This window comes from Dendropsophus ebraccatus, chromosome 7 (genome assembly GCF_027789765.1).
Source record: "Dendropsophus ebraccatus isolate aDenEbr1 chromosome 7, aDenEbr1.pat, whole genome shotgun sequence".
NCBI classification, from domain to species: domain Eukaryota; kingdom Metazoa; phylum Chordata; class Amphibia; order Anura; family Hylidae; genus Dendropsophus; species Dendropsophus ebraccatus.
In genome coordinates, this window is record NC_091460.1 from 31,603,508 (window position 1) to 31,745,552 (window position 142,045).

Consider the following 142,045-nt stretch of genomic DNA (forward strand, 5'->3'; position numbering starts at 1 on the left):
CTAGGTACTAATTCGGGTGGAGCAAAGCTACTAAAAGTCGATGAAAATTCTGACCTTTCTGCTCATCCCAGGTAACAAGGTCTGGGACCTGTGTCATCTGTTAGTACGATTCTGCTAAAGCTAGTGGGCATAAGGTGGTGTGAAGACTATAGGAAAAGGTCAAAACACAGGCACAGGTTGTTGTTTCTTCTTCTTCTTCTTCTTCTACAAGTATTCTTCTATGCACTCCAGCCTCCCGGCAGAGCACATTACCACTTGGGTTGAGACTCTCACGCAGGGCCGTTTCTTGCACGGGGTGGGCCGGGCGACGGTACGGGGCGCAGACAGTTAGGGGGCGCTGGTGGCACCCCCGGCCCACCATGACCGCACTCATGTGAGCGCCCGAGACTTGCCCCGGCCGCCCCTCCACCTCATCTACTGCCCGCCCACACGTGCTCCTCCAATGCAATCAGCCCAGAGCGGGAGCATGGTGCCGCTGCGGGTGACCATCGCGCATGCGTTGATTGGCTGCGTGCACCACGGCTGGCCGCAGCGGCTCCACTCTCCCGCTCTGGGCAGATTGCACTGGAAGAACACATCAATATGTCGGACAGGCAGTAGGTGAGGTTGCCTTCACTACCCCTTGTGTGTGTGTGTGTTTGTGTGGAGGGGGGCTGCAGGGGGATAGTGTGTGGAAAGGGGGCTGCAGGGGGATAGTGTGTGGAGAGGGGGCTGCAGGGGGATAGTGTGTGGAGAGGGGGCTGCAGGGGGATAGTGTGTGGAGGGGGGCTCCAGGGGATAGTATGTGAACAGGGGGCTGCAGGGGGGATAGTGTGTGGAGAAGGGTCCAGGGGGATAGTGTGCGGAGTGGGGGCTGCAGGGGGGATAGTGTGTATGTGTGTGTGTATGTGTGTGTGTGGGGGTCAAATGTTGTAGTGTGCATGTGGGGGGGGGGGGTCAGGTGGGGTAGTATGTGTGCGGAGGTAAGGTGGGGTATTGTGTGTGGGGATGGCGGTCGGGTTAATTGCAGGCAGGCGGGGAACTTGTTTACTATGGTGGGTACAGCAGGTGCATTATTACTATATAGGGAGCACAGCAGAGGGCGCATTATTACTATATGGGGTCACAGCAGGGGACATTATTACTATATGGGAGTACAGCATGGGGGACACAGCAGGAGACATTATTACTATATGGGGCACAGCAGGAGACATTACTATATGGAGGGCACACTGGGGGCATTATTACTATATGGGGGGACAGCAGGGGCATTATTACTATATGGAGGGTACTGCAGGAGACATTATTACTATATGGAGGACATAGAAGGGGATCCTATATACAGGGGGCCTCCGTGTTGGCTACTGCTGCTCCTGCCTGGCGTCCATGTTGGCTACTGTTGCTCCTGCCTGACCTCCATGTTGGCTACTGTTGCTCCTGCCTGACCTCCATGTTGGCTACTGTTGCTCCTGCCCTTGACTCCATGTTGGCTACTGCTGGACCTTAACTGGCATCCATGTTGACTACTGCTGTGCCTGCCCCTGCCTCCTTGTTGGCTACTGCTGGGCCTTAACTGGCATCCAGGTTGACTACTGGTGTGCCTGCCCTTGTCTCCATTTTGACTACTGCTGCTCCTGTACGGGCCTCCGTGTTGGCTACTGCTCCTGCCTGGCCTCCATGTTGACTATTGCTGCTCCTGCCTGGCCTCCATGTTGACTATTGCTGCTCCTGCCTGGCCTCCAGGTTGGCTACTGCTTCTCCTGCCTGACCTCCATGTGGACTACTGTTGCTCCTGCCTGGCCTCCATGTTTGCTACTGCTGCTCCTGCCTGGCCTCCATGTTGGCTACTGTTGCTGATGCCTGTCCTCCATGTTTGCTACTGCTGCTCCTGCCTGGCCTCCATGTTGGCTACTGTTGCTGATGCCTGTCCTCCATGTTGGCTACTGCTGCTCCTGCCTGGCCTCCATGTTGACTACTGTTGCTGATGCCTGTCCTCCATGTTGACTACTGCTGCTCCGGCACTGGCATCAAATGACTTTTGCTGAACCTCCACTGGCCTCAAATGACTACTGCTGCTCCTTCACTGCATTTGTGACCTTTTTCCTGCATATTTAATTCATAACAAAGTAAGCACTTAGGAACTAAAACATAGCTTTTAATCAAGATAAGAATAAAAAAGAAAAGTATATATAGCTCAAATATATAGAATCACCAATCTGAATCAAAATCACCGCACTTAGGAAAATAACAGTGTGAATGAATAGACAACGGAACGTATTAAAAGGGAAACACACAAGAGGACAAGGTGCACTCTGTCCACTCCTAGATTGTGATACTTTCCCTACCTTTTGGGGTGACCCACCTCCTTAAAAGGGTGGCCCCAACCACGATGACGTTCCCTTCCCTCCTCTAAGTGCAGGACAAGACACAAACAAACACAAAATGTGAATCACACAAAATGGGGTACCACACCAAACCAATATACAAAAAAGAATCCAACGCGTTTCACCTGTACAAATAATAACAGGATCATCAGGGATATAGTGGTGTACAACAAACAATAACAACAAAAGAAAATGTAGTGCAATAGATATACAGCGCAAAACCACCTGCACCACCTCCGGTGGATTGCTGGATGATGCTGAGGAGTAACTCAGTGACACATGTGTGTCTCAGAATGCACATGGGATGATGCCAGTACTAGTAATCAGGACAATAGAAATCCTAAGTATTACAGCAAGTGAATACCACCAATACGACTCTTGGGAGTCAGTACCCAAATGCCAGGATATAGCAGAAAATGAATGTGACAGGCATGCTAAGATACAGTATACTGTTTGCAATTAGCCCAGTCAGGCAGCTGATAGCTGCATCCTACTATCACTGGATTATTAAATGCTCAATAGCACAAAAGCACAAAGTATACATGTGTCTGAAAACCAGCAATACTTATCAATAGCGTCCCGATGGTGGAACAGGCATCCTGTTGCAGATGTCCAGTGTACTCCTAAGGTGGTAGGTGCCAGGATGTAATGCCCAAGAGTCGTATTGGTGGTATTCACTTGCTGTAATACTTAGGATTTCTATTGTCCTGATTACTAGTACTGGCATCATCCCATGTGCATTCTGAGACACACATGTGTCACTGAGTTACTCCTCAGCATCATCCAGCAATCCACCGGAGGTGGTGCAGGTGGTTTTGCGCTGTATATCTATTGCACTACATTTTCTTTTGTTGTTATTGTTTGTTGTACACCACTATATCCCTGATGATCCTGTTATTATTTGTACAGGTGAAACGCGTTGGGTTCTTTTTTGTATATTGGTTTGGTGTGGTACCCCATTTTGTGTGATTCACATTTTGTGTTTGTTTGTGTCTTGTCCTGCACTTAGAGGAGGGAAGGGAACGTCATCGTGGTTGGGGCCACCCTTTTAAGGAGGTGGGTCACCCCAAAAGGTAGGGAAAGTATCACAATCTAGGAGTGGACAGAGTGCACCTTGTCCTCTTGTGTGTTTCCCTTTTAATACGTTCCGTTGTCTATTCATTCACACTGTTATTTTCCTAAGTGCGGTGATTTTGATTCAGATTGGTGATTCTATATATTTGAGCTATATATACCTTTCTTTTTTATTCTTATCTTGATTAAAAGCTATGTTTTAGTTCCTAAGTGCTTACTTTGTTATGAATTAAATTTGTTGCTTTATAGTAGCACAGGAGTGTGTATATCGGCGTGGAGGACGTTACCCCCTCCTATATCTAATTGGGTTTTCTGTGGAATTCGCTTTTTCCTGCATAGACCCAGTAATGGTGAATTTCCTGCATAGACCCTGTAATAGTGAATATTGAAGTCTAAAAAAAAAATTAAGATATCGAAAATATAATGATGCTACTGACACGTAGAGCCCTAAATTCAACCAAATACACTATCCCCGTATCCAGTGGCGAAATTTGGTGGGGGCAAAGGGGGCGGTCGCCCCCGGGCCCACTCAGGCAGGGGCCCACTGAGGTCTCAGACTGTTAATGCTGTCTGCAAAAGCTATTGCTTTTGCAGACAGCCTTAACACATGTCTGTAGTGGCCGGGGCCCCCAAGAAGGCAACAGCACCTGACAATAGCGGGCCCCCTGCTCCTGAGGGGCCCGCTCAGCTGTCGGATGCAGAGCCCGGCCAGGGCTGGATCTTCTCCCTGCATCTTCCTGCTTCTTCCTCACACGCTGCTGCTGGCCCCTCCCCCTCACTGTCCGACAGAGCTGGTATGAGGGGGAGGGGAGCTGGAGGGATCCTCACCGTCTATGGCTGCCAGGGAGAGACTGAAGACGTCCAGCAGCAGCTCTGACAGGGAGTGAGGCTGCCGAGTGCTGGAAGATGTCAGGTACTGAGTGCGGACTGTGAGAGGAGTGACAACACACAGACAGACAGACAGACAGAACCACATACCCACCCCACTGACCAAATGATCAGGAGGAGATATATTATATATATATATATACACACACAGTATATGTCTCCTGCTGCTCACTTGGTCACTGCTGTTTATATACGGTATGTATATATATATATATATATATATATATATATATATATATATATATATGACCAAGTGAGCAGCAGGATATATAAGTGATAAGTGACCGGCAGGATATATATACATATATATATATATATATATATATATATATATATACAGCTCTGACTTGCAACAGCTGGAGGGACTGAGTGTGACATCCTTGCTGTAGTCAGTGTGTAATGGAGGTCACCCAGCTTTCCCAGTGTCCTGTAGTCAGCATAATGGAGGTCACCCAGCTTTCCCAGTGTCCTGTAGTCAGCATAATGGAGGTCACCAAGCTTTCCCAGTATCCTGTCGTCAGTGTCATGGAGGCCACCCAGCTTTCCCAGCATCCTGTATGTCAGTGTGTAATGGAGGTCACCCAGCTTTCCAGCATCTTGTACTTAGTATGATGGAGGTCACCCAGCTTTCCCATCATTTTATAATGGAAGTCACACAGCTTTCCCAGTATCCTGTAGTCAGTATGATGGAGGTCACCCAGCTTTTCCAGCAATAGTACTCAGTATGATGGAGACTGCACAAGGGTCTGTAGTAGGGATGGTCCGAACCCGCAGAGGTTCGGGTTCGGCTGAACCCGAACGCTCGGCATCGGATTCCCGCTGTCTGCCCGCTCCGTGCAGCAGGAGGACCGCCTGGAAAACTGGGATACAGCCTATGGCTATGGCTGTATCCCAGTTTTCCAGGTGTTCCTCCCGCTGGATCCGCCCGCTGCACGGAGCGGGAAGACATCGGTAATCATTGCGGATGGTTCGGGTTCGTACGAACTCTGTTCGGACCATCCGTAGTCTGTACTAAACAGAGGAGGAGAGGAGTGTACAACACACGGGGGCATTACTATAGAGAAGCCTACACCCCAGAGAGGGGGGGCAATACCACAGAGAGGCCTATACTACACAGAGGCTGCATAGAGGGGGCTACACTACAGGGGAGTTTGTATAGAGATGAGGATAATGCTGGAGCGAGGAGCCTAAAATGTCTCTCTAGCAGATCCTGTGGAGACAAGTCATGGTCGGAAAAGTCTTCATGATGGCCGGGGCCAGATGGAGACCAAAGGAAAAGTGAACAACCTTGAATATAAAAAAAAAAAAAAAAAATCGCAATCCATGCAGAGAAGCCGCCTTCTGTGAGTGACTGAATGATGTTTTTGTATTTGGTAGAACACCGCTCTATGCCGTAATTAACACACTGCTTCTTCCAAGTAACCCCAATCTTCATGAAAGCCCCCCTTCCTTCCCCAGTGCTGAACTGAGTAAGGTCCGGGGGCCAAAGGCCCCCCACATCGACTCTGATCCCTAGCCTTCCTCCTCATGCAGCACCCACACTCTCTCAGAGGCCATGCTAACTTGTGTCCCTTTTTTAGGGTATAAACCCACACACCGTATACACAGCGTATTTACTGCTGCGATACGCAGCGAATACGCAGCAAAAACGCAACAAATACGCAACAAAAACGCAGCAGATTAGATCTAAATAACTGAACTCAGCATTAAATCTTCACCATCAAACTGCTGCGTATTTGCTGCGTATTTGTTGCGTATTTGCTGCGTATACGGTGTGTGGGTTTGTACCCTTAGAGCTCTTACCATGGTGAACGCTCTCCCTCCCTCTACTGCTTAGCCCTTACCACATTTTCACAAGCGCCCCCAACACATTTGACCCCCTTGCTGTACCTGCTCCATCATGTAGTTGCAAATGCAGGTATCTATACACCTTATGCTAAAGTAAGTTAAAGGGGTACTCCAGCAATTTTTATTTTTTAAAATTAACTGGTTTCAGAAACTTATATAGATTTGTAAATTACCTCTGTTTCAAAATCTCAAGTCTTCCAGTACTTATCAGATAGATAGATAGATAGATAGATAGATAGATAGATAGATAGATAGATGATAGATAGATAGATAGGAGATAGATAGATAGATAGATAGATAGATAGATAGATAGATAGATAGATAGATAGATAGATAGATAGGAGATAGATAGATAGATAGATAGATAGATGATAGATAGATAGATAGATAGATAGATAGATAGATAGATAGATAGATAGATAGATAGATAGGAGATAGATAGATAGATAGATAGATAGATAGGAGATAGATAGATAGATAGATAGATAGGAGATAGATAGATAGGAGATAGATAGATAGATAGATAGATAGATAGATAGATAGATAGATAGGAGATAGATAGATAGATAGATAGATAGTGAGATAGATAAATAGGAGATAGATAGGAGATAGATAGATAGGATAGAAGTGGATATCTAGCAGCTCATCATATATCTTTGATTGTACATACATGTATAATCACAACCAACTCACCCCTTTTAATGTCTAAAAGCATATTACCTATACCACTATTATTTTTAGGCAAAGATAATCTGGTTAAAAGGGTTCTCTAGAATTAAAAGAAAAACAGCATATTTGTTTTCTTCCAAAAACAGCGCCACCCCTGCTCTTAGGTTGTGTGTGGTATCACAACTTGGCTCCATACACTTTAGTCGAATACCACACACAAACTGAGGACAAGAGTGGTGCTGTCTGTGGAAGAAGGCAGCTATATTTTTCTAATCTTAAAGGGGTTGTCCGGCGATAAAAAATTATTCACAGAATAACACACATTACAAAGTTATACAACTTTGTAATGTATGTTATGTCTGTGAATGGCCCCCTTCCCCGTGTCCCACCACCCCCACCCGTGTACCCGGAAGTGTGGTGCGCTATACATTACCTGTCACGTGCCGACCACGGTCTCCGATCCTCAGCAGTGACGTCTTCTTCGGGAGGCCAGCGGATCTTCCCGAGTGCCGGCCGCCCTCTGCAGCGTCATCCGAAGCTCAGCCGCAATTGGCTGAGCATAACTGTGCTCAGCCAATCGCGGCTGAGCAGCTGATGACGTGGCCGCGTCATCAGCCGCGATTGGCTGAGCACAGTTATGCTCAGCCAATCGCGGCTGAGCTTCGGATGACGCTGCAGAGGGCGGCCGACACTCGGGAAGATCCGCTGGCCTCCCGAAGAAGACGTCACTGCTGAGGATCGGAGACCGTGGACGACACGAGATGCGGTGAGTATAATGCACCACACTTCCGGGTCTAGCGTGGGTGGGGGGAAACACGGGGAAGGGGGCCATTCACAGACATAACATACATTCCAAAGTTGTATAACTTTGTAATGTGTGTTATTCTGTGAATAATTTTTTATCGCCGGACAACCCCTTTAAGCCCTTTTACTTTTTTTGTGGTTCTATATTTCAGATGTAGAAGCCTCTTACACTGCTCTTTATCCTTATTCACTATAAGAAATGTAGAAGAATATTCCCTATATTATTCAGAAATCCGTGTCACCTGCTGAGATTTCCTATGGGTAACAATGGTTGGGGGCCCACTTAGACTCACTCGCCCCCCCTAGGCTGAACCCCTAGCTACGCCCCTGCCCGTATCATATAGATGCTTTAAACTATGAAATCCGAAGAAATCTGAAATTCGGTTGAACCGAACTTTCCGAAAAAATCCGGAAGTCCGATTGGAACGAACATTTGAAAAGTTCGCTCATCTCTTGCGAATACGCACATGGCGATACCAAATATGTTAATTTTTTAATTAATTAATTTATTTTTATTTATAAAATGGGAAAAGGGGGGTAATTCAAACTTTTATAATAGAGCACTGCAGATCAATGCTCTATCAATTCTGGTATGCAGCAGACCAGATCCATGGAGTGCCGAACCGGGATCAGCGTCATTCCAACGCTGAGCCCCGGCCCGGCCAGTGTAACAGGATGGAGGCTAAAGAGGAGGTTCGCTGCTTGGCTTGAAAGAGACACTGCTTCCTTACATGATGTTGGATCTTTATTGGGCCATTGTACCTTACATACAAAGAACAGGTTTGTCATTTGGAAGCATATGAGCATATGCTAGAGGAATGGGCTGAAACAGCACTGATATCTGGAGTATTTCCCCCCAACCTATTTTATTATTATTATGTAATTTTTGCTATTTATTAACATAACATTAACATACATGTAATTTTAAAAAAAAGATGGCTGCTAAGGTACATCAATGGAGGTATTGTTTCCTGGTTTGGAGGGGTAACCATCTTAGTATAGCTCCCTGATATGGTGGGATAACCCTACTGGTATGGCTCCCTGATATGGAGGGGTAACCATCCTGGTATGGCCGCCTGGTGATAAGGGGTAACCATCCTGGTATGGCCCCCTGGTATGGAGGGGTAACCATCCTGGTATGGCCCTCTGGTATGGAGGGGTAACCATCCTGGTATGGTCGCCTGGTGAAGAGGGATAACCATCCTGGTATGGCCGCCTGGTGAAGAGGGGTAACCATCTTGGTATGGCTCCCTGGTGAGGAGGGGTAACCATCCTGGTATGGCCCCCTGGTATGGAGGGGTAACCATCCTGGTATGGCCCCCTGGTATGGAGGGGTAACCATCCTGGTATGGTCGCCTGGTGAAGAGGGATAACCATCTTGGTATGGCCGCCTGGTGAAGAGGGGTAACCATCTTGGTATGGCTCCCTGGTGAGGAGGGGTAACCATCCTGGTATGGCCCCCTGGTATGGAGGGGTAACCATCCTGGTATGGCACCCTGGTTTAGAAAAATAATTATGACTACCAATCTAGTTGAACAAGCTATTTACTTTTATACATATCTCTATCAATAAGGCGGATTTTCAGATTAAAATTGGCTGACTAAGCATCTTTCTATTTGTGTTAGTGGAATACAGTCAGTGAGGCGGAGTAAGGGCAAGTAATCCTGGAAATTAACCAGCTTTAGTGTCTGGGTTCCTGTGGGCAGAATCCCCAGGAACAAGATGGTGCTGGTTTCTCCTGAAGGTGTGCTTGGGTATGGTATGGCTCTTACTCCTTAACCAACTGGTCTCGTGAGTGACACCCTGCTCAGCCAATACGTGGCTTTAGTGCTGTCTCGTCTCAGTGAGGATTGGCTGAGCGGGCTGTCACTCCCAAGACAAGTTTGTCTCAGAAGTAGCAGGGATGTTGTCAGTGGGAGACACTGGTGACAACGCATAGGGACACTGGGGGAGCATGACATGTTGATTATGTTTACAAACAGGGCATCAAAGTTTATAAAAAGTTAAATGCTGGATAGCTGGATAACCCCTTTAATGTTGGTGCTGGGATCCTTCTCTTCCTTGGCTATACTTTTTATGTCCTTCATGTGGGTAGTCACTGGATTTCACAGACATTGATGGGTTGAGTACAGGAAATCCATGTTGTCTGCCATAAAAGATGTATATTTATGGGCCGCTAGTAGTATCATAGTTAGTGCTGAGTACCTGCAGGTAAAGAAAGGGTTAATGTCAAAACCTTCCTCACCGAGAACCTTCCTACAGAAACTCTCATCGCATCGTAAACAGTGAAACTTGTCTTCTCCAATTCTAAAGAATGTACAATTAATAAGTGTGTAGGATAGAAGATAGCCCCCAACTTTCATCAATTTGGTCAATTTCTTCAGGTTTCTTCTGTAATCCTCATGATCCTTGCTGATGCCTTCCAGAGCCTAAATACTTGAGATGCAGTCGACTTTCGGCACATGTTTTAATTCTGAAAGGTTACCATCAGTGCACTTCCATTTCATGACCTTCTTTATTTTTCTTCTTAGGTTTTCTTCTTCTTCCGTATACCCATCGCTGTAAGACATAAACATTTCAAGATATTGAGTGGTGGCACTTATTTAGTCACAGACCATGAATGTACAGCACCTTTGCTCTGATGCTGCCAGAGCTTTCTTGAGTGGAAAAACCCTGTAAAGAGCCAAAGGTCCTTTCATAAACATTGGTCCCGATTTATTAATCTGTAATTTAATTAATCTGTCATGGACAGAGGGGGCAGCAGAGAACACTGTGTCACACTGAAAAGAATACACAACTTCCTGCAGGACATACAGCAACTGATAAGTACTGGATAATTAGAGATTTTAAATAGAAGTAAATTACAAATCTATATAACCTTCAGACACCAGTTAAATTGAAATATTTTTTTTTCCAATGGAGAAACCCTCTTAGGGACATATGACATACCCGTACGTCATATGTCCCCAGGAGGTGTTCAAAGTGGGGGCGTGTGGCGACCCCGCTTTGAACCGCCGCAATCCTGGGTGCCGCGTGTAGCCCGGGACCGTGGCTATTAGCTGGCACGGTCTGAACGCTGTGCCCGCTAATCAGGTAATCGGAGGCAGCTGTCAAACATGACAGCTGCCTCCGATTACCGGATGCAGCCGTTCCCTGGTGTCTAGTGGGGGAGATCACAACGTCCCGGAGGAGTGATCTCCGTGTGTGCTGCCGGCCGGGGTCCGCTCCAAGATGGCGCCGACCCCGGCTCGGCACTCGTTTGTTTTCGGCTGCAGCAGCCGAAAGCAAATGAGTGCCGATCTCATTCATCTTTGCTGTATAAGAGAGATGAAAGTGTATATACTACTTCTAGTATAGGTGTAAAAAAAAGTGTTGTTATTAAATAAAAAGCCCCCTCCCCTAATAAAGGTTTGAATCACCCCCCTTTTCCCATGTTTAAAATAAAAGTAAATAAATAAATAAATAAACATGTTTGCTATCGCCGCGTGCGTAATCGCCCGAACTATTAATTAATCACCGCAAAAAAATCCCAAAGTGCAAAATTAAGCATTAAATCCAGAAAAAATGTAATAAAAAGCGATCAAAAGTCATATATGCGCAATCAAGGTACCGATAGAAAGATCACATCATGGCGCAAAAAATGACACCTGACACAGCCCCATAGAGCAAAGGATAAAAGCATTATAAGCCTGGGAATGGAGCGATTTTAAGGAACGTATATTTGTTAACAATGGTTTGAATTTTTTACAGGCTATTAGATACATCAGTTATATATCGATATATGTTATATATCGTTTTAATCGTAACGACTTGAGGAATATGCACAACAAGTCAGTTTTACACCAGGGCGAATGGCGTAAAAACAAATACCCCCCAAAATAAAAGAAATGCTTGTTTTTTTTCAATTTCACCACACTTTGAATTTTTTTATGGTTACGCAGTGTACTTTATGCAAAAATTCAGCCTGTCATTGCAAAGTACAATTAGTGATGCAAAAAATAAGGGCTCATGTGGGTTTCTAGGTGGAAAAATGCAAGTGCTATGGCCTTTTAAACACAAGGAGGAAAAAACGAAAACGCAAAATGAAAATTGGCCCCGTCCTTAAAGGGTTAAACATTCATGCTACTGTACTGAAATGCTGTGTCAGTACAGAAGCACAAATATTTAAACAGCATTTTGAGCACCACAATGCTCTATAGAGCATTATGCTCGACCGAGTGTGCTCGCTCAACACTAATAGCAACCAGTTATAGCCCATTATGAGAAATGAAAGCTGAGCTGTAACTGGTTAACTGCTATGTATCTGAGACAAAATTATTTCACTGCCTCTATTTACAGATGCCATCATCTTTCTCTATTATAATGAGTAAGGTAGTACTGTAATTTCTTACTGTATTCACATATAACAGAGGTCTGCTAGCACTGCTGTTATTCACTATAGCTACTGCCCAGCATGTGAAACACAATCCCTCCTTTGTTGTTCTTTATGTGGGAAATGCAGCTCCATAACAGGGAAAAATTTTTAGTCCCCCAAATTTTACTAGAAAGCAAAGCTGTTAAATGTACAGTAGTTGTCATGTTTGTATTAAACAAGCATTAAAGAAGGAAAATTATACTGGACCTGCTCATCCCTTTCAACTCCCTTAAGAGTTTTGAAGTTGGCGACCAGTCAAAGGCAAATGGATCTTTTCTTCTCCACAGTTCAAGCTCCTTGATGTCAGCGTCATTAATTGTTACGATAAAAATTTCTTCAAAGAACTCACACAAAGAACTTTCACTAAAATATTACAGCCATAAAAGTGTAAGGCCTTTTTTCCTCTATTTAAGGGTCATTTGGGTAATTTTCATATACTAAAAAAGCTGCTTTACAAATTGCATAACATCATTTGCTGTTGCCAGAATAAAATTGAAACAAAAAGTCAGCAAAATGCTCCATAAGCTACAAAAAAGTCTTACATTTTGAACCCATTTGTTGAATAAAACATGTCTGGTTGTAACCTAAGTTTTTCTTATACATTTGTAAGACTGTTAAGATTTTCAATGTGTCATAAATATCTGATAGATGCGGGTTCCATCTCTGGATAAAAACTAATCTCTGTGGTAAGCTCAGAGAGAGCTACACCACTGGTCATACAGATGTTTCCAGTCTCACCTTTCTCTTAGATAAGTAAAAGGGCATTTGGAAAGCCTAAATAAAATGCTGCTGGTATATAGAAAATCATAAAGAGCCTATACTTACCTCTCCAGGATCCCCGGTGTACTGCTGAGGTTTCTCTGGGTCAGTTACTGACCACAGTTGCCGCCACTTCCAAGACAAACTCGTCTTGGCAGTGACAGTCCCCTCAGCCAAACACTGGCCAAGGTGCTCTCCTGTCTCAGCTAGTGATTGGCTGAGCAAGCTGTTACTGCTAAGACAAATTCCTCTGGGAAATGGCGGTGGCTGCTTTCAGTGGTGTACCCTGAGACGCTACAGCACTGGGGGAGCATAAGCTATTTATTATTTTCTATATACGGGCAGCGTTATATTAAAGGTTTCCAAATACCAAAGTACCCTTTTAAGGAAAGGAATTTTCATGTCAGGCTCCTATTAAGATATATCATTGAATATATGTAGTCTGGAGATAAGATGAGAATGGACACTTCTGTAGCAGCCAGCAGCTCATTGGACAAGTTAGGGATTCTGTTGAGGAGCTGCATGGGGTACTGGAAATGGGACCTCCATCTATCCAACAGTAAAGGCCTATCCTGTCCCCAGTCATTTCACGCTTTGCCCACACATTACTGGTATTGCCAAAAGGTAATACAACAGCGTGCCCCCAGTGGGCCCATAAATATATTGGACTGAACATACTTTCTGACTTTGGTGCATTTCCTGATACTGGATTTATTTGGGAGTTACGGGAGAGGTTTGGCAGGTAGAAAAAAATCAGTTCGGGCAAGGGGTCGGGGGAACATAATAAAGAATGTATATTTACCATTCCCCATGCCCACGTAGCGCTGCACCCTTCTTCAGGGCACCCATTGGCACGTACCCCAAAGCTTGGAGAAAATGACATCCATTGGGGTATGGCGCAATGTGGGCATGGGGTAAATATACTTCCTTTATTATGGTTCCCCCACCTCCTGCCTGCAGTGTAATTTAAAATTTTGCTGGATTTTAAGGCGACTGTACCCACAATCTGACCCCCCAAATCACTTGTATCTTCTTATAGCTGTTTTAAAAAGATCTGTCCTGCGGTCGGTTCAGCAGGTAATGCAGTTTTTGTCCTAAAAAACAACTTTTAAACTTGCAGCCCTGTGTCAAATTGGCATTGCCTAGAGTATCTATGCCCTAGGCTTGCACTGCTTCGCCGTCCCTTCTCCCCGCCCTCTTCATCATTAGGAATGCCTTAGGCGGGAATTCTCCTATTCATCCTAGTCTCCTAGTCATTAATAGAATGATGGTCCATTATTTCCAGTAGGTCTGCTGGGGGTACAGTACAGTGTACATCAGCATACGTTTATGAAAGGTTTCTAACGTACCGATAATGTGTGGGTAAAACATGATGTCAATGGAACAGGAATAGACCCTTAATTCTTCCTGACTTGAACTGGGAGCAAAACATCCAACCAAAACATCAGCACTTATTGGTAACCACCAGGGTACGTAGGGACAAATTACTGGGGGCATAGTAGCATTCAGTTGTCTATTAATTTATATATTCCAGGGAGGATTAATAAAGTAATGGAGGTAAATGCAAAGGGCCCCCTCTCCATAAGCCAAAGCAGAGAGCTGCTAACTGAGTGGATCTCAGTGGACCTGGCCTGTTCTATGGTCAGGGCCGATTCTAGCTCTTCTGCTGCCTGAGGCGAGAACTGAAATAGCGCCCCCCCCCAACTGAGATCAACATCATATACACACCAAATAATCCCACCACATAATGACTGCATATCACCACTCCATAGTGACTAAATACTATCACCAATATTACCACTACAAGGGAAAAATTCCGGCACATCCTGAACTCACTACCCCTGCTTAATGACTGATCAATACCACCAGTAGTGCTACTGAATAAAAAACACTGTATAGAGTCCAGCATTACCCCCACACAGTGATAGTATAGTGATCAGGGTGCAGTTACATCCAGTGACTCACAGGTGACGTCTTCTCTCATCAGAGTTGTTCACTTTCTCTTTTCTTCTCCATTCAGATCCGACTCCATCATAAAGACTTCTGTTAGCCATGACTTGTCCCCGCAGCATCTATTGGACAGACATTTTAGGCTCCACAATTTAAAAGATCCCTTCTGCATCTCCACACTATTGTAATCCCCATTCTCCTCATGTAGTCATAATCCCCCTTAGGCAGTTATAATCCCCCCATCTCCTCCTGTAGTCATAATCCCCCGTGTCCCCCATCTCCTCATAATCCTCCAATCTCATCATAATCCCCCCCACCTGTGTCTCACCATCTCCTCATATTCCTCCTGTGCCCCCCATAATCCTCCCATCTCATATTCCTCCTGTGCCCCCCATAATCCTCCCATCTCCTCATATTCCTCCTGTGCCCCCATAATCCTCCCATCTCCTCATATTCCTCCTGTGCCCCCCATAATCCTCCCATCTCATATTCCTCCTGTGCCCCCCATAATCCTCCCATCTCCTCATATTCCTCCTGTGCCCCCATAATCCTCCCATCTCCTCATATTCCTCCTGTGCCCCCCATAATCCTCCCATCTCATATTCCTCCTGTGCCCCCCATAATCCTCCCATCTCCTCATATTCCTCCTGTGCCCCCATAATCCTCCCATCTCCTCATATTCCTCCTGTGCCCCCCATAATCCTCCCATCTCCTCATATTCCTCCTGTGCCTCCCCATCTCCCCACAATCACCCCCTGTATCATCCATCTACTGTGTCCCCCCATCTCCCCACAATCACCCCCTGTATCATCCATCTCCTGTGTCCCCCATCTCCCCACAATAACCCCCTGTATCATCCATCTCCTGTGTCCCCCCATCTCCCCACAATCACCCCCTGTATCATCCATCTCCTGTGTCTCCCCACAATCACCCCCTGTATCATCCATCTCCTGTGTCCCCCCATCTCCCCACAATCACCCCCTGTATCATCCATCTCCTGTGTCCCCCCATCTCCCCACAATAACCCCCTGTATCATCCATCTCCTGTGTCCCCCCATTTCCCCACAATTACCCCCTGTATCATCTATCTCCTGTGTCTCCCCAAAATCACCCCCTGTATCATCCATCTCCTGTGTCCCCCCCATCTCCCCACAATTACCCCCTGTATCACCCATCTCCTGTGTCCCCCCATCTCCCCACAATCACCCCCTGTGTCATCCATCTCCTGTGTCCCCCCATCTCCCCACAATCACCCCCTGTATCATCCATCTCCTGTGTCCCCCCATCACCCCACAATTACCCCCTGTATCATCCATCTCCTGTGTCCCCCCATCTCCCCACAATTACCCCCTGTATCATCCATCTCCTGTGTCCCCCCATCACCCCACAATTACCCCCTGTATCATCCATCTCCTGTGTCCCCCCATCTCCCCACAATCACCCCCTGTATCATCCATCTCCTGTGTCCCCCCATCACCCCACAATTACCCCCTGTATCATCCATCTCCTGTGTCCCCCCATCTCCCCACAATTACCCCCTGTATCATCCATCTCCTGTGTCCCCCCATCACCCCACAATTACCCCCTGTATCATCCATCTCCTGTGTCCCCCCATCTCCCCACAATTACCCCCTGTATCATCCATCTCCTGTGTCCCCCCATCTCCCCACAATCACCCCCTGTATCATCCATCTCCTGTGTCCCCCCCATCTCCCCACAATCACCCCCTGTATCATCCATCCTCTATGTCCCCCCACAATCACCCCCTGTATCATCCATCTCCTGTGTCCCCCCATCTCCCCACAATCACCCCCTGTATCATCCATCTCCTGTGTCCCCCCATTTCCCCACAATTACCCCCTGTATCATCTATCTCCTGTGTCTCCCCAAAATCACCCCCTGTATCATCCATCTCCTGTGTCCCCCCACAATCACCCCCTGTATCATCCATCTCCTGTGTCCCCCCATCTCCCCACAATCACCCCCTGTATCATCCATCTCCTGTGTCCCCCCATCTCCCCACAATCACCCCCTGTATCATCCATCTCCTGTGTCCCTCCATCACCCCACAATTACCCCTGTATCATCCATCTCCTGTGTCCCCCCATCGCCCCACAATTACCCCCTGTATCATCCATCTTCTATGTCCCCCCACAATCACCCCCTGTATCATCCATCTCCTGTGCCCCCCCCCCCCCCCCCATCTCAGCAAAGTAAAACAAAAAACAGGCCAGCATCTCCTCACCTCACCACTCGTTCCCGCTGTCCCTGTGGCCTCCTGGATGCTTCCTGGTCAGGCTGATCACAGATCTCATAGAGCAGCCTGACCAGGAAGACATCACTGGCTGCTCCAGGTCACTTCTAGATCGCAGCACTAACACAGCCTGCGACCTAGAAGTGAATGGCACAGAGCAGAGAACTCTTAGTTCCCTGCTCTGAGCCTCCTGTCAGCTGTGTGTGCCTCCTAATAAGGACACAGACACAGCTGACAGCAGGGGGCGCTCCTATAGTGCAGAAGCAGGGAGTCCGGCATCACACTGGAGTCCCTGCTTCTGCACGTATATTCCGTGGGCGGTACGCTATTAGCGTAGCATGCCCCGGAATATGCATACAGGAGCAGAGACATCAGTCTATGGCTGATCTCTCTGCTCCTGTAGTCAGTGAGCGGTCAGGCATATTATATATGCATGAAAGCTCACTGTGCAGGGGCGGCCAGTGCCGCCCCCTGCAGGGTCCTAAGAGCTGCCGCCTGAGGCGAAGACTTCACTTCACCTCATGGCAGATGCGGGCCTGTCTATGGTGCTATGTGGTGCTACATACTTTGCATTAGCTGTGCAGCCAGAGGCAACCTCTCCCAGTAACTGCAGCCGATCACTGGGTTACTGAAGCTGAATCTGACAAACATTCGGACATGAATAAATCTGGACATGAAGGGCCAACAGGTCACTTTACTTACCTGACTTTAACACATTATAAAAGCATCTCATCATGTTGATCGTAGACTCCTTTAAAACTGAATATGGAACATCTTTAGAAAAGTAGTCTTGCAGTAGTTTCTTGTTGTCCATGTCATAATCAGGATAGTAGTGGTGCACATGGAGATCCATTGTATCAATGGGCTGATTTTCTAAAATTGAAGCTGGTCTTATTATTAGGGAATTATCATGTTTTCTAATGTTTTTATTTTTTTACTAGAAAATGTACCCGGCGCTGCCCGGGTATAAAGTCTCAATGTGTTAATTAGATTTGTTCTAAGGTGCCCAGGAGGCCAAGCTAAAGGTATTGTTTCATCTGAGTTAATCAGTGGAATTAGTGTATACCTGTAGTGCATAGTTGGAGGGGTTCTGTATACCCACAATGTATAGTTTTTAGGAGTCTCGCATATCTGGAGTGCATAGTTGGGGGGGTGTATACCTATAGTGTATAGTTGGGGGGGGGTTCCTGTATACCTGTAGTGTGTATTTGGGGGGGGGGGCTGTATACCTGTAGTGTATAGTTGAGGGAGGTCCTGTATACCTGCAGTGTACAGTTGGTGAAGGTCCTGTATACCTGTACTGTATAGTTCGGGGGTCCTGTATACCTGTAGTATATAGTTGGTGCTGTATACCTGTAATGTATAGTTGGTGGAGGTCTTGTATACCTGTAGTTTATAGTTTGAGGGTCCTGGATACCTGTAGTGTATAATTGGTGGAGGTCTTGTATACCTGTAGTATATAGTTCGGGGGTCCTGTATACCTGTAGTAAATAGTTTGAGGGTCCTGTATAACTATAGTATAGAGTTGGTGGAGGTCCTGTATACCTGTAGTGTATAGTTTGGGGTCCTATATACCTGTAGTATATAGCTGGTGGAGTTCCTGTATACCTGTAGTATATTTGAGGTCCTGTATACTTGTAGTATAGAGTTGGTGAAGGTCCTGTATACCTGTAGTGTATAGTTTTGAGGTCCTGTATATCTGTAGTGTATAGTTTGGGGTCGTATATACCTGTAGTATATAGTTGGTGGAGTTCCTGTATACCTGTAGTGTATAGTTTTGGGGTCCTGTATACCTGTAGTATATAGTTGGTGGAGGTCCTGTATACCTGAAGTATATAGCTGGTGGAGGTCCTGTATACCTGTAGTATATAGTTTTGGGGTCCTGTATACCTGTAGTGTAAAGTTTGGGGTCCTGTATACCTGTAGTATATAGTTTTGTGGAGGTCCCGTGCACCTGTAGTGTATAGTTTTGGGGTCCTGTATACCTGTAGTGTCCTGTATACCTGCAGGGTTGTATTTACCCGTATGGCAGTGTTATTCAGTCAGTGTGTCTGTATTGGTCATGTCTGGTATGGCGGTGTTATCCAGTCACAGTATGGCGGTATTGGTCAGGTCTGGTGTGGCGGTGTTATCCAGTCACGGTATGGTGGTATTGGTCAGGTCTGGTATAGCGGTGTTATCCAGTCACAGTATGGCGGTATTGGTCAGGTCTGGTGTGGCTGTGTTACCCAGTCAGTTTGCCGGTATTGGTCAGGTCTGGTATGGCAGTGTTATCCAGTCACAGTATGGCGGTATTGGTCAGGTCTGGTATGACAGTGTTATCCAGCACAGTATGGCGGTATTGGTGAGGTCTGGTATGGCAGTGTTATCCAGTCACAGTATGGCGGGAATTGGTCAGGTCTGGTATGACAGTGTTATCCAGTCACAGTGTGGCGGTATTGGTCAGGTCTGGTATGACAGTGTTATCCAGTCACAGTATGGCGGTATTGGTCAGGTCTGGTGTGGCAGTGTTATCCAGTCACAGTATGGCGATATTGGTCAGGTCTGGAGGTGTTATCCAGTCACAGTATGGCGGTATTGGTCAGGTCTGGTATGGAGGTGTTATCCAGTCACAGTATGGCAGTATTGGTCAGGTCTGGTGTGGCAGTGTTACCCAGTCACAGTTTGGTATACTTGTTGTGCCCTGTATACATGTACTGTATAAATGAAGTAGGGGCTCCTGTATATACATGTAATGTATAGATGGAGTAGGGGGTCCTGTGTATACATGTACTGTATAGATGGAGTAGGGGCTCCTGTATATAAATGTACTGTATAGATGGAGTAGGGGGTTCTGTATATACATGTACTGTATAGATGGAGTAGGGGGCCCTGTATATACATGTACTGTATAGATGAAGTAGGGGGTCCTGTATATACATGTACTGTATAGATGGAGTAGGGGGTCCTGTATATACATGTACTGTATAGATGGAGTAGGGGGCCCTGTATATACATGTACTGTATAGTTGGAGTAGGGGGTCCTGTATATACATGTACTGTATAGATGGAGTAGGGGGCCCTGTATATACATGTACTGTATAGATGGAGTAGGGGGTCCTGTATATACATGTACTGTATAGATGGAGTAGGGGGTCCTGTATATACATGTACTGTATAGATGGAGTAGGGGGTCCTGTATATACATGTACTGTATAGATGGAGTAGGGGGTCCTGTATATACATGTACTGTATAGATGGAGTAGGGGGTCCTGTATATACATGTACTGTATAGATGGAGTAGGGGGTCCTGTATATACATGTACTGTATAGATGGAGTAGGGGGTCCTGTATATACATGTACTGTATAGATGGAGTAGGGGGTCCTGTATATACATGTACTGTATAGATGGAGTAGGGGGTCCTGTATATACATGTACTGTATAGATGGAGTAGGGGGTCTACCAGTTATTACTGTGGATGTTGTGAGGCAGCTTCCCTAGCAACCATTGCTCCCTGTGAAAATGAAAGCAGTAATCCTATTGGTTGCTAAGGCTCCAACTGCCGTGTCTGCTGCAGCTAATTTTATCACCTGTGTGTGCAGTGAGGAGATTTTCCCATTCATCTCTATGGGGCGCTCTTTCCCCTCCCCCTCCTCTCCTGTACATCTGGCGGGGACGGGACCTTCGCAATAACCTTCCCGGGCACCCAATGTATCTGTGTGCCAAATTTGGGGTCAAACGGTTCAGGCGTTTTGAAGTCTATAGAGGACAGACAGACAGACAGACAGACAGAAGGACAGACAGACAGACTTTGATTTTTATGATATAGATAGGATTTCAAGCATTCATGTTGTTTCTACTCAATATTAAGAATAAACTGGCATGTGTGTTTCCATGAGAAGTAGCATGTTTTCTGGCATTTTCCCCAGTTTACCCTCTGCAAGGTCTAATTTTTAGTTATCTCTGAACTAGTTGATATAGGTTAGCCTCCCTGTCTCTCATACAGTGCACCCACACAGAAGCAGAGATCTTGTTTCCTTGTCAGTCTATAGAACACCCTCCAAAGCAGCAGCAGCATGAAGGATGTTATAGAGCGGTAGCGAGCAGTGTAAACTGTGGTTCAAGAAAAAAAAAACAAAAAAAGAAAAAAGTCGAGAAACACATGAAATCCCGGCCCCATTTGATTGACAGCCCTGGCAGCACACATCTGTCTCCCACTCTGTGAAGTGAAGGTGCCAAAGCAGACGCACTTTTACAGACCAGAAGAAACAGGTCGCAGTGTGTGTGTGTGTGTATAATTTCCTATACCTTTTCCAGGAAGAGAAAGAACATGGTATATGTAGAAAAGAAGACGGTGAAACAAGAAGTTATAGCATGTGGTATACTTATATACCTGTATATATTATGTAACTTGTATAACTTTTAGTTTATTTGATGGCTTTTTAAAAATAGATGTTCTTTAAAATTGCTCTATACCCAGGCTTATAACGCTATAATTTTTTGGTCTATGGGGCTGTGTGAGGTGTCATGTTTTGTGCCATGATGTGCACTTTCTATCGGTACCTTGATTGCCTATATGCGACTTTTTGATCACTTTTTATTACAATTTTTCTGGATTTGATGCGTCCAAAAATATGCATTTTTTTTTGTGCTTACGCTATTTATCATGCAAGATCAGGAATGTGATAACTTAATAGTTTGGGCAATTACGCACACGGCGATACCAAACATGTTTATTTATTTTTATTTATAAAATAGGAAAAGGGGGGACATTTATAAGGGGAGGGGATTTTTTTTATTAATAAAAAAACTTTTTTTTGACACACTAACTAGAAGTCCCCCTGGGGTTAGGGTTATTCCCCCTGGGGTTAGGATTATACCCCCTGGGGTTAGGGTTATTCCCCCTGGGGGACTTCTAGTATAACTACACTGATCTCTCATTGAGATCTATGCAGTATATCTATATCTACACTGCATAGATTAATGAGATCAAGGTTCTATTGCTCTCGGCTGCTGCACAATAGATTGCCGAGGTGGCTCAGATGCACAGAACACTCCTCTGCGATCGCATCACGAAGGGGGGGGGGGGGTAGATCCCCCCACTAGACCACCATGGATGGGGGAAAACAGCCTTTTAAATGCAGCTGTCAACTTTGACAGCTGCATTTAAATGGCTAATTAGCGGGAACGGTGATCGGACCATGCCCTCTAATTGCCGCAGATAGCACCCTGAATCGCGGCAGTCCAGAGCAGCCCTCCTTCTAACTCCCCTAGTAATGCCAGGGCGTACATGTATGCCCTGTGTTGTTAAGGGGTTAAAGGGGGTACTCTGGAGAAGATATTTTTCTTTCAAATCAACTGGTGTCAGAAAGTTATATAGATTTGTAATTTAATTCTATTTACAAATATTAAGTCTTCCTATACTTATCAGCTGCTGTATGAGCTGCAGGAAGTAATGTTTTACTTTGTCTGACACAGTGCTCTCTGCTGCCACATCTGTCCGAGACTGGAACTGTCAAGAGCAGGAGAGGTTTTCTATGGGGATTTGCTATTTCTCTAGAGAGTTCCAATCTCGCACAGAGATGTCAGCACAGAGCAGTGTGTCAGACTGAAAATAAAACACCACTTCCTGCAGCACATACAGCAGCTGATAAGTATGGAAACAATTGTGATTTTTAAATAGAAGTAAAATACAAATGTATATAACTTTCTGAAACCAGTTGATATAAAAGAAAAAGATTTTCCCCAGAGTGCCCCTTTAAGGACTTGAAGGGGTGCTGCTGAATTTTGTTGGGACGTTGTATATAGACTGCAAAAACTGAAATAACGTGTATAAAAGTCATAGTATCTGAATACAAAAAACAGACAAGTAATAATAGAGAGGATTACTTATACATAGATATCCATACCAGAGGTGCTGTTGCACAGCCGGAGCCTAGAAGACGCTGCAGATGGATCCTGCTGGACGGGCAGTATTACCACTGATTCCTCCTGGAAGAATTCTTGGTTACAGGAAGAGGTGGAGGCGATGCTCTATGGCTTATATATTATGTCATTTGGCAAATAATCAAAAAAAGGATGTAGAGAATAAAGTTTGGCAGAAATAAGACCTTGCCTATCAGCTACATGTAACATTATGATGTGATTGCTAAGCACATGCCAGGTAATATGGAAAGATTCCAATGCTAAAGTACATTCTGGTCTCAGTGATATCACTATATATGTATAGAATTATTATTTACTGCTTTATGGTGGAGGACAAGCCTGATGCTTACATAGCAGAAGTAGCATGTGAAGTCGGGTTCTGAGTGTTCCCACTGGTTTGGCATTGCACAAGGTTGGTGTACCCTCCTGCGCAAATTTTACTACAACTTAAATGGTGATTGATGTGTTCCTAACAGAATATGGAGCCAATTCCTAGAAAATATTAGAGAACAATAAATTATTTATCAAAGAAATATTACAATGGGGTAAATGTACTATTACACCTGAATTCTTGCATAAAAGCTATTGTGTAGGTTTTCAAGGCAAATAAGTTTATAGCGCAAAACGCTACTACATTACCCCATGCAGGGGGAAAAAAATAATTCAGCAATATGGAAAGAAATAGAACAAAATGGACCATATAATATCTAGGCTGTAAGAATGCAGGAAAAGCAAGAAATGGGTGTCCCAACCTTAAGGGCCTGTTCACACTACGGGTTCTGTGTAAGGATGGTCCGAACCTCCCGAGGTTCGGGCTCGTATGAACCCGAACGCTCGGCATTAGATTCCCGCTGTCTGCCCGCTCCGTGCAGCGGGTGGATACAGCGGGAGGACCTCCTGGAAAACTGGGATACAGCCTATGGCTATGGCTGTATCCCAGTTTTCCAGACGGTCCCCCCTCTGTATCCACCCTCTCCACGGAGCGGGCAGACAGCGGGAATTATTGCTGAGAGTTCGGGTTCGTACGAGCCCGAACCTCGGCAGGTTCGGACCATCCCTAGTTCTGTGCAGAGATTACGCTCGGAACCCCTGCCCATAGTGCTGAACCCTGCTCTGTCTTTGAATGGGAGGCCTTGCGCACCTCCGCTCTCAGCTCAAAGAATTGACATGTCAATTCTTTGAGCAGAGAGGTGCGGAGAGTGGAGGCGCGCATGCCCTCTCATTCAAAGACAGGCATTACTCGGGGGGGGGGGGGGGGGAGGTTTTTCTTGCAGAGGTGCTGTGTGATGTATGGGTAACCTTCTATGGGTAATATTCAGCCCGCTCACAGGCCGGAGGCCATGCCCGAATATTATGTGTTTTTTAGTTTTTTCTATGTTGTAATTGCTGTTGCAGCCCAGCCGTAGGCATTATTACTATATGGAGTTGGGGTCCACAGCAGGGATAATAACTACTACATGGGGAGCAAAGCATGGGACATGATTACTATATGGGAGGTGGGGAGTGAAAAAGCAGGGAGCATTATTACCACATAGGGGCACAGGGCGATGCATTATTACTAGAGTTCAAAAGTTCTAAATTCAGGTTCAACCGATCTGAACCTGAAATGAACCACATTCAAACAGCTAAATTATGGCAGCTACACTAGCGGAACTCTTGTGGCTCTCTTGCAGCGAAAACTGCGTACAAAACACGTGTTCTTTTTAATGTCATGTTGCTTTCTATGGGTGAAGCGGCTGTTTCAATTGTTTCTGTGTGCAATTTAGTACTATAAGTGTCCCACAAAAATGCATTAAAACTGGTACCAGAAAAGACCGCTAAACACCAATAGAAACTAACATCAAGAACATGTGTTTCTGCCCCTGTGGAGCTCTGTCTTTTCCCTTATGTTTCTCTGGCCCTGTATGAAATACCCAGAGTCTGTGCATCCACGAGTACTTATGGGGTGGCCTAAAGATGATGAGCCCTGACATCCACAAAAGCTTATGGGGTGGCCTGAGGAGGAGGAAGGTATAGCGTCATGCAATCAGCTCCCTTGACACCACCGCTCAGTCTCTAGGAACCCAACTGGGAGCAAGTTTTAGGCACCACCATAATACTGGGAAGCCGTATTGGGCCCAGATGCTAGAGTCTAAAAGTCTAAAAGCCACCAGGCCATATTGAGCGTACAGCTCCCCCTGTGAGTCCATAAGCATGCAGCAGTTACAATGAGTACATCAAGCCATACTGAATAGGCAGCAGTCCAAGAGAGGCCATAAAGCATGCCTGAGCATGCAGTAGTCCCAGAATTGCCATCAGGTCATACTTAGCATGCACCAGTCCTACTGAGGCCGTCAAAGTCCCCCGAGTCCCTTAGGTCTAGAACACTGTCAGAGAGAGCGGACACCTTTCCTGCGGCAAAACCTACTCCCTTCGATCCACCTCAGAAGTATAGGGGCTGAATCAGGGAAAATAAATTGCAGAAGTGGGCAGTGCAAAAGCGTCTGGAATGGCTGAACCCAGGAAACCAGTGCCATGTACAGAGAGGTCATGAAATTTGACAAAGTGAGAGGATACAGCTTTGTCAAGGAATTGTAAAAATAGGCATTCTTTTTTTCAGTTGCCACTCTGTCAAAAGGGACTACCTCGATAAAGAGGTAGAGTACATCCCTATGCAGGGGACACACAGATAGTGAGCTGCTGCCATCACCCAGCCAAGTGTGTTTCCTTGCGAACGTCCTTGGGAACCTGAGGTGTGGTAGGAAGAGGTTTGACACCTTTGCCAGAAGCAGAAGCCATCCATTCAGTGGCCAAATGCACCTTGCCAGTCCCTTCTACTTATAAGGCAGTCCCCAAGTTGGCAGACACCATTTCAACTTGTCTAGTGGCAGTTTCTAAGTTGGCAAACACCATCTCAACTTCTTTAGTGGCAGTCTCCAAGACAGACACAATCTCATTTTCTCCTCTAGTGGTAGTCCCCAAGTCGGCAGACACTCCTCAGCTCTCAGCTCCTCATCTAGTAGAAGTTCCTAAGTAAGCAAAATATGTAACCAAAGGATACTATACAGATGTAGTGGCAGAACTGTTTCGGTTATCTAGCCCCAAATACTGCAGTCACCAGACTCTTGTTTACAAGTGCTCATAGGATAACTGTAATATGCACACTGTCAAAAATGACTTGAAAAAGTAAAAGGGGTACTCTGAACCGTATTGGACGCTAATTACAAGTGAATTATCAAGGACTTTGGGAAAGTGGGAAACACTCCCATTGGACAGAAGACCATTGAATTTTATAACTTTTGTTTGGATTTATTATGATGTTTATGTAGTTTGTTTGTGAATATTCACCTATGCTGCTGTAATATTGAATAGGAGGTACACTTACCGGCCACTTTATTAGGTACACCTGTCCAACTGCACGTTACCACTTAATTTCTAATCAGCCAATCACATGGCGGCAACTCAGTGCATTTAGGCATGTAGACATGGTCAAGACAATCTCCTGCAGTTCAAACCGAGCATCAGTATGGGGAAGAATGATTTGAGTGCCTTTGAACATGGCATGGTTGTTGGTGCCAGAAGGGCTGGTCTGAGTATTTCAGAAACTGCTGATCTACTGGGATTTTCACGCACAACCATCTCTAGGGTTTACAGAGAATGGTCCGAAAAAGAAAAAACATCCAGTGAGCGGCAGTTCTGTGGGCGGAAATGCCTTGTTGATGCCAGAGGTCAGAGGAGAATGGGCAGACTGGTTCGAGCTGATAGAAAGGCAACAGTGACTCAAATAGCCAACCGTTACAACCAAGGTAGGCAGAAGAGCATCTCTGAACGCACAGTACGTCGAACTTTGAGGCAGATGGGCTACAGCAGCAGAAGACCACACCGGGTGCCACTCCTTTCAGCTAAGAACAGGAAACTGAGGCTACAATTTGCACAAGCTCATCGAAATTGGACAGTAGAAGATTGGAAAAAACGTTGCCTGGTCTGATGAGTCTCGATTTCTGCTGCGACATTCGGATGGTAGGGTCAGAATTTGGCGTCAACAACATGAAAGCATGGATCCATCCTGCCTTGTATCAACGGTTCAGGCTGGTGGTGGTGGGGTCATGGTGTGGGGAATATTTTCTTGGCACTCTTTGGGCCCCTTGGTACCAATTGAGCATCGTTGCAACTCCACAGCCTACCTGAGTATTGTTGCTGACCATGTCCATCCCTTTATGACCACAATGTACCCAACATCTGATGGCTACTTTCAGCAGAATAATGCGCCATGTCATAAAGCTAGAATCATCTCAGACTGGTTTCTTGAACATGACAATGAGTTCACTGTACTCAAATGGCCTCCACAGTCACCAGATCTTAATCCAATAGAGCATCTTTGGGATGTGGTGGAACGGAAGATTCGCATCATGGATGTGCAGCCAACAAATCTGCGGCAACTGTGTGATGCCATCATGTCAATATGGACCAAAATCTCTGAGGAAGCTTCCAGCACCTTGTTGTATCTATGCCACGAAGAATTGAGGCAGTTCTGAAGACAAAAGGGGGTCCAACCAGTTACTAGCATGGTGTACCTAATAAAGTGGCCGGTGAGTGTATGCATTGTACTTGAGAGAAAAATCTTTACTTATTGACCCATCTCTGTCTGGTGGCCGTTTTTATGGTACTTCATAGAAAAAATACTTTTACCCATTGTACCTGATGTTCCAGTGAAGTCACTGTTGAATGATAATAGCCAGTACCCCTGTTGACTGATTTCTACTGCACCTTACCATCACCAAGCATGTAATTGTATGACAGAGATCCATTGCTTTCCACAGCTCTACTGGGGGAAGTTAACCCAGTGAGTCATCTATCAGGTGCTATAACCGTGTCTGGCAGCAGCATAAATGTCATTATCAAATCAAATGGATTATCATCAATGCTTTGGGTACAGGAAGGGCATTATTACTACTTTGGAGGACAGGAGGGAGGTTATTACTGCTTGGGGGGCACAGTGGGTATTATTTCTACGTGGAGGCACAGAAGGGGAATTATTGCTATTGGGGGCACAGGAGGGGGGATTGTTATAAGTTGAGGCCAAAGACAGGGCATTATGGTATTTAGCAGTACAATGGTAATATGTAAGGTTATAATACCTGTTCCTTGTATAGTGGTATTATTTACTAACTTTATTATATAGAGATAAATAATTGGTTAAGCTCAAAATTTTAAAATTTTATGCATATAAAACCTTCTTACTTATGATTTTGAGGAGGGGGGACACTATTTCAATTGTCATCCCAGGCAGCAGAGAAGCCAGAATATGCTGTGTCTGGGCTTCAGACATACATGGAAAAAATCATTGCAAAGGAAAAGGTATGCAAACAGTGTGGCGCTGCCTGCTTTGTAACATGTAACACTTTTATTGTGACTGCTAAGCTCATGCCAGGTAATATGGGGAGATTCCAATACCAAAGTCTCACTGTAATTACCATATATGTATAGAATTATTGTTTACTGCAGTGTTCCCACTGGTTCAGCATTGGACAAAGTAGGCGTAGTCTCTTCCTGCGCCAATTTTACTACAACCTAAATATTGATTGATCTGTTCTCAACTGAATAAGGACAAAGGCCCAAGAAAACATAGAGAACAAATTCTTTATCAGAAAAATAGTTGTAACTGCGGGAAAATGTAACTGCAGGAGCTGTGAAACACCGCTAGCGATGACAAAATCCGCACCAGGGAAAGTAGTCCAAGGGGCGCTGGTTTTCAACAGAGCCTACCGCAAGGTGGGATGGACTTGCTGCAGCAGGTGACCCCCAAATCACTAACCCTGGCATGGCTTGCAAGCGGTGGTGGGTGAGGTGCAGCTGGAGGCAGGAAAACAGACAGGACTGCAGCAGGACTCACGGCTGGAACCAGGGCAGAAGTCACGGACAGCAGTAACGGGAAAGAACCATGGGCAGGAATCACCAGCAGCAGAGCTGGGACCGTGAGTGTGCAGAGGCTCCAACAGGGCATGACAGGGCAGGTGCACATTTATAGAGGAGGGTGATTATGTGCATAACCAATTAAGGGTGCACTGGGCCTTTAAGTCTAGAACACCCGGCGTGCGCACCCTAGGAGGTGGGGACATAAGCGACAGGCAGAGGAGTAGTAGACAGGATCAGGGACTGGGGCAGCCAAATAGATGTTGGTGCTGGGCTCCTGTACATGGTCTCCAGAGTCTGCCTGACTCTGACTGTGGCGGGAGCCAGTGTGGGTGCGGTGGTGGCCCGGAGCAGGGCCCTGCCATGTGCGCTGGAAGATGGCAACCAGCAAATATCTCCACACTAATGCTAAAATTTCTGGTGTCGATGTCTCCTGTTGAGGTGCCTCTTGATCTGTTCAACTACCCACGGATCCATTCTGCTGCTTGACCTTTGTCGGCCACAACTCCACCTTCAGATACTGTTGTCTGGGGATGTGCCCTCCCCACATCAGGTAAGCTGGGGTTCAAAGGTGGAGTTTACCATCATGTGGCAGGAAGTAAGTCTAACAGAATAATTTTTTCTTTTTTTATTTCACAAAGTCAAGACTGTGGGTTTGGTAAGACGATTGGCTGCATATGGTTGGTCCCAACTATGCTAGGATTCTTTGGGCATGATCCGGTATTGCATTTTTCTATTAATAGACAGTACTACAGTATATATTGCTGCATAATGTTTATTGCATTGGGCTTGCACATAGAGATTAAGCAAACACAAACTCTATGTAGGCTACATCCTAACCATTGGTTAGCCACATATAGATGCAGCACTGAGTATTCAAGTCTGTGACAGAAAGAGCAACATAACATTTAAATTTATTTGAATTTCAAGTAAGCAAAGACCAAGAACCTTTTTTCAGACTATTGCTGTGCATATATTAAACTAGTAGAGCCTTTCTAAACTTTCTTTTAGAACTGAGTACCTGCACATAAAGAAAGGGTTAATGTAAATAATCAGGTATTATTCCCTAGATGAAGCCTATTTTGCATGTGTAATGGGCATAGCCAATATCATAGCCAATAGCAAAAGCGGCAAGCAATGGCTGATAACCTGCACAGAAATGCATTTGTAAGATTTTAAGCTTCCTTTACTTTGCGGGCCACAATAAACACGATGTTTTCAAAGTCAGCTAAGTCAGGGCTCATTACTTTTTCCAGTTTCTCAAATTGCTCAATTTCAAAACCTTCCTCATCGAGAACCTTCCTACAGAAACTCTCATCACAGCGTAAACTGTAAAATTTGTCTTCTCCAATTTTAAAAAATGTACAATTAATAATTGTGTATGATAGAAGATAGCCCCCAACTTTAATCAATTTGGCCAATTTCTTCAGGTTTCTTCTGTAATCCTCATGATCCTTGCTGATCAGTTCCAGGATCGAGATGCTTGTGACACAGTCGGCTTTCGACAACGGCATTGAATCCTCAGTGAATTCCCATTTTGTGACCTTCTTTATTTTGTCTCTTAGGTTTTCTTCTTCCTCCGCCCACCCATCACTGCAGGACATAAGAATTTTAAGGTATTGGTTGTTGGCAATTATTCAGTCACAGACAATGAGAGTGTGCTTCAAACCTAAATCTTTATTTGCAATAATCATATGCAGCATTTTTATCTGCAATTTATGCTTAAAAGGGGTTCTACTTCCTGAGGCCGGGTTCACACTACTTTAAACACCAGCCATTCTGTGACCCGGCGGGGTCACAGAACGGTCTGTGTCTTTGAAGATCATACCGGCCAATATTGCAGTACCAGCCAGATGATCTTCATTTGTGCTGAATTGGCTGAATTGGGATGCGGGCACATCTGTGTGCGCCCGCATCCCAATTCACCATTGAACTTAATGAAAAGTGCAGCCAGAGCTGCACTCTCCATTGTGTGTCCAGCCAGGGTTGTGCGGCCGCTATTCAATAAATAGCAGCAACACAAAACTGACATGTTAGTTTTTTGTGCGGCAGCTAGCGATTCCGGCCGATCCCGATCCAATGTGTATACACTCCGGCCGGGATTTCATAGCTGGCAGCACAACGTAAGTTTCCAATTAATCACGGCCGTTGTTGCAAATGTTGTGAACATGGCCTCACTTTGTAAATGTATAGCACCTTTGCTTTGATGCTTCCAGAGCTTTCTTGAATGGGACAACCTTGTACAGAGCCACAGTTCTTATCCCTCCTCTTCCCCCCTCTCTCTCTCTCTCTCTCTCTCTCTCAGCTCTGCTAACATACTGAGCACTGCTGTTAATCATCATATATACTGCCAGGCGCTTAACCACCACCGTAGCAGCCATAGCAGCTGCTACGAGACCCCTAAAGGGGACCTAGTGGCCCACTCCTGCAATACACTGGGCCCCCTGAGCCTTCATCATTTGCAGCACTTGGTGGCCAAGCAGGCCTCCCAAGTTCTGCAAATGTTTCCTTAACTGCTAACACTCGTGATGAGCGCTTGTAGTTATGCAGTTATTACTACACTTGATGCAGGGGCGTAACTAGAAATGGCTGGGCCCCATAGCAAACTTTTGATTGGGGCCCCACCCCCTCTCGATCGACCACTATGCCATCAACACACTCAGCTCTACACAGGTTCTGTACACCATATAAATTACAGTACAGTTACATCAGGTGACTTACAGGAGACGTCTTCTCTGATCGGAGTTCTTCCCTTTTGATTTTCTTTTCCATCTGCCCTGGGCCGTTATGAGAACCTTTCCGGGCCACGAATCCACAGAATCTGCCAGAGAGACATATTAGGCTCCACACTCTGTCACCATCCTCATCTCTACCAACTGCACATCTGTATTGGCCCCTTTACACCCACATTTAGTGGGTAGGCTGACTCTATGTGATCCCATTTTAGTATATGGCCCTCCTCTCTGTCGCCCCTCCCTATAGATAGCTTCCTTATGTGGCCCCCCCGCTGTCCCCCTTATATATGCCCCCCCATGTTGTCCCCTTATAGATGGTCCCCTATGTTGCCCCCCCTTATAGATGGCCCCCTTTCCCCCTTTATTGTCCCCTTATAGATGTTCCCCTCTCCCCCAATGTTGTACGTTTATATCCCCCTCTCCCCCTATGTTCTCCCCTTATAGATGGCCTGCTCTCCCCCTATGGTGTCCCCCTTTCCCCCTTCCTTATAGATGGTCCCTCTCTCCCCCCTCCCTTATAGATGCCCCCCTCTCCCCCCCCTTCCTTATAGATGTCCCCCTCCCCCCTTCCTTATAGATGCCCCCTTCTCTTCTCCCCCATTCCTTATAGATGCCCCCTTCTCTTCTCCCCCCTTCCTTATAGATGCCCCCTTCTCTTGCCCCCCCCCTTCCTTATAGATGCCCACTTCTCTCCCCCCCCCTTCCTTATAGATGCCCCCTTCTCTTCTCCCCCCCCCTTCCTTATAGATGCCCCCTTCTCTTCCCCCCCTTCCATATAGATGCCCCCTTCCTTATAGATGCCCCCCTCTCTCTCCCCCCCCCTTCCTTATAGATGCCCCCTTCTCCCCCCCTTCCTTATAGATGCCCCCTTCTCCCCCCTTCCTTATAGATGCCCCCTTCTCCCCCCTTCCTTATAGATGCCCCCTTTTCTTCTCCCCCCTTCCTTATAAATGCCCCCTCCTCTTCTCCCCCCCTTCCTTATAGATGCTCCCTTCTCTCCCCCCCCCTTCCTTATAGATGCCCCCTTCTCTTCCCCCCCTTCCTTATAGATGCCCCCTTCTCCCCCCCTTCCTTATAGATGCCCCCTTCTCCCCCCCTTCCTTATAGATGCCCCCTTCTCCCCCCCTTCCTTATAGATGCCCCCTTCACTCTCCCCCCTTCCTTATAGATGCCCCCTCCTCTTCTCCCCCCCCTTCCTTATAGATGCCCCCTTCTCTTCCCCCCCCCTTCCTTATAGATGCCCCCTTCTCTTCCCCCCCTTCCATATAGATGCCCCCTTCCTTATAGATGCCCCCCTCTCTTCCCCCCCCTTCCTCATAGATGCCCCCTTCTCTCCCCCCCCTTCCTTATAGATGCCCCCTTCTCTTCTCCCCCTTCCTTATAGATGCCCCCTCCTCTTCTCCCCCCCTTCCTTATAGATGCCCCCTTCTCTTCTCCCCCCCTTCCTTATAGATGCCCCCTTCTCTTCCCCCCCTTCCTTATAGATGCCCCCTTCTCTTCCCCCCCCCTTCTTTATAGATGCCCCCTCCTCTTCTCCCCCCCTTCCTTATAGATGCCCCCTTTCTTTATAGATGCCCCCTTCCTTATAGATGCCTCTTCTCTTCCCCCCCCTTCCTTATAGATGCCCCCTTCTCTTCCCCCCCCCTTCCTTATAGATGCCCCCTTCTCTCCTCCCCCCCTTCCTTATATATGCCCCCTTCTCCCCCCCTTCCTTATAGATGCCCCCTTCTCCCCCCCTTCCTTATAGATGCCCCCTTCTCCCCCCCTTCCTTATAGATGCCCCCTTCTCCCCCCCCCTTTCTTATAGATGCCCCCTCCTCCCCCCCCTTTCTTATAGATGCCCCCTCCTCCCCCCCTTCCTTATAGATGCCCCCTCCTCCCCCCCTTCCTTATAGATGCCCCCTCTCCCCCTTCCTTATAGATGCCCCCTTTTCTTCTCCCCCCCTTCCTTATAGATGCCCCCTTCTCTTCTCCCCTCCTTCCTTATAGATGCCCCCTTCTATTCTCCCCCCCTTCCTTATAGATGCCCCCTTCTCTCTCCCCCCTTCCTTATAGATGCCCCCTCCTCTTCTCCCCCCTTCCTTATAGATGCCCCCTTCTCTCCCCCCCTTCCTTATAGATGCCCCTTCCTTATAGATGCCCCCTTCTCTTCTCCCCCCCTTCCTTATAGATGCCCCTTCTCTTCTCCCCCCCTTCCTTATAGATGCCCCCTTCTCTCTCCCCCCTTCCTTATAGATGGCCCCTCCTCTTCTCCCCCCCCCCTTCCTTATAGATGCCCCCTTCTCTCCCCCCCCCTTCCTTATAGATGCCCCCTTCTCTCCTCCCTCCCCTTCCTTATAGATGCACCCCTTCTCTCCTCCCTCCCCTTCCTTATAGATGCCCCTTCTCTTCTCCCCCCCTTCCTTATAGATGCCCCCTTCTCTTCTCCCCCCCTTCCCTATAGATGCCCCCTTCTCTTCCCCCCCTTCCTTATAGATGCCCCCTTCTCTTCCCCCCCCTTCTTTATAGATGCCCCCTCCTCTTCTCCCCCCCTTCCTTATAGATGCCCCCTTTCTTTATAGATGCCCCCCTTCCTTATAGATGCCCCCTTCTCTTCTCCCCCCTTCCTTATAGATGCCCCCTTCTCTTCCCCCCCCCCTTCCTTATAGATGCCCCCTTCTCTCCCCCCCCTTCCTTATAGATGCCCCCTTCTCTTCTCCCCCCCTTCCTTATAGATGCCCCCTTCTCCCCCCCCTTCCTTATAGATGCCCCCTTCTCCCCCCCTTCCTTATAGATGCCCCCTTCTCCCCCCCCTTCCTTATAGATGCCCCCTTCTCCCCCCCCTTTCGTATAGATGCCCCTTTCTCTTCTCCCCCCCCCCTTCCTTATAGATGCCCCCTTTTCTTCTTCCCCCTTTCTTATAGATGCCCCCTCCTCCCCCCCTTCCTTATAGATGCCCCCTCCCCCCCCCTTCCTTATAGATGCCCCCTCCTCTCCCCCCTTTCTTATAGATGCCCCCTTTTCTTCTCCCCCCCTTCCTTATAGATGCCCCCTTCTCTTCTTCCCCCCCTTCCTTATAGATGCCCCCGTCTCTTCCCCCCCTTCCTTATAGATGCCCCCTTCTCTCTCTCCCCTTCCTTATAGATGCCCCCTCCTCTTCTCCCGCCCTTCCTTATAGATGCCCCCTTCTCTCCTCCCTCCCCTTTCCTTATAGATGCCCACTTCTCTCCCCCCCTTCCTTATAGATGCCCCCTTCTCTCCCCCCCCCCTTCCTTATAGATGCCCCCTTCTCTCCCCCCCCTTCCTTATAGATGCCCCCTTCTCTCCCCCCCCCCCCTTCCTTATAGATGCCCCCTTCTCCCCCCCCTTCCTTATAGATGCCCCCTTCTCCCCCCCTTCCTTATAGATGCCCCCTTCTTCCCCCCTTCCTTATAGATGCCCCCTTCTCCCCCCCCTTTCGTATAGATGCCCCTTTCTCTTCTCCCCCCCCCTTCCTTATAGATGCCCCCTTTTCTTCTCCCCCCTTTCTTATAGATGCCCCCTCCTCCCCCCTTCCTTATAGATGCCCCCTCCCCCCCCTTCCTTATAGATGCCCCCTCCTCCCCCCCCCTTCCTTATAGATGCCCCCTTTTCTTCTCCCCCCCCCTTCCTTATAGATGCCCCCTTCTCTTCTCCCCCCCCCTTCCTTATAGATGCCCCCGTCTCTTCCCCCCCCCTTCCTTATAGATGCCCCCTTCTCTCTCTCCCCTTCCTTATAGATGCCCCCTCCTCTTCTCCCCCCCCTTCCTTATAGATGCCCCCTTCTCTCCTCCCTCCCCTTCCTTATAGATGCCCCCTTCTCTCCCCCCCCCCTTCCTTATAGATGCCCCCTTCTCTTCTCCCCCCCCTTCCTTATAGATTCCCCCTTCTCTTCTCCCCCCCTTCCTTATAGATGCCCCCTTCTCTCTCCCCCCTTCCTTATAGATGCCCCCTCCTCTTCCTTATAGATGCCCCCTTCTCTCCCCCCCCTTCCTTATAGATGCCCCCTTCTCTCCCCCCCCTTCCTTATAGATGCCCCCTTCCTTATAGATGCCCCCTTCTCTTCTCCCCCCCTTCCTTATAGATGCCCCCTTCTCTTCTCCCCCCTTCCTTATAGATGCCCCCTTCTCTCTCCCCCCTTCCTTATAGATGCCCCCTCCTCTTCTCCCCCCCTTCCTTATAGATGCCCCCTTCTCTTCTCCCCCCCTTCCTTATAGATGCCCCCTTCTCTCTCCCCCCTTCCTTATAGATGCCCCCTCCTCTTCCTTATAGATGCCCCCTTCTCTCCCCCCCCCCTTCCTTATAGATGCCCCCTTCTCCCCCCCCCTTCCTTATAGATGCCCCCTTCTCTCCTCCCTCCCCTTCCTTATAGATGCCCCCTTCCGAGGAAAGCAAGTTTAAAAAAAAAGAAAAAAACTCACCTAACAACACGCTCCCCCGTCAAGCCTTTTTCCTGTCACCCCCTGTCTGATGCGCGGCTGCCGTCTGATGCCGCGTCCTAGCCCCGGCAGTGCGCGTATCATAGAGTTCTGTGCGGGCCTGTGGCCGCGACTTCCGGCACACGTCTCTGTGCCGGAAGTCGAACCGCAGCACAAGCCCACACAGAACTCTATGATACGCGCACTGCCGGGGCTAGGACGCGGCATCAGACGGCAGCCGCGCATCAGACAGGGGGTGACAGGAGCGCTGTGGACCGGTCCCGTGCTCCTCCTGGCCCAGTGACTCCTTTTCCCTATGGTTGGGGAAAGGAGTCTCCGGGTCGGGAGGAGCACGGGACCGGCCCCCGGCTACAGCACCCGGGAGGCATGCTCAGCCGCCGGGTGCTGCAGGATATGTAAGCTCCAGGGGCCCGCGTGACGGGCCCCTGATGCGGTGGGGCCCCGTAGCAGCCGCTACGGCTGCTACGGCGGTAGTTCCGCCAGTGACTTGATGGCTTAGTGGTCAGTTGGGAAGGGGGGCAATCAAAAGTTTGCTATGGGTCCCAGCCATTTCTGGTTACACTCCTGTATACTGCCCAGCATGTGAAACACAATCTCTCCTTTGTTGTCCTCTATGATGTAAACACAGCTCCATAACAGGGGATGGTTTATTTGCCAAAACCTCAAGTCAATTTTTTACTTTTTGTATAGTATATTAGAAAACTAAATTGTCAAGTGTAAGTATTAGGCATTAAAGAAAGAAAATAATACTGGACCTGCTCATCCCTTTGAACTCCCTAAAGAGTTTTAAGGTTGGTGTCCAGTCAAAGGCATCTGGATCTTTGTTTCTCCACAGTTCAAGCTGTTTGACATCGGCTTCATTAAGTTTTACAATGGAAATGTCTTGAAAGAACTCATATAGTGAAAGAGGAGGAATTATATTGGAGCCAATGCAGATTTCAATCAAGGTTTTACCAGTAACCAGACCTATGAATAAAGAAAATTTGACCTCTAAATTCCATTTCAAATTTTAGTTAAATTTTTTAAATATTCTCACTTTTTTCCCTCCATTTAAGACTTTTTATTGATCTTTAAATAATTTCTGAGTAATTTTCATCCACCCTAAAGATTGCCTTAAATATTGCTTTATATTATTTGCTGTTGCAAAAAGGTAAAAAAAAAAAAAAAAAGTCACCAAAAATGTTTCATAAGTTCCAAAAAAGTCTTAAGGTTTTAACCTATAAAATTTTTTTAAATAGATGTGGGTGCCATCTGTAGATACACACCTATTTCTGTGGTAAGCTCAGAAAGAGAGCTACTTCTTCCCAACTGGACATGCATTTGTATCCAGTCTCACCTTTCTCTTAGATAACTATCCGAACATGTCATTAAAGTGCTCAGCATACCTCATCTAGATGTCAATCTCAGAGTTAACTTTCATAGTCTTACACAGTTTTTACACTTTGTGAGAGAAGATCATGACCTCGTTTCTTTGAGAAGCTGAAACTCTCACCACTTACTAGATATATTTAGTTAAGAGATAAGATGAGAGTGGACACATCTGTAGCAGCCAGCAGCTCATTGGCTAAGTCAGGGATTGGGTCAAGGAGGTAGATGGGGCACTGAAAGTGGCCTATGACATATCCTTTGGACCCAATCATTTCACATTTGGCCCACACATAGCTGGTATTGTAAACAAGGGGATCTGACATACTGTAGCCCTCCAGAGGGCAAAGTCAATTTATTAGAATGGACATGGTCTGATACTGACTTTGGTGCATTTCATGATCATACACTGGTTTTGTTTGGGTGTCAAGACCACACTTTTTAGTGAAGCACAGATGCAGTATATGTAAGGGGAATAGGAAAAAAGTCACTAATAAGCGATGCTTGGTTCTATAGTCTATGTGGGTCTACTGGTGGGCACACATGGGCATACCTTTATAACAGATTTCAGACAAAGTGGTAATGTGTGGGACAAGTTAACAAACAAGTACAAATTAAAGATGGTTTTAGTGGACCTGGCATCTCTGCCATTGGAATCGTGCACCCTCCTGGATAAACCACAACCACAGATCACATAGAGGTGAGCTGACTTCCTTCTTTTCTCCCAGCTGATCACTAAAGCTGGGGGGGTGGGGGTGGGGGGTGCAAAAACATTTGGGCATGAATATATCTGGACATAATTTACGTACAGGTCAATTTACTTACCTGACTTTGCCACATTATAAAAGCATCTCATCATGTTGATCGTAGACTCCTTGAAAACTGAGTATGGAACATCTTTAGAAAAGTAGTCTTGCAGCAGCTTCTTGTCATTAGCCTCACGATCAGGATAGTACAGAGTCACATTGAGGTCCATTGTATCTTGATTCCCTCTCGATTTTCTAAGATTAAAGTGTTCTTATTATTAGTGCATTATTATGATATACTGTATATGTGTATATATATATATATATATATATATATATATATATATAAAATTTAAAATACATATACTGTACATGTTTTAAGTCAATGTTAAGGACAAGCTGTCATGTGTGTGTACATGAAGAGTAGCACTATAACTGTAACATACTGTATTCTATATACAGTTTCTTTGCTTCTGTGTTTCACTAGTTACTTCCACTCATTACTCTTTATAGATTGGTAAGGGCGGCATGTAATGAGATCTCTCAGTAAGCAGTCGGTCTGTTTTGCTTTTCAGGACTGATTTTCACTAAATTATTAGTGGGGGAACCTGATTTTTATTTATTTTTTTTTAAAATAAAAACCCACAAATACAATAGCGACCACCACTCTGCTCTAAAAGCAATGGTCTGGCTGCTAAATATAGCTATATTTAACTACATAGCTAAAATGTATCTATGTTGCACAATTACAGTGCAGGCCCTTAAAGGGAATCTTTCACTAGGGGTATGATGCCTTAAATGAGGGCAGCATAAACTAGTGAAAGAAATGCTGACCAATTCAGTGTATTATTTACATCTTTCTTTTCAGCCATCCTCCTAATATGCAGGAGAATAGGATTGTTGACTGCCTATAAATAGCATGGATAGATAACTGCCAATCAGCAGCTGGTGGGTGGAGCTTTCTGCTTCTTATGAATATCCAGGACTACTCATGCACATAATGGAGAGGACTACTTATTGTCCATGTTATTCAGGAGGAGATCTCTGGATCAGCTGCACAGAACAATGTAAGTGATATATCATTCTGTTCAGCTTCTTTGTCACTATTTTATGCTACCCTGAGATAGGACAACCTAAACCTGCTGACAGAGTCCCTTTAAAGGTGTATTCCCATCTTAACAAGTTATACCCTAGCCCCAGTGTCCATGGAAAAGAGAATATCTAAGAAATTGTGAGGGGTTAGATCACTGGGAGCCCTGTACAATCTTCACAATTGCCACACATGTGCGCTGCCAATCCGTTCCTTCTCTAAAAAGCTGCATAAGATAGCTGAAAGCTCTGTTGGTTCCATAATGTACGGATAGAGTGGCATTCTGTATAATAACTTGTATGAACTCTATAATATATGAATTAAAAAGACGGACATGTAATCAGGTAGGGGATCATTAATACATAGATGTCCATACCAGTCACACAGCCGGAGCCTAGAAGACGCTGCAGATGGATCCTGCTGGACGGGCAGTATTACCACTGATTCCTCCTGGAAGAATTCTTCATTACAGGACATGATGGAGGAGATGCTGTCCGGCTTATATATTATTTTATTTGGCAAACAATCAAACAAGGGACGTAAACAATACAAGTTACAGCAAAACAGAATAAAGGTATGCAGAAAATGTGACGCTGCCTGTCAGCTACATGTAACATATCACTGGGACTGAGATCATGCCAGGTAATATGGGGAGATTCTAATAACAGCAGATTCTGATCTCAGTGATATCACTATATACAGTATGTATAGGATTGTTGTTTACTGCTCTATGGTAGAGGGCAAGCCTGATGCTTAGACAGCAGAAGGAGCGTGTGAAGTCGGGTTCTGAGTGTTCTCATCAGAATGAGGACACCGACCCAGGAAAATATAGAAAATAACAAATTCTTTATAAAAAAAAAAAGCACAATGGGGCAAATTTACTTTTTTTACTTGTTTCGATCAAGGTCTCAGCTAAGTTTAGAGTTTTATATATTTCAGTTTAAAAGAGTGGGGATTAGGGCTAAGCAAGAGATCACGGGGGTTCCGACCTCTGAACCCCTGGCGATCTCCGTATCGGCCCCCAGCTTTAGTGTTATGAATAGAGACATGGGTACAGCATGAGCCCCGCAAATCTATTCATTCCTATGGAGATGCAGGAGAGAGCAGAGTAAGTACTCTTGCAGCTTACTCAGCTCTCTCCAACATTTCCTTAGGAATGAATAGAGCCGCCGGAATGTGCCATACCCCCGGCTTTATTCCTAACACAGAAGTCGAGGGGGGGGGGGGGGGTTGGAGGTAGGATCCCCCGTAATACCTTATTTATTTCCTAACCTGTGGATAGAGGACCAGTAAATTTTTTGGAATACCTCTTTATCTCCTGTTGACTTTAATGGGAGTAGCACAAACACCGTAGTTGTTTGCAAAACTCTGAGGGGGCCGGGGAGATCTTGAACCAAGGACAGGTGCAGGTCCCAGAAGAGGGGAGGGCCGATCGTCACACTGGGGGTAGGCGGGTCCTGCCGATGCCCGGGAATAGACCAGTGCTAAGTGCTTGAACCAGGCCCCAGTTCTTAAAAAGGACAGTGGCACCGGCTTCCTACCGGCGCCATCTATTCATGTGCAACACTTAAGGTGATGTACCTTATAGTATATTTGCTTTAAATAAAAAAAAAGCCAACATTTGTTGCCTAAGGGCCAGACTAGGTAGGACAGACATTCAGGAGCATGTAAGCAATGACGACCAGAGTCTTGAAGGGAAACTATCAGCAGGTTAGACGGCTCTAACATTCTGATATCTCACTACAGCACATGGGGCACTGAGGATAAGGGTAAGTTTCTTAGCTTTATCCTCTGTGCCATTTCCATGCCTTTTAAAGTTAAATTACTATGCTAATAAAGTGATTTGGTCTACTGGGGCGGAAATACTGCACCTAACCCAGTGCACCAACCCACCTTATAATAATTTTACTTCAAATTGCATGGAAACAGCGCAGAGGGCAGTGGCGTAACTACCATAGAGGCAGGGAAGGCGGTTGCTATGGGGCCCGTGGAGGGAGGGGGCCTGGGATGCATAGGGAAGATAAGAGCCTCCCGTGTCCTTTTGCTTAACCCTTTATGTACTGCAGTGTGTAAGTGACTCTGTGTTCTCTTACATGCTGCAACACAAAAAAGGGTTAATTTGCTAAATACAGTTAGCTCTCTGCCTCACTACTCTGATAACCTCTGACTTCTGTTCTCTGAGCTCCTGCAGAGGTCAGGGGTTAACAGTGCAGGAGTAGTGAAGGAGAGAGCTAATTGTCTTCTGTATTAACCCTTTTTTGTGTTGCAGCATGTAAGAGAACACTGGGTCATTTACACACTGGAGTAAATAAGGGGTTAAGCAAAAGGTAGTCTGCTCCTGCACCTATGTATATAACCATGAGGCTCCTTATAGGCTGTTATAGTTAAATACAGTGGATGGACAGAACAAGCAGACATGGGCTTTCTCCTCTGCCAGTCACTGTTGTGGCTGCATGCAGGATTCTGCCTCTGGCAGAGGGTAAAGGTAAGAGACATACCCCATGTGCTGTAGGGGGGTGACAGCAGTTTATAGTAGTCTATAACCCATCAGGTGGGGTAAGAGACAGGTTGGAGCGACAACCCAGCTAGAATCCACGTTTTCTTAGCAGATTAGGAAAGTTGGTAAAAAAAACTGTAGTTGATTTCATCTGTTTTTTCACTTATAAACATCACATGTGCTTATTTCGGTCATACATCCTCACATGTCACAAGCAGCACAAACAGGATCCTAGACATGACATTGCTGGGGGACTTTTTACCAATCTTTTGAACCATTTAACCCCTTAAGTTCCTGGCTTGATGCAGTTTAGATTTATTCTTTTCTTTAGTATTTTTAGGTACATAAATTGCACCTTAATGAAGAAATCCAGCGATTTCTAAAAGCCAGCAGCCTGCAGGGGGAGGCAGAAAATTGATTTCAAGTAGGGACTTACCTCTCCCCGTGCCTGCAGTGAGCAGCTGAAGCGGCCGCAAGACCCCCGCTGGAAGTCATTTTCCCCCAAGTTGTGATGATGTCACCACCTGTCCCGGCTAATGGACTGGCCGCTCAACAAATAAGTGACTGGAGCAGCGTCCTGCCCCAGTCACTGACTGGCTGAGTTGCCAATCAGCCAGGTCCATGACGTGGACACCCCTCGTAGGCGCTCTAGCCACTCACCGCGGGGCATGGTGAGAGGTAAGTGTGGTGTCCCACCACAGGTGTTGCTATTGGTTACACCCTTCGCAAAAGTCTGTACTTATCTATGTAAGTGGTAATGTAGTAGTACCAGAATTTTACCACTCATTTTGTTTAACTGTATTCAGATATTGCATAGCTGTGGAAGCTAAAGGGTTATTGTTTTCTTGTGTATCACCTGCATCTATACACCAATGAGAGTTCTTTCTTCTTCTCTCCTATCACCTTTCTCTTTACTTCTCTCACACGCACTCCTTACATGCACTGTAGGAAGGAAGTTACATGGGTAGGGGAAGTGTAGTGTCTTCTTACTCTGGATTCTGTAGAGGAAAGACGCGAACAAGGACGCTCCCTACAGCAGTCAAGTTGGGCCCTGGCTCTTGCCAGGTTCCCCAGTCTCCAGTTAGTTGTGTAGACGTTGAGCAGAGCACATGCACATGCGAGACACAGTTTCCCTCAAGCAACCCCTCTAAACACTATGCAGTGTTAAGTCGCTACTAGAGAGGACAAGTCAGGGACAGACCCAACCCACGCCGAGAACAAGAGGAACACAGTGCAGGACAGTATCCATAAAGAGTAAAGAAACTGAACCGGATAGAGCAAAGTTGCTAGAGACCTAAGCACTCAGTGTACCGCTCATCCCAGGTAACAGGGTCTGGAGCTTGTGTCACCCTCTAGGACGGGTCACCTGACACTGGTGGGCAGTAGGTGGTGCAAAGACCAAAGAGTTAAAACACGGGCACAAGTATTCTCTCTTCTTTCAAGTATTCTACCTCTCAAAGTTCCGGCAGAGCATAGTATTACTTGGGTTGAGACATCCTCCTCTCTACTCCTCTGAGCTTTCTACTTCTAAGCATGCAAGTCAGCCAGCACGGCTATGTCTCTGAGTATAGATTTGCTTCTTCAAGTTTAAAAGTAACATATCAAGGCAAAGCTGTATTACCTGCTTTCTACATCAAGTAAACAGATTTTATTTATTATAACCGGACTCTGTGGTTCTTCATTAAACACCTGCACAGTAAACACACCTTCCTTGGGTCATCTCCTTTTTCTATTAGTGGCAGTGCCAATAGTCTGGGTGGGTCACTACTCCACTCCGGACCACCGCGATAATTGCCCAAGGGACCCCAAAATAGCGAGGCAGGTTACTGTCTACAGGAGAAAAAGGTATAGCCAGCCCACTAAAATAAAAGAAGGTGTGCCAACATACCTGGGTGCCCATCCGGCACTGGTTTCACAACAACATAACACCCGGCTTCGATCAACCACTAGAGATGAGCGAACCGGTTCGGCCGGTATGGGATCCGATTCAGATTTTTCCAAAAATCTGAGTCCGATCAGATTCGGATTTTTGGATTTCGATTTTTTTTTCTTGCTTGCAGCCGCCATTCTAGAAAGCAGGAAGTGTTCCGGGCGAGAAAAGTGCTTTCCCATGATGCCTGGAACATATCCAATCAGCAGGGATCTTGCACTAGCCCACCCCCTGTGTGACGTCGGTATTGCCTGAAGACATGACCGCACCATGCAGTGTGTAGAGAGAGAGAGAGAGAGAGAGGAAGCATACTGTTAGCGGTGCACAGAGCTCGTCATTGACAAAACGCTTCTGGTGCTGCTGCTGTCGTGTACTACAGACTACTGAGAAGATATTGTAGGAAAGGAAAGATTAGGAAAGCGGAGAGGAGAAACATCTAGTGATTGAGAGAGAAATATAGAGAGGGCGAAAGATAGATAGATTAGGCATAGGAAAGCATAGGGTGCACGGAACAAAAACGTGCTGTACAGATATACAAGTCCTATACTTCTGATAGTGTGTATATCACATCCATCTTATCCTGAGAGACAAAAATACCTGGTGCAGGTGTATAGCAGAATACCTTAAAAAAAAGGTCTCTCTCTCTCTCTCTCTCTCTCTCTCTCTCTCTCTCTATATATATATATATATATATATATATATATATAGACAATTTCTATACTTGGACCCTTCTGATAGTGTGTATATCACATCCGTCTTTTATCCTGAGAGACAAAAATACCTGGTGCAGGTGTATAGCAGAATATCTTAAAAGAGGGGTATATATATATAGACAATTTCTATACTTGTCCTATATATTATTTATATATATATATATATATATATATATATACACACACACACACACAAGCCCTATATATTACAGAAAATACTGCTCTCTTCTACCAAGTGTAGCAATCAGAATTTGAATATAAAGTCATGGCACAGCGGCAGCAGGAAACCGCACAAAGCGTTTCAGGCAGAGGGCAGGGCAGAGAGTCTGGCTCAAGGGGCAGAAGAGGAAGTAGCGCAGGAAGAGGGTCCAGTGGCAGGCCTGAGCTTCCTTTGTCACACCAGGGTCGTGTCCACACGTCTAATTCCACAGTCCTGGAGTGGCTGGCTCACACTTCGACGTCCACAAGGATGAGTAGTGAGACAGCCAGCCAGGTTTCTGTGGGTACCTCGGACACGACCCTGACTTGGGAAGGGCACGCAGCAATTCCACCACGTCCTCCTTCTGACATCCTCATCCTTTAACCCGCCGCCTGCAAGGGAACTGTTGGTGTCTATGCGCAGCCAACTGCTCTTTGATGATGATGAGCACGTGGGGGAAGAGACAGGGGATAATCAAGTGCAGGGCATAGCTGTGTCGGAGGCGATATCAGAGCAGGCCCATGTTAGGCCTGGCAGGAGAGCAGTAGGCAGTAGACGAGAGAAGGGTTGGGCAGGAGCTTGATGAGGATGATAGCATCATTTTGGAACAGGATGATGCTACATCGGATGTTACATGGGATCGACGGCAGGATTTGGCTTATTCGACGGATTCGTCAACCGGGAATCCGTCCGCCAGCAGGCCCGCAACAACCAAAAAGCAGACAGGCAGCAGTAGTCTACTAACAAGTCGGAAGCGTAGCCAGGACAAGCAGATGACCACTGGGGAAACCTCCTCCACTGCAGGTCCCAGTATTGGCAGCGCCCGCCAATCCTCGCAGCCTTTCTGTCGGTAATAGACTCTACACCTAGCCTGTGTGGCAGTTTTCTTAAAAGTGCCCAGAGGATACCTATGTGGTCATCTGTCGCCTGTGCGACAGGAGCATTAAAAGAGGCAAGAGTTGCCATCCTGGCACCAGTGCCATGGCTGCCCATATGAAGCGCCACCACCTTTCTGCCTGGCAGAAACGAGTGATAGTGGGTCACAGCAGGCCCAGGCAGACCCGCGGTCAACAGCAGCAGGAAGCAGCAGTAGTCAGAGGGGCCTTTCACAGAGTCAGACCTCCTCTGTGGAAGGGAGAGTGGCTTCATTCCCTTCTTCTGCTGGTGGCCCCTGTGTTGCTAGCACTAGGCAGCCTGGCATCATGGAGTCCCTATACTGGAGGCAGACATATGCACCCAACAATCACGCAGCAGTCAAGCTGAACGCCCACCTGGCCAAGTTGCTGGTGCTCCAGGCTCAGTCGTTTAAAGTTGTCGACACCGCACCTTTCCGTGAACTAATGTCGTGTGCTGAGCCATGGTGGAAGGTGCCGAGTCGACACTACTTTTCCAACACAGCTATCCCGGCCATGTATAGCTATGTTCGCGAAAAGGTTGCTGACTCGCTGAGCCATTCAGTGAGCAGACATGTACATTTAACCACAGGCATCTGGAGCTGTAATTACAGGCAAGGGCGGTATATGTCCATTACTGCTCAGTGGGTAAATGTAATATGGCCGGCGGACCCCCAGCAACTTGGCCAGGGAAGGGCGATGACACCACCCCGTTGTCACAGCAGGGTTCCTGTGTCGCGGTCCTCCTCCACCTCCTCCAGTAGGTCCAAAACCTCCTCAATCGCCAGTGTTCCTCCGTTGTACCACTTGGGTGTAGCACGGAGGTGTCACGCTGTGCTGCATCTAGCCTGTCTGGGTGAAAGGAGACACACAGGGGAGGAGCTGCACCTGCCTGCTCGAGACAGAAATCCTCTTGTGGCTGACTCCACGCCATCTTAAAATTGGGACAGTGGTGAGTGACAATGGGAGCAACATTCTCTCTGCGCGGCGTCGAGGAGGTATGATGCACGCCCCGTGTATGGCACATGTTTTAAACCTAATAGTTACACACTTTCTAAAGTCTTCATCCCATTTACAGACTGTGCTGTCAATAACTCGAAAGCTGTGTAACCATTTCAGCCATTCACTGGCATCCATGTTGACTACTGCTGTGCCTGCCTTTGCCTCCTTGTTGGCTACTTCTGGGCCTTAACTGGCATCCAGGTTGACTACTTGTGTGCCTGCCCTTGCCTCCATGTTGGCTACTGCTGGACCTTAACTGACATCAAGGTTGACTACTGGTGTGCCTGCCCTTGCCTCCTTGTTGGATACTGCTGGACCTTAACTGGCATCCAGTTGACTACTGGTGTGCCTGCCCTTGCCTCCTTGTTGGCTACTGCTGGGCCTTAACTGGCATCCAGGTTGACTACTGGTGTGCCTGCCCTTGCCTCCTTGTTGGCTACTGCTGGGCCTTAACTGGCATCCAGGTTGACTACTGGTGTGCCTGCCTTGCCTCCTTGTTGGCTACTGCTGGGCCTTAACTGGCATCCAGGTTGACTACTGGTGTGCCTGCCCTTGCCTCCTTGTTGGCTACTTCTGGGCCTTAACTGGCATCCAGGTTGACTACTGGTGTGCCTGCCCTTGCCTCCTTGTTGGCTACTGCTGGGCCTTAACTGGCATCCAGGTTGACTACTGGTGTGCCTGCCCTTGCCTCCATGTTGGCTACTGCTGGGCCTTAACTGGCATCCAGGTTGACTACTGGTGTGCCTGCCCTTGCCTCCTTGTTGGCTACTGCTGGGCCTTAACTGGCATCCATGTTAACTACTGGTGTTCCTGCCCTTGACTCCTTGTTGGCTACTGATGGTGCGATGCCCTGGCCCCTGGGGGCCACTTCCGCAGTGCTGGTGTTATGAGCGGGCAATGACCGGGGCAGCTGCAGGGTGTATACTTGTCACGGTATAGGCCTGAGGGCAGCACAGCTGTAGGGCCGGTCTGTGGAATCTGCGGGTGATGATGGGCATGCGATTCTTCGCTGCACTTAGTCAGGGCACCAGTTAGTGGACACCAATGCCAGGGTTCAGTAACAGCGGTTTTATTATAGATGAGGTAACTAGTAGCAACAGTTCTGTCCGGATGCAACCGGGTATATAGCAGGCTTTGACAAATAAAGCAGGAGTGGTGCTGCATAGGCTGTGAGAATACGTGCCAGATGATGGGAGTAGGAGTATGAGAGAAATAGCGTTGCTGGGTGGATTAGCTTGAGAATAATACTTGCTGTGAATCCTTGCAGCGATGAGGAGAGATAACGGAATGACACCCAGATGAGAGAGAAGAATCCGGACACTTGAGCAGGCAGATACAGCCGAAGACTTGAATACAGCAGAGCACTCGATCCACAACTCCTCTGAGGAAGGAGAGGGACGACACACACAACCTCCTTGCTCAGCAGCAAGGGGAAGACTAACTTGTTAGGAGGAAGTGGGAGGTCACATGGTTGCTCCTGGCCAGAGCTAGTCGGCCATTGGAGGAACCATGGTTACCGGTCACGTGATCAACAGCCTTGCATACCACTGTACAATGTAATAATACACAGGAATACATGAGAATACACATGAGAATGCACATTACCAGAGAATACTAGGGGAAAACCAGCAGCAGTTGCAGTGCAAACACTTACCAGAACAGGCATCGACACAGCAATAGAAATGGCCACAATAGGAGTAGTAGTCTGCATGTTCTGGGACACTGCAATGGGCCTTAACCTTAACTGGCACCCAGGTTGACTACTGCTGTGCCTGCCCTTCCCTCTAGGTTGGCTACTTCTGGGCCTTAACTGGCATCCAGGTTGACTACAGGTGTGCCTGCCTTTGCCTCCATGTTGGCTACTGCTGGGCCTTAACTGGTATCCATGTTGACTACTGCTGGGCCTTAACTGCCATCCAGGTTGACTACTGCTGGGCCTTAACTGGCATCCATGTTGACTACTGCTGGGCCTTAACTGACATCCATGTTGACTACTGCTGTGCCTGCCCTTGCCTCCATGTTGACTACTGCTGTGCCTGCCCTTGCCTCCATGTTGACTACTGCTGTGCCTGCCCTTGCCTCCATGTTGGCTACTGCTGAGCCTTAACTGGCATCCAGGTTGACTACTGGTGTGCCTGCCCTTGCCTCCATGTTGGCTACTGCTGGGCCTTAACAGGCATCTAGGTTGACTACTGGTGTGCCTGCCCTTGCCTCCTTGTTGGCTACTGCTGGGCCTTAACAGGCATCTAGGTTGACTACTGGTGTGCCTGCCCTTGCCTCCTTGTTGGCTACTGCTGGGCCTTAATTGGCTTCCATGTTGATTACTGCTGGCACTTAACTGACATCCATGTTGACTACTGCTGGGCCTTAACTGGCATCCATGTTGACTACTGCTAGGCTTTAACTGGCATCCATGTTGACTACTGCTGGACCTTAACTGGCATCCATGTTGACTATTGCTGTGCCTGCCTTTGCCTCCATGTTGACTACTGCTGTGCCTGCCCTTGCCTTCATGTTGGCTACTGCTGGGCCTTAACTGGCATCAAGGTTGACTACTGGTGTGCCTGCCCTTGCCTCCATGTTGGCTACTGCTGGGCCTTAACTGGCATCTAGGTTGACTTCTGGTGTGACTGTCCTTTCCTCCTTGTTGGCTTCTGCTGGGCGTGCCTGGCCTCCATGTTGGCTACTGCTGATCCTGCCTGGCCTCCATGTTGGCTACTGCTGCTCCTGCCTGGCCTCAATGTTGGCTACTGCTGATCCAGCCTGGCCTCCATGTTGGCTACTGCTGCTCCTGCCTTGCCTCCCTGTTGGCTACTGCTGCTCCTGCCTGGCCTCCATGTTGACTACTGCTGCTCCTGTACTGGCCTAAAATGACTATTGCTGGACCTCCACTGGCCTCCAATGACTACTGCTGCTCCTTCACTGCATTTGTGACCTTTTTCCTGCATAGACCCTGTAATGGTGAATTTCCTGCATAGACCCTGTAATGGTGAATATTGAAGTCTAAAAAAAAAAAAAATTACTTTGAGATATCGACAAAATAATGATGTTACTGACATGTAGAGCCTTAAATTCAACCAAATACACTACCCCCGTATCATATATATGCTTTAAACTATGAAATCCGAAGAAATCCGAAAAAATCTGAAAGTCCGGTCGGACCTAACTTTTGAAAAGTTCGCTCATCTCTACCGACCACCACAGAATTGGCGTCACACTTTACCACCTAGGAAGTGACCGGTCGTACCGCTTCCCAGGGGTGGACCATCACATAAGTTGTTACTTGTAATCAATTTTCCCCTCCCCCTGCTGGCTACCGGCTTTTAGAAATCACTGGACTTCTCCATTAAAGGAAATGTATCATCAGAAAATAAGGTAACAAACAGATTGATGCTCACATTCCTCTGGGACTATGAAACATACTGGGATTTTCACTACAAAAGAGTGCCAGCTAGGGGATTGGTACATGTGATCCTTATGCAAGCGAGATGCTGATAGCATCGCTGCCCTGGAGTACTGGGACCCAGTAGCGATATTGGGGGGGGGGGGGGGGGGGGCAGGGGGCACTGTCGCTCCCGAGCCCACATAGGCAGGGGGCTCCTGCCTCTGTTAAAAGTGGGAGGAGTCAGATTTAAGTTGAACAAGAAAACAGTCTTTACTAAAAATCCTTTGCTCGCAATACAGAGTAGACAATCTCTTTCTTAAAAGTACAATGCAGAAATATGTATATATGTAGTCCAATCCCTTGAATGGGATATTTGTAGATTTGTATACAAAGCTTCTCGCTGGAGGAATGATACTTGAAATAACTTGTTTAGTTAATAAAATGAATGTCTACGCCCATGGGTATGATTCTTCCACCTTTCACTGTCTATGGGTACCTTGTAACACAGAGCAGGGAGATAGACCCCACCTGGTGGGTATAGCTAGCCGTCGGGGCGACCCCTAAGGAACCTAGCAGAGTGCAGTGTAGTCTGTCAGCTTACCGCTCTTGTCTAATCACTGTCTTGTGCTCCTGTCTCTATTAGGCACTGTATTTTTGCAATCCGTTTTTTCTATTCGTTTTTTTGCAAAAAAAACGGATGAAAAAAACTCATGCATTTGTGTGCATCCGTTTTGATCCGTTTTTCCATTGACTTCCATTGTAAAAAAAAAACGGATCAAAACGGATCCGTTTTTTTAACGGACACAAAAGTAGTGTCAGCTACGTTTTTGTGTGCGTAAAAAAAAAACAATGGAAGTCAATGGAAAAACGGATCAAAACGGATGCACACAAATGCATGTGTTTTTTATCCGTTTTTTTTGTTTACCTGACACAGTGACATCTAGTGGAAATAAACAAATACTGCAGGCACAAGTGTAAATACAGGTTATAGTGTAGAGAATTACAAGTGGGCAGGAAACATCAAATACCATACCCGCTCTGGGACACTGCGTACCCATACAGGGTTCTAAGTGATCCCTGTGTTTTAGTTTCAATAGTTTTTATTGAAGAAATCTTTGGTATAAACAGTTTGAGAATATTGAGCAGAGAGGTACAATCTTACTGTAACATAAATTTCAGTTTACAAGTTTACATACAAAGATGTGGTACATCTCTTAGATTTAGAATAGTTATTTCATAGAATCAGTGGTTAATAGATTTCGTTACATGTCTTTGAATGAACAAATTAGTTACAGTGAAAACATAAAACAGAAAACAAACAAAAAAAAAAAACAATGGCTGTATAGCCAACAGTGGTATGCAGTAAGTTGTTGTTGAGCATTGGTTAATAAGGTCTCATCTGGCGCAACAATATTAGGATATTGTTGAAATATTATATGTCATGCGTTAGGGTATAAATAGTAAATTCTGAGTCTACCTATGGAGGAGGGTTTATGCAATGAGTGGAGTTCATCCATGGGGACCATTCCTCTACAAATTTGGAGTATCGCATCGAGCCCAAGGCAATGATATGTTCATAGATAAAGGTATTATTGATGGAGTCAATAACTTCGTTCAGTTTAGGAGATTCTGGGTTTTTCCAATGCCTGACCAGTACGATTTTTGATATAATCAGGAATTTACAACAAAAGGGTCTAAAACGGTGTGGTAGGCTCTCCATATTAATCAACAGTAAAGCAAATTGGGGGGACCAGGAAAGGGGAATAGGTATTACTGATTGCAAGAGGTCTCTGCATTTTTGCCAATATGAAATAATCCATAGAATATGTAAAAGGGAACCTCTCTCAGAGCAGAGTCTCCAGCAGCAATCTTCAACGTTGGGGTATATGGTTGCTAGTTTAGCTGGAGTATAGTACCAACGAAGGATTGTCTTGATTGCCGACTCTACATGCGAGCTGCATTTAAGATGTTTGTGGATGCAACGGAAAGCGCTATGCCACTCAGAATCTAGAAAAGTTATGCTTAATTCTTGTTCCCATGATTTCAGTGGGTGGGTTTTATTAAATTGTCCAACTGATTCTAGTTTGGCATAGAGATATTTTAGGCCTTTCCCACCAGAAGAATAATAGGAGGAAATTGCAGAATCATAGAACAGACCAGAGGGGGTCAAGTCTTTTAATTTATGGCGGATTTGAAAATACTTAAAAAGATCCCTGTGTTTTAGATAATCAGTATTCTGCCCCTAACATCCATGCAGCAGTTACAGTATGTGAAGAACTGATGGTACTTGGCATCAGTAAGAACAGCAGAGCCTTGTAAACCCCAGCCCTAACTCAGCCCACATGTGACAGCTATATACTGCTGAGCTGTGGGGAGGGCTGCTGTCAGGGGCGTAGCTAATGTCTCCTGGGCTCTGGTGCGAGAGGCCAACTTGGGCCCCCCCCCTCCTTTCACGACCAAGTGATGCTATTGGTGTGTATATATATATATATATATATATATATATATATATATATATATATATACACACACACACACACCAAGACAGATATTACCAATAACACCAGCATATTGGAAGAGAAAGTATTATCACCGTACATATTACTGCCATACTGTTACCGACCAAATCCTGTATACTGAGACCAATATTACCAGTAATACCAGTATATAGGAAGGAAACATTACCGCCACACCACAACCACTACCATCACCACCATATTGTTACTGAACAAATCCAGTATACTAAATCACCTCATCCAGTCATATAGAGGTGGTCCCAGCTCTACACAGGCTCTATACACCATATACATTACAGTGCAGTTATATCAGGTGACTCACAGGAGACGTCTTTCCTGATCGGAGTTCTTTCCTTTTCATCTTCTCCATTTGCCCTGTGCCGTTATGAGAACTTCTCCAAGCCACGAAACCACAGAATCTGCCAGACAGACATATTAGTCTCCTCACTCTGGCACCATCCTCATCTATATACACACTGCACATCTGTATTGTCCCCTTTACACCCTCATTTAGTGGGTAGCCCTGACTCTATGTGACCCCCTAATAATATATGCCCCCCTCTGTGTATTCCCTCTCCCCCTATGTTGCCCCCCCCAAATAGATGGCCCCTCTCCCCCCATGTTGCCCTCCTTATAGATGGCCCCCTCTCCCCCCTCCATATAGATGGCCCCCTTTACCCCCTCCCTTATAGATGGCCCCCTCTCTCCTCACCCTCCCTTATGGATGGCCCCCTCTCCCCCCACCCTCCCTTATAGATGGCCCCCTCTCCCCCCCTCCCTTATAGATGGTCCCCTTCCCCCCCCTCTCTTATAGATGGTCTCCTTCCCCCCCTCCCTTATAGATGGTCCCCTTCACCCCCCCTGCCTTATAGATGGTCCCCTTCACCCCCCCTCCTCCCTTATAGATGGTCCCCTTCACCCCCCCTCCCTTATAGATGGTCCCCTTCACCCCCCCCTCCCTTATAGATGGTCCCCTTCACCCCCCCCCCTTATAGATGGTCCCCTTCACCCCCCCTCCTCCCTTATAGATGGTCCCCTTCACCCCCCTCCTCCCTTATAGATGGTCCCCTTCACCCCCCTCCTCCCTTATAGATGGTCCCCTTCACCCCCCCCCCTTATAGATGGTCCCCTTCACCACCCCTGCCTTATAGATGGTCCCCTTCACCCCCCCTCCTCCCTTATAGATGGTCCCCTTCACCCCCCCTCTCCTCCCTTATAGATGGTCCCCTTCACCCCCCCTCCCTTATAGATGGTCCCCTTCACCCCCCCTCCCTTATAGATGGTCCCCTTCACCCCCCCTTATAGATGGTCCCCTTCACCCCCCCCTCCTCCCTTATAGATGGTCCCCTTCACCCCCCCTCCTCCCTTCTAGATGGTCCCCTTCACCCCCCCTCCTCCCTTATAGATGGTCCCCTTTCCCCCCACCTCCTCCCTTATAGATGGTCCCCTTCCCCCCCTCCTCCCCCCTTATAGATGGTCCCCTTCCCCCCTCCTCCCTTATAGAGGGTCCCCTTTCCCCCCACCTCCTCCCTTATAGATGGTCCCCTTCCCCCCCTCCCTTATAGATGGTCCCCTTCACCCCCCCTCCTCCCTTATAGATGGTCCCCTTCACCCCCCCTCCTCCCTTATAGATGGTCCCCTTCACCCCCTCCCTTATAGATGGTCCCCTTCACCCCCCCTCCTCCCTTATAGATGGTCCCCTTCACCCCCCCTCCTCCCTTATAGATGGTCCCCTTCACCCCCCCTCCTCCCTTATAGATGGTCCCCTTCACCCCCCCTCCCTTATAGATGGTCCCCTTCACCCCCCCTCCTCCCTTATAGATGGTCCCCTTCACCCCTTTCCTCCCTTATAGATGGTCCCCTTCACCCCCCCCCCCCTTCCCTTATAGATGGTCCCCTTTCCCCCCACCCTCATAGATGCCCCCCTCTTTCCCCCCACCCGTACAGGCTGATAAAAAAACAAAACTTAACTCACCTGACAACGCGCTCCCACGTTGATCCTCACTCCTTCGGTCTTTCCCCCGCTGTTGCGCGGCTGCCGGGGGTGTCGCGTCTTATCCCCGGCAGCGCGCGCATCCCAGAGCTCCCTGCACGCCGGAACCAGAAGTCAGGGCCCAAGGCGCGCAGGGAGCTCTGGGATGCGTGCGCTGCCGGGGATAAGACGCAACATCCCCGGCAGCTGCGCAGCAGCCGGGGGAAGACGGAGTCGGACTCTTGTGACCGCAAGCAAAACAATGCTTGCGGTCACAAGAGTGATTAAAAGGGAGGCCCTTTGTGGCGGGCCCGGTCGCGGCGGCGACCCCCGCGACCACGGTGGCTACGCCACTGGCTGCTGTCATATATTGTGAGACTAAGGGTCCATTTACACAGAAAGATCATCTGACAGATTATCTGCCAAAGATTTGAAGCCAAAGCCAGAAACAGACTATAAACAGAGATCAGGTCATAAAGGAAAGAGATTTCTCCTCTTTCAAATCCATTCCTGGCTTTGGCTTCAAATCTGTCAAATTGGCAGATAATCTTTCTGTGTAAATGGACCCTTACAGGTGACCGCGGGTGACAGTACAGAGGGGGATCATGTAGACAGATGATTAAGTGGTGCTGGAGCTGTAAGCTTTGCCAGGTTGAGGGATTTGTGTTATGAAGGATTGGTACAATATAGGCACTTTCTTCCAAAATCAGCATCACCCTGGTAGTGTGTTGTATTAAAAGCTGGCTCAATTCACTTCAGTGGAGATTCAATACCACACAGCCTGAGGGCAGGGGTGGTGCAGTTTCTGGTAGAGAACAGCCACAAGTGGTTATATGTAGAGAGCATTTTACACTGTTTAAACCCTTTACATTCACATTAGACAAAATTATTTTTAATGATTAACGACTAACAATCGCAAACAAGACTTTTTACCGTTTAATCTAAAATCGTTCACCATATTATACAGAACGATAGTCATTAGTTACGATCGTTACTGTGATCGTTTACTCCATCTGATCCCAGCAAAACAATGAAAAATGTGCAATTAGGGTCCATTTACACAGAAAGATTATCTGACAGATTATCTGCCAAAGATTTGAAGCCAAAGCCAGGAATGGATTTGAGAAGAGGAGAAATCTCAGGCTTTCCTTTATGACCTGATCTTTGTTTGTAGACTGTTCCTGGCTTTGGCTTCAAATCGTTGACAGATAATCTGTCAGATAATCTTTCTGTGTGAATGGACCCTTACACTGAACGATTAGTGAACAAATGCGGAACTTGAGTGAATGAATGTGGAACTACAGCGAATGATTACCGAACGATTAACAATGATTTTAAGTTAAAATCTAAATCAACGATCACAGACGATTTTTCAGTCATTGCCTGCAAGTACACAGGACGATCATTTACATTTCAACGATATAACGATTTTTTGCACGATAATTGTCCCGTGTAATAGGGCTCTAAGAGTAATGCAGTAGAATATACCCTTTATTAAGCAGAAACCATCGCTGTCTGCCATCATTCCCTATGTGTAACATAATCAGTTGGGAGCCCACTCAGAGTTACTCGCCTCCCTTAGAATAAATCATGATAAAGGAGGTGCGCCATGCCTCCTGCCCGCCTTGCCGTGCCCCCCCCCCCAAGCTCACCCTGCCCGTCCATCAGAGACAAGCGGGGCATACGTCAGGTGTACGCCAGAGAGGAAGGGGGGAATCTGCACCTTCTCCTTTGTCTACGCCTCGGGCTGAGCCTTTATAAATGTCCCCCATAATGTCTGCACAGGGAGTGTTAAGGCCCAATGGCTGCTGCTATAAGTTAACCTGGCTGCTGTTTTTTATTTTCAAGACCATTGTCCATTTCATTATTATTTTTCTTTCTTTAGTTCATCAATATTAATGTTATTTTCAGCTATGTTATTTTTGCCAGAACAATTTCGCGATAATTTGCATCCATGACTCAAAGGTTTGGAGCCAAGCCAAAGGAAAGTAGATCAGCATTGGAGATCAACATTGTAAACACTAGTCACAGGAGAGAAAGTATAGCCAAAGCAAAGATCAACAACCCTGTGACTTGCTACTGGCATAGCTGCTACGACTCAGCAAGGTAAGGAACCTATCTGTTATAGACACTAGGGTTGCCATTATAATGGGACTGTCTTATAGGTTCATATTCGATAGGTTCAAAGAGGTTATCCACCACTAAAAAAATACAACTACTTTCTTCTAGACACAGCACCGCTCTTGTCTCCAGTTAGGGTGCAGGTTTTGCAGCTTAGTTCCATTGAATTCAATGGAGATTAACTGCAAACCACACCTGAACTGGAGAAAAGAGTGATGCTGTGTCTGGAAGAAAGCGGCCATGTTTATTGTAGCGCTGGATAACCCCTTTAAGTCTTATTTTCCTTTTTTCCCCCCGGGAAATAATGCCATCCTTAATCAATGTTTCATTACCAGACGTGGCCCATTAACATGAGGGGCGCAGGTTCTGGTAGAACCTTTCTTCAAACAACCCTATTAAGCAGAAACTAGATAACATAAGTGCGGCTGTTATTGGGTCAACTGAATCTGGAAACTAGACATAAAATTAATTTTTAGTAAAGGGAAGTAGGTGAGAGAGGGAGCTACAGCGTTCCAGTTTAGGTGTTACTGGTATTAACATGTTGCATTCGTAAACACTGCCAATGGGCGAGAGAGATAGGTCATGTTAAGGACCTGTCTATATGAGATACTAGAAAATTTACCCGGCGCTGCCCGGGTATAAAGTGTCAGTATGTTAATTAGATTTGTTCTAAGGTGCCCAGGAGGCCAATCTAAAAGGTATTATCAGTGGAATTAGTGTATACCTGTAGTGCATAGTTGGAGGGGTTCTGTATACCTACAGTGTATAGTTTTTAGGGGCCCAGCATATCTGTAGTGCATAGTTGGGGGGTAAAGGGGGGCTGTATAACTATAGTGTATAGTTGGGGGGTTCCTGTATCCCTGTAGTGTGTAGTTGGGGGGGGGGGCTGTATTCCTGTACTGTATAGTTTGGGTAGTCCTGTATACCTGCAGTGTATAGTTGGTGAAAGTCCTGTATACCTGTACTGTATACAGTAGTTCGGGGGTCCTGTATTCCTGTAGTATATAGTTGATGCTGTATACCTGTAATGTATAGTTGGTGGAGGTTTTGTATACCTGTAGTTAATAGTTTGAGGGTCCTGGATACCTGTAGTGTATAGTTGGTGGAGGACTTGTATACCTGTAGTATATAGTTCGGGGGTCCTGTATACCTGTAGTGTAAAGTTTGAGTGTCCTGTATACCTGTAGTATATAGTTGGTGGAGGTCCTGTATACCTCTAATTTATAGTTTTGGGGTCCTGTATACCTGTAGTGTATAGTTTGGGGTCCTGTATACTGTAGTATAGAGTTGATGGGGGTGCTGTTTACCTGTATTATAGAGTTGGTGGAGGTCCTGTATACCTGTAGTGTATAGTTTTGGGTTCCTGTAAACCTGTAGTGTATAGTTTGGGGTCCTGTATACCTGTAGTATACAGTTGATGAAGGTCCTGTATACCTGTAGTGTAAAGTTTGGGGGTCCTGCATACCTGTAGTATAGAGTTGGTGAAGGTGCTGTATACCTGTACTATAGAGTTGGTGGAGGTCCTGTATACCTGTAGTGTACAGTTTTGGGGTCCTGTATACATGTAGTGTATAGTTTGGGGTCCTATATACCTGTAGTATATAGTTGGTGGAGTTCCTGTATACCTGTAGTGTATAGTTTGGGGTCCTGTATACCTGTATTATAGAGTTGGTGGGGGCTGTATACCTGTAGTATAGAGTTGGTGGAGGTCCTGTATACCTGTAGTGTATAGTTTTGGGTTCCTGTATACTTGTAGTGTATGGTTTGGGGTCCTGTATACCTGAAGTATATAGTTGGTGGAGGTCCTGTATACCTGAAGTATAGAGTTGGTGGAGGTCCTGTATACCTGTAGTGTATAGTTTTGGTGTCCTGTATACTTGTAGTGTATAGTTTGGGGTCCTGTATACCTGAAGTATATAGTTGGTGGAGGTCCTGTATACTTGAAGTATATAGTTGGTGGAGGTCCTGTTTACCTCTAGTATATAGTTGGTGGAGGTCCTGTGCACCTGTAGTGTATAGTTTTGGGTTCTTGTATACCTCTTGTCTCCTGTATACCTGCAGGGTCGTATTTACCATTAGGCACCCATGGTCTGGTGCCTAGGGTAGCACCTTGCAGAGGGGCAGTACCCTCCTGTTCAGACTTGCCAGAAAATCTGGTGTCCTTTCGAGGGGGGTATGGCGGTATTGCTCAGGTCTGGTATAGCTGTGTTATCCAGTCACAGTATGGCGGTATTGGTCAGGTCTGGTATGGCAGTGTTATCCAGTAACAGTGTGTCGGTATTGGTCAGGTCTGGTGTGGCTGTGTTATCCAGTCACAGTATGGCGGTATTGGTCAGGTCTGGTATTGCAGTGTTATCCAGTCACAGTATGGTGGTATTGGTCAGGTGTGTTATGACAGTGTTATCCAGTCACATTATGGCGGTATTGGTCAGGTGTGGTATGACATTGTTATCCAGTCACAGTATGGTGGTATGGGTCAGGTTTGGTGTGGCAGTGTTATCCAGTCTCAGTATGGCGGTATCAGGTCTGGTATAGCAGTGTTATCCAGTCACAGTGTGGCAGTATTGGTCAAGTCTGGTGTGTCAGTGTTATCCAGTCACAGTATGGCGGTATCGGTCTGGTTTAGCAGTGTTATCCAGTCACACTGTGGCAGTATTGGTCAGGTCTGGTGTGGCAGTGTTATCCAGTCACAGTATGGTGGTATTGGTCAGGTGTGGTATGGCAGTGTTATCCAGTCACAGTATGGCGGAATTGGTCAGGTGTGGTATGACAGTGTTATCCAGTCACAGTTTGGCGGTATTGGTCAGGTCTGGTGTGGCAGTGATATCCAGTCACAGTATGGTGGTATTGGTCTGGTCTGCTATGGCGGTGTTATCCAGTCACAGTATGGTGGTATTGGTCAGGTCTGGTATGGCGGTGTTATCCAGTCACAGTGTGGCGGTATTGTTCAGGTCTGGTGTGGCTGTGTTATCCAGTCACAGTATGGCGGTATTGGTCAGGTCTGGCATGGCGGTGTTATCCAGTCACAGTATGGCGGTATTGGTCAGGTCTGGTATTGCAGTGTTATCCAGTCACAGTATGGTGGTATCAGGTCTGGTATAGCAGTGTTATCCAGTCACAGTGTGGCAGTAGTGGTCAGGTCTGGTATGGCCGTATTGGTCAGGTCTGGTGTGGCGGTGTTAAATGTGACGTCTGGAGCTAATACCTACCAATCCTGATACTAATTAGTGAGTGAAGATGGGACGTCCTCAGGTTTAGTGCTTAGGGCAGCAGCAGATGGTAATACTGCCCTGTATACATGCACTGTATAGTTGGAGTAGGGGATCCTGTATACCTGTAGTGCCCTGTATATACATGTACTGTATAGATGGAGTAGGGGGTCCTGTATACATGTACTGTATAGATGGAGTAGGGGGTCCTGTATATACATGTACTGTATAGATGGAGTAGGGGGCCCTGTATATACATGTACTGTATAGATGGAGTAGGGGGTCCTGTATATACATGTACTGTATGGATGGAGTAGGGGCTCCTGTATATACATGTACTGTATAGATGGAGTAGGGGGCCCTGTATATATATATGTACTGTATAGATGGAGTAGGGGGCCCTGTATATACATGTACTGTATAGATGGAGTAGGGGGTCCTGTATACATGTACTGTATAGATGGAGTAGGGGGTCCTGTATACATGTACTGTATAGATGGAGTAGGGGGCCCTGTATACATGTACTGTATAGATGGAGTAGGGGGTCTACCAGTTATTACTGTGGATGTTGTGAGGCAGCTTCCCTAGCAACCAATGCTCCCTGTGAAAATGAAAGCAGTAATCCTATTGGTTGCTAAGGCTCCCAACTGCCGTTTCTTCTGGGCAAAGCTGCAGCTAATTATATCACCTGTGTGTGCAGTGTGGAGATTTTCCCATTCATCTCTATGGGGCGCCGCTCCTCCCCCTCCCCCTTCCCTCCTGTACATCTGGCGGGGACGGGACCTTCGCTAAAACCTTCCCGGGCACCCAATGTATCTGTGTGCCAAATTTGGGGTCAAACGGTTCAGGCGTTTGGAAGTCTATACGGGACAGACAGACAGACAGACTTTCATTTTTATGATATAGATACAAACCTCCCAAAAGACTGCCAATTTAAGAAAGGGGAGGGTTCAGGGCCGTCTTACCCATTGGGCATGGTAGGCGGCTGCCCGGGGGCCCTTGCGTCCTAGGGGGCCCCTGCCCTGTGACATGTTCCCTGGCCCTTTAACTGGGAGTGCTCCTGATGAGCAGATATGGACTGTGCACAGCTCGCTCTAGTGGCCGGAAGCTGCATTCTGCTTCCGGTCACTAGAGGCCTCTCTCACCCCCTGCATTCCCGCGCGGAGCAGGAGTGACGTCACCAGCAGAGCCCTGAGAGGAAGGAGAAGCTGGAGGCCTGAAGCACAAAGCCGGAGTGAGTATGTGCTGATACCAGGGAAGGGGTTAATCATGGGAGTGCTCTCTGCAGGGATGCAGACAGGGCTGTGGGTGAACTGGTAAACTGGGAGGGAGGGAGGGAGGGGGGATCAGGGGTGTAACTCCTCTGAGTGTGTGTATATATCTCCATTTAGTGTATACAGCAGTGCATTATATACTTATCCTCCTCCTGTATGAGTGTATATATATCTCCATTCAGTGTATACAGCAGTGCATTATATACTTATCCTCCTGTATGAGTGTGTATATATCTCCATTCAGTGTATACAGCAGTGCATTATATACTTATCCTCCTGTATGAGTGTGTATATATCTCCATTCAGTGTATACAGCAGTGCATTATATACTTATCCTCCTGTATGAGTGTATATATCTCTCCATTCAGTGTATACAGCAATGTATTATATACTTATCCTCCTCCTGTATGAGTGTATATATCTCTCCATTCAGTGTATACAGCAGTGTATTATATACTTATCTTCTTCCTGAGTGTGTATATATATCTCCATTGTTGTCTCCCTGTATACTGTATAATACAGTATACAGGGAGACAACATGGTTCTCATATATAATAGTCATGTTGTTGCCCCTCTGTATATATGAGACATGTTGTTTTGCCCTTCTCTATATATAAGCCGTGTTGTTTCCCTGTATATTGTATAATACAGTATACACAGACTCCCTGTATTATACAGTATACAGGGAGACAACATGGCGTATATGCAGAGGGACAGCAACATGTCTCATATATAGAGAGGGGCACCAATATATATTGATTAGGCTATTACCCACCACCTGTATACCCCACATATACCTGTACCCCACATATATATATAATATATATGGTTGTACACATATATCACTATTATAGGCTATATAACCACCTACCTACTGCTCCACCTTTATACCTGTATCTATATGGTAGATAAATAGCCTATAATAGTGATATACTGTATGTGTGCAACATATATGACAATCACTAATATAGGCAATATACCTTACCAGATAAGAGGGTTTTGATGGCAGCGGACGCTGGGGGGGGGGGGGGGGGGGGCAATTCGCACCTCTGCCCAGGGGCCCATAATGCTGTTAAGACGGCCCTGCGAGGGTTACTGCTTTTCTGCAACTCATTTTTTTCCCTTTATAGTCTATAAAGGCTGCTCTTCCATAAGCAGACCACCCCTTTATCTGACAAGGATAAAACTTTTTGAGTAACTTTTTTTTTAGTTATATGTGCTCAGTATCATTTGGATGCAGATCTGTACTGTGCTGCATCACCAAACTGGAGCAAGTAAAAGGGCAACAGTCAGAGACTGGGAGGGGGCAACTCATGTCTTTCTGCATTGGGGGAACTGCCATGCTGGAGACCAAGAATAAAATGAGTAGCCAAGCTGTGGACCAGGATTGAGATAGGGGGTATGCTAGGGAACAAAGCTGACATGGGGAGCCATGCTGGGGAACAGTGATATGAAGAAATCTTTGCTAGTATTTGGATTGGAATGAGATGAAGTGCCATGCTGTGGACTAGGAATGAGATGGAGGGCAATGTGGAGAGCTTTAAATGACATGATAAGGCTGGAAACTAGGGATGAGACAGATGACCTTGCTGGGGACTGGGAATTCTATGAAGACAAATGCTGGGGAAGGGTGTACCATGATGGTGATCCATAATTAAAAAGACAGGAACAACCCTGTAAAAGACCATTTTTTGTGTGCATATTTAGGTGGTTGGTTCCCAGAGATCTCCTCACTGTATGCCAAGGAGTACCATATGAAACAGGTCCCTATACAGAGTATAGATCATTGATAATGCAAAAGGATGCTGGTTGACCTCAGGGAGATCAACCAGAACACCGCAGAGACACCATCATGTGTCTAAACGTCAGTGTATTCCAGAACATTGCCCCCTGGGAAATCAAATATGCAAAAGAACACTGCAGAGACACCATCACATGGTTTCCTTGATTGGAGACATTTCTTGGCTTGGTTGCTACTTCATAGAGGAAGGTCTGGCTAGTTCACTGACGTTGAGACACGTGATGATGTTTCTGCAGTGTTCTTTTGCATGTTTGATTTCCCAGGGGGCAATGTTCTGGAATACACTGATGTCGAGACATGTGATGGTGTCTCTGCGGTGTTCTGGTTGATCTCCCTGAGGTCAACCAGCATCCTTAAGCATGCACTTACTAGGCAATTGCTCCGACTAGTCAGAATCCTACTCCACACTGATGAGGGGCAAACACCCTGAAACAGCTGTCTGTGGATGGATACCTTGCTTGGGTGGTTTCCTTGATTGGAGACATTCCTTGGCTTGGTTGTTCCTTCCTGGAGGAAGATCTGGCTAGTTTACTGACGTTGACACATGTGATAGTTAGAGATGAGCGGAACTTTTGGACTTTCAGTCCGAAAGCCGCTCTCTCCAGTGCGATGCCTGTGATCCCGGGAGTGTAGTTGCGCTCCCGGGAATCTGCGGGCAGGGAATTCAAGATACATTCCTTGGAAATCCAGGGAATGTATCTTGAATTCCCTGGAAGATCCTGGCCGCAGATTCCCGGGAGCCCAACTTCGCTCCCGGGATCGCAGGCATCCAGCATCCAGGTCAACCAGCATCCTTTTGCATGCACTAACTAGGCAATTTCTCCCACTAGCCAGAATCCTACTCCACACTGAAGATGGGCAAACACCCTGAAACAGCTGTCTGTGGATGGATACCTTGCTTGGGTGGTTTCCTTGATTGGAGACATTCCTTGGCTTGGTTTTTCCCTCCCCGAGGAAGGTCTGCCTAGTTTACTGACGTTGAGACACGTGATGGTGTCTCTGCAGTGTTCTTTTTCATAGATCATTGATCATGACTGACGTTGTTGTCTCTTATTATTAATGTTACAGAAAGTAAGGTTCTGCATAGTATAGAGAAGTTTCTGCATTTACAGCTGGAAGATAAGATGAGGCTATTGTGGTTTGTCTTCTTTTTAATTTTACAAGGTAAGCATCATAATATCTCTGCCATAAAAGAAGTTATAAAACATAATAGTGTATTGTGATGCCTATAAAGGACTCTGCTATAGGGAAAATCTAACACTTTTTATTTCACTTTTTAAAGCAAATATACGAGTAGATTCTCACATAAATAGACTGAACTTGAACTGCAGCCTGGTTTCCACGCAAAGCGCCGCTCTATTCCCTGTCACCGGCCCGCCCTTAAACATTGGAGCATCTTTTCCAATGCAAAAAAATCTGCAACTTTTTACAAAATTAGCATACAATAAATGTGTATTTTATACCCAATTCACACGGATTTGATACTTCTTTGACCTGTGGTTCGTATTGAGTGGAGCAAGAGCTGAGTGTACCTGTAACGTCATTTCCCTGAACCAAGAAATCGCCTCATAGCAGGAACCTGAGCAGCATAATGCCAGCAGCAGTGCAGGTGCCAGAAAGGGACGAGCTTGCTTTTTTTTTTTTTGCTTAGAGGGTTAATGCAAAATTGTAACTGATCAAATGAAAATAAAATTGTATATGGTTGTAGATATAGAATGACTATCTAACTAATAAGAGATAATATATGTATCATTATACATGCAAAAGATAAACAATTGTAGAATAAAAACTAAAATTGAGACCAAATTAGGGAAATGTTTTTCTTCACTTCTTCTTGTGAGAGAGAGAGAGAGAGAGAGAGAGAGAGAGAGAGAGAGAGAGAGAGAGAGGAAGGGAGAGATAAGACAGGCAGCTACACCTATTCCTAAACCCCATCCTCCTCACAGCAATACACTGACTGGGCACACATATACCCCACCCTCCTCATAGCTATACACTGGGCACACATATACCCCACCCTCCTCATAGCTATACACTGCCTGGGCACACATATACCCCACCCTCCTCATAGCTATACACTGGACACACATATACCCCACCCTCCTCATAGCTATACACTGGGCACACATATACCCCACCCTCCTCATAGCTATACACTGACTGGGCACACATATACCCCACCCTCCTTATAGCTATACACTGGGCACACATATACCCCACCCTCCTCATAGCTATACACTGGGTACACAAATACCCCACCCTCCTCATAGCTATACACTGCCTGGGCACACATATACCCCACCCTCCTCATAGCTATACACTGCCCCCACATATACCCCACCCTCCTCATAGCTATACACTGGGCACACAAATACCCCACCCTCCTCATAGCAATACATTAGGCATACATATACTCATCCTCTTAAGGCCCTATTACACGGCTGATCACAGGCTCTTTCCTCGTTCCCTGCTCACTGCCAGAGCTATTACACGCGACTACCGTGAGCAGGTAAGGGGCGCGGGGAGCTGTGGGAGGGGAGCCCATAGAAGAATGCAACGGCAGCAGATGATTGCAATTCTTGTCGTCTGCCTTTCAACATGTTGAAAGACATTGAAAGGCAACAATCAGCCGACATCGACATGTCGACTAATCGTTGCCTTTTATTACACAAAGTGATAATCTTCCGTAAAGGCCGATAATTGGCCAATTACGGTGAATAATCACTTTGAGGGAGATCTATCAAAGGGAGTAAAATTTAGAGTGGTGCAAATTGCCCATAGCGACCAATCACATCTTCCAGCTCTGGTGAAAGGAAAGCTGAGCTGTGATTGGTTGCTGTGGGCAGTTTGCACCAGTCTAAATTTTACACCCTTTGATAAATCTCCCCCTTTGTGTAATATGACCTTTAAAGCAGAACCACTGTGCTCAATGTATATGACTATACGACAGGGGGCATAGGTTTCCCCTCCCGAAGTAATGTCTTCCTTTTTTAAGAACTCTGGGGGTGGTTCTGTCAAATTAGTTTAGACTTAGATGTAGGGGATTGGCACAGAGTAGGTGAAGAATACTTTACTCACAGTTACATTGTATAACAGCCCCACCAGAAGGGATACGATGTGTAACCATAAAGCACAATCTTCAACTTAAAGTGTCACTGTTTTTTGGGGGGTTGTTTTTTGCAGAAATCAATAGTCCAGGTTATTTTAGTAAACTTTGTAATTGGGTTTATTAGGCAAATATGCCATTATCTGCATTCAAAAAGGGTCCCCCCTCCCTCCTCTCTCTCATTCACTGCTCATTACCAGGAAATCTCGACTCTTTTACATCAGTCGAGCCCTGTGTAACCTATGGGAGGGAGGAGTAGGGAGGAGGGAGGAGAAGGAAGATTAGTCACCAGCAGAGAGCAGAGAACAAAGGATTACACAGTGGAAGCTGTGTGAAAGCCGGTATTCAGAGGTCAGAGAGGTCTGTGCTGACTTCAGAGGAGATAGCCCAGTGATGTAGCCGTAAATTAACTCTTTGTTGTCCTGTTATGGTGCCTCATCTCCCTCCACCCCTCCCCTCTCCATAAAAAACAATGAAGGTAATTTTAAGAAGTTATCCAGCGAAAATCTTTTTCTTTCAAATCAACTGATATCAGAAAGTTATATTGATTTATAATTTACTTCTATTAAAAAAATCTCAAGTCTTCCCATACTTATCAGCTGCTGTATGTCATGCAGGAAATTATGTTTTATTTTCAGTCTGACGCAGTGCTCTCTGCTGACATCTCGGGCCAAGACAGGAACTGTTCAGAGCAGGAGAGGTTTTCTATGCGGATTCATAAAAAACAGAGTTCCTGTCTCTGCCAAAGATGTCAACAGAGAGCACTGTGTCAGACTGAAAAAATACAGCAGCTGATAAGTATGGGAAGAGTTTTTTATTGAAGTAAATTACAAATCTATATAACTTTCTGATATCAGTTGAAAGAAAAAGATTTTTGCTGGACAACCACTTTAATATGCTAAGTTGACACTTAATATGATCCAAATCAAGCTAAGTAAAGTCACTAGGACCTCATCGATTACACCCAGGAACACTTTAGAAACTAGTTCATTTTTTTTATTATTGCTGTTCATATAACCACCGTGTATGTTGTGCCCCTCCCTGAGGAACACTAAGCAGTCAAAATTTTAGTCCACATCTAGGAAATGAATGTTCCCTACATTAACTTCCAGTTCTATCTTTATTGCTTCTTCTTTTCCAGTATCCTGCAGACCACTTATAGGGGTTCCAAACGCACAGGATCTGTCTATGTCACCAGATGAAGAGACCACAAGCCTCTGTATGAGTAAGATCATGATGTACCAAAAAGAAATGGAGCTCTGTGGATGTGAATCAGTGAAGCCAAAATGTTTTATTTTTGGTGAAGGAACCAAAATGACAGTTAAAACATGAGAATCTGTACAAACAAAATGCAAAAACACCACATTCAGCTTATACAGTAGGAAATGAGGTGCAATAAATAATTATAAAAAACATTGCTCGCCATCTTGTGATGTAAGACACACCTGGAGGACAGTGTACTGATGCCACTGAGATATATATATTTATACCTGTATATATAGTAACAACAAGAGTTGTGAATCCACTAGGCCACCACTAGCCATGGCATAAGCCTCACCAGGCAGTGGAGTGTAAGGGGCTGCTGGTCTTTACTAGAACACACCACAAGGTAGGATGGATCAGGTGACCCCCTGGTCGCTATCCCTGGCTTGGCTTGCTAGCGGAGGCAGGTGAGGTGCAGCTGGAGACACATAGACAGGACAGCAGGCAGAAGCAGCAGAGTGGCATAATAACATCTAAAATATGCCATGTGGTTTTTTTTTTTTTACTGTATTTAGTTACACAATTTTTGCACACTTAACTTAATCCCATGAACATATAATATGGAACTACAAATTTTTGACTCTCAAAGTTTTTGACAAATTTTTGACTCCTCCAGCGCTCAGTAGAGGGAAAAAAAGACCTGTGGAGGAAACCTGTAGGGAACCATGGCTAAAGGTTTTCCCTTCCCTTGGGCTTAGAAGGTTAATGCCAAATTGTTAGTTATCAAATAAAAATAAAATTGTGCATGGTCCCAGATATGTATTACAATAGTATGTGATGCAGGGAGACAGAGTATTTGTCAATTTTTTTTTTTTTTTTTTAATGGACACTATGGGGGCGATTTATAAAAGGGTGTAAAATTTAAACTGGTGCAAACTGGGCCCAGCAACTAATCACAGTTCCTCTATCATGTCACCAGACCTGAAAGCTGAGCTGTGATTGGTTGCTGTGGGCAGTTTGCACCAGTCTAAATTTTACACTCTTTGATAAATCTCCCCCTTTGTCTAGTATAAGGCTGGGTTCACACACAGTATATTTCAGTCAGTATTGTGGTCCTCATATTGCAACCAAATCCAAGAGTGGATTGAAAACACAGAAAGGATCTGTTCACACAATGTTGAAATGGAGTGGATGGACGCCATTTAATGGCAAATATTTGCTGTTATTTTAAAACAACGGCTGTTATATTGAAATAATGGCAGTTATTTACCAATATATGGCGGCCATCCACTCAATTTCATCATTGTGTGAACAGAGCCTTTCTGTGTTTTCAATCCACTCATGGTTGAGGTTGCAAAATACTGACCAAATACTGGCTGAAATATACTGAGTGGGAACCCAGCCTTAGGCTATGTTCACATGCAGTAAAAGATCAGCCATTCTGTGACCCGGCCGGGTCACGGAATGTCCAGTCTCTGAAAGATCATCCCGGCCGGGATCTTTAGGGCCACTCTCCATTGCACGCTATGGAGCACTCGCTCCATAGTGTGCACTGACATGGTTTTCTGTGGACCCTATTTAATAAATAGCGGCCGCATAAATTTGACATGTCAGTGTTTACAGCGCCGTGAGAGATCCCGTCCGGACTGTATACTATGTATATACGCTCCGGCCAGGATTCCTAGGCAGCAATGGAAGTATATTTCCGTATAAATGGTTTTACGAAAATATACGGCGTGTGAACATAGCCGTATAACAGTGTGAGTGCTGCTTGTACATCATTCAATATACTTGACTGGCTGAATGTAGGTATGATTCTTATCAAGCTAAATTTAACTCAATTAAATTGAGTTAAACTTGTAGATCTTTTAAAATCTTCTGAAGGAATCATTATACTACATATGTATGCATTTATAGTGTATCTATAGGAGTCCAGCCACTGCTTTATAGTTCTTAGTTCAGTTATTTTTATATTGGTGTTCAATAATCCAGTAAAGCATCTGCACCCCAGTAGCTTCTCCCTGAGAAATACTAAGCATTAAACGTTGGAGTACACATCTAGCAAATTAATATCCCCCTACCTTTCAGTTTTATTTGCTTCTTCTCTTCCAGTATTTTGCCAACCACTTCTCCAAACTCTCAGGATTTGTGCATATGTCCAGGGAAGAAGACCACCAACCTGTCTAACAATATGATAATGTTTTACCAAAAACAAAAGAAGATATGTGGATCTGAACCAGCACAGCCAAACAGGAGGATTTTTGATATTTGGGGTCATGGAAGCAAAGTTACAGTCATAACAATCTGTACCCTAAAAGTCTGTTGTTGTTGTTTTTTTCTTTTTTAACAAAAAAACAACAAGAACATTTACCATAGCCATTTCTATATCACATTTAGCATCTACAAGCTAAAATAAGGTGCAATAAATTATTTCTAATTAATGTAATTTCTGGATGGCTCTGTCATAGCTCTGCAAGAGTATAAATGTTTTTGATTTACAGTCGATGGGTAGTGTCATCAGAAAAAAAAAATTTTTTGTAATAGAGGCAAATAAAATGTTTTTAATGGTCAAGTTTAAGGGGGACATTTATTAAGTCCGGCATTTTATTTACGCCGGGCGTAAAAATGTCCCCGCAGCTCTGGAGGTCAGGGGATTTATGTAGAGGCGCTTTGCCTCTACATAAATCCCGATTTCACGGAGCCTCTCCATGCAAAAATTTTTAAAATTACACCAGCTCAGAGCTGGCGTAGGTTTCAGTATCATTTTTTGTCGTGAAAAATGATAAATGCAGCGGACCCAGAGCCCGTGCCCCCCGTCCCGCCCCCTCCACACCCCCTTCCCACCCCACTGGTGAAGGTGGCGTAAAATGGCCAGATGCAAATATATTATTTGCAAAACGGCCATTTGCGAATAAATTAAGTCGCATCTGGCCATTTTATGCCAACAAATACAACTTTTTTGCTTGATGACTTTCCCCCTAAGTGTTCAGACGATGATCAGGAAAACAAGTTGAGTGAAGTCCACGCTCAGCACGTTCTCTCCCAAATGTTTATTGAGATGGCTGCAAAATGCGTGTAGGGTGTATGTGTGTAAGTGTTATAGGGTCGTCACACTCACATAGGAGTCGGGAGAGAGCCTACAGTAGCATGTGTCTTCCCGCTCATTCTCTTATTCGGTCACGATCTGAATACTCAAACCCCAACTGATAAAAACTTTCAACATGATGACAGTCAAGAACAGCGATCAGTGAGCCATCTTGTGATGTATAACACACAAAACACACAAATATGCAATATACAAATAGTGGACCAGAGCAACTCAAAAATTGCATAAATTGTGAGTAGCCTACAGTATACAGTGGTTAGTAGTCTATGGAAGGAGAACTGGTGAATCAGCAACAGGGGCAAGGGTACCCAAAGCTCAATGATGTGTGTACATCTGGTCTCATTCCCTCAAAGTGATACTGTAGCACAAAGGACTGAAAATGTTCCTGCCCACTATGATTGAAAAGTATCACAACACACAGAGCATTGTAGCTTGCTGGGTATGAAGACTGGTCAGGGTGCCCTTGTTGACCTTTGTCCACTGCCAAAACTACCCACCATGGAAACATGATCATCAGAACTGGGCAATAAGGTGATAGCGGATGGGAGCCTGGTCTGATGAATTACACTTTTTCTTTTACAGATGGTGGTGGTGTTACTCTGGTCATTGTTCTACAGGCATCCCAATGGGTCCTCCTCGTAGTCATGTGGATGTTACGCTGACACATACCACTTACATATCATTGCTACAAAGTATATTTCTTTATGTCAATGTCATTAAGCAAATGACAGGAGAATAGTAAAAATTGTTTCTGGATAGTTTGAGGAACTTGGTTTTGACTTGACATTTAAATTCCCATCTTCTCATCCACATGAGCATCTCAGGGATAGACAAAAAAGGTCTTATCCATGAAGGCTCCACCTCACAACTTATAGAACTTACAGATGATCTTCTGCTAGTATCTAAGGTGCGATTGTGCAGATATGGTTCCCATAGTCCTCTAGGTGGCGAGCTGCCTGTGACTAGTCAGCGGGGATGTTTGACAGACAGACTGGTTATTGGTTTAGAATATAGCACCAAATATAGTTCTTCATCGGGGCCTAGCCAGGGCATGTTAGCCATTTTTAATATATCAAGAATCTTCTTAATAGTAGGAGATGTGGAGGAGCAAAAATCAAGCTTTAGTAATTTAGAAAACAATAACTTCCATTGATTTGGATGGTCATTTGAAAGTGTTTATTACCTTTGAAAGTGTTTGTTTTCATCCACATGACTATGCTGTGAGGTGACAATATATTCAAGGCTTCAGATTGTCCTTGATTTATTTTGATAATAAAAACTTGGCTCAAATCGTCAGGTGTGAAAAAATTTGCTTCAGGGTATGTAAGGAAAACTGAGAGATTGTCAGTGAAAGCAGCTGTGTAATGGGTCAGATCAATTTGCAAAACCTTAAGCGTGTATTAATGTTTCCATGATAAACATGAAAAGGTAAGGAGTCCATAGCAAGCTTGTCCGGTTTAATAGAAAAGGGTGGTTAATTGGTACCATGTACAAGCATTTTTGCTGATGGCTATGAGTAGTGTGAAAATGACATTTCCAAAGGGTTAAAATGGATTTAAAATTTTAATGGGGTCTTACTTCATAAAGCTCAAATCTGTCTGATCAAATGCCCTTTCTGCTTCCTTACCCAAAAGAATTAGCAATGTAGACTAGAGTTTTGCCAAAAATTATGGTCTGTGTCACATCCGCAGCCGTGGCACATACCTCTTGGCGCGGTCGTGCTGTCATCCCTGGTCGCGGCCACAGTCTCACCCATGGCAGCACGGGTTGTGCTGTTGCTGTCCCATCTCCTGCTCTGTGCCAGGGCTCCTCCTCCGGCTCCCTGTCAGCTTGATGGGCGTGCCCCTGTCTACAAGGGAGCCCTTAAATGGCTGCTGCTCTGCAGCTCTCCTATAAATTGCAGCCCTGCTGTCAGGATGGTATCTCTGCAGAGCATTATGCGCCCCTCTGCTCGTGCTGTTCGGCCGAGAAGGCACTGATTTTCTTGTATCCTGTTTCTGTGTTTTGTTTTGCTGTGTGTGAACTCTGGTTTATTGCTCACCTGGGTTGGGAGACACACCCGACTTCACCTGCTGAGTTCTGTCTGGCCATGTCATGGTTAATCTGTGTTTGGGTTCTGCTGTGACTGACAGGTCATCCTGCCAGTGGATCTGTCTTGTTCTCTTGGAGATCAGGGGGATGGTCCAATTACGTTCTGGACCAGAACCCTGGCCTCCTATATAACAAACCTCAGTCTGTGCACTTATTGCTGGTTATTGACTTTGTCTCTGCCCGCTTGTATCGTCTGTGTTTTTGCTATCCCTGATCTTTGTCTTATTCCTTGACCTCCCTTGCTTGCCGCCTGCCCTTGACCATTTTGCCTGGACTTTGACTACGTTTATAGGATTGTGATTTTGTACTTTTGCTGCCCGATTGTTGTGACCCGGACTGTTTACTATTCTTCATTGTGTTTTGTCTGTCTGTCTTGTATTTGTGTTCCACCTAGCCAGTGCAGGGACCGCCGCCAAGTTGCTCACCGCCATCTTAGGGCAGATTGTGGCAAGTAGGTAGAGGACAGTGGGCGGGGCTGAGCTTAGGGCTCACTGTCTTGTATTGTCCTGCTGTCCGGTTCCTGACACCTGCCCTACCACATGTTACAGTTTGGATAAGTCTGTGCCCATTGTCCTTCCCATCCACAGATCTCACAAAGTCTATTTATTCTGCTCCTATTCATTTTGGAAGCAGAGCAAGTAATATGGCCATATTAAACATCCACATTTAACAATGAATTTAGGCGATAACTGTTGTACCACTATTATTCATTGGTTTTCCCTCTTTATGTATTACTGTAATGGTGGCTCGTAAACATTCATAATGATTAACCCCTTAAGGACAGAGCCTGAAATGGCCTTAATGACAGAGACAAATTTTATGAATATGACCAGTGTCACTTTAGTCATTAATACCTTCGGGATGCTTTTACCTATCCGGCTGATTCTGAGATTGTTTTCTCGTGACATATTGTACTTTACATTTCTGGTAAATTGGAGTCGATACTCATAACAAATCTTTATGAAAAAAACCCAAATAATGTGAAAAAATGTGAAAAAATGCATTTTTCCAACTTTGAAACTTTTTTGCGTATACAGAAAGTGGTTATACCACATAAATTATATATTAAATAGCATTAGCAACATGTCTACTTTATGTTGGCGGCATTTATTAAACTATTTTTCATTTTTTTTACACAATAGGGAGCTTAAAACATTAGCAGCAAATTTCCAAATTTTCAGTAAAATTTCAAAATCAGATATTTTTAGGGACCTGTTCAGGTTTAAAGTGTATTTGAGGGGCCTGTATGTTAGAAAGCCCCACAAAGCACCCCATTTCAGAAACTGCACCCCCCAAACTCTGCAAAAGCAGATCCAGAAAGTGTTTTAACCCTTTAGGGGAGTCACAGAAATAAAAGCTAAGTGTGTAAGGAATTTGAAAATTTTAATTTTCTGTGCAGAGATTTTATTGTAATCCAATATTTTTCATAATTATAAACCTATTACCAGAGAAATGCACCCCAATAATTATTGCCCCGTTTCTGCAGTTTATAGAAATACCCCATATGTGACCCTATTGCGCTATTTGACGCAACCACAAGCCTCAGATATAAGGGAGCGCCTAGTGAATTTCAACGCCTCCGTTATATTTGGTCATTTTTGACTGTACCACTTCAGGTTGGCAGAGGCTCTGGGGTGTCAAAACCTAAAAAACACCCCTAAAGGGACACCATTTAGAAAACTACACCCCTCAAGGAATGTAACAAGGGGTGCGGTGAGCATCTGGACCCCACAGGTGCTTCACAGATTTTCCGAACAATATGGCGTGAAAAAAGAAAAATTTATTTTTTACACTAAAACGTTGTTCTAGCCTTCAATTTTTCATTTTCTTAAAGGGATAAAAGGCAAAAAAAGACAAAAAATGTGTAGCGCAGTTTCTCCCGAGTACAGAAATACCCCACATGTGGCGATAAAGTGCCAAGGGGGCGCAGGACGAGCCTCCAAAGGGAAGGAGTGCCAATTGGCTTTTGGAAGCTGAATTTCACTGGAAAGGATTTCAAGGGCCATGTCGCATTTACAGAGGCCCTATGCTACCAGGACAGTGGAAACCCCCCACAAGTGACCCCATTCTGGAAACTACACCCCTCAAGGAATCTAACAAGGGGTTCAGTGAGCATATGGACCCCACTGGTGACGGGCACAAATGTGGAACAATGTGACGTGAAAGGGAAAAATTTCATTTTTTCACTTTCATGGCACAAATGTGCCCGTCATCAAGGGGTCCATATCCTCTTTCCCCCCCCTGTTAGATTCCTCGAGGGGTGCAGTTTCCAGAATGGAGTCACTTGTGGGGGGTTTCCAGTGTTTTGGCAGCACGAGGGCTCTGTAAATGCGACATGGCGTTCATCATCCATTCTAGCCAAATCCAACCTCCAAAATCCAAATGGCGCTCCTTCCCTTCGGAGGCTTGCCCTGCGCCCACATGGCGCTTTATGTCCACATGTGGGGTATTTATGGACTCGGGGGAAATTTCTCTACACATATTGTGTGTTTTTTTCTCTTTTAACCCCTTGTGAAAATGATAAATTCAAGGCTAAACCAACATTATAGTGTAAAAAATGTAATATTTAATTTTCACGCCACATTGTTCCACATTTGTGCCCGTCACCAGTGGGGTCCATATGCTCACTACACCCCTTGTTACATTCCTTGAGGGGTGTAGTTTCCATAATGGGGTCACTTGTGGGGGGTTTCAACTGTCTTGGCAACACAGAGGCCTTTTGAATGCAACATGGCCCCTCAAAATCCATTCCATCCAAATCCAGCCTTCAAAAACGAAATGGCGCTCCTTCCCTTCGGAGGCTTGCCCTGCACCCACATGGCGCTTTATGTCCACATGTGGGGTATTTACGGACTCGGGGGAAATTGCGCTACACATTTTTTTTTTTTCTCCTCTTTTAACCCCTTGTGAAAATGATATATTCAAGGCTAAACCAACATTATAGTGTAAAAAATGTAATATTTCATTTTCACGCCACATTGTTCCACATTTGTGTCCGTCACCAGTGGGGTCCATATGCTCACTACACCCCTTGTTACATTCCTTGAGGGGTTCAGTTTCCATAATGGGGTCACTTGTGGGGGGTTTCAACTGTCTTGGCAACACAGGGGCCTTTTGAATGCAACATGGCCCCTCGAAATCCATTCCATCCAAATCCAGCCTTCAAAAACCAAATGGCGCACCTTCCCTTCGGAGGCTTACCCTGCACCCGCATGGCGCTTTATGTCCACATGTGGGGTATTTCCGTACTCAGGGGAAATTGCTCTAGACATTAAATGTTTTTTTTTATCTTTTAACCCCTTGTGAAAATGAAAAAACATGACAAGATTAATAATTTAGAGTAAAAATTTTATAAAAATTACACTAAATGTTGGTCTAGCCTTGATTTTTTTCCATTTCCACAAGGGGTTAAAAAAGAAAATGAACACAAAACGTGTAGGGTAGTGTCCCCTGAGTACGAAAATACCCCACATGTGGGTATAATGTGCTATATGGGCACAGGGCAAGCCACCAAAGGGACAGAGCGCCATTTAGAGGCTGGAATGGAGGATGGAGGCCATGTCGCAATTACAAAGCTCCTGTGCTGCCAGGACAGTAGAAACCCCCGACAAGTGACCCCATTCTGGAAACTACACCCCATAAGGAATCTAACAAGGGGTGCAGTGAGCATATGGACCCCACTGGTGACGGGCACTTACGTAGAACATGTGCCGAGAAAATAAAAAATACAATTTTTTTCATTTTCACGTCCCAAATGTGGCCGTCACCAGGGGGCCATATCCCCGCTGCCCCCCTTCTTAGATTCCTTATGGGGTGTAGTTTCCAGAATGGGGTCACTTGGGGGGGGTTTCTACTGTCCTGGCCGCACAGAGGCTTTGTAATTGCATCATGGCATCCTCTAATGGGAATGGCGGCCATACCTACTTAGCTGGGGAAAAGGGACCATTCTAATTTATTTGGGGGTATTAGGCCAATTATTAGTTTATAAGGTTGAAAATGACAGGTGTCCATCAAACTCAACCTGTGTTGATCCAGAGGAAGGCAAAAACCCCTCGTGAGGCAGACGACAGTAGCCTCATCACAGGGAAAAATTCCTTCCCGACTCCATAATGGCGATCAGAATAATCCCCGGACCAACGTGACCCCTGAAATAGGAATAAGGGACAGAATTTAGATAATGTAGAACCCCAGTGACGTGTGGTGCGCCTGGAAGCGATCCAGTATGCAGAGGCCGGGGGGATCAGGACAGGTGTCACACTGGAAAATGGTGTCCTTCCTGATCCCCCTGTTACCCCACACTCTGCACTTCTTCTGGGGTCTCCTGTTCTCCAGTGTGGGGGACGTCACCTGGAAAATGTTGTCCTGGTGCGATACGGGGTCCTTCATATCAAGAAGCGCTGGGTCCGCTCCATGGCTGATAAATATTAGGGCGCTATTACTGCTTCTGATATGTTCGGATCGTGCCGCAAGCTACAGGGCAGCGAGGGACTGGAAGAGGGGGTGCTGGTATAAAAGTTATCCCGTACAGGTGGTAACCTTTATCCAGCAGTGGGAAGATCAGTTCCCGGACGATCTCCCCACTAACTCCGCGGATGGGGGGGGAGGGGGCATCTGGGGGCAGGATTCGGGTGTCCCTTCCTACATACACTCTAAGGGTACATGCACACTGCGGAATCGCGACAGATAACCCTTCGTGCATTCCACAGCTGGCACCCACCGGCGGACTGATGCAGGCGCACGTCTCCACACGTGTCATAGACTCCATTCTATGCACGGGCGGATTCCGCTCTCCGTCCAACGTGTTCATTCTTTGGATGGACGACGGATTCCGCCCGTGCATAGAATGGAGTCTATGACACGGGTAGAGACATGCGCCCGCATCAGTCCGCCGGTGGGTGCCAGCTGCGGAATGCACAAAGGGTTATCCTTCGCCATTCCGCAGTTTGCACGTACACGAAATCTGTAAGTGTACCCTGAGGTACTGTCACAGAGTTTGTAGAATTTCACGCCATACCGTGATCTCTTATTGGGACGGTACTGGCAGAAAAGACGTGTCTGGGGGGCAGCGCACACTACGCTACCCCCAGACACGTCACTGGATGATGAGGATGAATGGAGGAAAGAAGGATCCCCCCCATTCATCCTCACTGGCTGTTTCGGTGTCGGAGGTAATAATAACGTATCCCTCTGACGCCGAAAACACCCTGGGGGCCATCTTTATACGGGGATTGGTATATGGGGTATGTAGTGGTGTAGTGTCAAACTTTATTCAATGTAGTGTGGTGTAATGTAGTGTTTTTTACGTGTTTTTTTACAGTAAGTATAAAAAAAAAACCTACGCCAACAAAGGAGTTGCTGATAAATGCCGCACTTATGTGCGGCACTTATAAGCAGACCGTGGCAGTAGGATATAGAAAAAAAACACCCTACGCCAAAAAGGAGGAGTTGCTGATTAGCAGCGCACTTTCGTGCGATGCTGATCAACACTCAGCGGCGATAGGGTGCGGAAAATAGAAAAAAAAAAAATTTGGAAAAAAAAAAACAACCTTTTTCTACATTCTGAATATCCCTGTAGCTGCTGATAAGTGTATTACACATATCAGCCGCTAGAGGGCAGCAGAGCGCAAAATCCGGAAAATGACGAGGCTGGAGCCGAAAATAGCCGAAAGAAGACGACGGGGACCGCCGGAAAGACCCGAAGACCGAACGGAATGACGGAGGACGCCGCGAACCCGGAAGACGCCGATCAGGAGCCCGGGACAGGTGAGTAATGTACAAATACCTGCCCTGGACCCCTCAGCTAGGTAGCCGAGGGGTCCAGGGCAGGTATTTACTATATTGTGGGACTCTGATCGCCGTGCCACCGGCCCGATCGCCGTGAACGGCCGGCCGGCCGTTCACGGCGATCGGGCCGGTGGCACGGCGATCACCATTACTTTTTACAGTAATGGCGGTCGGTGCCGTCCTCGGACAGCACCGACCGCCATTTTTTTCCGGGTCATCGGGTCGCCGATGACCCGGAAAGGTTCCGATCGCCGCTATTGGCTGATCTGAATTGACCAGCCTATAGCGGCGATCGTAAGCACGGGGGGTGTTAACCACCCCCCGTGCCGTGAAGCTAAGATGGCCTGCTATGATTTATAGCAGGCCATCTTCCCCGACCGCTGTGTGTGAACACGCAGCGATCGGGGAAACATCGGGCGTACCCATACGCCCGTTTGCGTTAAAGCCCAGGCAACGGGGGCGTATGGGTACGCCCGATGTCGTTAAGGGGTTAAATCCAGTACCTTCAGCCTTATGTTTAGCAGAGCTGTCCATGGTGCTGGTGCTGAATGAAGGTGCTGGATCCAATTGTTATGAACTTTTGAGAACTTTTAAACCACATGAGGTATTGCTAACCTTATCACAGAAATATACTTTTCAGACGATTCTGGTGATCCTTGATAATCTACATGACCACCTTCCCATTGGAAAAAATTGCCCTTGATCCAATATGGCGGATTTCAGGTTTCAGTTTTTTGGAGACATCAACTTTTTTGTCTATGTCGCCTAAAGCATAGAATTGGAATTTACTGTACTGATAAAGTTTTGCTGATCTTATATGCTACTATTTAGAAAATCTTAGAGTTCCTCAGACTTGTCATATCCTGTAAGACTCAGAGCAAGATTTCTAATGTAATGTTTAAAATGTTGCTTATATCTACAAATATCAGTTCACCTCGTATAAAGCCTTGCGAGTTTCCCATAATATAGTGTCCGAAACTTTACACAATTTTGAGCAAAGCTTGAGAATATTTTGCGAGTGTGACTTTTTGTCTAATAAACTCTTAATCATTCTTCATGACCATTCTTTACTTAGAGAAGTTATTTGTACGTAGCAGGATAATGGTGGAAGATCTGATGATTGAGTAATGGGTTCTATACAGCATGGGAAATGTTTGATCATAGACATGACGATAAAACCCTTAAAGGGGAAAATATCATATTCCTTAATAGAAAAGAATCTATTGAAATGTGTAAAAGTAACGTTTGCTTTGGTATAAAGGGATAGTCTATGCATTAGTAAGACAAGGGATACACTATTATATCAGGATTTATAGTTCTCTGGATATTTGTCATACCATATTCTTTCAATGTGGTTTTGATTTTTATAGATGTTCAATGGCTAAGCCTAGATAAACCTGTAGGAAAGCCTAAGTAGTTCTCCCTATGTAAAGGCATGATTATGGGGGGGGGGGGGGGGGGGGGGCATGACCTAACTGTTGTTGAATAGAAAGATGAAAACACCCAAGATCCTATGTACCTTGGTTTACCAAACAAATTTACATGCAAAATGCTGAAGCGTGGGCACCGGCAGCCTGGAGATGGGATCCCTCACCTCTCTGTCCTGTTAGAACTCATCGCCGGCCAGTTCGAATTTGGTGTTGAGTTCTAACAGTGCCCGACATGTGGCAAGTCCAGACAGCCACCCGCTTCTGCCTCTCCACTGTGGGGAGCACCTGTTTAGAGCAGGGATTCCTGTTATTATGACGGGAATCCCCGCTCTATTACAGTAAGTAGTGGTACAAGCAGTGGTGTAGCGACCGCGGTCGCCGCCGCGACCGGGCCGCTACCAAGGGGGGGCCCGCGAGGCCCCCCCTTACCACTGCACTGCCCACCTCTCACTCCCTCTTGTGACCGCAAGCAATGTTTTGCTTGCGATCACAAGAGGCAATGGCCCCCGGCTGTCTTGCGGCTCCCCAGAGAGCTCTGTGTGAGGGGGAAGTACTTCCAGCGCAGGGAGCATCGCGTTGGAAAAAAACAGGTCCCGCGAAGCTCCGACCCCTCCGCGCTAAGCCCCGCCCCCCGCCGCGGGAAGCCCGCCAGCGCGTGTGACCTGGGGGCTACAGAAATCATTCAGGTGAGTATAGACTTTTTTGGTTTTAAGGGGATGATGAGGGGTGTAGTGGTATGATGATGGAAGAAGAGGATGATGGGGGGTGTATTGGTATGATGATGGAACAAGAGGATGATGGGGGTGTAGTGGTATGATGATGATGGAACAAGAGGATGATGAGGGGTGTAGTGGTATGATGATGGAACAAGAGGATGATGAGGGGTGTAGTGGTATGATGATGATGGAACAAGAGGATGATGGAGGGTGTAGTGGTATGATGATGATGGAACAAGAGGATGATGAGGGGTGTAGTGGTATGATGATGGAACAAGAGGATGATGGGGGTGTAGTGGTATGATGATGATGGAACAAGAGGATGATGAGGGGTGTAGTGGTATGATGATGGAACAAGAGGATGATGAGGGGTGTAGTGGTATGATGATGATGGAACAAAAGGGATGATGGGGTTGTAGTGGTATGATGATGGAACAAGAGGATGATGAGGGGTGTAGTGGTATGATGATGGAAGAAGAGGATGATGGAGGGTGTAGTGTTATGATGATGGAAGAAGAGGATGATGGGGGGTGTATTGGTATGATGATGGAAGAAGAGGATGATGGGGGGTGTATTGGTATGATGATGGAACAAGAGGATGATGAGGGTGTAGTGGTATGATGATGGAACAAGAGGATGATGGGGGTGTAGTGGTATGATGATGGAACAAGAGGATGATGGGGGTGTAGTGGTATGATGATGATGATGGAACAAGAGGATGATGAGGGGTGTAGTGGTATGATGATGGAACAAGAGGATGATGAGGGGTGTAGTGGTATGATGATGGAACAAGAGGATGATGAGGGGTGTAGTGGTATGATGATGGAACAAGAGGATGATGGGGGGTGTAGTGGTATGATGATGTAACAAGAGGATGATGGGGGGTGTAGTGTTATGATGATGTAACAAGAGGATGTTGGGGGGTGTAGTGGTATGATGATGAAGGAACAAGAGGATTATGAGGGGTGTAGTAGTATGATGATGAAGGAACAAGAGGATGATGAGGATGTAGTGGTATGATGATGATGGGGGGTGTAGTGGTATGATGATGAAGGAACAAGAGGATGATGAGGATGTAGTGGTATGATGATGATGGGGGTGTAGTGGTATGATGATGAAGGAACAAGAGGATTATGAAGGAACAAGAGGATTATGAGGGGTGTAGTAGTATGATGATGAAGGAACAAGAGGATGATGGGGGGTGTAGTGGTATGATGATGAAAGGGCAGGAGGATGAAGGGGTAGTAGCATTATGGGGGAGGTGGTTGTAGTATAATGATGGAGGGGCAGGAGGATGAAAGGGGTAGTAGTATGATGATGGAGGGGCAGGAGGAGGGGACAACATGGGGGGCATCTGTAAGGGGGATAAAATGGGGGGCCATCTATATGGTTGATAACATGGGGGCAATCTATATTGGGGATAACATGGGGGGCATCTATAATAGGGACAACACAGGGGGCCATCTATAAGGGGGAAACATTGGGGGGCCATCTATAAGGTGGACTGCACGGGGGGTGTATACAATAGGGGGATATGTACTATAAGGGCGATCACATAGAGTCAGGGCTACCCACTAAATGAGGGTGTAAAGGGGCCAATACCGATGTGCAGTGTGTATAGAGATGATGGTGAGGAGCGAGGAGTCTAATATGTCTGTCTGGCAGATTCTGTGGATTCGTGGTTCGGAGAAGTTCTCATGACGGCCCAGGGCAGATGGAGAAGATGAAAAGGGAAGAACTCCGATCAGAGAAGACGTCCCCTGTGAGTCACCTGATATAACTGCACTGTAATGTATATGGTGTATAGAGCCTGTGTAGAGTGCGTCCACCTCTATATGACTGTATGAAGTGATATTGGTCTATGTACAGAGGATTTTATTCAGTAGCAGCGGCGGTGTTAGTCAGTATGTGGTAGTGTTAATCAGTAGCAGTGGTGGTGTTAGTCAGTATGTGGTGGTATTAGTTAATAGCAGCGGTGGTGTTAGTCAGTATGTGGTGTTATTAGTCAGTATGTGGTAAGGGGGGGGGGGGACCAAGTTGACCTCTTGCACCAGGGCCCAAGAGACATTAGCTACGCCCCTGGGTACAATATGCATCACTACTTACTTATAGGCTTTACACTTTCCGGGCCGGAAGCTCTGCAACTGACCCATGGAGTGTAAGAAACGATTAAACACATTTACATTGTTCCTTATGGAAACACACAGCTTGGTTCTCGAACTGCTCGGTTCTGGAACAGCCTTCCAGAAGTGATTGGGTTTGAGAACAGAGGTATTACTGTATGTACAAAATGCATGTTCCGTACTGACATACTTCTTGTTTATTACCTTTATCTAGATAATGGACTTGTATTTTTTATACTTATGTTATTGTTGTGATGACCCCAGAATGTATGTCTGTGTTCCCAGGAGATACACTCACCATCTCATGTACGGCCAGTGAAAGTCTCTAAAACAATAAAAAATAATCCAATCATTATTGAAAGAAAGAAATGCAATCTCCAAAGTTCTTATCTATTGGCCAAAAGTGCGGGTATTCCTGATAGTATTATGGGATCCAGAACCAGAGATTAAATATAAAGAGACAATACAATACCCTCTCATAGTGATACAGAGCTGTACAAAAACCTTAAGGCGCGGGTCACATCACATTCCGAAATTTGTTTCTCTTTTTGGAAGGAAGCAACAGAAAGCTCCTCCAACAGACTCTTTTAGTAGGTATATGCTGTCCTATGTCATAACCTAGTGATAGAAAAGCTGAACAAAATGATGGATCACTTACAGTACATTGTTCTAAGCAGCTGATTTGGAAATATCCTGAATAACAAGGACAATAACTAGTTCTCTGTATTATGTGCATATGCTCAGTTGTCCTTGATATTCATTAGCATCAGCTCCCTCTGCCCACTAGAAGCTGACTGGCGGTTATCTATCCATGCTGTGTATAGTCAGACAGATGCCAATCAGCAGCCGGAGGGTGGAGGGAGTGGAGCGGCAGGAAACTTAGTTACAGATTCCATTTATAATGAGGGGAATAATTGCTCTAAACAGGTTTTCCTGCAGCAAAGGCAGAGAGAGAGGCTGGAGCATGCGGCCTGGAGAAGGGTCCAGGGAGTTATTGCAGGCTGGGCAGAGTAAGTTTGACAACAGAGGTATTTCTGTATGTTACACAATCACATATGGAATAAAACTAATGGTTTAGATTTATCAAGCTGCCACTGTCTGTTTTTTCTGACCACAACCAATCACAGCTCAGGATTTATATCTTAACCATCTGTGGTAAAATGAAACCTTAGCTGTGATTGGTTGCTGTGGGTAAAACCAGACTAACAGTTTCAAACAGCTTACCTCAATTGGCCTCAAGTATATATGTTCCAGCTGGGAAGGACCTAGATTTGCAGATTATGTAGAATGTAGAGCTCCGGTTCTTTTTCATGAATGCTCACTGTTATATCACCCCACATAATACCACCATATAGATAGCCCATATAACCTTTATAGCCAAATAAGCCCAGCGTGCCAAATATTGCCAAAAGCGCATTATAAGAATCTAAATAATGCAAAAACCTACATATTACTGCCATATAGTTTTCACATAATTCTGAATTAAAATGATCAAATAATGAAAAATCCTTCTTGCACCCCACACAAAACGAACATACACCTTCTATGTTTTACAATATCCAAATAAAATGGCCCACTTGATACTCCAATATCCTAGCACATGCTACAATGTGGGTTGCATATCTGAGTAGTTTTAGTTTACTGCTAGAATTCCTGATTTTGGAGCCGTTGGAAATTTGCTCAGTCTGCCGATCCCTCATATCCCCCCTATTTCCCAGACTGTGGGGCCTCTCAGCTGCTCCATGATCTGCCTCATTAATATATATTCCCTTATATGTTACACACAAGCTCACTGGGTACCAGAGGACTTGTATCTAGGACACAGAAGTCTCTAGATTTGCATGGCTCCTGTTTTACATATTATACTTCTCTGTTCCGTTAGAGTTTCCTGTTATATAAAGCCCCGATCTCATAACTCACTGAGTCGTGTCTGTAATCCACCAGGGAGGGAATATGGCTTCTCTCATATATCTGCTCTGTGTAGTTTATGTCTCCATTGAAGGTAATATCTGTATTATATATCACAGGAGGCTTATAGTTATATTACTGTATTCCTCCTTATTGTAGATATTAGTCATGTATTATTGTAGTATAACATTCTGTAATGTCTTATTGTTGTGTCCTCAGGATCCTGTGGAGAGATTGTGCTGACTCAGACTCCGGATTATATGGCTGTGTCCCCAGGAGATACACTCACCATGTCATGTACGGCCAGTACTGGTATAGGCACCAGCTTACACTGGTATCAACAGAAATCAGGAGAACGGCCAAAGCTTCTTATTCAGTATGCAACCACCCGACATACAGGAGTCCCGGACCGGTTCTCTGGATCTGGATCTGGAACATCTTTCACTCTTACAATCAGAGGAGTGACAGAGGAGGATGCAGCAGGTTATTACTGTCAGCAGAGTAATAGCTACCCTCTCACACAGTGATACAGAGCCGTACAAAAACCTACATTAAACAATTCACTGAAGCATGAGGTAGAGAAGAAAATTTATAAACCTACCAGAGCGTTCCATGGTTTGTTACAGACTTGGCTCTGCTTGATCTCAGATGATATAAATGTCATTCCAACCTGATCCAATAGATGTAATTGTTATATTTTGTGTCCGATAATATAAAATGCTTATTGGATAATAAATACCATAAAATTACTATTAAAAAATCAGACCTTAACAATAATCTAACAACCTTACCCATAATGCTCCAGCATTTATATTGAAGATCTCATGTTAGTAATTAACCAACAGGAGTTTACTGTTTTATTGAAATTATTACTGTTTAATTTGAATTCATCACTGTTTATTTCTAGGTATTTGGATTTGTGTATTGGCTTAGACCTGGTTCAAAGAGTCTAATGATTGGGAAATAGCTATACCGGGATATATTTTGTACAGGAAAGACAGAGCAGAGAGAAGGGGAGGCGGGGTAGCCATTTATGTTAGGGATAGTCTTAAATCGACAGTCATCCAAAATACATATAAAGAGCTGGAGACTCTCTGGGTTTGCATGCAGTCCAAAGAGGGATCTGTTATTAGAATAGGTGTTATCTATAGGCCTCCGGGGCAAAGTGAGGACTATGATAATGGTGATGCTGATGGATGAATTTACTAAAATGTCATTAAAGCGACTCTGTACCCACAATCTGACCCCCCTAAACCACATGTACCTTCGGATAGCTGTTTTTAATCTGTCCTGCGGTCCATTCGGCAGGTGATGCAGTTATTGTCCAAAAAGCAACTTTTAAACTTACAACCCTGTGCCCAACGGGAGTATCTGTGCCCTAACTTTGAACCACCCCTCCGTCCCTCCTCCCCACCCTCTTCATCATTAGGAATGCCAATGGAACATTCTCTCCATGCTGAACATTGCACAGGTGCTTACTGATCCAGCCCATGTGCCGGGCTAAACAGGTGGGGAATAGTAGGCAATCTGCCTGGAGCATTCCTAATGATGAGGAGGGCGGGGAGGAGGGACAAAGGGGTTGTGCCAGCCTAATGCATACACAATCCAGGCCACTCCCGTAGGGCAAGGGGCTGCCAGTTTAAAAGTAAATTTTTAGCACAATAACTGCTTCACCTGCCAAACAGACCGCAGGACAGATCTTGGATTAAAAGCAGCTATCTGAAGGTACAAGCGGTTTGGGGGGGTCAGATTGTGGGTACAGAGTCACTTTAAAGGGGGACATTGTAGTTATGGGTGACTTCAACATGCCAGATGTGGATTGGAATATCCCTTCTGCACTTACATGTAAAAGCAAGAATGTAATAGAGACCATTACAGGGGCATCTCTGAAACAGCTTGTGAAGTCACCAACCACAGGAGAGAACATTCTAGATTTAGTATTAACTAATGGGGTCGGGTTTCTGAAGTTAGAGTTGAAGAAAATTTAGGTTCCAGTGACCACCAGTGTTTATGGTTTGACATACAAACTCACTGCGTCCAATCCTATACTACATTAAGAGTACTGGATTTCAGGAAGACAGATTTTAAGAAAATGGGGGAGTAATTAGATAAAGAATTAAGAGGGTGGGATAAAACATCTGGAGCGAGCACTCAGTGGGCAGAATTAAAAAAAATGCCATATTAAAGGCAACTAGACTACATGTACGAGAAGTTAGCAAAAGAAGAATCCATTATGGTTTACTAGAGAGGTTAAGGCCATTGTAAAAGGAAAAAAGGCAGCGTATAGGAAGTATAAGGAGACTGGGAATGAAGCTGACAGAGAGACGTATAAAATTATACAGAAGGAGGCAAAGCAGATTATAAATGCTGCTAAAGCCTCAAAAGAAGAAGAAATGGCAAAATCTGTTAAGGAGGAGAATAAAAGCTTCTTCAGATATATGTGACAGGAAGAAGAATAATAGCTGCAGCATTACTAAAATAAGTAATGGGGAGAATACGTTTATTGATGGAGATAAGGTGTTCGCTGACTATTTGAATAGTTACTTCTGCTCAGTGTTTTCAGAAGGCGGCCTTCACAATCACAGGATGGTTGGACACAGCATTGCCTCCAGCTATATGGGTTCAGCTCCAGTATTTTCAGAGGCTGAAGTTGTAGAGGAACTTGCCCGTTTAAAGCTGATAAAGGCGATGGGTCCAGATGGCGTCCATCCCAGGGTTCTTAAAGAACTTGGATCTGTGATTGCTGCCCCCCTGACAGATCTGTAAAACCAATCCCTGCTAACAGGAGATGTCACGGATGATTGGAAAACAGCCAATGTTATACCAATCCACAAGAAGGGGAGTAGAGAAGAGCCCAGTAACTACAGGCCAGTGAGCCTGACATCTGTAGTAGTGAAAATGATGGAAACTCTTCTAAAAAAGAAAATAATGGATCACCTAAGAATCAACAAGATGGGTCCAAACCAGCATGGCTTTACCGAGGGCCGATCATGTCAGACTAATCTCATTGATGTCTTTGATTATGCCACAAAAGTGCTGGATGAAGGTGGTGCCGTGGATATCGCCTATCTGGACTTTAGCAAAGCTTTTGATACAGTTCCCCATAATGAGCTGATAGAGAAGTTGGAGAAAATTGGACTAAATCCCTGGATAGTTCAGTGGGTTTGTGGTTGGCTGAAGGATAGATATCAGAGGGTTGTTGTTAATGGTGTATATTCTGAGCAGAGACTGGTTACAAGTGGTGTGTCACGAGGGTCTGTTCTGGGTCCTATTCTTTTTAATATGTTTGTAAGTGACATAGGAGAAGGTTTGGTAGGTAAAGTTTGCCTGTTTGCTGACGACACAAAAGTGTGCAATAGGGTTGATATTCCTGGAGGTGTCAGTAATATGGAAAATGATTTAGCTTTGCTAGATAAGTGGTCCAAACAGTGGAAATTGAAGTTCAACGTTTCCAAATGTAAAATAATGCACCTGGGGAGGAGGAATCCTCTATATGAGAATCACATTGGCAGTACTGTGTTGGAAAAGACTTCAGAAGAGAAGGATCTAGTCAGGGACGTAGCTAAAGGCTGATGGGCCCTGGTGCAAAATTTTAGCTTGGGGCCCCCCCATCTCACTCGATCAGGCAAAGTCATATTTAAAGTTATATCCAATTACTCTAATGTGCCACCATGTTCTAATGCACTGTCACTGCCTCCACCTCATGTACTGCACTACTGCCCCCTATAATTAATGGACTGTACTGTGTCATTGTCTAATCATTGTTTTCCAATATTTGACTCTCCAGCTGAAAAACTACAACTCTCATCATGAACTGCCAGTTGGAAACGATGGGGGTTGTAGTGCTGCAACCTGAAGAGCCACATGCTGCAAAACTACAACTCCCGTAATAAACTGCCAGCAGGGCACGATGAAGTTTGAACTTCTGCAACCTAGATAAGTCACCTGATGTCACCTGCAGTCCTATGTAACACCACAGATAACACAGTGATATCTCTAAGTACAGATAACGTAGTAGCTGTCACCTGCAGTCCTATGTAACACTACAGATAACACAGTGATATCTCTGAGTACAGATAATGTAGTAGCTGTCACCTGCAGTCCTATGTAACAGCACAGATAACACAGTGATATCTCTGAGTACAGATAATGTAGCAGTCACCTGCAGTCCTATGTAACAGCACAGATAACACAGTGATATCTCTGAGTACAGATAATGTAGCAGTCACCTGCAGTCCACTTCTCCTCTCCTCAGTGGTGTAAGTGGCTCCCGCAGGGTTGAGGCTCCCCCCCACCGGATCACAACATTGCTGTACTCTCTGATGTTACTTGCCGGCTGTACAGTGATGTCAAGTGACCTGGGGGAGGGGCCTCAACGCTGAGGAGAGGTGGATTGCAGCACAAGCTGGAGCTCAACGCCATAAAGATACGGCCATAGGATACAGCTTGGGCCGCCAACGCAGATGTCTGGAGGAGAGGGCGCTGGTACTTGCTGTCATCTGATTAGGTAAGAGGCCCAATCAGATGACAGCATGTGCCGGCGGGCGCAGTGGGACAGATTAGTGCAGTGCTTCCCAACCCTTTCCACCCCTTGGAAAAAAAAATTTGCTCGGGGCACCCCTACCAAAATAATGTTCTACAAAATAAGAAAACTGTCATACAGTGACTCACAGGTGACGTCTTCTTTGATCTGAGGTGTCACTTTCCCTTTTCCTCTCCATCCGGCCCAGTTCTCCATGATGATTCCTTCCAGATATGTTTAATCTTTTCAGAACCTACGAAATAAACAATTTAGGCTCCGCACATTTCTAGCAACTTCCTTTACTTTCTCCCTCCTGTAGGCTCCCAAAGTAACTGCGCTGTTTGGTGTTATGTGCAGTAAAGCGAGTAGGAATGTGGGATGCCCCCTGTATGTAGGATCCCCTGCTGTGCCCCCTGTATGTAGGATCCCCTGCTGTGCCCCCTGTATGTAGGATCCCCTGCTGTGCCCCCTGTATGTAGGATCCCCTGCTGTGCCCCCTGTATGTAGGATCCCCTGCTGTGCCCCATGAGCTAATAATGCCCCCAGAGGTGCCCCCATGAGCTAATAATGCCCCCAGAGGTTCCCTCATGAACTAATAATGCCCCCAGAGGTGCCCCCATGAACTAATAATGCCCCCAGAGGTGCCCCCATGAGCTAATAATGCCCCCAGAGGTGCCCCATGAACTAATAATGCCCCCAGAGGTGCCCCCATATACTAATAATGCCCTCAGAGGTGCCCCCATGAGCTAATAAAGCCCCCAGAGGTTCCCCCATGAACTAATAATGCCTACAGGGGTGCCCCCATGAGCTAATAATGCCCCATGTATGGGGTGAAATTGGGAAAAAAAAAAAATCTTCTCATTGTGGGGGGGGGTCCCTGTTTACATAATGCACTTTACAGTAAAAACAACATCATACATTTATTCTATAGGTCAGTCTGAATACAGCGATATGTATTTTATATAGCTTTTCTAATGTTTTACTATTTTTACTCACAGTAAAACTTTTTTTTTTTGCAAATAGGTTTACAATGACCCTATTGTGACTATTGTAGCGTTTCTATTTTTTCACATACGTGGCTGTATGGGGTGTAATTTTTTGCGCTATGATCACTACTTTTTATCAATACCATATTTTAGTAGATGAGATGTATTGATCAATCTTTATTCATTTTATTTTAAATAAAATGTAATAAAAATAATCAATCCTGGCGTTTTTGTTTACACCATTCACCGTGCGGGAACAATATTGATTTATTTTATTAGATCGGACGATTACACACGCTATGGTTTATTATATATGTTTATTTATTTATATGTGTTTTATTTATAAAATGGGAAAGGGGTGTGATTTAAACTTATTGGGGAGGGGCTATGGTGTGTTTTTTAAAACTTTTGTTTTTACACTTTTTATGTCCCCTTAGGGGACTTAAATATTTTCTTACACTAATCATTGCTATGCCATAGCTTAGCATTGATCAGTGTTATCTGTGATCATTGCATTAAGCCTGCCTGTGCAGACTCTATACAGTGATCGCCGATCTGACTGCCAGGAGGAAGGTAAGAGACCTCCGGCAGTCAGATACAATGATCGGAACCCCGACAGTCACGATGCGTGGGTCCCAATCGGCCAGTGACAGGAGCACAGCTCCTGTAACTAATGTAAGTGCAGCGTTCGTGGCACTGCAGGGGTTAATGGCGGGCTGCAGCACAATTGCTATGTCATTAACAGTGAGGACCTGGCTGCATATAGCACTTCAAACCACCGCCGGACTCTATGACGGACGGGTACGGCATGGGTCCTTAAGTGACAGGATTCCATGATGTACCCGTACTGCATGGGTCCTTAAGAGGTTAATGGTTTTGCTGAGCAGAGACTCTGTGACCAATGTGTTACACCTAAAACCATGGAGCGAGTGGCTTTTTTGGCTGCTACTAACACTAAGGACACCCAACTTGGATTTACACTCTTCAGACCTCTCTCACCTCAGAAGACTTTTCAAGTAGTGACCGTCTCATGTCTGATAGGAGGCTCAGCTTTTACAACTGTACTGAGAACATGCACCAAGCTCCATGAGCGGACATCATCCATGACTTATACTGTTTTAGTCCCGACTCCAAAACAGTCTTGGTTGTGGATTAGCTCACCATGTACTCCTGAGACATCCTGACTAGAAATGAGCGAACCAGCCGGATTTCTGGTTCATATGTACTGTCTGTATCCCATTTTTCTGGCGTTCCTTACGATGTATCCACCCGCTGCACGGAGCTGGCAGACAGCGGGAGTCAGCCGCCAAGATTTCTGATTCATACGAACCAGAAATCCGGCTGGTTCGCTCATTTCTAATCCTGATACCCACATAGCAAGACACCCACATAGCACGACTATCATGAAGTCACACAACACCAAGTGGCACAAAATCTTTTGGTCGTGATACAAATATTTTGGAAGACAGTCATGTGACCACAGTTGTCGTGCAGCCATACTCTTCCTCTGTTGGGGAGATTTATCACACCTTGTGCTGAGGAACGGCGGAGCAGTTTCGTACAACAACCAATCAGATTGCTTCTTTTATTTTTAAAAAGGTCTTTGAAAAAATAAAGCTGTTATCTGATTGGTTGATAGGGCCAACTGCTCCGCCGTTACTTCATACAAGGTTAATAAATCACAATGGGTGGACTTGATTAAAGCTGCAGAATTTTGCGCAACTCAGATGTGGCAAAAATACATAGGGGGTGGCTGAAATATCATGGTGAATTTCTTTACCAGCTCAGAGTTGCCATAGATTTCTAAGGCTGCTGTAAGGATTGATTCCTGGAGCCGTCTGATATCTGCCCAGTCTGCCAACCCCTCACACCAGGCTTATTGCCAAGCTTCTCTGTGGGTTCTCTTAGCTGCTCCATGATCTGCCTCAGTACTATATATTCCCTTATATGTTACAGACAAGCTCACTGGGTACTGGAGGACTTGTATCTAGGACACTGAAGTCTCTAGATTTGCATGGCTCCTGTTTTACATATTATACTTCTCTGTTCCGTTAGAGTTTCCTGTTATATAAACCCCCGATCTCATAACTCACTGAGTCGTGTCTGTAATCCACCAGGGAGGGAATATGGCTTCTCTCATATATCTGCTCTGTGTAGTTTATGTCTCCATTGAAGGTAATATCTGTATTATATATCACAGGAGGCTTATAGTTATATTACTGTATTCCTCCTTATTGTAGATATTAGTCATGTATTATTGTAGTATAACATTCTGTAATGTCTTATTGTTGTGTCCTCAGGATCCTGTGGAGAGATTGTGATGACTCAGACTCCGGATTATATTGCTGTGTCCCGGGGAGATACACTCACCATGTCATGTACGGCCAGTACTGGTATAGACAGCTACTTACACTGGTACCAACAGAAATCAGGAGAACGACCAAATCTTCTTATCCATGATGCAACCAGCAGACATACAGGAGTCCCGGACCGGTTCACTGGATCTGGATCTGGATCTAGTTATACACTTACAATCAGAGGAGTGAGAGAGGAGGATGCAGCAGATTATTACTGTCAGCAGAGTTATAGCGGGTAACACAGTGATACAGAGCCGTACAAAAACCTTCATCAAACAATTCACTGAAACATGAGGTAGAGAAAAACAATAATAAACCTACCAGAGCGTTCAGTGGTTTTGTACACTGTATAAAGTTCTGTACTGCGTTCTTCTGAGATTGGTGCTCAATGATAAGGGGTAAGCATAGGTATAGTAGGTATGCAAAATCAGCTTACTATAACTCGAAATATATATATATATCTTAGAAAGGTGAATGGTAAGATACTGGAGGGAGTGTATATCTCACCCAGGCTGCTAGCTGGGATGAGATGGTAAACTCTGGGAAAGATGTGTAGTTCAGCAGAGATATTCTGCTGAACTGTTGTTTAGTATTTCCGGGCCTGGATTTTATTGGAATGGCGGGTAGGTTTGGTAGTGGGACCTGCCATTCCCTCCCCACTCCAGTACACACCTTGCGCACAGGTGTAAGCAGGAGCTAATCACTCCAGCTTACAAAAGGCAGCTCAGAGGGCTGGACATTGCTGAGAGCCTAGAAGCACCTGACCTGTTCAGACACTGCTGTTGTCGAATTTTGTTTGGTTGAGTAAGGTGAGACCTCTGTTTAGTTAGAGCCCAGCCGGGCAGGAGTTTATTTTGTATCCTGTTTTTGCACAGTGCTGCTTTGTTTTTGTCTGAAATTTTATATATCACAATAAAGCCAAGTTGGAGTTTTTATGTTAAATTGGCATAAGGACTGCTTTATTCTCGATACCCCCTACTAAAGATCTCCACAATATATATGCAATATATACTGTACATGAAATAAATACTGTCAATGTTACAAAGAAAAAAACAAAACGTGTACAAAAATATATACGTGAAATATAATGGGCGTCATCAGATCAAGATAATCCATCGTACAGGGGGAAAAGAGCAGAATTAATATCTGTGTAATATGATAAGAAGGAGCAGCTTAGGTAGCCTATGGGCTGCTTTATGTATGTGGTTTGTTACAGACTTGGCTCTGATTGAGCTGAGATGAATGTGATGTTATTCCAACTTGATCCAATAGGTGTGATTGTGATATTAGGATCAAAGGACGATAAATGCCATAAAACTACCGTAAAAAAATCGGGGGGCTGGTGATATAAAACCTACACCTTAAATCCCCTCTTTTGCCAATAAATACACTACAGTACATGCTAAATGACATTGGAAAGTAATGGCCATAGCAAACTCTTTACATAACATAACAACGTAATCTGGTGTTTAGTTGGCAACTTGTCACAATGGCCAAGAGTGGTAGCACCCAACCACGGACACATGGGCACTGGGCCTTAGTAGAACTGGTGTGAGGTGCAGGTTTAGGTGCAGTTGCGGCGTAAGTGATGACAAAGTCCAGACTAAACCAGTAGTTTAACTTTACTTGAAAAAGCTTCATTGTAATACACAATAGAGTAATACGGTTAACAAGTGCTAGTGCAAAAATATAACAATACTTAAGTTAGTAGAAGAAGAAATTTGTGTACAAGGGTAGTGTAGGGGCCGGATAGGAGCCCTTGTCTAAGTAGTAACAGTACTGTGGCAGGATGTGTTTTGAAGATAGTATACTTGGTGAAAGAATACTTATACTCACGTTTAGATATGTCTTGGATATCTGACCATCCTGTGTGGTAGTCTTTCTAGGCCAATGTCTCTAGGTTGAGCTAACTAGTGAAGGTTTCCCCACTTGGTTAAGTGTAGTAATCCGTAAAGTACTTTAGCTTTGTGCAGTTATGCTTTACTGGGGATCAGTCACTCTTCCTTTCCTTAGTGGGTGATTGTCCTGACAGTAGAATCCACGGTGTAGACAAGGATTGTCCTAGTGTCCGGTTACCCCACTGCTAAGGTCTAGCAGCGCATGACTGCTGTCTGTCTCAGCATACAAAAGAAAAGTGTAGACCCTGTCAAGGGCTCTGGCCTAAGCTAGGCAGACTTAATTACTGCAGCAGGGGTCTTGTGTCTATCTCTCATACACACTAACTAAAAGACTCACTCAGAGTCACAACAGGAAACCCCTACCTTATACAAGGTTGTGTGACAGGAAATGAGAGAGCGAGAGAGTAGAAGTGTACAGAGTGTGAACTCAGTTAGGCAATACACAATAACACAGCTTAACCTTTTCACATAGACTGCATCTGTGCTCAAGGGAAGTGAGACACCTAGTGGCTGGAATGGAAATCATAGCTTGGTGTAACTACTGAGAGAGTTACATTACCAGGGAGGTATAAAGTTTAGTGAACCACCTGTGGTAGGACACTAAACATAATATAACAACTTTTATATAAAACATCTTTTAATATACTGTATATTATACAATGTAAACCTATCACATGTAAACCATATCCCATTCTTAGGGGAGGTCACAGAGGGTCCAACAGCGCAGTACAAAATTAGTCCCCAGTTGCACCACACTGACAAAATGTTGACAAAATCTATATCATAAAAATCAAAGTCTATCTGTCTGTCTGTCCTGTATAGACTTCCAAAAGCCTGAACAGTTTGACCCCAAATTTGGCACACAGATACATAGGGTGCCCGGGAAGGTTATTGCGAAGGTCCCGTCCCCGCCAGATGTACAGGAGGGGAGGGGGAAGAGCGGCGCCCCATAGAGATGAATGGGAAAATCACCACACTGCAAACACAGGTGATATAATTAGCTGCAGCTGCCCAGAGAAAACGGCAGTTGGAGCCTTAGCAACCAATAGGATTACTGCTTTCATTTTCACAGGGAGCTGGAAACTAAATGGTTGCTAGGGAAGCTGCCTCACAACATCCACAGTAATAACTGGTAGACCCCCTACTCCATCTATACAGTACATGTATACAGGGCCCTACTCCATCTATACAGTACATGTATATACAGGGCACTACAGGTATACAGGACCCCCTACTCAAACTATACAGTACATGTATATACAGAACCGCCTACTCCATCTGTACAGTACATGTATATACAGAACCCCCTACTCCATCTGTACAGTACATGTATATACAGAACCCCCTACTCCATCTATACAGTACATGTATACAGGACACCCTACTCCATCTATACAGTACATGTATATACAGGACCCCCTACTCCATCTATACAGTACATGTACATACAGGGCCCCCTATATTACAGGTTTACAGGAACCCAAAACTATTCATTACAGGTATACAGGACCTCCACCAACTATATAATACAGGTATACGGCACCCCCACCAACTCTATACTACAGGTATACAGGACCCCAAAGCTATACACTACAGGTATACAGGAACTCCACCAACTATATACTACAGGTATATAGGACCCCGATACTGGTTTATAAATAGAACTTAGACCAAAAATTATTCACCTAAAAATATGTGCAAAGCCCTTGATAAATTTCCCCCTTTGTCTTTTCTACTTTTAAAACTTTATTGCATTTTTATCCAAAAAGGCTGGGGCTTTAAATTAGCTGGAAGTCAATATTGTAATATGAGATGTCATACTCATACCCATTATACCCGCATGATATTTTTAATTTTGCCATCTTTTAGCTCATTGATGAAGGAGCAGTAAAGCCGCAAGAAGCTTATACAGCACAGAGGGAGGATACAAGAGCTGATACTGGCAACAAGACTGGAGCTCTGGGTTAACAAGATGGCTACACTACAGGTGAGCTGGGTAAAGTAGAATTGTCTCAGTTGCCCCTAGCAACCAATCAGATTCCACTTTATACCTCACAGGTTCTTTGTAAAATGAAAGGTGGAATCTGATTGGTTGCTAGGGGCAACTGAGCCAATTCTACTTTACACCAGTTTGATAAATCTCCCCATAGACACTCTCACACTCACAGACTCCCACATGCAAGAGCAGTTTCACAGTTTTTATTTCCTTTATCAGATCTGTATTTTCAAGGATGTGCTGTCTTTTATTAATTTCATTTTCCAGTATGGGGGATTGAACTGGTCAAACCCTGAAAAGAGAAGACTTCTTTAGACACTTGAACATTTTTGAAGAGGACAAATTATTGTAACACAAGGGGAAGTGAAAGGCTATTTGACGGGGAAATGGAACATGTTAAATGTTTTAATAGAAAGATTTCACATTTTCTGTCGCTGTCACGCCAATGTCCACTGCTGTCCATAGTGAACATGAGATCATTGACTGGCCGATTGACAATTTTTTTTAAATTGAAATTTTCTAATTATTGACACTTTTACAAGAATATACTCTAACAAATTCACCCTTCTGTAATAGTCCCAGTACTGTAGCTACTATAGTTTGGCTGTTTTATTGAAATTCATTAATTGGTGAATATTAATGAGTTTGCTTTGCTCATCTCTACTTAAAAACATCAAATGTCTTTGTTTCGGTCGTACATCTTCACATGTCATAAATACAAGCAGCACAAACAGGATCCTAAATATGACATTGCTGTGGGGACTTTTTACTAGTCTATTGAACTATTTAACCCCTTTAGGACCTGGCTTCATGTAGTTTAGATATATATTTTTTTTTACTTTTGTAATTTTAGGTATATAAATTGCACCTTATTCACACTATTTATTATCTTTCAAAAGAAAAATAGCTGTGCAAAAGTATGATCGGCTGCTGTTCCACAAACAACGGCTGTTGTTAATCTTCCATGCACCCCCGGATACAGTTTGTTCTTCCTTGGTGTGTATGGAAATCAATTAATTGATGTTTCAGACACACCGCTAATGGGCCGTATGGAAATAAATGTTCCTGCGGCTGACAGAGCTCTGACGGCCGCAGGAACATTTAAACGCCGGCTGGTGTTTGGCCAGTAGAACAGCGACCATTGCTAAGCAATGGCTGTTGTTATACAGTGTGTGAACATACTGTAGCATTAGAAATGTACCATCAGAAAACAAGGTAACAAATAGATTGCTGCTCACACTCACCTGGGACAGTAAGAAAAAATGGTGTCATTTTTACTACAAAAGAGTGCCAGCCTGGATGGAGAGAGTTGGTGCATGTGGTCCTAATGCAAGTGAGGTGCTGAAAATAGAACAGCACTACCCCCGAATACTGGGACCCCTATTGCTTGGATGGCTGATGCTTTTGCTGCCCCTTGTGCCCAATAAGTGAAGTCTGTCCTGTGCACTATAGAAATATATAGGAACTAAGGGAGATTTATCAAACATGGTGTAAAGTGAAACTGGCCCAGTTGCCCCTAGCAACCAATCAGATTCCACCTCTCATTTTCCAAAGAGTCTGTGAGAAATGAAAGGTGGAATCTGATTGGTTGCTAGGGGCAACTGAGCCAGTTTCACTTTCACCATGTTTGATAAATCCCCCCTAAATGTCTGCACAGGGAGTGTCAAGGCCTTATGGTTGCTGCTATAAGTTAACCTGGTCGCCATTTTACTTTCAATTTACTTTTACCTTGTCCATTTCATTAATATTTTTCTTTCTTTAGTTCATCATATTACCTTACATTATTTGGAGCTCATCTACACCCATTGTTTTCATTTTTAACCAAAGTACAATATAATTTGGGTTGCACCCATGACTCATAGGTTTGTAGCCAAGACAAAGGAAAAGTAGATCACGAGATCAGCATTGTAAACAGAGGAAAGAAACTATAACCAAAGCAAAGATCAACAATCCTGTAACCTGCTCCTGGCATAGCTGCTACTCAGCAAGGTAAGGGACCTATCTGTTATAGACACTAGGATTATAATAGGGCTGTCTAATGTTTATAGGTTCATATTCTATAGGTTTAACAGAATTATGAAATTAGAAAATATTGATGTTTTAAAAGCGGCTATCCAGCGCTACAAAAACATGGCCACTTTCTTCAAGAGACAGCACCACTCTTGTCTCCAGTTTGGGTGCAGGTTTTGCAACTTGTTTCCATTGAAGTGAGTGGAGCTTAACTGCAAACAATAGCTGATCTGGAGACACGAGTGGTGCTGTCTCTGGAAGAAAGTGGCCATGTTTTTGTAGAGCTGGATAACCCCTTAAAGTTTCCTTTTTCTTTTTTTCTCCCGAGAAATAATTTCATCCTTAGTCAATACCAGACATGGCCCATGGACGAGTGGCACACGTTCTGGTAGAACCTTTCTTTTAATCTCAGACAACCCTATTAAGCAGAAACGATACAACATAAGGGCAGCTATAATTGGGTCATCTGAATCTGCAAACTAGACATCAGACGTTAACTTCTAGTAAGGGGAAGTAGGAGAGATGGGGAGTTACAGCATTCTAGTTTAGGTGTTACTGGTATGAACATGTTGCATTGGTAAACACTGCCAATGGGCGAGAGAGATAGGTCACATAGAGGACCTGTCTATATGAGATATACAATGAAACCTCCCAAGAAGACTAACAATTTAAGAAGACCCCCCCCAACCCAGACTGCTTTTCTGGCAAGGTGGGGCTTCTGATTTTCTGCAAGCCATTTTTCTCCCATTATAGTCTATAGAAGCTGCTTCTCAATAAGCAGACCACCCTTTATCTGACAAGGATAAAAACTTTTTTTTTTTTTATTGGAGTTATATGTGCTCAGTATCATTTGGATACTGATCTGCACTGCGCTTCACTGCATCATCAAGCTGGAACAAGAAGGAGCAGGAGAATTGTAAGGGACAGCAGGGGCAGGGCCGTCTTACCCATTGGGCATGGTAGGCGGCTGCCCGGGGGCCCTTGCGTCCTAGGGGGCCCCTGCCCTGTGACATATTCCCTGGCCCTTTAACTGGGAGTGCTCCTGATGAGCGTTTGCAGCTGTGGGACTGTGCACAGCTCGCTCTTGTGGCCGGAAGCTGCATTCTGCTTCCGGTCACTAGAGGTCTCTCTCACCCCCTGCATTCCCGTGCGGAGCAGAGGAGTGACGTCACCAGCAGAGCCCTGAGAGGAAGGAGAAGCTGGAGGCCTGAAGCACAAAGCCTGAGTGAGTATGTGCTGATACCAGAGGGGGGAGGCTAGCTGGCAGGGAAGGTGTTAATCATGGGAGTGCTCTCTGCAGGGATGCAGACAGGGCCGTGGGTGAACTGGTAAACAGGGAGGGAGGGATCGGGGGTGTAACTCCTCTGAGTGTATATATATATATCTCCATTCAGTGTATACAGCAGTGTATTATATACTTATCCTCCTCCTGAGTGTGTATATAATTTCCATTCAGTGTATTATATACTTATCTTCCTCCTGTATGAGTGTGTATATAATCTCCATTCAGTGTATACAGCAGTGTATTATATACTTATCCTCCTCCTGAGTGTGTATATATATATCTCCATTCAGTGTATACAGCAGTGTATTATATACTTATCCTCCTCCTGAGTGTATATATCTCTCCATTCAGTGTATACAGCAGTGTATTATATACTTATCCTCCTCCTGAGTGTGTATATATATATCTCCATTCAGTGTATACAGCAGTGTATTATATACTTATCCTCCTCCTGAGTGTATATATCTCTCCATTCAGTGTATACAGCAGTGTATTATATACTTATCCTCCTCCTGAGTGTGTATATATATATCTCCATTCAGTGTATACAGCAGTGTATTATATACTTATCCTCCTCCTGAGTGTATATATCTCTCCATTCAGTGTATACAGCAGTGTATTATATACTTATCCTCCTCCTGAGTGTGTATATAATCTCCATTCAGTGTATACAGCAGTGTATTATATACTTATCCTCCTCCTGAGTGTGTATATAATCTCCATTCAGTGTATTATATACTTATCTTCCTCCTGTATGAGTGTGTATATAATCTCCATTCAGTGTATACAGCAGTGTATTATATACTTATCTTCCTCCTGTATGAGTGTGTATATAATCTCCATTCAGTGTATACAGCAGTGTATTATATACTTATCCTCCTCCTGAATGTGTATATATCGCTCCATTGTTGTCTTCCTGTATACTGTATAATACAATATAAAGGGAAACAACACGGCTTATATATAGAGAAGGGCAAAACAACATGTCTTATATATAAAGAGGGGCAACAACATGACTATTATATATGAGAACCATGTTGTCTCCCTGTATGTATACTGTATAATACAATATACAGGGAAACAACATGGTTCATATATATAGAGAAGGGCAAAACAACATGGTTCATATATACAGACGGGCAACAACAACATATATAATAGTCATGTTGTTGCCCCTCTGTATATATGAGACATGTTGTTTGGCCCTTCTCTATATATAAGCCGTGTTGTTTCTCTGTATACTGTATAATACAGTATACACAGACTCCCTGTATTATACAGTATACAGGGAGAAAACATGGCGTATATGCAGAGGGACAGGAACATGTCTCATATATAGAGAGGGGCACCAATATATATTAATTAGGCTTTTACCCACCACCTGTATACCCCACATATACCTGTACCCCATATATATATATATATATATATATATATATATATATATATAATAATATATGGTATGGTTGTACACATATATCACTATTATAGGCTATATAACCACCTACCTACTGCTCCACCTTTATACCTGTATCTATATGGTTGATAAATAGGTGGTAAGGTATATTGCCTATAATAGTGATATACTGTATGTGTGCAACATATATGACAATAACTATCATAGGCAATATACCTTACCAGATAAGGGGGCTTTAATGGCGGTGGCCGCTGGGGGGGGGGGGGGGTTAATTCGCACCTCTGCCCAGGGGCCCATAATGCTGTTAAGATGCTAGATAACTGGATAGGAGGAAGGAATAGGGCAGCAGTCAGAGACTGGGAGGTGGTACCCCACGTCTTGCTGTATTGGGGGAACAGCCATGCTGGGGACCAAGAATGAAAGAGGTAGCCAAGCTGTGGACCAGTACTGGAATAGGGGTATGCTAGGGAACAAGACTGAAATGGGGAGCGGTGCTTGGGAACAAGGATACGAATAAATCTTTGCTAGTATCTGGATTGGCATGAGACATGGAGCCATGCTGTGGACTAGGAATGAGATGGAGAGCAATAAATGAGAAGATGAGGCAGGCTAAGAACTAGGTTTGAGACAGATGACCTTACTGGGGATTATGAATTAGATGGAGAACGATGCTGGTGATACATAATTAAACACATGGTAAAATATATGGTTTTAAGGCTTTTTTATCGGTATTTGTGTGTTGTACATTCTTGCTTACTTTATTAGAGACTTTTAACGGCAATCTGTATACTTTTGTCTTTAAGAGGACCATCCCTATAAAAGACCATTTTTTTGTGCATGTTTTGGTGGTTGGCTTACGGAGGTCTCTCTGTATGCCTTTGATTTATCTTATCAGGCAATACCATGTGAAACACATGCCTATAAAGAGTATAGATTATTGATCTTGGCTGACGTTGTTGTCTCTTATTATTAATGTTACAGGAAGTAATGTTCTGCATATTATAGAGAAGTTTCTGCATTTACAGCTGAAAGATAAGATGATGCTCTTGTGGTTTGTCTTCTTTCTAATTTTACAAGGTAAGCATCATAATATATCTGCTATAGAAGAAGGTAAAAACATAATAGTGTATTGTGATGCCCATAAAAGACTATGCTATAGGGGACACTTTTTATTCCACTTTTCAAGCTTTTGTCCCCTTAAGAAATTTTTACACCTTTTTTTAAGTACTTTCTCCTTTATGCCAGTTTTGACTGCACAAAATCTAGCAAATTATGATATTAAAATGATTAATGATGATTTTGCAGTTTTTTTATGTGTGGATCGTATTTGGTGGAGATGTGCAAAAGCTGAGTGTATCTGTGACGCCACATCCCTAAACCCAGAAGTCACCTCATAGCAGCATAATACCAGGAGCAGCGCAGGAGGAGCCAGAAAGGGGAGCCAACATGAGGTTTAGCATCCTTTATTGTTAAAATGAGTCTACTATAACTTGCCTGCAACCTCTTCCTGACTCCTGAACAAAAGCTGTGACAGTATATAAAATCTTCCATGTATATTTATTTCTTAATTTTTGAACACTTTAGTTCAATGCCACGAATATATAGGTTACCAAAAGCTATGAAAATTGTGCTAAACACATCTAATCCTCAATTTGAAAAGTGTCAACCACCAACACTCAGTAGAAGGATAAACCCCTGTGGAGGAAACCTGTAGGGAACCATGGCTGAAGGTTTACTCTTCCGTTGGGCTTAGAGAGTTAATGCTAAATTGTAACTCCTTCCTCTTTTACTTATATCCCCGGGATAGGGGAGAATAAACTGATCACAGGGGGTTCACCCACAATCTTAAGAAGTAGGATACCAGTCTCCTGTTGGAAGCACCTAGGTTTCACCACTCTATTAATTCTGTATGGAGCTGCCAGAAACAGCCAAACACTGTACTCGCCTGTTTCCATGGCTCCCATAGAAAATGAATCAGTGGTGCCCATGTGCGGTTCAAAATTCAGTTATAATAGGAGACTGGGTTTTCAATTATCAATATTGAGTGTGTGTGGTGGTGGTGGTCGTTGGGGGTGCGGTGGATGCACACAGGGGACTTGGGGCACACAGAAGCTGAACTCACACAAAAAGTGATGGGAGGAGCTGGGGGTCATACACAGGGTCCCAACAAAACTTCCAAGAGTGAAGTGGGTTCCGGCCTTAGCAGTTTAACCCTAAAGATGCCACAGTTAATAGAGACCGCTGCATCTATAGGTTTGAGGGGGACCGTGATGGCCCCTGTAGTCCATTTGCAACCTTGTGATGTAATCATGGGCTTCAGATGGTTGCCATGGCTGTAAGAGGCTAAATCATAGCTTGTAAGACCCAGTCACATAGGGAAACTGTCAGTATGTTATTGATAATGTACAACACACAGCAGTATAGAAATCCTTTATGGCGACACAATTGTTATTTTAACAGATTTTACTGTGCAAAACTGGTAAAAAAACAACTAGAAAGCCTTTACTAGAGATGAGCTGTCAATTTGCTTTGTTTTGCAAAAAAAATTCACAACAATTCGTTAACAAAACTCGCTTAACATGGCGGCCACACATATTAGCTTACAGTACTGTCACTGGGCAGGAGAAAGGAATTATCCCTAATGCCTAGCACCCGTCCAATCAACTTCAAACCCCCCTGGGATGTCAGCATCCCCCCTCCTCTATATAAGGTGATTGGCTTCCTAGAGGTGGGGAGTTGGCTGTGTATAGTGGAGAACAGGATTGCAGCAGGCAGTTAGAGCAGAGTAGGGAGAGCAATAGTGAGATATAGGGACGGAGAGGAGAGGAGAGGAGAGGAGGGTGGATTTTGGGTGGATTGGTGGTGATTTTCTGTGGGATATCCCTTGACAAAGCGAGTCACGCGAAACGTGCGTAGGGTGAGTGGGTGAGTGGGATCTGTTGTAGTGCACGCATCCTCCTATGGTCCATCTATTTATATTATTTATTTTTGGTGATGTCACCTACACATGTTGCTCATTGAGCAACTGTGATTTAGTATAGGATTCTTTCTGTGTATACCCACTTTGGATTTCTAATCTAATAGTGTTCATTATTTGCTATTGTTTACCAGTGTTTACATTGCTTTCTACACAGCGGAGGTTGCCTGCACTGTCACAGGTTATTTCAGGTTTTATTCATTTTCATGCATGTGCAATATATGATTCCATAAAACATTTTTGTTATGTCCCTTCACCTATGTATGTATTTGGTTATGTTTCAATCCCATTATAATCATGTTTTTTAATAAGCGACAATTCAAATAAAGATTACAATTATATTTATGTGTGACTGTCCTGCATTCTTTGTGATCCCTTGTGGATCCTTTTTTGTTTGATATGTATTCTTTTGTGCGGTAAGGACCAAATAATTTTTTGGGCACTTTATTTAGGTTAATAACTTACACTGGTATCAACAGAAATCAGGACAACGGCCAAAGCTTCTTATCTCTAGAGCAACCACCCGGCATACAGAAGTCCCTGACCGGTTCACTGGATCTGAATCTGGAACAGATTTTACTCTTACAATCAGAGGAGTGACAGAGGAGGATGCAGCAGATTATTACTGTATTCAGGATAAATCTCAGAGTGACACAGTAACATAAAAATAACAAACCTTCAGTGGTTTGTTACTGATTTGGCTCTGCTTGATAAATGTGATGTTGTTTCAAATTGATCCAATAGATGTGAGTAACCAACAGGAAGTTATTGTAATTGGCCGCCATGTTACAGATACAGAGGAGCTGTAAAGGAGCTTGAAAAATAAAGACACAGTCACAGAAATCTGAAAACTTACTTTTTTCTTTTTTTAAATATAATTAATACAGTAAAAACCTAATAGGTTCTGAACCTAATAGACACAAACTCACCACACAAATCTGTCCCCTGACTTAATGCTGTTTCTAGACAGCATTAGTTTTACTAAACTAGCATTCTAGTTTTACTCCTAAAATCCTGGAGAGAGTGGCTTTTTTGGCTGCTACTAAATAGTTAAAACTAACAAGTATTGGATTGTGGGCAACGTATACTAGAACTATAGGCAATACCAAAGAAAAATAGTCACCACCTAAGACCACAAACAATTCCCACTAGGTTACGCTCATGGTGCCCACCTTCTGTGACTAGCCAGGTCTGGGCCCAGCAAGCCACCAATTTGGATTTACACCCTTCAGTCCTTCTCAAGTCTAATTGGATGACATGTAAACCAATGCATCTGTATATATAAATTTAAAGGATTAGTAATACAGCTATAATGCATCTGTGTTGGATGATTACTAATAGACAGATATGTAGTGCCCCAAAACAGGTTTGCCACTAAGTTTCTATGTCACCTGTTGCAAAGTACTTACTGTATGTCAGGTGTGACACTCTGGGCTGAAGGCTGCTGTTTGCACTTTCACCACTTGGTGTCTCATGGTTCCCTACTCTCCTGCACAGCTGAAGCGTATAAAAGGGTTAACTGCGTTATATGTCCTGTGTTTCCTGATCAATCAGTAACTTCACACTACAACCTCACTCTACACCATCAGACACTGACATCTATTTCTTTCAGCACTTTCCCTGCCAATATGAGGTTAACCCCTAATTAAGCTTGATATTGTCTCGTGGGTGTGGCTTCTAGTAGTTGGAGTTTAGAAGGAGCAGCTAAGTTTTGTTGGAGTTGTCTGAGAAAGAGAGAATGCAATGCTAAACCCACAGAAGGTGTGACTGTCAGCTGGGATACCTTGTCTACCTGGGGTAACCATTCCTACACCTAGTCAGGACAATCCTAAAGGATTTGTCTGCAGCGGAACAAAGTGCAAGCAAGCCAACGTACTCTGTTGAAACCTGCTCGAACTTCCAGGGGAGCCTTGAGAAGTTAGCTTCACCCAGTTGTTTAAACCTTTGGACTTGTGCTACCAGACTTGACACTCCGTGGGCTCCTCTGGCAAAGGCAATTCTTTTTCAGCTCACCATGTGCATGTATAAGCTGGAATGAGAGGTTTCCCAGGTAGAGTAGGAGGATGTGGACAATAAGGCCAGGCCATTCTCCAGGTGATGAATAATGCAAAGGAGGAAGGTCCACGGCTCCACATAAAACTTCAATAGTTTATTGCTTTTCCATAAAAATACATTGTGACATTAAAAAACATTCCAATGTGTTTCAGGATGGAATCCCCTAATCGTAGCAATAGTAACATACAAAATGATTCTTCATATATACAAGAAGAATAATGCCACACACAGCAGACCTGCCCCAAACATAGGTGAAACAGGTTGAAGGTGATGCACCTATTTAGAAATAGGGGTGGGGGGTGGGGCGATACAGAACAGAAATAATCTTACAAAGGCTCTTAAAGGCACAAGCCCTAATATCAAAGTAACATACAAAAACAGCAAACATAATACATGTTAAAGATGGGGAAAAGCCATATATATTAACTGTTTTATAATTCAATACAACAGATCACTGCTATAGTTGAAACCATCTGGAAAATCCGTCCCCAAATGGAGAATCCAGAAGGCCTCTTTTTGCTTCGAGAGTACCCAATCAAACATTATCGCGTACACTCTGAGGCTAGAGAGACCCCCCCCGGGTGGATGTCAATAAAATGATGAGAGAAACCTGACAAAGCCTTAGGCTATGTTCACACTGCGAAAAACTACGGCCGTAGTTCTCGCCCCAGAACTACGGCCGTAGTTTTGCGGGGTGGGACATAGCCTATGTGCAATGGGATCCCGGCTGAAGCATACACACATCGTATACGCTCCGGCCGGGATCTGTGCGGCGCCGGAAAAAACTGACAGGTCAGTTTTCTGCGGCTGGAATTCAGTGAATTCCTGCCGCAGAAAGACCTGTCAGTTCACACAGTGAAGCGAGCGGCTCCGGACGCTCACTTCACTGTGGACTATGGGAAGCTCTGATGCGGGCGCACACTGATGCGACCACATCAGAGCTCTGCGGCGGGAAAGATCATCCGGCCGGTACTTAAGTACCGGCTGAGATGATCCGGCCAGAGACCGGCTGTTCCGTGACCCGGCCGGGGTCACGGAACGGCCGGTCTCATACATAGTGTGAACATAGCCTTACTGTGTGAACGAGTGGATACTGACCAAATGTCAGAAAGGTGATCTGAAATTCTAGTTTTTAGTTTTCGTTTAGTGGAACCCACATACTGTAATTGCCGAATTACAATTTAATAATGATTTTATAGAAAAGACATTCCCACTGTAAGATGAAAAAGAAGATTTACTTTACCGTACTGTATATTTACACATCGAACATCTTGATTGAGCACATTTATAGCCGTGCAACCACATATCAGATCTTCCCTTCTCTGGGAATGGGAAAAAGAATGTTGCCAAGGGTAACTCCCCTACGAACTACACCCCTAACACCCACAGAAAGAATATTTTCACATCCTGAAACAATATAGGGATATATATTTTTAACAATGTGTTGGATATTATTAAACTGGGTGCTATAGGGTGTAGAAAAAACAGTCGGGGTGCACAATAAGTAGGTGCTTTAAAATCAGTGCTCGCTGGCTTTTTCCTATCCATAAGATGATACTCTTTATCCCTACTATCCTACAATGTTCTTTGCCCTCTCGATAGTTTGGACAGAATATTCCCTACACCAGTGATGGGCAACCTTTCGAGCTTGGTGTGTTAACATTCGGCAAAAAAAAAAAAACGAGTACTGTATAACACAGATGGTGTGTGACTTCTAGAAAAAACACCATCATTTTGGGATATTTATAGTTTAAATAACAAAAAAAATTAATTGTAATATATAACTGTATTTAATAAACAAAAAAATAATTATTGTGTGAAGTAAACTACAAACCACTCACAGTACCCCACCTGACCCCATCCCTCCCCATACACTACCCTACCTGATCCTTCCGCATACCCACTACCCCACCTGACCCTTCCACACACATATACACACTACCACACCTGATTCCCATCCCTACACAATAACTACCCCACCTGATCCTTTTACACACACTTCCCCACCTGACTCCCGTCCCCACACACACAACCCCACCTGACCCATCCCCCGACACCATTCCCCCGACCCCCATCTCTCCCCACACACACTTACAATACTTCTCTGGGCAGTACATAGGGCAGGGAATATGTGGTGGGGTCAGGCCGCACTGTAAGTCCGCAGGGCTGTTCTGGAGCTTGCATGTGGCCACATACTTTTCTGTATGCGGACACATGGCAGCCGCGTGTCAGCGACTATGGCTATGTGAGGTCCATAGAAGCGCGAAAAGGGGCTGTTACAACACCGCTCACGCAGCGTCTGCTCCAATTTATGTCCGTTTTACAAGAAGAATAAATAAAAGTTTTAGAAGACTTTGTGGGTGAGCCCAACTTCTTTTTTCTATGGTTTTTGGATTTATTATGGACTCTGAAAGTTAGCACCCTAGTTGTGGCTGAATCCGGCAGCTATTCGCCAGTGGTTACATACATATGAATATTCACGTGTAGTGCCACCTATCTTTCTTTGTTTATGCGCTACATGTGTCAGTGCTAACACATGTGTCGTAGGTTCGCATCACGTTCCTACACAGTAACCTGCCAACCAGATCCTGGCAAGCCTCATGACAGGAAACCGAGTCCAAACAGCAGATACTGAGTTAAGTAACCCGTGGCCAACAGTATAGAGTATCACAGCGGATTTCCCTGTTGAACTCACAGTGTGGAATCCACTGCAATACGGTACGTGGGATGTCACCGCAATGGCTGAAGTCTCCTCTGATATACTGTAATGTCTTCTTCTCTCTAGTATTAGGCTATATTCACACAGGGTAAGAGACCGGCCATTCCGTGACCCCAGCGGTCTCTGCCCGGATCATTCCGGCCGGTATTTAAGTACCGGCCGGGTGATCTTTCCGGAGCTGCTCGCTTCATTGTGTGAACTGACAAGGTTTCCTACTGGCATGTCAGCCGGCGAAACATGTTAGTATGGCTGGGCTCTTTTAACTTTGTCTATTGTGCCTTGTAGCACTGCTTTGATTCTTTGGTCTGACTTAGTGATTAGAGATTAGAGAGTGGTCACGTACCGCTCGCTAGCTTTCAGGCTAGTTAGGGCTGACTCAGCCTCCACAGTCAGTACCAACCCTATTTTGAATCACGCAGTGCTACTTCAGCACCTAGGAGATTCAATTGCAATAGAGTGTTTTTTACTTATCTTTAACTGCATAGCAAATTCGAAAAATATTAGTGATTCTCCAGGTGGAAGCACCGGAAGGTGCGAGGGGCCACGACATATATGCCCTGCGGCAATGGCCTTTGAAGTGCAGTCAGCACCGCACCGCATGCGTCAGATACTACGTCTAAGAGATATATGGCACTAGACAATTTTAACTCACTAATTTGCTGTACATATTCACAGGGTGTTTGTTACTTTTTACTGATTAAAAATAAAAGTTATTTTTTAACCTATGGGAAATTGGTATAACATCTAGTTTCTAGAGATTGGTTTAAATTGATATAACTATACCTTCCAAGTGGTAGGGGGTCATCGAATCCATTACATTTCTGAGTTAAACCTCAGCACAAGTACCCTCTTCCCCTGTCCTAATCAGGGCCAGAAATGACAGTATGAGATATGGCTAGTTTTCTAGCAACACCAATAGACACTGAGACTTTACAAATTGCAGCTGAACAGGTCTTCTTCACAGCGGAATTACCTCTAAATGCCTTTGACATGAATTTAGCCTTTAGGGAACTGCACAAGACCTACAAGAGTTACATAAGATCTTGGTGGGAGATAACAAGCTTGGAGACCTACGTACAGTACAACAATAAATAGTCTACCGAGGCTTAAGGGTCAACTTAACACCTAACTCCCACCAAGAGGACTCCGAATTTATTAAAGGGTGGCAGAAATGGATGACGGAAAACTCAGTTCGACTACTTGAATACTTGCTGACATATGAAAAGACTTAATTAAGACTTCAATTAGAAAGTTAAATACAACAGATACAGTTGTTTAGCTCAAACCCTGAGTATAGTGATCACAAGACCGGGCTACAGAGGAATTTGGAGACCTTCCAAAGTGAAATTAACAAACGCAAACATCGCAAATATATTCGAGATAAAAAAGATTTCGAATCAGGGGATATCTACGAGAACCCCGCTGTAGTCACCAGAACAACAAACCCCAAAACTATTCAGACTATTCAGAGTCAGACATATCGAGCGCAGAAGAAAGGAGTTACACTAACTACACAGACAATCCCTATAGGCAAAAACCTAAATCAAAAAGGAACAACAGTGGTCGTAGAAGGTACAATTATCAACAGCAACAATCCACCAGGAATAGCCATCAGAGTACACAACCTCAGACACACCAAACTTTACCACAACCATGTACATCTACTACATATTCCTCTCTCACACAATTGGCACCTTTCTTGTCTGCCCCCATGTCCCATACAGCAACTCCTGTCACCATGTTTCAAACAAACAGCAATACTCAACCCATGATACATACCCTCCCCACTCTAAGCCAATCAAGTCTTTTTTTAGGGGAAACAAATGCACAGATGCCCTCATTCCTAGCGTAACCCCAACAACAGGGCTCACAATTGCGCGACCGCAGCCGCTGGGGGTACAACTGACAATCCAACAACGGCAGCAGGCCGTAGATAGAACAAAGTCACAAATAGTAAATTTGTCTGATCAAACATTTTCAGAACCAGAGTTGACTCTTCTCGAAAATGGACTAACATTCACACCAACACCACGCTTTGACCAATTTGAGTAGATAAAAGATGTAAATCTATTTGCGAGGAAACTCGCATTACACAAATTTTTCAAAATACGGTTCAGGGAAGAAAAAGAGTGCTGCACCTCACACCTATGGCTGATACTAGTACCTCTCGGCTGCATAAAAAACATCAGAATTCTGTATGTGAATTGATCAAGCCACACTGCCCCATGTACCTCGTGCAGGTATCTGATACACATGAGTCCCTACACTAAGTCCACACCGTGCCAGTCAGCGACCACCACCCCCGCCTGCGTGCACAGTCAGGGAAGGGAGGCCATGGAACGGCCCTGCAACCCCCATGCCACAGGACCAGACCCAAAAATGCCACACCAGAACCCGGCCAGCACCGCCGGCGGAGGAAGCTGCCCCCAAACAGCACAAGTCTGGATAAGGTATTGCACTCACCATAGCTATCAAAGATAGAATGGGACAGACAGGAGGGATTAAAACCATGAGCACTCAGGTGTCTCCTGCTAATTGCGGTCATGTTTCACAAACAGACCTAACGCAGAAGTCAACCTCCTACGTAGGGAAAGGGACGCCCTAAAGACATTGATGGACCTCCAATCAGAAAGCGAAACAGGAGTTCGCACATTTAAAGCACAACACTTCGCCCTTAATCGAAATTTACGCCATCAATAGCGATGTATTATAACATTGAGAGATTTGTTAACTTTACATGTAATGAACTGGAAAAACGCATGTAATGAACTGGAAAAAAAAAGTCGCAAAGTCACACCGCACAATTCTAACCTGACAGCGGCAGAATACAAAGCCCTACAAGAACTGACTAAGAGGACCCAGATTACCCTGAAACCAACAGACAAAATGGGCAATATGGTCATCATGAACGAGACAGACTACAAATCTATGGTACTAAGACTATTGGGAGACACTACTACCTATAAACCATTGAAGAATGATCCTACTAAAGGTTACTTGGCAGAATTAAAAAATTTACTGTACTCCTTGAGGCGAAGGGAAATAAATGAATAACGGAACAAGAATTTAAGGCCCTATACAACCCAACACCAACATTAGCCACCTTTTATACGCTACCAAAGGTGCATAAGAAAAGAACCCCTATACCCGGCCGCCCGATAGTCTCAGGAAACTAACATTACAGAAGGAATTAGTCTGTACGTGAGTGAATTTTTAGCCCCCTTCGTTGAGACACTGCCTTCTTTCCTAAAAGACACAAAAGCGACTGTGACCAAATTACAAGAACTGACTGTATCCAATAAAGAAATGTTAGCGAGCTTGGATGTTGAGAGCCTAAAGGCAACTTCAACCAATCACAAAACACCTTTGTCACCCAGATTCTCGAATTCCTCCTCACTCACAATTTTTTTTAATTTTGATCACCAATTTTATCTTCAAATCATGGGCACAGCTATGGGCACAAGCTGTGCCCCTACATATGCTAAGCTTTTTTTGGGGTGGTGGAAGGCAGAGCACGTATTCATTGAGGCTTTTGTTCAATACACCAAACACGTTCTATTCTGGGGTAGGTACATCGATGATGTCCTGATACTATGGGACGGAGATGTACCTACCTTTAACCAGTTCGTCACCTCCTTTAACAATAATCAGATAGGTCTAAAATTCACCAGTGAAATACACCCGAGAGAGAGAAACTTCTTGGACCTCACAATTTCCAGTAACACACAAGGGGTTCTAACCATGAACATTTATAGCAAGTAGACCGCTATCAATAGCTTTTTACACTGGTCCAGTCACCATCCGGCCCCTCTCAAAAAAGGCATCCCAATTGAACAATGCCTCAGAGCCCGGAGAAATTGCTCCACAGAGGATTCATTTCAGGTCGAGCGTGACAATCTCTACCAAAGATTTAGGGAAAAGGGGTATCCCAAGAAAGTATTACATAGAACCTATTTCAGAGCTAAACAAACCCTGTGACACGAGTTACTAACCAGCTGGTCCAACAGACAAAAAACCACCACAATCATACGTTGTATTGGCACATTTGACGTCGCATATTACGAGGTGACCAATATCATTAAGAAATTCAGGATCCTATTAACAGCGGACCCTGATATTCAAGATGTCATCACACCCCATCCAAGTATTACCTACAGGAGGGGCAAGAACCTTAGTGACACTTCGGTTCATAGTCACTATACTTCGTCCACCACCCCAGGTCCAACAACAAATTGGCTGACAGCAAAAACAATAGGCTCTTATCTTCGTGGAGCTTGTAATTTTTGTTAATACATAAACGTCACCAAAAAATTCACGATCCATTCTGACGGCAGAGAATACGAAATAAGAGAGTACATAAATTGTCTTACATCGGGAATTATATATGCAATAACATGCCCATGCGAACTATTATACATAGGCAAGACCATACAGCCCTTTAAAAAACGCATCTGTAAACATGTAAGCGATATCAACGTGAAAACAAACACCAGTGTCAGCAGACACGTTCACGCATATCACAGGGGCGATCCAAGGGTGCTCAAATTTTGGGACATACAAGCAATTAAATTAGGCAATCTTGACAGGCTACTATTGCAACAGGAAGCTAGATGAATAAACCGCTTGAAGACGCTGACCCCTCATGGTCTAAATTGGGCTTCACCTTCACACCATTCCTCTAATACAACCCAGGAATAGCGGATACGATAAATCAGTGATTTTCAGACAGTAGGTTCGTTTTAACTTACTTTAACTTCCAAAACTGACATCCATTAGGAATACAATACTTACTAACATCTGACCAATAGATGACCATTGAGTGCGCTTGTGCCACACACTGTATTTTAAAGGGGTGCTCCAGTGTGGGGGCACTTTTTGGGGGGGACCGGGGAGGAGGTGGCTGAAATAAAAGACGTCCACTTACCTCCCCGGTTCCAGCGGCGGGTCCCACATCACGGCGCTCCGGTGCCCGGTTCCCGGCCGCTTCCGGGTGTCTGACGCCACCCGAGACGCTACGTCTCAGGGCCGCTCAGCCACTCAGTGAAGGAGGCGGGATCCGTTTGAAGTCCGGCCGGATCCCGCCTCCTTCACTAAGTGGCCGAGCGGCCCTGAGACGTAGCGTCTCGGGCTGCGTCAGACACCCAGAAGCGGCCGGGAACCGGGCAACGGAGCGACGTGAAGCGGGACCCGCCGCTGGAACCGGGGAGGTAAGTGGACGTCTTTTATTTCAGCCACCTCCCTGGTCCCCTCAAAAAAGTGCCCCCACGTTGGAGCACCCCTTTAATTCATCTCATCTGATGACAGACTTCTTAATGTGGACTACAGAACACAAGATTATATACTATAATATACTATATATCATATATAATGACAATCAACAATTGTGAATATATATTGAGTCATCAGTAATGCGCAGCAAGACCAACTCACGGTTGCTGGATACATTAATTCAACGCAATACCATCTGCTTGACCGTTGCAATTTCATTCAAAATAAACTTAAAATAATTACCTATACATCAGCCATCGGAACTTTGGAACACGCACATTAGGGTGATTAATTTACTTAACAGTCATCCAGTTAGTACAGCATAACAAAACCCCCTCACTGACGCTCGAATGAGACAACCATTGTGCGATGAATACCCTCAGCTTTACATCATACGCACTAGGGTATCCGAAAATCTCGTAAAATGCACTAAGTCTGTGGACATGCGCATAGTAAAGATCTTCCACAATACTTACTAAGTGTCCAGTCATGTGCAATGAAGAGAAATACCCTGAGAATTCCTAGGTCCGTGATCATGCGGAAATACTGATAGGCATCAGTCATCAGTCTGCACACTAAGTCTAAAATCATGCGCAGTTGGGTGTCTTTCAGTTCTGGGACTCGAAAAGCCTTAGATCATGCGCAGATGGGACCAACACACTGGTCTCCCGTTAAAGTCTTTGCTCATGCGCAGTGGGCGATACTAACACAGTGCATGCACGGCAAATAGCCCGCAAACATTCAAAAAAGTTTAGCACCAATGGTCATCTGAATAGGCAGACTCAGAATGAGGCTGACCAAAAAAACAGGTCGAGCCCCCATTGTTTACATGATACGGCCCTATCAAATGAATGAGTGACAAAAAAATGCGAAAAATGGATGCCAGCTATTGGTTGAGGACCACGTCTAACCTCTGAATCAGCACTATAAAATCCAGGCGGTGCCACTCCCATCTAGACTGTACGTTGATAAAGTTGGCGTCAGCCGGCGAAACATGTAAGTATGGCTGGGCTCTTTTAACTTTGTCGATTGTGCCTTGTAGCACTGCTTTGATTCTTTGGTCTGACTTAGTGATTAGGAAATAGAGAGTGGTGACGAATCGCTCACTAGCTTTCAGGCTAGTTAGGGCTGACTCAGCCTCCACAGTCAGTACCAACCCTATTTCGAATCACACAGTGCTACTTCAGCACCTAGGAGAGTCAATTGCAACAGAGTGTTTTTTACTTATCTCTAAGTGCATAGCAAATTCAAAAAATATTAGTGGCTCTCCAGGTGGAAGCACCGGAAGGTGCGAGGGGCCATGACCAGGGGCGTAGCTAATGTCTTCTGGGCCCTGGTGCAAGAGGTCAACTTGGGCCCCCCCCTTCCTCGACCAAGCAATGCTATTTGTGTGTGTGTGTGTGTGTATATATATATATATATATATATATATATAAAATCTCAAGACTGATATTACCAATAATACCAGTATATAGGAAATATTGTCACCATACATATTACCGCCATACTGTCACTAACCAAACCCTGAATACTGAGACCAATATTGCCAATAATACCAGTACACAAGGGGGAAATATAACCATCACACCACAACTACTGCCATCACCATCATTGTGTTACTGACCAAATCCAGTATACTAAATCCAATAAAACACAGTACCAGATTACAAGTAACAAATAACACCACCACATACTGACTAACACCGCCACATACTGACTGACCACCACTGCTACTGAATAATCCACTGTACACAGATCACTATCACCTCATCCAGTCATATAGAGGTGGACGCAGCTACACACAGGTTCTCTACTCCATATACAGTACATCACAGTGCAGATATATTTAGTGACTCACAGGGGACGTCTTCTCTGATCGGAGTTCCTCCCTTTTCATCTTCTCCATCTGTCCTGGGCCGTCATGAAAACTTCTCCGAGCCAAGAATCCACAGAATCTGCCAGACAGGCATATTAGACTCCTCACTCTGTATCTCCCTTATAGATGGTCCCCCCCCTGTATCCCTCTTATAGATGGTCCTCCCCCAGTATCCCCCGTATAGATGGTCCCCCATGTATCGCCCTTATAGATGGTCTCCCCCTGTATCCCTCTTATAGATGGTTTCCCCTTGTATCCCCCTTATAAATGGTCCCCCCATGTATCCCCCTTATAGATGGTCTCTCCCCCTGTATCCCCCTTATAGATGTTCCCCCCGTATCCCCCTTATAGATGGTCCCCCCCTGTATCCCCCTTATAGATGTTCCCCCCGTATCTCCCTTATAGATGGTCCCCCCCTGTATCCCCCTTATAGATGGTCCCCCTTGTATCCCTCTTATAGATGGTCCCCCCCCTGTATCCCCCTTATAGATGGTCCCCCCTGTATCCCTCTTATAGATGTCCCCCCCTGTATCCCCCTTATAGATGTTGCCCCCTGTTTCCCTCTTAAAGATGGTCCTCCCCCAGTATCCCCCTTATTGATGGTTCCCCCCTGTATTCCCCTTATAGATGGTCCCCCCTGTATCCCCATTATAGATGGTCCTCCCCCGGTATCCCCCTTATAGATGCTCCCCCATGTATCCCCCTTATAGATGGTCCTCCCCCGGTATCCCCCTTATAGATGCTCCCCCATGTATCCCCCTTATAGATGGTCCCCCATGTCTGTGAAAAAAAAAACAAAAAAAAAAAACACAACTCACCTGACAACTCGCTCCCCCGCTGTGTCTCTCTCCTACTGCAGGCTTGGTTTGGCTGTCAGCTGACTCGCGGCTCCCGCTCTGCACGCTCCCGTCCCCGGCAGCACAAACATCAGTGATGTTACTTCCTGCACGGGGGGGGGGGGGGGGGGGGGCGCTTATTATCGACGCACCCTGTGCTGGAAGTACTTCCCCAGCGCACACTGACCTCAGTGATGCATAGTTACATAGTTACATAGTTAATACGGTTGAAAAAAGACACATGTCCATCAAGTTCAACCAAGGAGGGGATGGATACAGGGAAGGGGGATATACAAGGAGGGGATGGATACAGGGAAGGGGGATATACAAGGAGGGGATGGATACAGGGAAGGGGGATATACAAGGAGGGGATGGATACAGGGAAGGGGGAGGGGTGAGGTTCTATACATATGCATTTATATTATTTTGGTCTAAGAACTTGTCTAGCCCTGTTTTGAAGCCCTCTACTGTTGTTGCTGTGACCAGATCCTGTGGTAGACTGTTCCACAGATTCACAGTTCTCATGGTAAAGAAGGCTTGTCGCCTCCGGAGATTGAACCTTTTTTTCTCCAGGTGGAGGCAGTGCCCCCTTGTCCAGGAGCGTAGCTAAAGGCTGATGGGCCCTGGTGCAAAATTTTAGCTTGGGCCCCCCATCTCCCCCCGATCAGGCAAAGTCCTATCTAACATTATATCCAATTACTCTAATGTGCCACCATGTTCTAATGTCACTGCCTCCACCTCATGTACTGCACTACTGCCCCCTATAATAAATGGACTATACCGTGTCATTGTCTAATCATTGTATTCCAATCTTTGCCTCTACAGCTGAAAAACTACAACTCTCATCATGAACTGCCAGTTGGAAACAATGGGGGTTGTAGTGCTGCAACCTGAAGAGCCACATGCTGCAAAACTACAACTCCCATTATAAACTGTCAGCAGGGCATGATGAAGTTTGAACCTCTGCAACCTGGAGAAGTCACCTGATATCACCTGCAGTTCTATGTAACACCACAGATAACAGTGATATCCCTCTGAGTACAGATAATGTAGTAGTCATCTGCAGTCCTATGTAACACCACAGATAACGCAGTGATATCTCTGAGTACAGATAATGTAGTAGATGTCACCTGCAGTCCTATGTAACACCACAGATAACACAGTGATATCTCTGAGTACAGATCATGTAGTAGATGTCCCCTGCAGTCCTATGTAACACCACAGATAACACAGTGATATCTCTGAGTACATATAATGTAGATGCAGCACAAGCTGGAGCTCAACGCGGTAAAGATACGGCCATAGGACATAGCTTGGGCCGCCAAGGCAGATGTCTGGAGGAGGGGGAGCTGGTACTTGCTGTCATCTGATTAGGTAAGAGGCCCAATCAGACGACAGCATGTGCCAGCGGGCGCAGCGGGACAGATTAGCGCAGTGCTTCCCAACCTTTTCCACCTCGGGGCGCCCCTACTAAATGATGTTCTACAAAATAAGAAAACCGTCATTCCTTCCAGATACGTTTCATCCCCTTAGAACCTGCGAGACAAACAATTTAGGCTCCGCACATTTCTAGCAGCTTCCTTCCCTTCCTCCCTCCTGTAGGCTCCCATAGTAACTGCGCTGTTTGGTGTAATGTGCAGTAAAGTGAGTAGGAATGTGGGATGCCCCCTGTATGTAGGATCCCCTGCTGTGCCCCCTGTATGTAGGATTCCCTGCTGTGCCCGCATGAGCTAATAATGCCCCCAGAGGTGCCCCCATACAATAATAATGCCCCCAGAGGTGCCCTTATGAGTTAATTATGCCCCCAGAGGTGCCCCCATGGACTAATAATGCCCCCATGAACTAATAATGCCCCCATCAACTAATAATGCCCCCAGAGGTGCCCCCATGAGCTAATAATGCCCCCAGAGGTGCCCCCATGAGCTAATAATGCCCCCAGAGGTGGCCCCCATGAGCTAAAAATGCCCCCAGAGGTGCCCCCATGAACTAATAATGCCCCCAGAGTTGCCCCCTATGAACTAATAACCCCCCAGAGGTGCCCCCATGAGCTAATAGTGCCCCCAGAGGTGCCCCCATGAACTAATAATGCCCCCAGAGGTGCCCCCATGAACTAATAATGCCTCTAGAGGTGCCCCCATGAACTAATAATGCCCCCAGAGTTGCCCCCTATGAACTAATAACGCCCCCAGAGGTGCCCCCATGAGCTAATAGTGCCCCCAGAGGTGCCCCCATGAACTAATAATGCCCCCAGAGGTGCCCCCATATACTAATAATGCCCCACAGAGGTGCCCCATGAGCTAATAATGCCCCCAGAGTTGCCCCCATCAACTAATAATGCCCCCAGAGGTGCCCCCATGAGCTAATAATGCCCCCAGAGGTGCCCCCATGAGCTAATAATGCCCCCAGAGGTGGCCCCCATGAACTAATAACACCCACAGAGTTGCCCCCATGAACTAATAATGCCCCCAAAGGTGCCCCCATACAATAATAATGCCCCCAGAGGTGCCCCCATATACTAATAATGCCCCCAGAGGTGCCCCCATGAGCTAATAATGCCCCCAGAGGTGCCCCCATATACTAATAATGCCCCCAGAGGTGCCCCCATACACTAATAATGCCCCCAGAGGTGCCCCCATATACTAATAATGCCCCCAGAGGTGCCCACATGAGCTAATAGTGCCCCCAAGAACTAATAATGCCCCCAGAGGTGCCCCCCTACAATAATAATGCCCCCAGAGGTGCCCCCAAGAACTAATAATGCCCCCAGAGGTGCCCCCATACAATAATAATGCCCCCAGAGGTGCCCCCAAGAACTAATAATGCCCCCAGAGGTGCCCCCATACAATAATAATGCCCCCAGAGGTGCCCCCAAGAACTAATAATGCCCCCAGAGGTGCCCCCATACAATAATAATGCCCCCAGAGGTGCCCCCAAGAACTAATAATGCCCTCAGAGGTGCCCCCATATACTAATAATGCCCCCAGAGGTGCCACTAAAAAAACAAACATCCTACTCACCTAATCCGCGCTGTGCAGGCAGCAGCTTCTCCTCCTCTTCGGGCTCCATCTTGCGAGCCGCAGGGACGGGACTTCCGGCAGACGTGATGACGTCACATCCTCACCCCTGCCGGAGAGGTCACGGCCCGGCCTCCCATAGGCTGCTGGTATGAAGTGCCGGCAGCCTATGGGAGAGAATACAGGAGGAGGACGCTGACAGGTCCTGCTCCTGTATTCTGATCGCTTTAATGTTCCGCCCGCTCACTGTGCTCACTGTGCGGGCGGAACATCAAAGCGATCTGTGCATCCTGAGAAGCTGCGGGGCCGCAGCTTCTCTGGATGCTCAAAAACAAGTGGCAAGGGGGGGGCCGTGCGGGTCCCCCTAGCGTAGGGGCCCGGTCGCCATGGCGACCCCGGCGACCCCTATAGCGACCCCTATAGCTGCCCTTGTCCTTTGAGGGGGTTTAACCTGGAACATCTTTTCCCCATATTTCTTGTAGGGGCCATTTATATATTTAAATAAGTTAATCATATCTCCCCTTAAACATCTCTTCTCCAGATTAAACAAATGTAATTCTTTTAATCTCTCCTCATAACTAAGATGTTCCATTCCCCTTATTAGTTTAGTTGTCCGTCTTTGTACCCTCTCCAGCTCTAGAACGTCCTTTTTATGAATCGGGTTCCAAAACTGGACGGCATACTCCAGATGAGGCCGCACCAAAGCTTTATAAAGCGGTAATATTATATCCCTGTCCCGAGAGTCCATGCCTGTTATATACATGACAATATCCTGCTGGCCTTAGAAGCCGCTGACTGACATTGTGTGCTGTTCTGTAGTCTATTATCTACAAGTACACCCAGATCCTTCTCCATCAGCGACTCTCCCAGAGTAACTCCCCCCAGGACATATGATGCATGTGGGTTATTAGTACCCAGGTGCATAACTTTACATTTATCCACATTGAACCTCATTTGCCAAGTGGACGCCCAAACACTCAGTGTGTCTAAGTCATCCTGTAATATCTGCACATCCTCCATAGACTGTACTGTACTACAAAGCTTGGTGTCATCTGCAAAGATAGAAACATTGCTGTTAATTCCATTCTCAATATCATTAATAAACAAGTTAAACAGAAGGGGGCCCAGTACTGACCCTTGGGGTACACCACTTATTACCGGGGACCATTCGGAGTAGGAATCATTGACCACCACTCTCTGGGTACGATTATTAAGCCAGTTTTCAATCCAGTTACACATTAAATTTTCCAAACCGATAGACTTTAACTTACCCATCAGACGTCCATGAGGAACTGTGTCAAACGCTTTTGCAAAATCCAGGTACACGATATCCACAACCGCGCCGACATCCAGGCTTCTACTTACCTCTTCATAGAAACATATCAGGTTGGTTTGACAGCTTCTGTCCTTAGTAAAGCCATGCTGGTTATCACTTATAATTCTATTAGCCACTACATATTCCTGGATGTAGTCCCTTATAAGCCCCTCAAATAGTTTCCCCACAATGGACGTTAAGCTTACAGGTCTATAGTTACCTGGGGAAGTTCGAGAGCCCTTTTTGAAAATCGGCACTACATTTGCCTTACGCCAGTCCCTCGGCACAATACCAGTAAGCAAAGAATCAATGAATATTTCATACAAGGGTAGAGAAATTACAGAACTGAGTTCCCTAAGAACTCTGGGGTGCAATCCATCAGGCCCTGGAGCTTTGGTTACATTGAGTTTGTTTAATTTATCTTGGACCATATCTATAGTAAACCAGTTAAGTACATTACATGTGTTAGCAGCAGTGGCCCCACCCACCTCAGTACTGGCCCCACCCACCACAGCTCCATCCTCTTCTTTTGTATATACAGAGCTGAAGAAGCCATTAAGTAACTCAGCTTTCTCCTGATCCCCAGTTATTAATTCCCCGTCACCATTATTTAGGGGTCCTACATGCTCTGACCTTGGTTTTTTTGCATGAATATATTTGAAGAATTTTTGGGGGTTTCTTTTGCTATCTATAGCTACCTGCCTTTCATTCTGAATTTTTGCTGCTTTTATTACATTTTTACAGGTTTTGTTGACTTCTTTGTAATGTTTAAATGCTACAGCTGACCCCTCTGATTTGTATTTTTTGAATGCCCCTTTTTTCTCATTTATAGCCCCTCTAACCTCGGTTGTAAGCCATGTGGGATTGGATTTTAACCGTTTATATTTGTTACCCATAGGAATATATTTGGCAGTACAGTTATTTAATGTGGATTTGAAGATTTCCCATTTATTAGCTGTATCAGTATGCGACAGCAGCCGCTCCCAGTCTATGCCCTGAAGTTCTGCCCTTAACCCAGGAAAATTGGCCCTTTTAAAATTAAGAGTTTTTTTCCCTCCCAACATGTTTTTCTTTTCTACACTTTAAGCTAAAAGTCACTATATTGTGGTCACTATTCCCCAGGTGTTCATGGACAGTGACATCCCCAACCAGCTCAGCGTTGTTAGAAATAACCAGACCCAACAAGGCATCACTTCTAGTTGGCTCCTCCACATGTGCATGTGCTGCCGGGGACGGGAGCGGACAGAGAAGGGAGCCGCGCGTCAGTCGGGGGCCCGTCCCAGTCTCCCTCTTGTGATCACAAGCAAAACTGCTTGCGGTCACAAAATGGAATTGGAGGGGCGCCGTGCGGTGGCAAGTGGGGGCCCTGCGGGCCCCATCTTGGTAGCGGACCGGTCGCGGTGGCGACCGCTGCGACCGTGGTTGCTACGCCACTGGCCACAACGTATATGCCCTGCGGCAATAGCCTTTGAAGTGCAGTCAGCACGGCACCTCATGCGGCAGATACTACGTCTAAGAGATATATGGCACTAGACAATTTTAACTCACTAATTTGCTGTACATATTCACAGGGTGTTTTGTTACTTTTTAATGATTATTTAGGCTGGGTTCACACTACGTATATTTCAGTCAGTATTGTGGTCCTCATATTGCAACCAAAACCAGGAGTGGATTAAAAACACAGAAAGGATCTGTTCACACAATGTTGAAATTGAGTGGATGGCCGCCATATAACAGTAAATAACGGCCATTATTTCAATACAACAGCCGTTGTTCTAAAATAACAGCAAATATTTGCCATTAAATGGCGGCCATCCACTCAATCACACCATTGTGTGAACAGAGCCTTTCTGTGTTTTCAATCCACTCCTGGTTTTGGTTGCAATATGAGGACCACAATACTGACTGAAATACACGTAGTGTGAACCCAGCCTAAAAATAAAAGTTAATTTTTAACCTATGGGAAATTGGTATAACATCTAGTTTCTCACGATTGGTTTAAAATGTCATTTTTTTGCGGCGCCACACGGGATCCCGGCCGGAGCGTATACAATGTGTATACGCTCCGGCTGGGATTCCGTAGAAGAATAGGCAATGTTTCATACTGCATTAAGTACGGCCGTTGTTGTCGATGGCAGCAACGGCCATACTTTTACGTAGTGTGAACATAGCAGACTGCAGACCGTCCTGTATAAGTTCATTGCTTCATGATTTGCATGGTTCCTGTTTTACATATTAACCCTCGATTCTCCAATAGACGTTCATGTTATATAAACACCTGGTCTTATAACTCACAGACCAGTGACTGTAATCCACCAGGGAGGGGATATGGCTTCTCTCATATATCTGCTCAGTGTTTATTTCTTTGTTAAAGGTAATATCTGTTTTATGTCTTCACCAGTGGTTTGTATTTATTTTACTATATCTCCCTTATTATTGATATTAGTTATGCATAATCGTTTAAAGTATAACATGTTATTTGGATGTATGTGGGATCAATAATATATATTGTTGTGTCCTCAGGATCCTGTGGAGAGATTGTGATGACCCAATCTCCAGAGTATATTGCTGTGTCCCCAGGAGATACACTCACCATCTCATGTACGGCCAGTACTGGTATAAGCAACTACTTACACTGGTACCAACAGAAACCAGGACAACCACCAAAGTCTCTTATCTATTTAGCAACCAGGAGACATACAGAAGTCCCGGACCGCTTCTCTGGATCTGGATTTGGAACATCTTTCACTTTTACAATCAGAGGAGTGACAGAGGAGGATGCAGCAGGTTATTACTGTCAGCAGGGTTATAGCACTCCTCTCACACAGTGATACAGAGCCGTACAAAAACCTCCTTCTCTAGAAAGAAGCCATTCTACTAAAAGCTAAATACAGACAAGAATAAGAATGTAATTACTAGTGCGTTCATTTGGTTCTGCTTCATCTCAGATCACACATGATTCATCAGGTGTGACTGTGATGCTGTTGATGAGACACCAGTATAATATAATACACTAGAAGGAGATAACACAGCAGAAAGCTGCAGGGGGAGCTGTATGTACAGTGCTCATATTAGGACATAGTCAGAAGTCAGAGTGAAGAATCATTTTTACACAAGTGTGACACTTGAGTATTGACAATTAAATTCTGATAACTGACTTCTGACTACGACTACTGACTTTTGACTACTGACTTTGACTACTGATTACTGACTACTGACTTTGACTAATGACTTTGAATACTGACTACTGACTTTGATTTCTGACTTTGACCACTGATTACTGACTTTGACTACTGACTTCTGAATACTAACTTTGACCACTGACTTTGACTATTGACTTCTGACTACTGAACATTGACACCTGACAACTGACTTTTGACTCCTTACTACTTATACCTGACTTCTGATAAAATAATGTGTGATATCTGATCTCTGAAATGTTAGGAGTTAGATATTACAAGTCCCCATTCAGTTTGATCTTCACTTTTACTTCAATTGCCAGGCAGCCTCTAGCTTGCTTCAATCAGGCAACAAAAGTGAAGTGATATCTGATCTCTGACTTGTCAGGAGTGAAAAGTCCGACATCATGTCTCCCTTGTTGGATACATACAGAGTTAGGGGCCTTTTCCACAGAGCAATAATCGACTGAATCGGCCAATTGGGCCGATTATCGTTCCCAGGAATAGAGACAATGATCAGCCAATAACTATCATCGGCTGAGCGTTGATACAGGTGTGGACCTATAATTGCCGGCCACCGACCGCGCACCACTACGTCCGGCAGATGATGATTTGCAAAGTAAATACATTACCTTTCCATGGTTTAGGGCTCCTCCTGGGCTCTGCTTCTCCCCAGGTCCCACGCGCTGCAGCTTCAGAGTGGCCTGTCTTAGCTGACAGGCCGCTCAGCCAATCACTGGCCGGGACCGCCATGGCCAGTGATTGGCTGAGCGGCCTGTCATTTAAGACAGGCCACTCTGAAGCTGCAGCGCGCAGGACCCGGGGAGAATCGGACCACAAGAGGAGTCCTGGACCATGCATAGGTAATGTGTGCCAGTTTAGGAAGGGCTGCAAGGACATTGGTAACGATGTCAATGCAGCCCTTGTTAAACGATTATCAGACTGTGTAATAGGCCCAGTAAACAAGCGCCGATCTAGCAGATTTACAGTGATTATCGGGCCCCCATCGGCCTGTGTAATAACACCCTTAGCTGTGTGCAAAACTGAAACAAATACAATGTTTCAAAACTCATCTCTGTATGTAATCAACAAGAGAGACGAGATCTCTGACTTGTCAGGAGTGAGAAGTCAGACACCAGATATCACTTCACTTTTTTTTACCTGAATTAAGCAAGCTAGGGACTGCCTGGTAATTGAAGGGAAAGTGAAACTCAAACTGCATGGGGACTTGTAATACCTAATGCTGCGTTTACACAAAACGATTATCATTCGAATTTTCGAAATAACGATTGCATTTGAGTGATAATCATTCTGTGTAAACACAGCAAACGATCAAGCGGCGAGTGAAAAATCGTTCATTTTGATCTTTCAACATGTTCTCAAATTGTCATTCATCTTTCGCTAAAAATTTGCAGATCGCTTCGTGTAAACAGTATTTCAACGATTCATGAGAAAATAGATATGGATTCCACAGCTCCTTAAAATATAATGCTTTATTCTTGGTACATTTAAAATCTTCACTTTTGTTAAAATTGCGCCGACGCGTTGCGGAAGCTCCTTTCCTAAATCATGCCATGTCGGGCCATGATTAAGGAGGGGAGCCTCCGCAATGCGTCTGCGCAATTTTAACAAAAGTGAAGATTTTAAATGTACCAAGAATAAAGCATTATATTTTAAGGAGCTGTGGAATCCATATCTATTTTCTCATGATACACGGGTAACGGCCCGCACCCCCTCCATGTGCTCCAACAACAACTGCACGCCGAAAATATGAAGAAAACCGCATAAGGGTGAGCTGAAGAGTTCTCTTTACTCCTTGAATTTTCAACGATTCACCCTATGTAAAAGATGGGCTTAAGTGATCTTAAAAACTATCACAATAATGATTTTTCTTACGAATTTTCTTATGATTTTTCTAACGATTTATTCGTCTAAATGCTGATCGTTATAAAAACCAAATTGTTGCTTCAAAATCGTTAAACGATCCATTTGGCGAATTATCGCTTCGTGCAGACACAGCATAGCTCCTGACATTTCAGAGATCAGATATCACACATTATTTTAGCAGAAGTCAGGTATAAGTAGTCAGTAGTAAGGAGTCAAAAGTCAGTTGTCAGGTGTTAATGGTCAGTAGTCAGAAGTCAGTAGTCAAAGTCAGAAGTCAGTAGTCAAAGTCAGTAGTCAAAGTCATTAGTCAAATTCATTAGTCAAAGTCAGTAGTCAAAGTCAGTAATCAATAGTCAGTAGTCCAAGTCAGATGTCAAAGTCAGTAGTCAAAGTCAGTAGTCAAAGTCATTAGTCAGACTGCTGACTTTGTCCTAATATGGACTCTGCATGTATGTATGTATTTATGTATGTATGTATTTATTTATTTGTGAATGAAATCATATTGGCAGAATGTATTGTATAACTTATTTTTTTAAGAAATAAAAAAAAAATCCTCGTTTTTACAGCATTCATTCTATGGTATAAATGACAACAGCTGATATGGTATAGATTTTTACACCTCTGCTACACTGGATTTATCAAGAGGTGTGTATTGCTTTTTATTTATTTATTTGCACCCCCACCACCACACACACACACACACACACACACACACACAAAAAAAATGTTAAATATATAATTTACGGTAGGTGCCCCAAAATGATCTGTGAAAATAAAACTACAAATCCAAAGACATGGAGAGGGGTGTCGGAGGATTAATCAAGATTGCATAGTTATATGTCAGTCTTAAATAAAGCCCGGTCCCATTTACCCAAATGGATTTACTGTACTAAGAGGCACGCATCTCTCAATAAAGCAAGTGGGACCTGCACCTGACCTTGTACAAAAATCTATACAGATTCAGAGCAGGTGTAGATTTCTGCATGGTTTATGTTTGTTTGTAGGTGTAAACCATGATAAATCAGGCGCGGGGAGGTCTCATGCAATAAAAATTTAAAATCTTAATTTTTTTAAATTGTATAATAATAACTTCTCTATTTGTTCTATACTGTAATTCTCTGTAATACATGTACTTTAGCTAGGTAAAGGGATGAATAAACTGAGTACTGCAGTGAAGATTCTTACTGCCAGCGACATAAATGTTGTCACCTATAACTCTGTCATGTGTTACCACCTGTTTTGCATAGACAAATCCTTGGCTATTCCCTTGCTGATGTCTTATATCTATAGTATCTCTTATATCTGTAGTATAAGTATCGGTGTTACTTCATATGTAAATGAGGCCATTGGTTGCACTTGGGGATGGGACTACCTCTCTTGTCTGCCCTGCCCCTGCACTGCAGAGCGCCAAATGAATATACATGAGGAGGGGTGGGATGGCCGAGGCGGATCAATGCAGTCCCTCCCTCGGTGAACCAAACCACCTCATTTACATATTAAATAAGAGACAAGTTTACCAAAAAGGGCACTGAGGGTCAAGGTAAGAAAATGACCTTCATCCTCAGTGCCACATGCCTTATAGGAACAGATCAGGAGGTTATGTGCTACCTAACTTTTATTAGTTTTCCTTTAACTTTATTCTGCAGATTAGATCAGCAATATCAAATTTATAGTTATAGTAATAAACACTTGCTATATTTGTTCATGTTTCTATGTGAGATCACATATTTTACATGACCATGAGTTTTCCTTATATATCCTTTTAGGTTGGATGTGTTTTTTTTTATCGATCACTTTAACTGACTATAAAAAGCAATTCTGTTATATAATAAAGTCACAGTCACGTTTTGCCACCTGACAAAGTTACCCCCCATCCTTATCGTAGGGATTCGGACCACAAGAAGGTCACACATTCATTCTGTCTGGGAGAAAACCAAATACTGTTTTCGTGGCTCCCATAGAAAATGAATGGAGCAGTGGTGCCCATGAGTGACCCAAAACTCTGTTCTAATGGGAGACTGGGTTCTCCATTTTCAATATTGTGTGGTGGCGAATGCATGTAGCTTGTAAGACCCAGCTATAGAACCACAGACAGGGTCACATAGGAAAACTGTCAGTATGTTACTACTAGTGTACAGTACACAGCAGCACAGAGGTCATTTATCCCAAACGGAAAAGAAGAGAAGAGAAAGGAAATTGCTGTTTTTGTTACCTTGCCTACAAAAAGTGGCATGTGTGGCAGAAATGGTGCCAATAAGAACTACATGTCATCCCTCAAAAAGCAAAAACCTCACACAGATCCATTGGATGAAAATAAAAGACGATGGTTGCTAGAATATCACAACACAATTGTTATTTCAACAGTTTTGTGCAAAACTGGTAGAAAAACAACTTAAATGCCATATAAATGTACAGCATTACTGACATAAACTAGAGATCCTGTGTGCAAATGGGAGAAACTTCCAAAAGGTCACCATTAGAGTTTCCACTATTAACGTAGGGAAGCGCTTTGTTACCTCTGTAATCCGCTCCTCAGCCGGCTGCCTTTTAACTCACTGCTGCTCTTTGCGCTCCTCTCTGGGTGCTGGGAAAAGCTGGATCCAGTCCTGGGAAACTTCTTCCAGTTTCCCAGGACTGGATCCAGCTTTTCCCAGCACCTGGGGAGGAGCAACAGTGAGTTAAAAGGCAGCAGGCTGATGAGCGGATTACAGAGGTAACAAAGCGTTTCTGTTTATTAACAGTGGAAACTCGCTCATCTTTAGACACCATTACTGCAGCCTCCACCAATCTGGGCAGAGTGGTCACAAACAAGCTGCTCCTCAGTAACATGACCAGGTAAAGCAGATTATGGGGTATGTACACTTTCTTTTCCCCTCATCCTTCCACCTTACCCATCCACTTCTGTAATAAAGACACCAAACGCTGTGTGACCATGGAAAATAATGTCCACAGCAGCCTCTTTATTAATAACAGAAGAAGCAAAAATATTCCAAACATGTTACATGTATTTATCCAAAAATATAAAAACAAAATTATAAACAATCCTGAAACAATAACCCGTATCCAGGGGAGGTCACGGATGGCCCAACAATAGCAGTACAGCTACAATAATAATCCCCAGTCGCACCATGCTAGCTCGGGGGTGACAAATATGCCATGCACTGCTATAACTCCACATACCCCGCCTAAGCGGTAACCACACACCGTAAACCCCAACTTCGCTCACAGATACTAAAAGGGGATTTCCCATTCCTCCACAGGGGCCCCCCCGAACACCCCCTTATTCAGTGCCACATCGGTGACCACCCCTCCGCCAGCTGCCGTGACAGAAATCACCATGCCAAAGCCAACCATCCACCAGCCAGGATCAATAGTGCGGGCGGGCTGTCCCTGGTCCTGCTCATTGAAGAGTGAGGTAAGCCCTCCCCCCAGCTATTCTAACCCTAACCATTGGCTACCTCCCCTGACTGACTCGTAATTCCCTCCCCGGAACTTTTAATGACCCTTCCAAGCCTGCACTAAACTCACCTGTTAACCCCTTGTCTGCTCCCCCAGTCATGTACAGGCCGCCATCTTGTGTCTACGACATCATCTGTGGAGGGAGGCTGGCCTAACTAGTTTAACCAGATGACTGACAGCTTGCTCAGCTCTGATTGGCTGAGCAAGCAGTAAGCCATCTGATCAGTTGGAGTTCTGAGGGGAGTCAAAGGACCGACCCCAACCTCCAAAGTGCTCCTTGAGTGTCGTGGCGCAGATGTATCGTGATGTCCACACGATTCAACATCCAACCAGTGGGATAATGATCTGATCAGTTGAACAGAGGGGTGGGAGTTTTGAACAGCTGAATCAGTATAAAATTAGCTTTTTTTTAAAAAAAGAAAAATTTCTCCACCGGAGTTGTCCTTTAATTTTTCACTTTGGTTAATAAGCAAAAGATTTCTGTTCTCTTCTGTTATTACTTTATTATTATGGGGCAGTTATATATCACAGTAATACTATTGCTGGTTATACAGCAGCTTAACCCCCAAATGTATACCTCCCAAGTGTCCCTCTTTTGGAGGGACAGTCCCTACTTTTGACCCACGTTCCTCTGTCCCTCTTTACCCCTTACATGTCCCTCTTTTTGACCTAGGAAATAGATTTGCATTAATAAACGTTCTATGTTGTTCTAGAAAGTGTCTGGTTTCCTACTGTATAACAGTCCCAAACTTGTATATTATTCCATCATGTGGTGCAAGTTGGATCCTAAAAAATATTATATTGGGATGAATCAAGAGATATTATGGCCCCTTGTCACACATGCAGACTTATTGATTTCTGTGGCCCCATAAACACATCTGTAGGAGTTACGGGTCCATTTTTTGAAACAAGATCTGCACAGGAAAAAAAATTATTAAAGCGTAACTGTCATTTCAGGGTCATTTTTTTGAAAACATTAAATATCAACAGTTCAAGCGATTTTAAGAAACTCTGTAATAGGTTTTATAAACCAAAAGAGTTTCCTTCTGGACTGAAAAAGCAATCTCCCAGCCTCCCCCCTCACTGCAGAAGAAGCAGGATTTCTGTCTCCATTATGTGGCTATGGAGAGGGGAGGGGCTGTTAGGAGTGACTGAGCACGGAGCAGTCTTGCACAGCACAACACCCTGCAATCTTCTCTCAGTAAGTTCATAGATGAGCACTGACCTTTCTGACCCCAGAATCCTGCGGTTTGGGTGCCCAGAGAGTCTACAAACAGCTGACCTTCATGTCACCTCTTCCTGCTCCCTCATCTCCCTCAGCCCCTCCCCCCTTCATAGGCTTACAATGGAGAGAGCAGAGCCCGTCTTCACTGGCTTCTCTGTAATGAAGACGTGTTTGCCTGATAATGCACAGATAAGAAGTCAGGGGGGGAGGCTGGGAGATTGCTTCTTGAGTACAGAAGGAGGCTTTTTTGGCTGAAACCTATTACAGAGTTTCTTAAAATCGCTTATACTACTGATTTCTGCAATAAAAAAAAAAAATATTAAAGTTACGCTTTAAGCCATTGTGCATCTATGTCACCTATTTGAATCAATGGGTCCTTGAAAATGCAGACAGTTACTGAAATATCCGTAATCCTGTCCGCAGTTCCAAAATTACGGACAGAGTAACTGATGTGTGAACAGAAACTAAGGATGCAGTCACACAAAGAGAATCTTCTGCTGATTTGCAGATATCAATGTAACTAAAGGCATGCATCAAAGTATAGAAACTAGTATAAAATTTTCATAGACTGAACCACAAGTGTCCCTTCTTGACCGTTCAAAAAGTTGGTATGCCATTGGTCTCAAGGACAAAGGATCTCCTCTACTCTGGTATTGCCCTCCACTTTATGCTAAAGTTGGAAAGCCTATGAAAATAGACTTCCCTTTCCCTTAGAAGCTAAAAAACCCCACCACCATGTAATTTTCAAACCAAAAATTCAATTTGGAGTCAATACGGCTTCAGTAAAGCCTCGGATTACTGTCCATAGAGTTTTTCTTTAGCCCATAAATAAATCTCCTATATTATACCATATCCAAAAAAGCCCCATATAGGTCAGATATAATAATACAATGCAGGATGCTTATTTCTGGGGATTTTTTTTCTGGGGTTTTTGGCTTTGCAATCAGAAATTGGCCCAGTGTGCTGATCCCTCACATCCCCCTATTGCCCAGCCTGTGGGGTCTCTCAGAAGCTCCATGATCTGCCTCACTACTATGTGTTCCCTTGTATCTTACACACAAGCTCACTGGGTGCCAGAGGACTTGTATCTAGGACACTGAAGTCCCTAGATTTGCATGGCTCCTGTTTTACATATTATACTTCTCTGTTCCGTTAGCGTTTCCTGTTATATAAACCCCCGATCTCATAACTCACTGAGTCGTCTCTGTAATCCACCAGGGAGGGAATATGGCTTCTCTCATATATCTGCTATGTGTAGTTTATGTCTCCATTGAAGGTAATATCTATATCACAGGAGGCTTATAGTTATATTACTGTATCCCTCCTTATTGTAGATATTAGTCATGTATTATTGTAGTATAACATTCTGTAATGTCTTATTGTTGTGTCCTCAGGATCCTGTGGAGAGATTGTGCTGACCCAATCTCCAGAGTATATGGCTGTGTCCCCGGGAGATACACTCACCATGTCATGTACATATCATTAGTCTTTCCCAGGGACATGTTTCCAGTTCTTGCTGCCCTAATCAAGTGTCAGAATTTTTTATGCAGATACGCAACTAAAACCTCATTATTTATATGGAGGTTTTATTGCAGATTTACAGTGGATCTCATAACAATATACAAAAAAAGTAGTGAAATCATAAATCCCCAACATAATGAGCGTCTGCAGCAGAATCAGTTCTGATTCATGTGGATTCAACCAAATGGTGAATTTATTTTCCCCATCAAAAGTATTTTTTATTTTTCATTTGCTGAAGCTTCTTATCTATGATGCAACCACCCGGCATACAGGAGTCCCAGACCGGTTCCCTGGATCTGGATTTGGAACTGACTCCACTTTTACAATCAGAGGAGTGACACAGGAGGATGCAGCAGATTATTACTGTCAGCAGGGTTCAATTCCTCTCACATAGTGATACAGAGACGTACAAAAACCTTCATCAAACAATACACTGAGACATGAGGTAAAGAAAAACAAAAATAAACCTACCAGAGCGTTGTTACAGATTTGGCTCTGCTCTATCTCAGATGCATGTAATGTCATTATAAAGTGATCCAATAGATGTGATTGTAATCACTGGATGTTCAATGCTTTAAGGCTATGTTCACACTACATATATGTCCGGCCGCATATTTTTGCGGTCGGACATATACGTGTTAAACTCCGTCCGGGAATTTACGCAAGTTGCGGCCGGCTACGTACGGACCGCAAATTTACGCCCGTAGTCTACCTACGCTTCCCGAGCACCCTACGTAGCGATCTGACAGCGGTCTTTTACTTGGAAATCTTCGCCTAGCCCGGGACACCCCACAGAACCTTTTGGATCGGCACAAAAAGCTTGCAAAATCACCACTCCGTACGGGACCGCATGTTACGCTATGGGCATAAGTTACGGCATTTTCGTCCTCAAACAATGGTCTGATTCATTTTTTACGGCGCCGCGTACGATCCGGGCGTAAGTTCGTACGTAGTGTGAACTGTGCGGCCGTACATCATATACTTTCCATTGTACGCAAACTACGTAAGTCTCCGGCCGCTTATTCACGGAACGCGCTACGTCCGGAGACTTACGTAGTGTGAACATAGCCTAAAAGTGTGAAAAATCAGAACTTCAGAGTGATCTTAGATGCTGATGGATAAAACCTTTGTAGGACATTACCCTCCAATGCTCCAGTATTTATACTGCAGATCTCTAAGTAATCAGTAACCAACAGGAAGTTATTGTAATTGGCCGCCATGTTACAGATACAGAGGAGCTGCGGTACGGTCATGGTCACTGTCTCTGTAAAGGACAATATTATTTTGCATATAAAGGGTTGGGATCCCAGTTTGTCACTTAAAAATAAAGACATAGTCACAAAAATCTGTAAACTTTTTTTTTTATTTTTTATAAATAATACAGTATTCCCTTATATGTTACAGACAAGCTCACCGGGTACCAGAGGTCTTCTATCTAGGACACGGAAGTCTCTAGATTTGCATGTGTCCTCAGGATCCTGTGGAGAGATTGTGATGACTCAGACTCCGGATTATATAGCTGTGTCCCCGGGAGATACACTCACCATGTCATGTACAGTCAGTACTGATATAGGTGGCTGGTTATGTGGTGAGCCCCCAGAGGATGTTGCAGCAGTGGGAAGGCCGGTCACTTGCTAGGTGGAAGTGTGACACCACTTCTGGAGGTGGATGGACAAGATACAGCGGACCTTAAGGGTTTTGTCACGTGACGCCAGTGCCTGGGTGGCTTTCTGAATATAAGGCCGGTTGTACCCTTCTTTCCTGTGGTCGGTGTCCTGTCAGGTTGCTGCAGGGTCCCTTGGAATTATGTCACAGGTGGTCAGAGTGGTGTAGTAACCCTCCCGAATGGTGGTAGGACCCGCCACCCACAGATAGGGGAAATGTCCCACGGTTGCAGTGTTAGTGCTGTGCAGGTGGTAGCGAGTAATCACAGACTCAGTTAGTAACATTGACAGGGTTTACTACTTATAAATGTGCAGCAGGGAATACAACGAATCTTGAGGTACACTTGATACAGTTCCATTAAATACATATACAGAGAACCACCAGATCTGTAGGATAAGTGCTGAGTAGTATATAGTATAGTTGATAAGGTTGTGCTGATGTATAGGAGAGGAGGGTGCCGTGAGGGTCTCAACCCAATTAGCAATGTGCTCTGCCGGGAGGTAGGAGTGCATAGAAGAATACTAGTATTAGAAGAAGAAGAAGAAACAACAACCTGTGTCTGTGTTTTGAACTTTCCTATAGTCTTCACACCACCTTATGCCCACTAGCTTTGGCTGAACCGTACTGATGGGTGTCACAGGCCCCAGACCCTGTTACCTGGGAGGAGCGGAATGGTTAGGATTTCCTAAGTACACCTGCGCTGCGAGATGGAGTTCATCGACCTTTTAGTAACTTTGCTCCACCCGGATAAGTTCCTAGCTCTTTTGGATTTTCTATATAGACTGTCCTGCACTGTAGTGACTCCTAGTCCTCGGCGTGGGTTGAGGTTATCTGTAGGCTAGTCTTCTCAAGAAGGACCTAGCAGTGCATCATACAGCTTGTTTGGTGCTTCAAGAAAGGGGTCTGTAAGAGCTGACTGTTCCGTGTTCTACCCATGCGGGTACTGACTTAGAATTAATTTGTAAAGGAGACCTGGCAGAGGGCCAGGGCCCAGGTAGAACCACGGTGGAGAGCTTATCTGAGCTGCGTCCTTTCTCCACCAAGGCTCGGCTAAGACTCCTCCTTCACCCAAGGGACTTACTTCCTAATCAGCGTGTAAGGTGCGCTGTGGTTGGGTGGAAAGAGCGCAATAGAGAAGGGGGAAAGAGAGGATAGGATAGAAGAAAGGAGTGATCCTACTGGACAACCGAATGTGATACATACACTCACAAATAACCCTTGAGGTACTTCAGCCATGCCGTTTCTTGACTTCATTTACGCACTACAGCGACATCTAGTGGTCATCTTTGGTAATAAACAGCTACAATAAGACCACAGACAAGTACAGACTTTTATGAGGGGTATAAAGAATAGAAACACCCACAATGGGACACCACAGTTACACTGGTATCAACAAAAATCTGGACAACGGCCAAAGCTTCTTATCTATGATGCAACCACCAGACAAACAGGAGTCCCAGACCGATTCACTGGATCTGGATCTGGAACATCTTACACTCTTAGAATCAGAGGAGTGACAGAGGAGGATGCAGCAGATTATTACTGTCAGATGGAGGGCAATTCACACAGTGATACAGAGCCGTACAAAAACCTTCATCAAACAATAACTTAAGAATGAGTTATACAAAAGAAAAATAAACCTACCAGAGCATTCAGTGGCTTGGCTCTGCTTGATCCAGAGATGAATGTGATGTCATTATAAACTGATCCAATAGGTGTGACTGTTATAATGAGCGGCTGATGACACGACAGGCTCTTTGTATGATAAATGCCATAAAACATAAAATTACCTACTGTGAAAAGTCAGAACTTCACAGTCGTCTTAGATGTACAAAACCTTTATAGGACCTTACCCTCCCATGCTCCGGCATTTATACTGCAGATCTCTTATTAATAATTAATGAATAGAGATAAGCGAACCTCGAGCATGCTCGAGTCCATCCGACCCCGATTGTTCGGCATTTGATTAGCGGTGGCTGCTGAAGTTGGATAAAGCTCTAAGGTTGTCTGGAAAACATGGATACAGCCAATGACTATATCCATGTTTTCCAGATAGCCTTAGGGCTTTATCCAACTTCAGCAGCCACCGCTAATCAAATGGCGAACGATCGGGTTCGGATGGACTGGTTCGAGGTTCGCTCATCTCTATTAATGCACAGGAGGTTATTAAAATAACTACATGCTACATGTAGTACAAATACAGATGAGCTGTGACATTGCCGTAGTCACTGTCTCTGCATAAGACTTTATTAAAGGGGTAGTGACACTCCTTAAGGAGAGCCCGTCATAAAGACGTGTGGAGACTTCCAAACCATTGCTGCTCCACTGAGAATTCTGGGAAGAAGGGGTGATGGGCTCTCCTTAAGGAGAGTCACTACCCCGCTGTCTGCAGATGGGAAATCTTTCCTTTTGGAGAGATTGTTTGGCTTGGCTTAAAATCCCCAGTCAATGTTCTAAGGCTCCTTGACTGAGCGAAACTTGACTTGAAGGGACATCTCTTTGCTCAAGAGATGTGAGAGCTATTTTTAATGTCCAACCTAAAAAGACAAAGTTGCAGAAATGTCCAAGAATTTATTTATTTACTGTACAGATATTACAGTTCCTGCATTTCTGGCCCTATGGCGAAGTAACAGTTTATTAGATTCTTCTAACTTGCTGTTAGTTTCCCTTTAATAGTTTCAGAACACACTGGGCACAAACGCATGACACAAGGTTGTCCCCTGACTTAATGCTGTTGCTCGACAGAGACTCTGTGACCCATGAGTTACACCTAAATCCCTGCAGAGAGTAGCTTTTCTGGCTGTTCCTAAGTGGTTCAAACTCACAAGTATTTAACCCCTTCAAGACAGAGCCCTTAGATGCACAAAAGTCCGGTCAAATTAATGTAATGTTCCTCTCTGCCTTCTAAGAGCCATAGCACTTTTATTTTTCTACCTACAGGGCTGGTTGGGGGTGTCATTTTTTGCACCATAATCTCTAGGTTTTATTAATATCATATTGGTGTAGCAGAAAAATTTTGATTGCTTTTTATGAATTTTTTTGTGATATATAATTTAAAAAAATCAGCAATCCTGGTGCTTTTTTTTTTTTGTTTCCATTTACGCTGTTCACCGTGTGGGAACATTAATGTTATATTTTAATAGATCGGACAATTCCGCATGCTACGATATGTAATATGTTTAATTATTTATTTATTTATTTATATTATTATTATATTGGGCAAGGGGGTCTTTTAATCTTTTATTGGGAGGGGGTTTATAAGGGGTTTATAAGGGGTGTTTTAATACTTATTACACTTTTTTTTTTTCACTGTAACACTGTAAAAGATGCAATCATTAGATTGCATATAATGGTCTATGCTATGCCATAGCATAGCACAGATCAGTGTTATCGGCAATCTATGTAGAGAGCCTGCCTGAGAGTAGACTCTATACATAGATCGAAGATCCGACAGGACGGCGGTAAGGTGCTTACCCCCCCCCAGTTGGCACATGCGATCGGGACCCCTTAATGCCTTAAATGCCGCGATCGCAGTAGATCGCGGCGTTTAAGGGGTTAATGAGAGTCGGCTGCAGGCCCCCGGACACAGATGAGAGCGGGAGCTCTGCAGGAACGTATATATACATTCCTACTGCACGGGGTATGTGCAGTAGGAACATATATATACGTATTGCTGACGTGAAGGGGTTAATTATAGCCAACTTATACCAGAACTATGGGCAATACCAAAGGAAAATAGTCACCACCCAAGTCAGCTCCTTCCACAGACCATTCCCACCAGGTTACACTCAGAATGTCCACCTCCTGCAACTAGCAATGGGTGGGCCCAACATTCCTCTACCCTAGATTTACACTTTTCAGACCTCTCCCCCCTAAGCAGACTGACTCCTCTCATATCTGATAGAATGCTCCTATACCACTGCTATGGCCCTGGTTGCTGGATACTGGTATTGAACCAGCTGGGGGGCTTTGGTGTTTTGGGGGCTACTTGTCACGGTGGCCAGGAGTGGTAACACCCTCCCCCGAACACGGGCAACCAGACCTTAAGACAGAACAGATGTGAGGTGCAGAGTGTGGGTCCCACTTTAAACCATACTCTACTGGAACTTATCTTCAGTGCAATACAAGCATACCTCCCAACTTTTTGAATGGCCAAAGAGGGACACTTGTAGTTCAGTCTAAGAAAATTTTTATAGAATTTCTATACTTTTTAATTTAAGGATGCATTCACACATACAGGATCTACTGCAGACTGATACATTTAGTTACATTGATATCTGCAGCAGATCCTGTATGTGTGGATGTATCCTTAGGTCCTATTTACACATCAGGAACCCTGTCTGTAATTGCGGACCCACCACTGCGGACAGGATTACCAATGTATTTCAGTAACTGTCCATATTTGCAGGGACCCCCTGATTCAAATAGGTGACACCTACGCACAATGGCTTAATCATTTTTTTGCGGCATGGACTCAAAATGGATCGTAACACCTACAGATGTGTGTATGGGGCCATAGAACTCAATGAGTCTGCATGTGTGAAATGCCACATGATTTATCAGAATATAACAATTTTAGGATTTAACTTGCACCATATGATGGAATAATATGCAATTTTGGGTCTATTCTACAGTAAGAAACCAGACACTTTCTAGAGCAACATAAAGTTTATTAATGCCAATCTAATTCCTAGGTAAAAATAGGGACATTTAAGGGGCAAAGAGGGACAGAGGGACGAAGGTCAAAAGTTGGGACTGTCCCTCCAAAAGAGGGACACTTGAGAGGTATGTACAAGGGTAACAGTGTTTAGGTACTTTGTGCAAAATCAGTAATAACAGTAGTAGCTTGAAGTAAGGTAAAAAAAAAAAGTTGTAACAGGATATAGGGGACGGATAGGAGAGCCCTTGCCTAATTTAGTGAGTACCCTGCTTGAATGTAGGTGAAGTGTGTGAAATATCTTGAAGAACTCCTTGTAGTCACATATAGATGGGTTGTAGTTATCTTATCCGAACACCTTCTGCTTCTCAGTATCGGATACTGTCCTGATCGGTAGCACAAGTCCCAGGCCTCTGTCTCTGGGGGCAGCTAATTAGTAGTTTCCTTCCTACTAAGTCAAGCAAAGTTCGGTAGAGAGTGGCTATCTTGCACTGTGCTCTTATGTGGATCAGTCTTTCTTTCCTCTCTGTTTTTAGAGGGTTGACTGTCCTGAAGTCATGTCTAGTCATACATTACTGTTGTTGTCGGTTACACTGGAAACAAGTCTTCCTCAGCTAACTCACAACCAACTGCCCTACTCAAGAAGGAAGTGCTGAGTGTGTGTGTGACAGGCTAAACTTTCCTTCTGACCTGCAGTTGTGACATGGGGGAGTGTGACACCTAGTGGTTAGAGCAGGGCACAACAGCTAACTGCACTAACTGTGACACCTGACAAAAACACTTTTACCTGCTTGTGTAAAGAACAAAGAAACACGTACTGGCACACTATACCGCCTCACAGCAATATTTTTTTCTGCAGTAATCTGTAGTTGTGATCGATACCACGTTTGTATACATGTGACTTTTTTAATACCTTTTTAGAACATTTTATGCTGGGATGTGATGTGACCAGAAATCAGCAAAATTGGACTTTGGGCTTGAATTTTATAGTTTGGACAATTACACAAGCGATGATGTCAAACATGTGTTGTTGTTTTTTTTACCTGCCCCCACTTCAGCTCACTTCCACAGCTCTCTGGTAACTGATGTTCCGCTCAGCCAATCAGTACACTGTCTTGCTGCAGCTACTGTTTGGTTTTGTAGGACGACAGTGACCAAGGTGCCAGGGAAGTGAGCCACAGCGCGGAAAATTAATGTATTCCCTTGATAGCCCGGCAGATGCTGAGTAAAGTAAGCCCTGGCTAACAGTACAGAGTATCACAGTGGATTCCGCTGCAGAACGGTACGTGTGATGGCACCTCAAAGGGTGGAGTCTGGTATACTGTAATGGCTTCCTATCTCCTAGTATTACAGACATTGTGCTGCAGACCGTCCTGTATAAGTTCATTGCTTCATGATTTGTATGGTTCCTGTTTTACATATTAATCCTCTATTCTCCAATAGACTTTCATGTTATATAAACACCTTGTCTTATAACTCACAGACCAGTGACTGTAATACACCAGGGAGGGGATATGGCTTCTCTCATATATCTGCTCAGTGTTTATTTCTTCATTCATGGTAATATCTGTATTATATCTTCACTGGTGGTTTATATTTATTTTATTATATCTCCCTTATTATTGATATTAGTTATGCATAATTGTTTCAGTATACCATCTTATTTGGATGTATGTGGTATCAATTATATATATATATTGTTGTGTCCTCAGGATCCTGTGGAGAGATTGTGATGACCCAATCTCCAGAGTATATAGCTGTGTCCCCAGGAGATACACTCACCATCTCATGTACAGCCAGTTCTTATATTAGCGATAGATTAAACTGGTACCAAGAGAAACCAGGACAACCACCAAAGCTTCTTATCTATGATGCAACCAGGAGATATACAGGAGTCCCGGACCGGTTTTCTGGATCTGGATCTAGAACATCTTTCACTCTTACAATCTGAGGAGGATGCAGCAGGTTATTACTGTCAGCAGAGTAATAGCGCTCCTCTCACACAGTGATACAGAACCGTACAAAAACCTACTTCTATAGCAAGAAATCATTCTACTAAAATAGACAAGAAAAAGAATGTAATTATTGGTGCGTTCATTCGGTTCTGCTTCATCTCAGAAAGCTGTGACCTCAATTTATGCATGATCCATCAGATGTGACTGTGATGCTGCTGATGAAACACCAGTATAATATAATACACTAGAAGAGATAACAATATAGGAGAGAGATATAGGAGATATAGGAAGCTGCAGGGGAGCTGTATGTATATGTAAATGAAATCATAAAAAACCCTCATTATTGTTACAGCATTCATTCTATGGTACAAATGACAACAGCTGAGATGGTATAGAATTTTAGAATTTTACGCCCTAGCTACACTGGATTTATCAAGAGGCATGTATTATTATTTTTATTTATTTATATATCTTTTGCACCCCCCCCTAGAGAAAATAATGATAAATATTCAATACAAGGTAGGTGCCCCAACAGGATCTGTGAAAATAAAACTACAACTCAAAAGACAAGGGGGGGGGGATGTTATCAAGATGGGGTACTTGCATGTCAGTCTTAAATAAAGCCTGGCCCCATTTACCCGGACGGGTTTACTGTACTACGAGGCACGCTTCTCTCAGTAAAGCAAGTGGGACCTGCACGTGTCACAGGATTGCACAAAAATCTATACCTGATCCAGAGCAGGTGTAAATTTCTGCTTAGTTTATGTCTGTTTGTAGGTGTAAACCATGATAAATCAGGCGCGCAGGGAGGTCTCATACAATAAAAATAAAACATCTTCATTTTTTGATTTTTTAATGATTACTTATTTGTTCTATACTGTAATTCTCTGTAATACATGTACTGTAGCTAGGCAGGGGGATAAATAAAAAGAGGAAACAAATAACTTTAGCTACAACCACTAGGGGGCAGACTCTTCTCACTAATGGAGCGAGATTTCATTACTTACTTTCATTCTTACTGCCGGCGACATAAATGTTTTCACCTATAACTCTGTCATCTGTTTTACATAGACAAATCCTTGGCTATGATGTCTTGTTCTATCTGTAGTATTTCCTATCCTGTAAGAAACAAAACTCTCTGGTCTGATGAAATGAAAACTGGATGTTTTGGCTCCAATACTAAGCATCGTGTCTGGAGTGGTCCGGCCAGATCCATCATATGAACCCAATGAAATATGTCTGGAGATCTGAAAATGTTTGTTCACCAGCTGTCCCCATCCAACCTGAGAGAGCTGGCAAGGATCTATAGAGAAGAATGGAAGAAAATCCCCCAATCCAGGTGCACACCTTGTGGCATCATAGCCAAGAAGACTGGAGGCCAAAGGAACTTTAAAGGAGAAGTCCGGCCAAAATTAATTTTTGATATGTTGTTACTTATGAAAAGTTATACAAATTTCTAATGTACATTAATTATGGGAAATGCACATATACTGCTATTTCCCTTAATTTAGTAGATCAGGAAGTGTTAGAAATATCTCTGAAGAAGTGACGTCACGACCCAGGGTGTAATTCCTATGGAGTGTCCAGCAGGGGGCGCTCTCTATATAGAAGTCTATGGGACTTTATTGTTTCTATGGGTTTCTATGTAATGTAATGTAATGTAGTGTACAGTGCTCTCCGCTCTCCCCCCCATACATACCGGCTCCCGATGCATCCTGGTGTCCGCGCTGATGCCGGGAGCCGGTATATGTGAGCGGAGAGCGGCGGCCAGGCAGGGACTCAGCATTGGTATAG

General features: G+C 44.8%; 2 protein-coding genes and 3 long non-coding RNA genes across 13 annotated transcripts; 3 read left to right on the forward strand and 2 right to left on the reverse strand.

Annotated features, from left to right (window-relative positions):
* Positions 1-8,524: 8,524 nt before the first annotated feature.
* LOC138796706 (nicotinamide N-methyltransferase-like) lies at positions 8,525-22,994 on the reverse strand. 6 transcript variants are annotated; one of them, XM_069976351.1, is made up of 6 exons: positions 20,478-20,565; positions 17,726-17,896; positions 14,785-14,891; positions 12,268-12,423; positions 10,132-10,205; positions 8,527-9,851 (listed from the first exon to the last, which is right to left on the reverse strand). In XM_069976351.1, the coding sequence occupies exons 3-6, from the start codon at positions 14,889-14,891 to the stop codon at positions 9,838-9,840; spliced, it is 351 nt and encodes a 116-aa protein (XP_069832452.1). In that variant the 5' UTR covers positions 17,726-17,896; positions 20,478-20,565; the 3' UTR covers positions 8,527-9,837. The 6 variants fall into 6 exon arrangements, 2 of the variants coding, with proteins under 2 accessions (XP_069832452.1, XP_069832451.1); XM_069976350.1 differs by having other exon boundaries at positions 8,531-10,205; positions 20,478-20,562; XR_011363795.1 differs by lacking the exon at positions 12,268-12,423 and having other exon boundaries at positions 8,533-10,205; positions 20,478-20,557.
* A 6,617-nt stretch (positions 22,995-29,611) lies between these two features.
* Positions 29,612-50,483, reverse strand: LOC138796707 (nicotinamide N-methyltransferase-like). 2 transcript variants are annotated; one of them, XM_069976353.1, is made up of 5 exons: positions 50,414-50,483; positions 39,570-39,643; positions 38,183-38,358; positions 36,748-36,958; positions 29,612-30,414 (listed from the first exon to the last, which is right to left on the reverse strand). In XM_069976353.1, the coding sequence occupies exons 3-5, from the start codon at positions 38,331-38,333 to the stop codon at positions 29,997-29,999; spliced, it is 780 nt and encodes a 259-aa protein (XP_069832454.1). In that variant the 5' UTR covers positions 38,334-38,358; positions 39,570-39,643; positions 50,414-50,483; the 3' UTR covers positions 29,612-29,996. The 2 variants fall into 2 exon arrangements, with proteins under 2 accessions (XP_069832454.1, XP_069832453.1); XM_069976352.1 differs by having other exon boundaries at positions 39,570-39,691; positions 50,414-50,478.
* A 249-nt stretch (positions 50,484-50,732) lies between these two features.
* On the forward strand, positions 50,733-69,428 carry LOC138796708 (uncharacterized). Its single transcript, XR_011363797.1, has 5 exons — positions 50,733-50,796; positions 56,212-56,406; positions 63,774-63,869; positions 66,953-67,036; positions 69,127-69,428. It is a non-coding gene; the product is annotated as an uncharacterized lncRNA (long non-coding RNA).
* A 22,353-nt stretch (positions 69,429-91,781) lies between these two features.
* LOC138796709 (uncharacterized) lies at positions 91,782-92,033 on the forward strand. The gene is made up of 2 exons (XR_011363798.1): positions 91,782-91,855; positions 91,981-92,033. It is a non-coding gene; the product is annotated as an uncharacterized lncRNA (long non-coding RNA).
* A 3,758-nt stretch (positions 92,034-95,791) lies between these two features.
* On the forward strand, positions 95,792-104,428 carry LOC138796710 (uncharacterized). Of its 3 annotated transcripts, XR_011363800.1 has the most exons (4): positions 95,792-95,922; positions 97,694-97,920; positions 101,625-101,720; positions 104,073-104,428. It is a non-coding gene; the product is annotated as an uncharacterized lncRNA (long non-coding RNA). The 3 variants fall into 3 exon arrangements; XR_011363799.1 differs by lacking the exon at positions 95,792-95,922 and having other exon boundaries at positions 97,573-97,920; XR_011363801.1 differs by lacking the exons at positions 95,792-95,922; positions 104,073-104,428 and adding an exon at positions 101,949-102,476 and having other exon boundaries at positions 97,573-97,920.
* The last annotated feature ends 37,617 nt before the right edge of the window (positions 104,429-142,045 follow it).

Excerpts from the sequence above, each read along its gene's own strand:
- LOC138796706 (XM_069976350.1), bottom strand. The coding sequence starts at position 14,891 with ATGCTGCGGGGACAAGTCATGGCTAACAGAAGTCTTTATGATGGAGTC. Across the intron at positions 12,424-14,784 it reads GATGAGAGAAGACGTCACCT|TGAAAGTTCTTTGTGTGAGT; the intron begins GTGAGTCACTGG and ends GTAATATTTTAG. Across the intron at positions 10,206-12,267 it reads GAGTTGAAAGGGATGAGCAG|CGATGGGTATACGGAAGAAG; the intron begins GTCCAGTATAAT and ends TATGTCTTACAG.
- LOC138796707 (XM_069976353.1), bottom strand. The coding sequence starts at position 38,333 with ATGGACCTCAATGTGACTCTGTACTATCCTGATCGTGAGGCTAATGAC. Across the intron at positions 36,959-38,182 it reads TTATAATGTGGCAAAGTCAG|GTCTGGTTACTGGTAAAACC; the intron begins GTAAGTAAATTG and ends CTTTATTCATAG. Across the intron at positions 30,415-36,747 it reads GAGTTCAAAGGGATGAGCAG|TGATGGGTGGGCGGAGGAAG; the intron begins GTCCAGTATTAT and ends TATGTCCTGCAG.